Raw genomic sequence first — 137333 nt, 5'->3', positions numbered from 1 at the left:
GCCAGGCTGGAGTGCAGTGGCGCCATCTCGGTTCACTGAAACCTCCACCTCCTGGGTTCAAGTGATTCTCCTGCCTCAGCCTCCTAAGTAGCTGGGACTACAGGTGCATGCCACCACACCCAGCTAATTTTTGTATTTTTGGTAGAGACAGGGTTTCACCGTGTTGGCCAGGATAGTCTTGATCTCTTGACCTTGTGATCCATCCACCTCAGCCTCCCAAAGTGCTGGGATTACAGGCGTGAGCCACCAAGCCCGGCCTTGCTCATTTCTTACCATTTCCTTCAGGGGCTGGAGCCGAGGCTTTGGGGTACACCAGAGCTTCCAGCCCATCCCCTGCAAGAGACTCCAGTCATTCCCACCTAGCCCCTGGGCTGTTGGCTCCCCCACCCTACTGCACTTTGTCCCCTGGGTCTGACTCACCATTCCTAAAGCCATTGGCCCCAGGGAACCCTGGAGGAGGAAAGAGGGTGTCAGAGGCCGGGCTGTAGCCTCTGAGCCCAACGCTCCCACCTCCGCCCCCGCTCCCCAGGCACCTGGCTGTGGGCGGACTTCGGGGAAGACCCTGGCTCCCAGGGCACCATTCCCATAACCAAAACCTGCAGGACAAAGATGAGAGAAGAGCTAGGGACAGGCTAGTGGAACAGGGACAGCATCAGGAGGGCCAGGTGACCTGCTTAGACAGGGGGATGCGGACAGACAGATTGACTCAGGCATGTGGGAGATGCCAGCTTCCGCCTAACATAGGGGCCCAGGAGGACTCACCAATTTTCTGTGCCTCGAGGCCACCATTAAAACCTGGGGGAGGGAAAACTGTGACTCAGAGATGAGGTCAGAGAGAGCCATGGCCTTGGCCTTCCCTCTTCCTGGGATGGCAGAAGGAAGAGGAGGGGAAGGGAGGGGAGGAACTCCAGGAAGGGCCTCCTCACCCAGTTCTGCTCCTGGTCCGTAGCCATTTGGAGGCTGGTGCCCTGTGAGGAGAATGGAGGTCAGTGTGGAGGACCCAGACTTACCCTGATTCCTTGGGGGCCAAAGATGGACTGTAGGGACTCTGAAGGGGAAGCAGGGACTTTTCCTGTCCACAGGGAATGGAACCAGGAGAAACTTAGAGAGCAGCAAGAGGCCGGGCGCAGTGGCTCACACCTGCAACCCCAGCGCTTTGGGAGGCTGAGGTGGGCTGATCACTTGAAGTCAGGAGTTCGAGACTAGCCTGGCCAACATGCCAAAACCCCATCTCTACAAAAATTACAAAAATGAGCCAGGTATGGTGGTGCATGCCTGTAATGCCAACTACTTGGGAGGCTGATTTTGCAGTGAGCCAAAATTGCACCACTGCACTCCAGCCTGGGAGACAGAGCGAGACTGTCTCAAAAAAAAAAAAAAAAAAAAAGGCAGCAACTCTTGGAGGGACTTCCTGGCCTCAGGTTGCCTGAATAGCTGAGGCAGCCTAGGGAACGAGGTTGATGAAGGCGTGACCCTGATCTGGTGTGGGGACACAGGATAGACCTAGTTGAGAGTTTGTGCCTCTGGATGTCACTGTGTGACAAGTCACTGAGCCTCAGCGTCAGAGGACAGGACAGAGCCAGACGTGGCAGCCAGGCACCCCCACTCCACACTGACCTGGGGACTTGCCATTCTGCACTGCGGGAGGAGGCTGGGATTTCAGGCTCCAGACACCCTCTCTGTCCGAAGGGACCCCTGGAGTGGGAAGGCTGGGGAGGAGCAGTGGAGCGACCCTCGAATTGCAGGGACCTAAGATGGGGAGGAAGGGAGGGGTGGGTGTGTGCTCCAGGCCAGTCCTCACTGACTGCCTAGTAGGCCTTGGCCTGGCCAAGCCACCGGCCTGTGTGGCTTCTAGGGCAGACCCAGCACCTAAGGGGGACATTAGCCAGGCTGGAGAAAGCCCAGCTCCCTCGGGCCATACCCTGCTGGGGAGACCTGGGGACCCAGGCAGGGGATGGAGGGACATAGGGACCTGGCAGGGATGGGGCTCCTGCTGTTTGTCCTCGAGCCCCTCCATCTTCCAGCAGCCTCCCTCTCCCTCCTTCCTGGGCCCCCACCCCAGTCCCAGTGGCCTCACCTGGCTGGGCCCGCAGCCCATTTCCATGGCCGTATCCTGGAGAGGGAAAGCAAAGATGAGCGTGGTGGCACTGGGGGTGGGGACTGGAAGGGCTGGGAGGCAGAAGGAGGTGCGGGGCAGAGCAGGGGGGTGCTCCCCAACTTGCCTGGCTTCCAAGCCTTCAAGCTCTCTCGCAGGCCTGGGGAGAGGCAGAAAGAGGCCAGTTCAGACCCCGGTCTACCCCATGGGGGTAGTGAACCCCTCTCTCCTCTGCTCAGCTCCCTAGCCCCCACTTCTCACCTGACAGGAGTCCCAGCCGGGTCCCTGGTGTGTATCCTGGGGCAGAGAGCAGGGCATAAGGGCGGGCTTGGAGTTGGGGACCTCGGAGGAAGCAGGAAGAGGGGCAGAGAGAAACTCGGCTTTGGAGGTTTCAGATCCCTTCCCAGGCCAGAGACCCATGGAAAATGATGGACAGGCTGACCCCACCCCGCCGCTTCCCTCCCTGATACCCAACTCTGCCCCTTGGAGCCCATCCCCCTTCCCCTCTGCCCCAGATCCCACCCGCCTCCCTCACCTGGCTGGGCTCCTTCCCACAGGAAGGCTCCAGCTCCAGCCTGTTCTTGCACCCTAGGGAGACGGTGCGGCTTGGGGGGAAGAGAGTGAAGGGGGTAGGCTGTGTCTGCGCACAGGGAGAGTGAAGAGGAAATGGCTTACCTGGCTTCTGAGGTTTCATGCCCTCTCCAATGCCTGGAGAGATGGGAGCAGGTGAGGTACCAGGTCGCACCCCTCACAAGGGGCCTCTTCCAGATCCAGCGTCTGCCCCCTCACCTGGTCCCCATGCCAACCTCCTCTACCCGGTCCGTGGCCAGTGGGAACTGTGGGGCTTGTGGAGTGGCATGGGGAGAGGCTGGGGTGCAGAAGGGGACTGGCACCTGGCCCCCCATTCCTCCCGTTTTAGGAAGTGGAGCTCTGGGCACCTTCTTCCACCTTGTGCCATCTCTACTCCAGACTACACCCCCTCTAAGCCTGCAGGAGCCCCCAAGAGAACCCTCAGAGGCTCCCATCTCTCTCCTCCTCTCTATAACCCCAGCAACCCCAGCCCCCCAGTACCTGTTCTGTAGTCATTCTGGGCTGAGGGGCCTGTGGGGAGGGAGGGTTGAGCAGAGGTTTGGGATTCTAGCTGAGGTTGGGGCAAAGGGCCTGTGGCTCCCTCTTCAGAGCCAAGTCAGAAAGCAGGAGTCCTGGAGCCGCCCCTCCTCCCTCAATTTGGTGCCCACCTGTCCTGGAGGCCTGGAAGGGAGGCAGGGACCGCCGCCTCCACACCCCCTCACTGGCTGGGCTCCCAGCTCTCTCCTGAGTCCCGATGGAGCTGAGGTGGGGTGTGAATGAGGGAGGGAGCTCAGGGTCTGGGGGCAGAGGGACAGGCCGGGTGGGCTCACCTGGCTTTTGGGGCTTCATGGCCCCCACAGAGCCTGGTGGAGAGACAGGGAGCAGGTGAGGACCCAGGGTCTCTGCTCTGGGCCTCCTGGAACCCCAGCCCCGCCCCTACCTGGTCCATAGCCATTAGGAGCTGCCAGGCCTGTGGGGCAGAAAGGGGAGTGTGGTAAGGCTGAGCCCGAGGGGGACTGGGAGGCAGGGGCCAGGAAGGGTCCCTTGGTCTCTCCCCCACCTCCTCTCCCTGCAGTCCTTGGTGCTCCTACAGACCTCTCCTCACTCATGAAGCAGGGGTCACCCCTCCCCTGGGAGTCCCATGCAGACCCAGCTCGAACACCATGGGCTAGGGGAGGTGGGGCCACAGACGCCGGCAGTCCCCTCACCTGGCATCTGAGGCTTCATGCCCGCTCCTAGACCTGGGAGAGACAGAGAGGCTGACGTCAACTCCAGCCAATGCTGCCGACCTCCAGACCCCGGCCCTTTGCCCCATGGCCCTGGCTTCTCTCCTCCCGCCCCACCTCCTGACTACTTGGGAGCCAGGGCCAGCTGCCTTCACCTGGCTGGACCCCAAGTCCATTTTTGTGGCCATAACCTGAGGGGGAGGGACGGGGTCGGTGTGAGACGGCGGCATGCAGAGGGGGCATCTGGAGGAAGCAGCTCAGCTATGGGAAGCCCTAGAGACAGGGCAGGGGGGCCAGAGCCCTCCCCCACCTGTCTTCTGAGGCTTCACTCCCCCTCCCAGGCCTACAGAGAGAAACGGAGGCGGAGCCACACCGGGCTAGCCAGTGGCACCCATTTCCCCAGGATTCAGACCCACACTGTGTCCTCCTGGTCCCCTGGCCGCTCTCTGCATTCCCCATTCCCTCCAAGAAGCCTGGGTTAGGCTGGGTGCAGTGGCTCAAGCTTGTAATCCCAGCACTTTGGGAGGCTGAGATGGGTGGATCATCTGAGGTCAGGAGTTCAAGACCAGCCTGGCCAACATGGTGAAACCCCATCTCTACTAAAAATACAAAAATTAGCCAGGCGTGGTGGTGGGTGCCTGTAATCCCAGCTACTCGGGAGGCTGAGGCAGGAGAATCACTTGAACCCAGCAGGCGGAGGTTGCAGTGAGCTGAGATTGCGAGAGGCAGAGTTCACAGTGAGCCAAGATCACACCACTGCACTCCAGCCTCGGTGACAGAGCGAGACTCTGTCTCAAAAAAAAAAATAAAAAAGGCTGGGCTCCTGCCCCAGCTGTTGTCACCTGGCTGGGTTCTGGCCCCAGGGAAGGCCCCTGCTCCCAGCATCTTCCCATATCCTGGAGAAGGAGAGGGAGTATGAGCCGGGTGCTTATGGCTTCAGGGGTGCGTGCATAGAGAGGCAGACTAGGGCGGGGCTCACCCGGCTTCAGAGGCTTTACACCCCCTCCAAGGCCTGGAGGAGATATGGGGCCAGTGAGTGACTCAGGGGCCCCACCCACAGTTTCCCCGAGTCCTTCCTTACCCCTGCTCTTACCTGCTCCAAATCCAAATCTGTTCTGGGCTGTCAAGACTGTGGGGAGAGGAGGGTGGGGTGGGGACTTGGGGTTTGGTTGAGGTGGAGGTGAGGGAATCCTGGAGGCTTCCTCCCAGCTGCCCTGTTATTCAGCAGCTCAGCCCCCCGTGAGACTGGGGAGGGAGGCAGGAAGAGGATGCCCCAGGGGCAGACCCCCAGACCCCACCTCTCTCACCTGGCTGAGCACCCAGCCCATTCCCATTCCCATTCCCATTCATTCCCATTTGAGGATGACGGGGAAGAGGGCTCTGACAGTTGGGGAGACAGAAGCTCAGGGGAGATTCAGGCTCACCTGGCCCCTGTGCCTTCACAACCCTTCTAAACCCTTCGGGAAAATGGGGAGCAGATGAGGTACCCAGGAGCCCCCAACTCAGATCTACCCCAGAACCCCAGCATCGAGACCCTAGCTCCTCCCATCCTCTCAGGACCTGCTCTGTGGCTTGTCGGGGAGGGAGGGCTGAGCTAAGCTGGGGGCACAGCGCCTAGAGTTCCCCTCCAGGGCCAAGCCAGAAGCCAGTGATCCTGGAGATGCCCCGCCACCCCTCTCCATCATTCACCAATCCTACCCCTGGGAGGAAAAGGCCACCCAGATGTGGACCCTGGAACCCCAGACACTATTCCCTTCACCTGGCTCGGCTCCCAGCCCAATCCCATACTACAATCCTGGGGGAATAGATCAAGGCGGGTATGAATGAGGGGAGGGAGCTCAGGGTTTGAGGAGGCAGAGGGACAGGCCGGGGCAAGGCTCACCTGGTTTCTGTGGTTTCACACCCGCCACATAGCCTGGTGGAGAGACACGGAGCGGGTGAGGAACCTGGGGCCCCAGCTCTAGGCCTCCCCAAACCGCAGCCCCGCTCCTACCTGGTCCATAGCCGTTTTGAGTGGCGGGGCCTGTGGAAGGAGAGAAAGGGTTAAGGCCCTCAGGAGCCCTGGATGCCATCTCCAGCCACCTGGGGCACGGGTGTCACCACCTCTGACTTCAACCAGCCAGAAAGGTGGGTTCCTTTCCTCAGCAGCCTGCAACTGTCAGGCTCCAGCTCCTGCCACCCGGGGTCCTGAGCTCTGGCTGGAGTCTGTACCTTCTTTGTTCAAAACTCTTTTTTTAATTTTTAATTTTTTATGGCTCTTCCCCCATCTTTTTTTTTTTTTCTTTCTTTCTTTTGAGACGGGGTTTCACTCTTGTCGCTCAGGCTGGAGTGCAATGGCGTTATCTCAGCTCACGGCAACGTCTGCCTCCCAGATTCAAGCAGTTCTCCTGTCTCAGCCTCCCGATAGCTGGGATTACAGGCACACACCACCACGCCCAGCTAATTGTTTTGTATTTTTAGTAGAGACGGGGTTTCCCCATGTTGGTCAGGCTGATCTTGAACTCCTGATCTCGGGTGATCCGCCCAATTTGGCCTCCCAAAGTGCTAGGATTACAGGTGCGAACTACCACTCCTGGCCATTCAAAACTCTCTTTGGTCCAGTTTCTCAGAGGATTGGGCCATTCTCTCCTCCCTGGCTTCCACTGTCTCCCGCCCAGAATGCCCAGGGCCCAGCTCTGGGGCAGCCTCAGCCCACATTTTATGTCCCAGCGTGGCCCTGGTTTGGGGAGTGCCTGTCCCCAGCACCTGGTTGGCTCAGAACAGGCATGGTCCACGGATTAGTTTGTTTTTTGAACAGGGTCTCCCTCTGTCACCGGGGCTGAGTACAGTGGCAAGATCTCCACTCACTACTACCTCGACCTCCTGGGCTCAAGTGGTCCTCCCCTCTCAGCCTCCAGAGTAGCTGAGATGACAGGCATGTGCAACGACACCTGGCTGATTTTTGTGTTTTTTTATAAGTGGATCCCTTGAGCCCAAGAGTTCAAGGCCAGTTTGGGAATGTTGCCCATGGTGGTCTTGAACTCTTGGGCTCAAGTGATCCACCTGCCTCCGCCTCCCAAACTGTTGGGATTACAGGCGTGAGCCACTGCTCCAGGCCTGGATGTTTTGTTGAATGAGGTTTGTCGTGTGAGACCAAGCTAGGGGGCTAGAGGGTGGCGCTCACCTGCTGTCTGAGGCTATAGTCCTCCTCCCAGGCCTGGGAAGACAAGAGGGACTCCCTGCGAGTCCACCCGGCCCTTCCTCTCAGCTCAGAACCAGGGCCAGGCCCCCACCCCCATCAGTAACCCCCAACCCCTAAGACTTCCATGCTTCCAGAACTCCAGGGCCCCATCTGCCTGGGTTTCAGCTCCCAGGAAGGCCCCGGCTCTCCACCCATTCCCATTCCCACATCCCAGGGAGACATAGAGAATGTGGAGATCCAGGACTCTGGGGAAGCAGCAGTGGATGCACAGGAAATGGGCAGGGAGATGGGGACAGGGTGGGGCTCACCAGGCTTCTGGGGTTTTCCACCCCCTCCAAAGCCTGGGGGGACGATGGGAGCGTGAGGGATCCTTTCCTCTGGGCCTGCGCCCAGAATCTCAGCCCCAGGCTCCCTGCTTCTGTCCCCACCCTCTTTACCTGGTCCAAAGCCATTTTGAGCAGCAGGACCTGTTTGAGGGGCAGACACAGCAGTGTGGAGGCGCTGCAGTGGGAGTGAGCTGGGGCCTGGAGCCCTGCCCTCTCCCTTTCTGTCTCGTGTAAACTCCCTCCCAGGACTGACCGCAGTCGTGGTTGGATTTGGCTCTTGGCCTGGGAGTCCAGACCGTGGCCACACTTGACCAGCTGGAGCGGCCTCCCTGCCCAGCTGAGGCCTGGCTCAGGGTGGTTGGGTGCTCAGGGGAGATTGGGTGAATGAATGAACCCCCAAGAGCCCATCAGGGACCCAGAGTGTGGCCCCGGGCTCCTGACCTCTCCCTCCCAGCCACCCCAGCCCCTTTGGCCCCCACCTGGCTGGGTTCCTGGGCTGTTTCCATTGCTGTATCCTGGGAGGAAAAGCAGTGTGTGAGGGGTGGATCTGGGGAGGACTTGAGGGTGGGACAAGGCCAGAGATGCAGGGGCCACAATCAAGATGGGGGAGGGGAGAGCAGGGGCTCACAGACCCAACCCATTTCCTGTCCTCCCCGAGAAATCAACTTTCTGCCCTCTGGACTTCTAACATCCCCTATCTCTTCACTGTGTCTCCTTCTAGAATCCTAGCTTAGTCCAGGTGCCCTGACCTGGCTGGGCTCCAGCTCCCTTCCCATCCCCATCACCAGATCCTGGGAGACCTAGTGGAAGGAGGAAGCGGAGACCGGGCCGGATGTGTATGCACGGGGGAGTGGAGGACAGGGACACAGGACAAGGCAGGCACACCTGGCTTCAGAGCTTTCACCGCCCCCCATGCCAGGAAGAGAGACCAGGTAAGGAAGCCTGCAGCTCCCTCCAGCCCCTCAACCCAAGCCCAGGCCCTCAGCTCCACCCCACCCTCCCTGGCGTGGTTTTGGGCCTGTGGGGTGAGGGAGGCAGAGGCTGGAGCTAGGCCATGTGGGGTGCAGTTCTGTGGTCTAAACACCACCCCAGCATCACTGTGTCCCACACCCTGACAGTTCCCGAAGGGCATGTGCCCAGAGGGCAGCTCAAAGGCCTCCCCAGGAGTCCCCAGTCACAGGCATGGCATCGGCAGGCCACAAAGGGACCAGTGCCTGGGGAGGGTAACAGACTGAGAAGGGGACAGAGAGGGACGAGATACGGCGAGTGTGGCAGGGAGGCAGCACAGGGGGCGGGGTCCTCCCTTCACCCGCTTCTGAGGTTTCCTCTCCCCCAGGCCTGGGGAGAACTAGAAAGAGGCTGACATTGACCCTAAGAACTCCTCCTCTAAGAATGAGGGTTAGGACCCCAAGCCCTCCTGCCTGCCCCTCTCTGTGGCCCCTGCCCAGCCACCCTTGGGTGTGAGAGAAAGATGGGGAGACAGAACCTGGTGGGGTTCCTGCCCCTGGAAGAGTGCCAGCACCCAAACCACTTCTGCTGTCCAATCCTGGGGAGACAGAGGCGAGGGCCATGAGCTGTGGGGTGGACAGGCTTGGGGGACACAGAGGCGCCCGGATAGAACTGGGCAGGGTGGGGCAGGGCTCTACCTCACCTGGCTTCAGAGGTTTCACGCCCATTCCCGGGCCTGGGAAGGGACAGAGTGGCTGAGCCCTGCCCACCCTCCAGAACCCAGCTCTCCCAGCCTCTGGTTCCCTAACTCTGCTATACCCACTCCTCCTCCCTCCCAGAAGCCCAGATTCTGCCCCACCTGTCTGTGTCCTCACCTGGCTGGGCTCCAGCCCCTGGGAAGGCCCCTGCTCCCAGCCCGTTTCCATATCCTGGGGAGACAGAGCCAGAGGGACATGAGGAGGGGGGACAGAGGCGTCAAGCAGAGACGGAGACAGACAGCGGGAAGTGGACATTAGGACAGGTTTGGGGCGGGCTCGCCTCTGGCTTCTAGGGTTTCACAGCCCCTCCAAAGCCTGGGAAGAGAGATGGGCAGATGAAGGAGCCAGCGCACCCCTTCACCAACCAGACATCAGAACTCCTTGTGGTCCCCTTCCTGCCCACCTCCCGTGAGGCTCCCACCTGTTCTGATCTGGCTGCATCCCTTCCCCCACAGCATCAGGCAAGATTAGGCACCTCCATGCCCCTCCCATGTCCTTACCGCTTCCCCCACCTCACCTGGCTGGGCTGCAGCACCTGGGAAGGTCCTGAACCCTGGGGCAAGAAGGCAGGAGGGAGTCAGGAAGAGTGAGGGAGCGGGGACAGGGTGCAGGCAGGGCTGGGCGAGGCTCACCTAGGTTCTGGGGTTTCATGCCCGCTTCAATGCCTGGAAAAGAGATGAGGATCAGAAGAGGGGCTCAGGAATCCCCATGCCAGGGATACCCGTAGAATCCTGGCTTCCAGCTCCCCAACTCCCACCTCTACCTGCTCTGTAGCCATTCTGAGTGGAAGGGCCTGTGAGAGAGGGAGAGGTGAGCTGAGGAGGTTTGGGGTCCCAGCTGTGGTGGGGGTACAAGACCCTTGGACCCCCCCGTGGACTAAGCCAGACAGCAGAAAATCTGAGCGGCTCCCTGTGCCCCGCTCCCCATCACTCTCAATCCTGCCTTTTCCCTCTGTGGCTTGGGAGGGAGGCAAGGAGGGGACCCTATGGCTGTCACCTGGCTTGATTCCCAGGCCATGCCTGATCCCGAATCCTGGAGAGACAGATGAGGTGAGGTGAGGGGTGAGAGAGAAAGATGGGGAGGCAGAGCTGGGGCTGGGGCAGGGCTTACCTGGCTTCTGTGGTTTCACACCCCCTTCATAGCCTGGAGAGACAGGGAGCAGGTGAGGGACACCCCTCTCCCAGGATCTCCCCAGAACCCCCCACCTGCCCATAGCCTTTCCAAGCAGTTTGCGTGTGGGAACTCAGTCCCTTCCCATGAGCGTGGAGGGCTACAGAGCACGGGTGGGTGCTTTCAGCCTTCTGTCTTCCCTCCTTCCCTCTCTCTTTCCTTTCTCCTTCCTTCTCTCCTTCTTTCCTTCCCTCCCCACTCCCTTTCTTCCTGCCTGCCTTCCCCTTTCCCCAGCCAGGATACCTGGGGGACACTCCGGGGCTCAGCTCTGTCCCCACCTATTTCTTTTTCTTTTCTTTTTTTGAGACGGAGTCTTGCTCTGATGCCCAGGCTGGCGTGCAATGGCATGATCTCGGCTCATTGCAAACTCCGCCTCCTGGGTTCAAGCGGTTCTTCTGCCCCAGTCTCCCAAGTAGCTGGGACTACAGGCACGTGCCACCATGCCCGGCTAATTTTTGTACTTTTAGTAGACAGGGTTTCACCATGTTGGCCAGGCTGTTCTCGAACTCCTGACCTTGTGATCCACCCACCTCAACCTCCCAAATTGCTGGAATTACAAGCGTGAGCCACCTCACCTGGCCTGTACCCCTGTATTTCTGAGATGACTGCTTCCCCCTTTACCTCTCCACCTCCCAACCCAGCTTTCCCTGCTCCTGCCCTCCCTCCCCAAACCCCCCCTCCCGAGCCCTGCCCTCAGACTCCTCCCTTCCCTATGCCAGGCCTCACCTGCTCCCAGACCACTGTGGGGACCATAGGCTGTCAGAGAAGTGAGACGTTGAGCCCAGGGTACTCGAGCAGCCGGGAGCCAGTGTACCACCTCCCCGAGCCCCTACCGGCTTTACCTGATCGGTAGCCATTTGGGCTCTCTAAGCCTGTGGGGTCCAGGGAGAAGCGGGAGAACTTAGGAGGGGACAAAGGGGCCCAAATCTGGATGCCACCCACCTCTCTGGGCCTCAGTTTCCCTGCTGTCACAGGAGGGTAGAAGGCAGAGCCCGTGAGCAGTCTGGGGCCAGGGTAGTGGAGGCTGGAGGGCCCCTGGGCCTGGAGGAAGGTATCTGAGCCGGGGCCCTGGGGGGCTGTGGGGCAGAGTCCACTCCGACCTCTTCCTCACCTCTCCCATCCATTCTCTGTACTGGGCTCTCCTCCCTGGAAATGTCCTATTCTCACCCCCAAGTCCCCCTCATCTTTCTCTCCTAAAGCTCAGATGTATCAGGGCTCAGGGGTAGCCTCTCCTCCTACCCTTAGGACCCCCCATGTCTCTGGAGTAAAGACCCTTCCATGACGCTCGGCCTCCTGCCTGGGCTCTCCTTGTCCCCTCCCTCCTGTCTGCCCCTTTGGGCTGCTGGGAGGCCTTCGCCTCCTGTCACACCTGCGACCCTTCTGAGCCAGCGCAGGCCCCTACTCGGCTGCATGTTCTGCCTGGCGGACTCTTTCCAGAGTGCAAGGTGTCTGTGCCCCCCACCCTTGAGTGGACACTTGATAAGACTCCCTGCCTGGAAGACAGCAAGGGCCCTCACCTCTCCCGGGCCTGCCATCAGGAGTCCCAGAGAGCGCCCATACCCCCAGGGCAGGAGAGATGGGGCCTCTTCCCTGACGCCGGTGCCAGAGGGGCCACCTACCTTTCCGCAGGCCAGGAGGCAGCAGGGACAGCCCTGGGCAAGTAAGAAGGTGCTGACTCAAGGCTGGGGACCCCAGAGGCTGAGATGGGGTAGGGCCCAGGCAACTATCCTCCGGCTCTCCAAAAACCCTCGATGTCTGAATTGTCTGCCCAGACCAGGCCAGGCTTCCCACACCCCAGCCCTCCTTGTCTCCAGGACCCCAGCATCCAGCCAGGGCCTCACCAGGACCCCCAGCCCTGGTCACAGATGCCTGCCCTCCAACCCCCAGCCTTGAGCTGCCCTCACCGCCTTGCAGGCTCTCGGGAGTCAGGCAGAGAAGGAAAAGAGCCGTGGAGAAGACCCAGGCGCCCATGACTCTGGACAGAGTGGGAAGGCCCACGCTCTTTGGGCTTTTAAACACCCCTGGGTGGGTGGGGACCCTTGCCCAGGTGCCCCAGCTTTGAGAGGCAGAGGCTCTGCCTGCAGACCCTGGGGGGTCAGCCCCACACCTCCCCCTGTGGCAGAAGTCTAGCTCTAGCCCCTCATCCATCATGGGCACTGACAGCGGGACAGGCCCCCTGCCTGGCCCCTGAGACGTCTCCACCCCTGTCAGCGACTTAGGCCCTGGCGCCAGGCCCAGAGGGCTCAGATGTCCACCCAGTAAGGGGCAGGCAGGCACCCTGGGCCCAGCCCAAACACAGCTGGGGAGAGGGCGGGAGCCAGGGCCAGAAAAGCTGGGGCTGCAGAGTGTTGCAGACAGCAGGGGTGGAGGTGACAGCCTCTGAGACCCTGTCTGACAGGCGGGTGGTGTCCCCAACAAAAGCCAGGCGTCATCCTGTCTAATCCTGAGACCGCACAGACCTCTCCTGGGGGGGCCTTTGTCCTCATGGAGGCTCAGACTGCCAGAGTGGGCCAGAGCCCCCAACTCCAGAGCCCCCCCATTCCAGGAGGGATAGGGACACACAGGGACGGGCCAGCTGTCCCCAGCCTCTCTGAGAGTCCTTGGAGGCCCTCCAGCTCCTTCTCATCTCCTGCCTCAGCAGCGACTCTGACTTTGGGTCACAGACTAGCAGACTAGCAGAGCCACCGCTCAGGGTGGCAGGGCAGGACTGCAGGAGAGGCCAAGGAGGGACGTGGGGGGCTGGGAGCAGCTCTCCATGTCTGGGGCTGGGTGGATGGACTTGGAGCCGGGGCCCTGTGCTGGGGGCCTGGCAGGAAGGCGCCGGGTGTGGGGGTCTGGGCAACAGGCATCACGCCACTAGGAGCCTGCAAACCCCACCAGGCTGGCTGGGGATGGCAGTGAGTCAGCCCCAGCCCCTGCACCCTCGTCCAGAAGGCCCCACACCCTGTCTGTCTGCTGGCCTGTCCCCTGCTCTGCCAGCCCCTCCTCGAGCCTCTGGCTAAGGAGTCCAGCCTGCCAAGCCAGGCAGCCCAGCTAGGCTGGGGGTCTGGAGAGGGGCTACAATGAGGAAGGGGCAGCAGGGGCTTCTCCCAGAGAGAAGCCCACACGTCTGTGGCCAGGTCCAGCCGCTGGTAGACTGCAGGGTTACCACCAGCTACTCTCACTCACAGGCCAGCCCGGCATTGATGTCCCTGTGTTCCCTCCGACCTACATCACAGGCTGCACCCCACTGCTGCTCTTTCTCCCCACACATGAGCCCCCCGTGGCTCACACCCACGGGCACACTGAGATGTCCATGATGTCCACCTCCCCACCACAGACCCACGTTTGCATGAGGCCTGTCTGCTCACGGCAGGCCCCCTCAGCCCAGCGCCTCAGAACAGTGCCCTGAACGCCCCCCTCCTGCCCTGCCTGGCAGCCATGAGTCGGGGTCCCAGAGGCTGGACCTTCAGAGGCTGCTGATGGGCTTAGGGATGCTCCGACTCCATCCATCCCGTGAGAGCCCCGGGCAGCAGGGACGGTCCATTCAGACTCCCTGGGAGGGCTTTCCTGCCAGGCCACCTGCTCCACCCATGGCACATGTCCCCTGTGTATTCATGGTGGGCAGCCGAGTGCCCCGTGGCTAGCAGCTAGGTGCTGGATTCAGACGGGGTGCAAACACCCAATCCATCTGTCTCGGGGCCTTCCCGAGCGTGTTCACTCCCCCGAAAGGACAATGTGAGCACCTTGATGTCGGGGCTACTGGGGGGAGCTGCCACTTCTCTTCTTTTACAGATGGGGAAACAGAGGCAGAGGGGAGGGCACTTGGCTCAGATTGTGCAACTCCTGAGCAGTGGGGTTGAGATCCGAACCCCAGCAGTCTGGCAGTCCCCACGTCTGCTGCCCCTGCTCTCCAGCGCCTTACATGCTTACACGCGGGCAGTACGCCCAGTTATGCCAGACAGCATGAGGTGTCTGCTTCAGACCCGGGACAGCTGAGAGCTCCTACACAGACACATGGCTCGCCCCACAGGACGCTGGGAAAGAATGGCCCAGGAGGAGGCAGGCGGGAGACCGGGGGATCCCTGTGGGAGGAAAAGGATGGGCGCCTGCTTGGCCACTGCCAGAGGGAACACCAGCGCCTGCCACCACTGCCAGGCTGCCTGGTGCTGTCATGGCCTTGGAAAATGCCAGCCAGCCCAGGGCGTCGGGCCAGCCTGACAGCCACTCAGGACCAGGCCAGGCCCAGTCAGTGTCCCAGCCCCTGCAATGCCACCACCCCTACTGCCAGCATAGCCAGTCCCGTCTGCTCACCCCCAGACCCACCCAGGCAGGGCCTGCCTGACAGCGCGGACCATGTGCGGGCCGGGAGAGCCCTGCTGGAGCCCTGACCTGGGCTACCCTTTGCTTCCAGGCACCCTGGGCTGAGGGGTACGCAACACAGCCCCTGAACAGAGGAGCTGCTATGGAGGGCTAGGGCTGGGGCCTGAGGGCAGGGTGACAGCAGGCATGTTGGAAATGCGGGACCCAGGCCCAGGAAGTGCATTGCCTAAAATGGCGAGAGACTCCCTGCCAGCTGCTTGACACCAGCAGCACCTGTGAGGGCAGGAATTTGGGGAGGACAGTTGGAGCAGTGGTCAGGCGCCTGCTGGGCGGACACCTTCTGCACTCAGCTGTGAGCTGGGGGTCCTGCCGGCCACTCTGCTTGGGCAGCTCTCCAGTCCAAACCCAAATGTCAGAGCCTCTAGTACACCTTCCTAGGCATCCCTAGGCAACTCACACCAGCAAAGCTGACCTGTACGAACTCCTCCCTACCCATCTGCCCGTTTATTAAAATCTTATGCAATTCTTCTGGTGTAGTGTCAGAAAAAAAAAAAAAGCCTTAAGCAAATGTGGCCAGGCACAGTGGTTCATGCCTATAATTCCAGTACTTTGGGAGGCCTAGGCAGGAGGACTGTTTGAACCCAGGAGTTTGAGATCAGCCTGGGCAACATAATGAGACTTCCTCCATCTCTACAAAAGATAAAAAATTACCAGGGTTGGGTGGTGCACCCCGTGGTTCCAGCTACTTGGGAGGCTGAGGTGGAAGGATCACTTGAGCTTGGGAGGTTGAGGCTGCAGTGAACTGTGATCATACTATTGCCTGGGTGACAGAGCGAGACTCTGTCTCAAAAATAATCAAAAAACTGGCTGGGCACAGTGGTTCACACCTGTAATCCCAGCACTTTTGGAGACCAAGGCAGGTGGATTGCGAGATCAAGAAATTGAGACCATCCTGGCCAACATGGTGAAACCCTATCTCAACAAAAATACAAAAGTTAGCTGCGCATCATAGCACACGCCTGTAGTTCCAGCTACTCGGGAGGCTGAGGCAGGAGAATCACTTGAACCTGGGAGGCGGAGGTTTCGGTGAGCCAAGATCGCACCACAGCACTCCAGCCTGGCAACAGAGCGACAGTGTGTCTAAAAAAAAAAAAAAAATGCCGACACGGTGGCTCACACCTGTAATCCCAGTACTTTGGGAGACCGAGGCGGGCAGATCATGAGGTCAGGAGATCGAGACTATCCTGGCCAATATGGAGAAACCCCATCACTACTAAAAATACAAAAATTAAGGCCGGGCGCGGTGGCTCACGCCTGTAATCCCAGCACTTTGTGAGGTCGAGGCGGGTGGATCACGAGGTCAAGAGATCGAGACCATCCTGGTCAACATGGTGAAACCCCGTCTCTACTAATACAAAAAAAAATTAGCTGGGCATGGTGGCGCCTGCCTGTAATCCCAGCTACTCAGGAGGCTGAGGCAGGAGAATTGCCTGAACCCAGGAGGCGGAGGTTGCGGTGAGCCGAGATCGCGCCATTGCACACCAGCCTGGGTAACAAGAGCGAAACTCCGTCTAAAAAAAAAAAAAAAAAAATACAAAAATTAGCTGGGTGTGGTGGCACGTGCCTGTAATCTCAGCTACTCTGGAGGCTGAAGCAGGAGAATCGCTTAAACCCGGGAGGCGGAGGTTGCGGTGAGCCAAGAGTGCACCACTGCATTCCAGCCTGTCGACAGAGTGAGACTCCGTCTCAAAACAAAACAAAAAAACAACCCTTATTCAATTATGAAATATAGCATGCAAAAATAAGCGCACGTGAGCTGTGAACGTGCGGTGTAGCAATTCTACTTATGAAACAAACCCCTATGCAACCAGACCTGGGTCAAGAAATAGAACATAGCCAGTTCTGCAGACCCTCACAGTCCCCTCCCTCCCATTAGGATAGCCACGTTTGCACTTGTGGTGGTCATTCCCTCGCCTTTACTTTTTTTTTTTTTTTTTTTTTTTGAGAGACGGAATTTCGCTGTTGTCGCTCCTGTCTTGTCCTTTTGTGGCCGCAATGGGATGAGTGCGTCTTCCTGGGAGAGTCTGGGCGGGGTCGCAGGTGCTGTGGCGGCGATGAGACACACGGGGGCGCGCGCGGCCCGCGCCTGGACGCGTTTGCGGAGGGTGCAGGACGCGCGCGTGGGGCCGGCTCCGGAACTGCGTGTCTGGGCGGCGGCTGGGAGGATTCCTCCGGAAAGGAGGCCGGCCAAGCACTTTGGTCGGGAACCCTGTGGGCCCGTTCCTCTGTCCCTGTGACACAGAGTGGTTAGAGGGGTCCCGGCCTCTCTCCTCTTGGGGCCTATTTTTGGTCCGGACTGCAGCGTTGAAAACTGCAACAGAGCGTACAATGAGGGGGGGTCTGTTTTATTATTACTATTATTGAGACTGACTTTCACTCTGTCACCCAGGCTGGAGTGCAGTGGCACCATCTCAGCTCACTACAACCTCCACCTCCTGGGCTCAAGCGATCCTCCCACCTCAGCTTCCTGAGCAGGTGGAAGCACAGGTGCACACCACCATGCCCAGCTAAATTTTTTTTTTTTTTTTTTTTTTTTTTTTTTTTTTGGTAGAGATGGGGTTTTGCCATGTTGCCCAGGCTGGTCTCAAACTTCTGACCTCAAGTGACCTGCCTGCCTCAGCCTCCCAAAGTGCTGGGGATTACAGGTGTGAGCCACCTTGCCCAGTCTGTTATAATTAAACAATGAGTAAGCCCCTAACTGCATTTTCTCATTAGTGCTCATACTCCCTGAGGAAGGAGGAACTACTTATATATATATATATATATATATACCACTAATATATATATATATATTTTTTTTTTTTTTTTTATTTTTTTGAGACGGAGTCTTGCTCTGTCGCTCAGGCTGTAGTGCAGTGGCACGATCTCAGCTCACAGCATCCTCTGCCACCCAGGTTCAAGTGATTCCCCTGCCTCAGCCTCCCGAGTAGCTGGGACTACAGGCACGTGCCACCATGCCCAGCTAATTTTTTTTTTTTTTTTTTTTTTTTTGTATTTTAGTAGAGATAGGGTTTCACCATGTTGGCCAGGATGGTCTTTATTTCCTGACCTCGTGATCCACCCGCCTTGGCCTCCCAAGGTGTTGGGATTACAGGGGTGAGCCACCGCGCCTGGCCTATTTTATATTTTTTACAGGGTCTTACTCTGTTGCCCAGGCTGGAGTATAGTAGTTCGATCATGGCTCACTGCAGCCTTTAACTCTTGGGATCAAGTGACCCTCCTGCTCCAGCCTCCTGAGCAGCTGGGACTTAAGGTGTGTGCCACCGTGTCCCACTGATTTATTTATTTCTTATCTTTGTCTCTGTTTATTTTCTTTCTTTCCCTCTCTATCTCCCTTCCCTTCCCTTCTGTTCCCTTCTCTTCCTTCTTTTCCTTTCTTTTCTTCTTTCTTCAGACAGGGCCTTGCTATGTTGCCTAGGCTAGATAACTATTATTATTTATTTTATTTTATTTTATTTTATTTATTTATTATTATTTTTGAGACGGAGTATCGCTCTTGTTACCCAGGCTGGAGTGCAATGGCGCGATCTCGGCTCACCGCAACCTCCACCTCCTGGGTTCAGGCAATTCTCCTGCCTCAGCCTCCTGAGTAGCTGGGATTACAGGCAGGCGCCACCATGCCCAGCTAATTTTTTGTATTTTTAGTAGAGATGGGGTTTCACCATGTTGACCAGGATGGTCTCGATCTCTTGACCTCATGATCCACCCACCTCGGCCTCCCAAAGTGCTGCGATTACAGGCGTGAGCCACCGCGCCTGGCTATTTTTTATTTTTTAAATTTTAACTACGTAAAGTCAGGGGAAAGTGGGAACACAGCCCCCCACTACCACAAATTATGCAGTTGAGTTTCCCACATTTGGGAAAATCGCAGGGGTCAGCACATCCGGAGTGCAATGGATAAGCCTCGCCCTGGGAAAACCACCTTCGTGATCATGGTATCTCCCCTGCCAGGTAAGTATTATTTATTTATTTTAAATTTATTTATTTTTTTGAGATGGAGTCTTACTCTGTCACCCAAGGCTGGAGTGCAATGGCGCGATCTTGGCTCACTGCAATCCCTGCCTCCTGGGTTCAAGCAATTCTCCTGCCTCAGCCTCCCAAGTAGCTGGGAATACAGGTGGACTTCACCACGTACAGCTAATTTTAGTATTTTTAGTAGAGATGGGGTTTCACCATGTTGGCAACTCTTGAACTCGTGATCCGCCCACCTTAGCCTCCCAAAAGTGCTGGCATTACAGGCATGAGCCACTGCGCCTGGTTGATAACTATTATTTTTATCCCTATTTTACACATGCAGAAACTGGGGCACAGGCTCGCAGCCCTAGTTTCCCTCACACCACAGCCCACGCCTTACCTGCTCCCTGTACTTACTTCCATTTACACATATTTATATTACAGCCCTTCCTCACACACAGTGAAATTTACATCTGAAGCATGTGTTTCCATGGTTTTTAAAAAATTATCATTGTGAATCAGACTTTCAAAAATGCGTGCTTGGATGGGGACCTGTCCTGGGGATGGGGCTGGCAGAGGTGGCCCTAGGCAGCTGGGGACAGGCCAGTGTGTGCCCCAGGCCTCCTGGAGGCCAGTCTGGAGTCATCAACAAGGATCCTGAGTCACTGGGGCACAGCTGCCAGAGAAGTGAATGCCAAGGCAGGGTGCAGCCAGGTGGGCTGCGGCCCCTACTCGGGATCCCAGCCTCCCCGCCCCCACACTGCTGCTCTATGCACGGAACGTTGCAGACGGCGCAGGCACTGAATGCGTGGGGAGCTTTGCAGTCCATGACCTGTCAGACTTGTGGAGTGCACGGAGGGTTTGGGGGACTGGTTCTGAAGGTCAGGGCTAGGAGGAGCAGGTAGTCAACAAGTAAACTCACAAATATGAGATAAAGTATCAGACGAGATCAGTGCAATAGCAAAAATAAGGCGGGAGGAGAGGTGTGGGTGAGATGGCCGGCCTTTGGGGGAGGGTTGCCCGGAAGCGTGACTCCTCCCACCCTGTTAAAAGGATAAAGAGTCCTTAGGTGAGGGAAGGAACAATCCCTAGCCTGGCGTGCCCTGAGAGGGCCCCCTGCAAATGACTTTAGGGGATCATCCTAGTGTCCTCAGCTCCTTTTTTTAGAGGCTCACTGCATTCCCAAGGTTGTTCAGCCAGGAGGGCGCTAAAGGGATTTAAGCTGAGAGCCAAGTCTCAAACTCAGAGAAGGGAGAAGCTGCCTCGGAAGTGGCTGGGGCCCGAAGGTCGAGGCTGCAGTGAGCTTTGATCCCGCGGCCAGTCGCGGTGGCTCACGCCTGTAATCCCAGTCCTCTGGGAGGCCGCGGCAGTCGGATCGTGTGGGTAACCCCCCATATAGGCACCGAGGAATGAGAGCTAAGCGGAATTCTGGCACAGTTAGGGCTTGAGGAGTGTCTCACTTTGTAGTGTTACTACTCAGCTATTTCCTTTTATATGATCCTTCATACAATCATATATTAGTTTATAGAATTAGGGCTTGAAGAATCCCTTTATATAATCCTCTATATATAATCATATAATAGTCGATAGTATGAGTGCCTAAAGAATATTGCCCTACATATATACCTATAATTATATCTTAGTTCATAATTGGAGGAATGCCTAGAGTGGACACAGTACAGAGCATTAATTAAGGAATAAGCAGCTTATAATCGGAGGAATGCCTAGAGCAGACACAGTGCAGAGCATGATTTAAGGGAAAACAGTTATACCAGGACAAGAACCCATGGCCCAGGCGGCAGCGTTCAGTATCGTAAAGATACCCGCTGTATGGCAGGCTTGGGGCGAGAGCCACTCCTCCTGATAAAGGAGTTGTAGGACCTTGCTCCAGTTCTTGTGGAGGGCTGCCCTCAGACCGGCACTCCACCTTGGTGACTGTGAACTTTATCAGCTCTTGCTACTGTGCTGCTCGAAAAGCATCTTCCTATAGAACTCATTGGAAGCTGCCAGACGGTGGCGGTAACCTTGACAGCTCTGTCACTGCTGTGTGACTTAAAGCATCCTCCTATAAATCTTCTTAGAAGTAGTTTGCCCATAGATAGAAGCATTGCACACTGCACCCTCTTCACTGCACACGGCCCACCTTCAAGCCTCAGTGACCTAATGGGGGTGGACCCCTTACTGCACACGGCCCTTGCCTTCATGGGAACGGGCCCCTTGCTGTGCACTGTCCGCCTCCCGGCCTAGGTGACCTAATGGGGGTGGACCCCATGTTTTATTGCTCACGACCCTATCACTGTCCTTAAAGATGACTTCACTCACTGCCCTGCCCCCTAACCTATACACAATAAACACACATGCTTCTGGACATTCGGGGCCTTGCCTGACTCCGCTTATAGGTGGCGTGGCCCCCTGAGCCCAGCTGCGTTTTTCTTGTACTTCTGTGTCCTGTCTCTATTTCTCGGACCCTGCACCTCAGCACAGCATAAGGCATACTCCATGACCCTGTGGGGCCCTCAGCCCTACAGATCGCTTGAGGTCAGAAGTTCGAGACTAGCCTGGCCAACATGGTGAAACACTGTTTCTACAGAAAGATACAATAATTAGTCGGGCGTGGTGGTGCGCGCCTGAGGTCGCAGCTACTCAGGAGGCTGAGGTGGGAGGATCGCTTGAGTCTAGGAGGCGGAGGCTACAGTGAGCCGAGATCTTGCCACTGCACTCCAGCCTGGACGACAGAATGAGACCCTGTCTCAAAATAAGTAAAATACATGAGCCGAGCGGTGGTGCGCGCCTGCAATCCCACACACTTGGCAGGCTGAGGTGGGAGGACCGCTAGAGCCTGGGGGCTGCACCACTGCATCCCAGCCTTGGTGACTGTGAGACCCTGTCTCCAAAAAAAAAAAAAAAAAAAATGGCTGAGAGTTGTTGGCAGGGAAGTTGCAGGCAGGCGAGGTCAGGCCAAGTAGAGTCCTGCCTATCTGGAATGCTTCCTGGAAGAGGAGGCTTTTTCCCGAAGCCGCGGGCTAGGGTCTGGGGGGGCGTGCATCTAGCCTCCCATGAGACCCTGGTTCAGAACACGGCCGGCGTGAGGAGTGGGCCAGCGAGGCCAGGACACTCGACCCCGCCGGGACCCAGGAGGCCTCAGGGACTTCCTGGTTCTGCCCAGAGTGGCCGCCCTCTGGGGCTACGCCTGCTACGAGCACAGGGATCACCGTCCCTTTTATGTACGCAAACACTACGCCAGCTCAGCAAAGGTGGTCCGTGTCGGCGGTGGGGCCCGGAGGGCAGTGGGCGTCCCAGGGACTCGGCGGGAGGCACTCCAGGGCGGGTGAAGCCCTGCGTAGCTCCTCACTTCCAGGCCGCTGCCCACTCCCCGGACAGGCGCAGAGGACACTTTGCGCCTGCGCAGTGAGCGGCCGGAGGGGGACGCGTCCGCGGCGCGCACGCACCACGAGGGGCGGAGCCCCGGAGCCTGGACGCCCGTGACGGGCTGCGCTGGGAAGGGGGCGGAGACGAGGCGTTCCTGGGCGGGGCCTCGAGGCCGGTTTGGAATTTTTGGCGCGAGCAGCTCCGCGCGCGTTCACGGGCCGTTCCCTCTCAGGGGAGTTCTCCGCCCGGGCGTCCGGAACTGTCGACGGCAAACCCCGGCCCGCTGGGCCACCCGAGAGTTCCCGAGAGTTCCCGCGGCCTCCGCCGACCCGGAATCTGGGCCCTTGCGGACCCGCGCCCCGCCCATCCGCCCCAGGTGAGCCCAGAACCGGCCCTGACGGATCTCGGCGCCGCTCCCCTCCCTCTCCCGTCGGCCTCGTCCCGTCGGCGTCCCCCCTGCCCCTCAGGCCTCCCCGGCGGCCCGCCCCGACGAACCCCTGCCTCCCGTCCTCCCCGACTCCTGGTCCCTTGCCCCGAGCCCCTTCCCAGTGGCGGCCCCGCTCTACGCGTCCCTCCCGGAGACCCCGCCTGCTGTCCATCAACCTCGCGCCACCGGCCTCCCCGGGACAGCCCCTCCCCTCCGTGACAGCCCCTCTTCCCCTGTGTCACTCCCTCTTCCCCTGTGACAGCCCCTCTTCCCCTAGGACAGACCCTCTTCCCCTAGGACAGCCCCTCTTCCCCTAGGACAGCCCCTCTTCCCCTGTGACACCCTCTCTTCCCCTGTGACAGCCCCTCTTCCCCTAGGACAGACCCTCTTCCCCTAGGACAGCCCCTCTTCCCCTGTGTCACCCTCTCTTCCCCTGTGACAGCCCCTCTTCCCCTGTGACAGCCCCTCTTCCCCTGTGTCACCCTCTCTTCCCCTGAGACAGCCCCTCTTCCCCTGTGACAGCCCGTCTTCCCCTAGGACAGACCCTCTTCCCCTGTGACAGCCCCTCTTCCCCTGTGACAGCCCCTCTTCCCCTGTGACAGCCCCTCTTTCCCTGTGACAGCCTCTCTTCCCCTGTGACAGCCCCTCTTCCCCTGTGACAGCCCCTCTTCCCCTGTGACAGCCCCTCTTCCCCTAGGACAGACCCTCTTCCTCTAGGACAGCCCCTCTTCCCCTGTGACACGCTCTCTTCCCCTAGGACAGCCCCTCTTCCCCTGTGACAGCCCCTCTTCCCCTGTGACAGCTCCTCTTCCCCTAGGACAGCCCCTCTTCCCCTGTGACAGCCCCTCTTCTCCTAGAACAGCCCCTCTTCCCCTAGGACAGCCCTTCTTCCACTATGACAGCCCTCTTCCCCTGTGAGCCCCTCTTCCCCTGTGACAGCCCCTGTTCCACTGTGACAGCCCCTCTTCCACTGTGACAGCCCCTCTTCCCCTAGGACAGCTCCTCTTCCCCTAGGACAGCCCCTCTTCCCCTGTGACAGCCCCTCTTCCCCTGTGACAGCACCTCTTCCCCTAGGACAGCCCCTCATCCCCTGTGTCACCCTCACTTCCCCTAGGAGAGACCTTCCTCTAGGACAGCCCCTCTTCCCCTGTGACACTCCCTCTTCCCCTGTGACAGCCCCTCTTCCCCTAGGACAGCCCCTCTTCCCCTGTGACACCCTCACTTCACTTCCCCTAGGAGAGACCTTCTTCCTCTAGGACAGCCCCTCTTCCCCTGTGACAGCCCCTCTTCCCCTAGGACAGCCCCTCTTCCACTGTGACAGCCCCTCTTCCCCTGTGATAGCCCCTTTTCCCCTAGGACAGCCCCTCTTCCACTGTGACAGCCCCTCTTCCCCTGTGATAGCCCCTTTTCCCCTGTGACAGCTCCTCTTCCCCTAGGACAGCCCCTCTTCCCCTGTGACAGCACCTCTTCCCCTGTGACAGCACCTCTTCCCCTAGGACAGCCCCTCATCCCCTGTGTCACCCTCACTTCCCCTAGGAGAGACCTTCCTCTAGGACAGCCCCTCTTCCCCTATGACACTCCCTCTTCCCCTGTGACAGCCCCTCTTTCCCTGTGACAGCCCCTCTTCCCCTGTGACAGCCCCTCTTCCCCTGTGACAGCCCCTCTTCCCCTGTGACAGCCCCTCTTCCCCTAGGACAGACCCTCTTCCTCTAGGACAGCCCCTCTTCCCCTGTGACACGCTCTCTTCCCCTAGGACAGCCCCTCTTCCCTGTGACAGCCCCTCTTCCCCTGTGACAGCTCCTCTTCCCCTAGGACAGCCCCTCTTCCCCTGTGACAGCCCCTCTTCTCCTAGAACAGCCCCTCTTCCCCTAGGACAGCCCTTCTTCCACTATGACAGCCCTCTTCCCCTGTGAGCCCCTCTTCCCCTGTGACAGCCCCTGTTCCACTGTGACAGCCCCTCTTCCACTGTGACAGCCCCTCTTCCCCTAGGACAGCCCCTCTTCCCCTGTGACAGCTCCTCTTCCCCTAGGACAGCCCCTCTTCCCCTAGGACAGCCCCTCTTCCCCTAGGACAGCCCCTCTTCCCGTGACACCCCCTCTTCCCCTGTGCACACCCTCTTCCCCTAGGACAGCCCCTCTTCCCCTAGGACAGCCCCTCTTCCCCTGATATCCCCTCTTCCCCTAGGACAGCCCCTCTTCCCCTGTGACACCTCCTCTTCCCCTGTGACACTCCTTCTTTCCCTGACAGCCCCTCTTCCCCTGAGGCAGCCCCTCTTCCCCTGTGACACCCCCTCTTCCCCGTGACACTCCTTCTTTCCCTGACAGCCCCTCTTCTCCTGTGACACCCTCTCTTCCCCTGAGACAGCCCCTCTTCCCCTAGGACAGCCCCTCTTCCCCTGTGACACTCCTTCTTCCCCTAGGACAGCCCCTCTTCCCCTAGGACAGCCCCTCTTCCCCTGTGACACCCCCTCTTCCCCTAGGACAGGTCCTCTTCCCCTGCCACAGCCCCTTTTCCTGTGATAGCCCCTTCCCCTCTGACGGTCCCTCTTTGCCTATGACAGCCCCTTCCCCTGACAGCCCCTCTTCCCGTGACACCCCCTCTTCCCCTGTGACAGCCCCTCTTCCCATGACAGCCTCTCTTTGCCTATGACAGCCCCTTCCCCTTTGACAGCCCCTCTTCCCTGGTGACAGCCACTTCCAGTCACAGTCGGTTCCCTGCTCTGTTCGCCAGGGTTTCCCTCCACCCACGTAGGTGAACTCAGCTGCCGCCCTGCCTGGGAGGAACTCACAGTCTATTGGAGAGGTGGCCAGCAGATGTGTCGGGCCCAGTGAGAGGGTGAGACGAGAAGGTCCAATCGCCCAGGTCCTTGGAAGCTGCGGAGGTCACCCCTGCCTGGCCTTAGCTCAGGGACACCCTGGATTCACGTGGGAGCCCCTGCTCCTACCTCCCCCATCCCACCACCGAGGCTCTTGGGCCTGGCCAGTCATGCTAGAACGTAAGTTGTAGGGCCCGTGGGAGAATTGGGTTAAGATGCATAGGCTCGAGTCCCTGAATGTGCCAGGGCTGGGCCTGGAGGCTGTACCTGTGACCCGTGACCTCGAAGATCCCAACACTCTGGCTCCTCACTTTGAGAAACCCTGGGATGGGACTCTGAGGTAATTAGAGTCAAAGGAAGAGTCTCCACAGATGGAGGGCAGCCTACCAGCTGGGCCCAGGTAGCCTCCCTCCCCTCACCACTCCACTCCCTCAGGGACTGGAGGCTGCTCTTTTTAGATTTTTACTTATTCATTATATATTTATTATGTTGTGACAGTCTCGCTCTGTCCCCCAGCCTGGAGTGGAGTGGCGCCATCTCGGCTCACTGCAACCTCTGCCTCCCAGGTTCAAGCCATTCTCCTGCCTCAGCCTCCTGAGTAGCTGGGATTACAGGCGCACACCACCACACCTAGCTAAGTTTTGTATTTTTAGTAGAGATGGGGTTTCACCATGTTGGCCATCCTGGTCTCAAACTTTTTTTTTTTTTTTTTGAGACAGAGTCTTGCTCTGTCGTCCAGGCCGGAGTACAATGGTGCGGTCTCGGTTCACTACAACTTCCACCTCCCGGGTTCAAGTGATTCTCATGCCTCAGCCTGCCAAGTACCTGGGATTACAGACGCCCACCACCATGCCTGGCTAATTTTTGTATTTTTAGTAAAGATGGGGTTTCACCCTGTTGGCCAGGCTGTTCTCAAACTCCTGACCTTGTGATCCACCTGCCTTGGCCTCCCAAAGTGCTGGGATTACAGGTGTGAGCCACCAAGCCGGACCTGCTTTCGAGTCTTTGTTAAATCTGACATTTGGAGGCTGGATGTGGTGGCTCACACCTGTAATCCCAGCATTTTGGGAGGCTGAGGTGGGTAGATCACTCAAGTCTAGGAGTTTGAGACCAGCCTGGGCAACATGGTGAAACCCTGTCTCTATATATTAGGTATTATGGTGCAAGCCTGTAGTCCCGGCTACTCAGGAGGCAAAAGTCGGAGGATGCCTTGAGCTTGGGAGGCGGAGGTTGCAGTGAGCTGAAGTCATGCCACTGCACTGCAGTCTGAGTGATACAGTGTGACCCTGTCTCAAGAAAAAAAATCTGACGTTTGAGCAGTTCCTGTTGCCCGTTTTGTTTTTTCATGTGTATGGGTCATACTTTCTTGTGTCTTTGTGTATCTTCTAGTTTTTTGGTGAAAACTGGACATTTTTGGTATTAACTGCATGCTGGTTCTCCATCCTCATCCAGGGCCTATGATTGCTGTTTATTTGTTGGTGGCTGGCTGGACTACTGTATGGCAGTCTGTTTCCCCTGCACATGAAGCCTCTCATGTCACTCTCCTGAGGGTGCAAACTTGGGCATGTGCGTAGCCACTCTGGGGCAAGTGTGGTTTTAGGGGGGCTCGCTCTAGTTTTGCCCCCAATCACACCCAGCTATTAGGCTCCACCAGTGACCAGTTAATTGCTCTATTGTTTTTTATAATACGCTGGGGCATGAGCCTCGCCACTATGGTGAAACCCCATCTCTACTAAAAATATAAAAATTAGCCAGGTGCGTTGGCACACGCTTGTAATCCCAGCTACTTGGGAGGCTGAGAAAAGAGAATTGCTTGAACCCAGGAGGCAGAAGCTGCAGTGAACTGAGATCATACCAATGCACTCCAGCCTGGGAGACAGAGTGAGACCTTGCCTCAAAAACAAACAATGCCTTGGGCCATAAATTGTTCCATAGGCTGATCTAATTAATTTTTTTTTTTTTTTCGAGACAGAGTCTCACTCTGTTGCCCAGGCTGGAGTGTAGTGGCCCAATCTCAGCTCACTGCAACCTCTGCCTCTGAGGTTGGAGCAATTCTGCCTCAGCCTCCTGAGTAGCTAGGATTACAGGCACACACCACCATGCCTGGCTTATTTTTGTATTTTTAGCAGAGGTGGGATTTCACCATGTTGGCCAGGCTGGTCTTGAACTCCTAACCTCAGGTGATCCACTCACCTCAGCCTCCTAAAGTATGGGGTTGCAGGCATTAGCCACTGTGTCAGGCCAAATCCAATTAGTTTTGAGCTCCTTTGATGGAGTAGCTTTTGAGGTCAGTGTTAGAGGTTTGCTCTGACTGCAGGCAGGCTCTTCCTAGCTAGCTCTTTCCCGACTTCTCTGTAGTAGTCTAGCACATGAAGTCTCTCATGTCAGTCCCCTGAGGGTGCAGCCTTGGGCATGTCGCTGACCTGTGGTTTAGCTGGTTGCCCTAATGCAGGTAGGTACCAGTCTCTTAATGGCTCATGACCAAAACCTCCACTGATTTTGACAGCGCCTTTAAACTTGAACTCCCCAACACTGTTTCAAATTAAGCCAATTTTCAGGGGGATAGTGGGTGGGGAGAGCTTGGTTTATGACCTGTGTCTACTCCTAGGCTAAATCTCTGAGTCGTGTTGTAGAACTGGGGGCAGTATAGCGGTGCACCTGAGTGCTGCTGCTGCTGCTTTAAGAGCAGATTGTGGGGTCCGGTAGGAGCCTCTGGCCTTCGCTGTTTCCCTTCTCCAGTGTGGAACTTCCTTCCTACAAATGAGCTGGGGCTCCTTGTTCCCAGCAGGGCCTGAGGTACAGCCTGTACTCTGTGCATGGGAGCAGGTGGAAGAAGGGAGCCCCTGGCTTGTCTGTCACACTCAGCTGGAATTTAGCTTCTGCCACGTGGAGCTAGGAGGGTTGAAAAGTGCTGAGAACCTGGCTCTCTTGGCTCTTGACTGGAAGCTGGGGGAGAGGGAGCCCTTGTTGGCCACACCTGGCCCCAGTGCTAGGCTAGGGGAGCGGGGTGCTGGGGGTGGGAGGGCAGGAGTGTCAAGGCTCATGTGCCAACAGGCTTGCTGTTATTCCGAAGCTTTGGCAGGTTTTCTGGTGTGAACCTTTGTTTGCTATGTGCCCTGGGCACCACGCCCAGAGGCTTTCAGTGCTTGCGTTTGAATAATTATCACCACTTGTGCCTCTTTCACTGGGGGAGGGGCCCGCAGGCTTTGCCCACTGCCGTTCTGGAACTGGCCACCACTAAATGTGTTTTGGCACAACAGCTATGAAAAGAAAGAAACTTGAGGGATTCTGGTTTGTTTGTTTTTTACTTTGGAATTGGAGATAAGGGATAGTGGGCCCCTGTGGTCTTGGAAGAGGTCGTGTAGTTTAGGGTCAATGAGCTGGCCGTGATGAGGACAGGGATGCAGGCGGAGCCTCTCTGACTCCAGAACCAGCTTGGTCTTAACCTCTCTACCTGACTGCAAGACCCTCAAGAACACGGGCCCCGTGGGTTTCTTCTTATGTTTCTATCATCTCTAAAACATAACAGCCTGGTGGGCAGGTGAGTATGAATCTGTCCTCTGCCTTTTCCTGGTAGGTGCCTGTTGCTCCCATGGCTGTTTAAAGCAGAATACACGGGTGGTGTAGATGTAGCTCTTTTCTGTGGCCTCTTGGGGGCCACAGGGTCATGTGGTGTCAGAGTTGACCCACTGCCCTGTCCTCAGCCTCTGTCTCTGCCCCCAGGGCCTCCTGCGCTGGCCATGCCCGTGCCCACGGAGGGCACCCCGCCGCCCCTGAGTGGCACTCCTGTCCCAGTCCCAGCTTACTTCCGCCACGCAGAACCTGGCTTCTCCCTCAAGAGGCCCGGGGGGCTCAGCCGGAGCCTCCCACCTCCGCCCCCTGCCAAGGGCAGCATCCCCATCAGCCGCCTCTTCCCTCCTCGGACCCCACACTGGCACCAGCTTCGTCCCCGGCGGGTGTCATTCCGGGGCGAAGCCTCAGAGACCCTGCAGAGCCCTGGGTATGACCCAAGCCGGCCAGAGTCCTTCTTCCAGCAGAACTTCCAGAGGCTCAGCCGCCTGGGCCATGGCTCCTATGGAGAAGTCTTCAAGGTGAGCGAGGGGACGGCTTCCAGGCCCATCTGGGAGACCTCCTTTGTGTCCCTGCCACTCCCCTGATGGGACAGGGTCCTGGTCAGCCTGTTCCCCTTCTGTTCCCTACAGCCTCCCTCCCCCGCCCCGCCCCGGGCTCACAGGCCCCCTCTACATTTGACTTGGCTGCTCCCATCACCCCCAATGCAGGCCCCTCCAGGGGCTGCTCTGTGCACACTGGCCCCTTGTCCAGAGTCTCGCACACCCTTTGGCAGCCCCTGTGCCATCTCCTCTGGCCCTGGCAGCGGCTGTGCAGGGTCCTTGGCGAGTCTGCCCAGCCCCTGGAGCCAACCCGGAGTGCAGCCCATACCCCACCCTCCCCAGGCTGGCAGGCTCTAAGCTACCCTGTGCCTGCCACCTTGTTTTTCTTAAACACAGTTTCCAGTCATTTATGCATTTTTTTAAAGAGTAGTTTTCTCTTGTATGAGTCCTATGTGAAGACAATTTTGTGAAAAAGTACAAATAACATTGCCCCCAGGTCAGCTTTCTCACAGGGGAACCCACTTTTCATACAACAGCCTGTGCTGCCTGTGTTGCTCTGCAGCTGCTTCTTCCACCTCACAACACATCTGAGAGGTCCCCTGGGGTCGGCTCAGGTCGGCCTGGCTCCTCCATCGCTGGGTCTCCACGGACCCAGCCCCAGGGGTGGAGGTTTGTCCAGTTCTGCTGTTGCCCTGGGCAGGGGTCTGAGACTTGCCTGCTACACCACTGTCCTGTGTGTGAGCCCTTAATGGAGTCTGCCAGGTTGTCCCCCAACATGGTTGCGCTACTTGTGGCTCTCCCCCACCCTGCCTGTGGGTACCACCTCCTTTCCAGGTGCGCTCCAAGGAGGACGGCCAGCTCTATGCAGTAAAGCGTTCCATGTCACCATTCCGGGGTCCCAAGGACCGGGCCCGCAAGCTGGCCGAGGTGGGCGGCCACGAGAAGGTGGGGCGGCACCCACGCTGCGTGCGGCTGGAGCAGGCCTGGGAGGAGGGAGGCATCCTGTACCTGCAGACAGAGCTGTGTGGGCCCAGCCTGCAGCAGCACTGTGAGGCCTGGGGCGCCAGCCTGCCTGAGGCCCAGGTCTGGGGCTACCTGCGGGACACGCTGCTTGCCCTGGCCCACCTGCATGGCCAGGGCCTGGTGCACCTTGATGTGAAGCCTGCCAACATCTTCCTGGGGCCTCGGGGCCGCTGCAAGCTGGGTGACTTCGGACTGCTGGTGGAGCTGGGTACAGCAGGAGCTGGCGAGGTTCAGGAGGGAGATCCCCGCTACATGGCCCCCGAGCTGCTGCAGGGCTCCTATGGGACAGCAGCGGATGTGTTCAGGTGAGGACCAGGGGATGCCAGGTGTTTGGCAGGCTGTGGGAAACCCTTCCTGGGACAGAAGCTCTATTCCCCAGGAAGGAAGCTCCATCCTAGCCCAGAACACCCAGCCTCAGAGCTACGAGTCTGAGACATCGTCCCTACCCTGCAGTGGAAAGGCTTGTCTGGTCAGGCTGCCTGTGAGCCTCGAACCCTCCAGAGCCACTTTGCGTAACTTGCCTCCTCCTCACATCTCCACAGGAGAAACAATTGTCACTCCATTCACAGCCAGGTGAAGGGCCTTGCCGGAGCCCATTGCTAGCAGGTGGTACAGCTGGAACTGGCTCCAGGTGCTGGGTTCCAGGGTCGACACTGGTAACCACTGCCCTGATCATCAGGATAGTAATACCTGTCACCACTAACTGTGGCACCTGTCCAGCAGGGCACTGGGAGGACCCACCACTGTGGCATGTGGGCTCCCTGGGCACGGGGCCTATATTCCATGATGTCCCCATCCTACCCAGGGCTCATGATCAGCCCTGGTGAGGCCGCCCCTCCCTGACTGATCAAGGAAGACACCAGCCCTCTCCCACCCACCTCCAAGAGGCAGCCCGGGACTGAGTCTGTGTTCCAAGGCCAACCCTGCCCTCTTCTGTTCCCATCCTGTCCCTGCCAGTCTGGGCCTCACCATCTTGGAAGTAGCATGCAACATGGAGCTGCCCCACGGTGGGGAGGGCTGGCAGCAGCTGCGCCAGGGCTACTTGCCCCCCGAGTTCACTGCCGGTGAGTGGGTGAGGGTGGGAGGGGGTGCTGCCATGGGCTCCTGGGGAGACAGCAGCTGGGCGTGGAGACACTGCTGGGCTTGGTGCAGTTGCCATTCCGGGACCCTGATGTGGCTCTTCTTCATGGGCAGGTCTGTCTTCCGAGCTGCGTTCTGTCCTTGTCATGATGCTGGAGCCGGACCCCAAGCTGCGGGCCACGGCTGAGGCCCTGCTGGCACTGCCTGTGTTGAGGCAGCCGAGGGCTTGGGGTACGCTGTGGTATGTGGCAGCAGAGGTCCTGAGCCGAGGGTGGGCCCTGTGGCAGGTAAGCTCCTGACAGTGGCGGCTGCCTGCCTAGCTCCCCAGCCCTGGGGCCTGCGCACATTCTGAGCTCCTCTCCCCACAGGCCCTGCTTGCCCTGCTGTGTTGGCTCTGGCATGGGCTGGCTCACCCTGCTAGCTGGCTGCAGCCCCCGGGCCCGCCAGCCACCCCACCTGGCTCACCACCCTGTAGCCTGCTCCTGGACAGCAGCCTCTCCAGCAACTGGGACGACGACAGCCTAGGGTGGGTGCGAGTGCAGGGTATGGGGGGCTGGGGGAAGCTCGGGGGACATCACTGGGGCTCCATGGAAATTCATGGTGAATGGGGACCATTCCCACAAACCTGGCCCCCATCACACCGTGGGGAAGAGAACCAAGGCTGGTAGGGTGAATGCAGCTCGGTGTGTGCTGGGTGCTCAGGGCATGGCTTCACACTTAAGGCACCGCCACACCAGGGAGTGACCAGCTGTACAGCCCTGACCCCAGTGGAGACTGCCAGTGCCCAGGGACAAGAAATTATCCCTTTTCTGGGAAGAAAAAGCCTCTGGAGTCTGGAGAGCCCTGCCCTGGGAGGAAGTCCTTGGTCCCTGGGGGCTGCTGGCCAGCTGAGAGGCTGTAATTAGGAAACTGCTGCAAAGGAAAACCAGGTGCTCAGGGCAGACAGCTCTTGAGGACTCTGCTGTTAGGCCCTTCCTTACAAAAACGTCACCTCATCCCTTGGGGGCACTTTATAGTAGACGAGTTCCAGAAAGGCTTACGTTTACTAAATGTTTACTTCAAATCTGCCTCAGTCAAGTCCGTATCTTCTGAAAAGGACAGAGGGGCCTTTGAGTGCAGCCAGATGGAAGGTCTTTGAAGGCTCTCCAAGTGCTGCTTTCAGAGTGCACCAAGTTTTTATTGTATCTGACCATGGCTCCCTGCCTGTTGGTCAGGCGGGAGCCTAGAGCCTTCATAGGGATAGAGCTGGTCTCGTCCTGCCCTCCCCAGCCCTGGACACCTTGCTTGTCTCACCTGCCCTCCTGCAGGCCCTCACTCTCCCCTGAGGCTGTCCTGGCCCGGGCTTCGGGAAGCACCTCCACCCCCCGGAGCAGGCACACGCCCAGGTAAGCAGGCCTGGCGGCTGGGGTGGGCAGGGCAGGGCTGGCTTTCGGATCCCGAGTGTCACTCCTCTCCCCTCCTCCCAGGGATGCCCTGGACCTAAGTGACATCGACTCAGAGACTCCTCGGGGCTCCTTCCCCTCCTTTGAGCCTCGGAACCTCCTCAGCCTGTTTGAGGACACCCTAGACCCAACCTGAGCCCCAGGCTCCACCTCTGTACTTGTAATGTTTTACCCAGTGTCCCTCCCATCGCTCTTGAAAGTTGGGGCCCCTTGGGAACTCCCATGGTCTTTTCTGACTGGCCATGTCTAATAAAAGGTATTTGAACCTTGGGAGCACCCAAGCTTGCTCGTGTGGCAACATGGCCCTTCCTGTCCCTTTATTGATGTCATCCAGGATCTTAGGCCCCTGAGGCTGAACCCTGCTGCAGAACCCAGTTTTCCTGGCCTTGGGCCAGCAGCTGGAGCCCCATGCTGTGTGCCAAAGAGGTTTCCTGAGCAGGCACATCCCCGGTGGGCAGCTGGAGCTGTTGGAGCATGGTACTCAAAGTGGAGGGCAGGCACGGCCCAGGGGTCTCAGGATCCGAGGCCACTGAATTCCATGTGCCAGTTGCCTGGAAGAAGCAGCTGCACCCCTTGTGCCTGTGGCCAGCTGGTACAAGAAGGGTCCATGCCCCCTTGGTCCTTTTGCCCAGACCGCCTTCCTCTATGTCTCGGCAGAGGAATCCAGGGTGGGCAAGCTTGTGGCTGCTGGGAGAGCTTGTATGCAGGGCAGAAAGATGGAGGTCAAGAAGCCTGGGCCCAAGGGGCTGGCCAGAGGCCTGGTGGGAATAGCAGGACAGGGTGAGGGCTCTGGGTTGGCAGCCTTGAAAGCTGGCAGGACTTTAACTCTCAGAGCAAGACATGACCCCAGAGTCCCTCTGGTCCAAGCCCACAGGTCACAGAGGGTAAACAGGTCCCAAGAGGGAAAGGTTTCCTTCCAGCTGACGCAGTAAAACAGGAGCTTGGAGGGAGAAGGCAGGGAAGTAAGTTGGAGCGCCACGGCGTGGCTGGAAGAGGTCAGTCCACAGGGAAGAACTCCTGGCCAGATGTCTCCTGAGCTGGAAGCCTCCAGAGAGCCAGCCCCTTGCAGACCAGGAGGGAGGAACACCTGGTGTTGCTAACTCTAGGAGGCTGCTGTGGGCAGGCTGTCTTGGCAGCTCAGTCCTGGGGACAGGCGTGGCGGGCAGCCCACAGCAGGTCGGGCACGACGCCAGCGTGCAGCTGGAGGATGGAGCCCACGCTCAGCAGGTGCATGATCTGGTGAGAGTTGCCCCAGTAGTCAAAGCGGCCGGGTCCCCAACGCTCGGGCAGGCGGGCCACGTTCACCAGCCCCCCAAGCAGCGCCAGTGCGTCCATGCGTAGGTAGCAGGGCAGGGAGCCTGGAGCCCCTGAGCCCAGCCCCACTCCCCGGGCCCCAAACACCAACAGGCGGGCAGCAGCCTGCCACCCAAATGCCCGGAGCCGAGCACTGGTGGAGGGGGCGGTGAGGGCACGCCAGCCAGCCACACCCGACAGCAAGGTGTAGCCCACCAGGGCAGCTGGGCGCAGCCAGGGCCTGCAGGCCAGGGTGCAGTGGATGATGGGCAGGGCCCCTGCACAGCGGAGAGAGCAGAAGAGGGCACGTCAGTCTGAGGGTCCACCCGCCCTTCCCTACCCAGGGCTTGTATGACTGTCCCATGCCTCCCCGCACCAGTGGCCCCAGATCCCATCCCTTGGGGCCCTGACTCACCAAGCGTGTTGACAAGGCAGACCCCACACATGTCCAGAGCGAGGAGCCGGGCATACACAGCGCTGCCCCCTTGATGGCACATAAAGAGGTGATAGAGCACGGAGCCTGCAGGAGGTGCCAGGCAGGCTACACAGTGTGTGCCCCCCAGCCAGCCATCCTTGCCCAGCTGACCCCAGGGCATGGTCATCGGCATCAGCACCAGGAAACCCAGCAGGGCCAGCCCTAGGGAGGGAGACAGTCATCCACCAGACAGCTTCAGTCACGTCCTCAAGGGGACCCCAGTCCAGACACAACACAGGACAGAGCAAGGCAGGTCCAGGTAATGGTGTCATCCAGCTGGCAGCCTGGCTTTGGCCAGAGGCAGGCCCTGAGCAAAAGGCTTTTGGCACTGGTTACTTATGGCTCAGGATGGTCTGGGAAGTGGAGACCATGATCCCCACTTTGCAGGTGAGGAAACAGACTTGGAGGGACTGAATGACCGGCCCCAGGTGAGCCCAGTGGGTAAGCAAGGGCAGAGGACAGGCCTGGGCCATCGCACTCTCACACTGCTTTCCCCCAGCAAGCAGGAGGCCACAGGCCCCCGGCCTAGGTCAGCAGAAGCCTAAGGTGGCGAGACTTCAAGCTGAGTTGTGAACAGGACACATGGGCAGTGATGCCAGCTCATGGGCCACTGGGCTTGCTCTTTCCCACCCAAGTCCTCCCCTCTCCATAAGTGTCATGCAAATGGAGGCATTAGGCCTTTTTATCTTCCATAAAGGGGTGAGGCCTGGCAGGGGAAGGCAAGTTCAGAATGAAGGGAAGGGGACTCCGAGGGGTTGTGTCATCTCCCCAGGGCCCTCCCCGGGGAGTTGGCCTCCCAGGGGCCAAACTGGGCTCTGCAGACTGCCCACCCTCGTGGGATCTGGCCTGGCAGAAACTCGGAGAAGGCAACCGGGCTAGGCCCAGCCGGTCAGGGCCCCTCGCCCAGCTGGGGCAGCTCAAGGACGGGCACGGCTGTGTCAGCAGAGCTCCACGGGGTGCGGAGGAGGGGCCGGGCGCCTGTTGGGGGACGAAGGAGCCGCCACCAGGTGGAGCCCCAAGACCGAGCTGCCTGGAGCGGGGGCGTCAGGACGGCTGAGTTGGGAGGGGCGCGGCGGCTCCTCCCGGGCCCTCCTCCTGGCAGTCAACACCATCTCCCGCCTGGGTGCTGGCGGGAGAGGGTGCCCCGGGCGCTGGGATTACAGAGGCCAGACACCAAGCTCCCTATCCCTGGGATTCAGAGGGATTAAGCAGGCTCAGCCCCCCACTCTGCTTCCTTCTCCTGACCCGGCCCCCACCCGCCGGGAAAGCGGAAGCTGGCAGTGCGGCCCGCCCGGGACAATGGCAGCTTTGTCACCAAGGCTTCAGGCCGTGCCAGCCCGGTCCTGGGCGCTGGGATGCTCCTCGGCCTCGGCCCTCAGCCCAGCACGGGTAGGGCGGCCGGACGTGTGGGAAGTGCGTTACGGGCGCGGCTCACCGTGCGTGTAGATGTTGCCCAGTTCGTTGTGCAGGTAGAAGAGGCTGCGCAGGCAGCCCGAGCCGCTGCTGGCGGGCCGGTATCCGGTCAGCACGAACTTATTGAACTGCAGGTGCGGCGGCGAGCTGGCCCAGTCTAGCAGGCGCGGCCCGGCCAGGAATGCCATGGTCCGCACCGCGCGGGCGGCCAGCGCTCCTCCTGTCCTCGAGCCTCCTCCTCAGTGGGGTCGCAGCACAAGGAGGCCCATCACGGCCCGGCGCCCACTTGCCGCCCTGCGCTCGATTGGCGCACGCGCTGGCTCGGGGGTCCCAGCCCGCGCCCCTCCTGCGCTGCGCACGCGCGAGTCCAACGCCCTCGCGCTGGGGCGGAGGCTGGGGACGCGCCGGACGCCTGGGCGCACTGCGGTCGGCTCCGCCAAGACAAGCGCGCTGCAGGGACAGCTCGCGGCGGCGGCGGCGGCAGCAGCCGGTCGTCTTTCCGCAGCCAGGAGGACGGGTGCGGCCGGACACGGGATGGGACGCCAGGCTCCGCCCCAGCTCCTAGTCCCCGCCGGCTGGCCGGCGTTTCGCGCGCTGGGCTCCTGACGTCGGCGCAGCGAGAACCAATGGGTGCTGCCGGCGGGGAGGCTCCGCCCCGAGGCCGCCCAGGCCTCGCCTGCTAGCACCGTGTGCGCGATCGCAGCCTTATTTGCATGGGGTAGCTGGGGGCTTGCGACCCGACCTTCTGGGTCCTGCGGACTCCGCTAGAGTGACGCGGGCACCTCGCGTCCCTCAGCACTGTGCACCTGGGCTTTCCGCGTGACCCCCCAGGTCTCCGCACCTTTGGGCACCGCCCCTCGAGGGCACGGTCCAGCCACCCAGCCCTACCCTGCAGACCGGGCTCTGTCCAAGGTGCTGCCGGACGGGTCCGCCCTAGATCCCGTGAGCCCCCACTCCAGGGTGATCTTTCCGCCGGTTAGAGTCCTCCCGAGTGCAGCTGGGCACTCCGGGGTACCCAGACCTCTGAAGGCGTGCCTCACGCTCCCGCAGCCGCCGGGCGAGGCCCTGCCCTTCGCGCCAGGCTTCTTGGAGCGTGGGCTCAGCACAACTCGCTCCCTGTTATCACCCACAAGGCGCACTCTTGCCGTACCCTGACCAGGACAGACAGGAAACAGTGAAGATATAACGTTGGCGGCCAGGGGACCAAAGTCGGCCTCTGTCCCGTCCACCCTGAACAGGTACCGGAAAGGCACCCCTTCTTCACCATAATGTTGCCCACGATCCTCCTCCTTTTCAATCCCCGCCTTCTACAGGATCCCACCCACCCACCCATATGTCTGCGTTCTGGGTCCTTCTCTGCATTCCAGGCAGCTCCACCGAAGTCTGGGTGCAACGCCCTTCATTAGCATGGACACATGCAACCCTCGGCGCCTGTACGCTCATTAACATGCTCCTTTTCCCACCACGGAAGAACTTTGGAGATCCGCACCAAAATAGACCCTTTATTCAAAGTTTGTGGGGGTCTTTTTGACCGTTTTGTTGACCTGTGACCTCTCACTGAGGACGGCAGTCCAGGACCACCCCAAGAGGGGTTCAAAGATCTCTAAAACCAGAGACCACCCGCACATAAAGGTCCATGGAGAGGGGCTGGATTCCTCTTGCCCTTTGGCCTGGAGCAAGAGGAAGGTCAAGCCAAGTCCTGGATAATAGCAGGATGTTTCCTGTTCGAATTCTGGTCTCCCCAAGGCGACCAGAGGTCGAACTGCCCCTAAACAGTCACGAGGCCGAGGTAGAGCTCGCACAGCATCTCAGGTGTCTATCTCGCTGATGGCGGGTCCAGCGGACCCTGGGGGCTTCGAGTCAGAGAGCGGAGATGAGGGAGCGCAGGGAGCTCTGGCTGGAGGCACTCAGAGGCCGGTAGCCTGCGGCAGGACCCTCAGCCTGGGGGTCCCCGGGGGGGCAGGGCAGGGCCACCCCTCGGGGCCGTCGGTACCACACGGCCCAGCTTCTTCTGGGGCCTCGGGAAGGCCCCAGCGCCGGGGGCCCTTTTCCCGGAGCCGGCAGACAGCTCCTAGAGAGGGAGCAGACATCAGCCGAGCCAGTCCAATCCCTGCGATCCTGCGTGCTATTCTGTGTATGGACCCAAAGGCTCGCTCCCTTAAGAACCCAGGAGTTCCTTCCTGGCTCTCTTCCCCTCTCGGGCCCCAGCTCCCCACCACGGGTCCACCCTTAGGCCCTGCCCCAGCGCCCCGCACCGTCGGCGCAGCGGACGCAGCAGCCCTAGGAGCAGCAGCAGCAACACCGAGACAGCCGTCACCGTCGAGAAGACCCGGACTGCGGGCACACAGCTGCGGTGAGGATGGGCGCGAGGGGGCGGCTCCCTGACTCCCTCCCGTCCCGCGCGCCCGCCTCACCCCCCATCGCGGCCTGCGGAGCCCCAGGCCTGGGGCTGCAGCTCACGTTGGCCCCGTCGAGGGGCGCTGCGGGGGTCTGGGCCGAGCCCTCGGGGGGCCCGGGGTCCTCGGTGGCGTCCGGCAGCCCTGCGGAGAGGGGCGTGAGGCCGGGTGGGGAGATGGGGGTGGGAACAGCGGGCAGGGCACGCCGACCCGGGGCTCACCGCGGTAGGTGAGCGCGAAGCCCTGCGCGTGGCCGCGCGCATCGCTGCGGAAGGTGAGCAGCAGCGCGGCGGTGCCCAGGCGTAGTGGCCCGGGCGACGGCTGGCGGGCGCCGTCGAAGGCGTGGAGCAGGCTGCCCGAAGCCGCGTCGCGCAGCTCCAGCCGGTCGCGCGAGTCGGCCAGCTCGAAGAGACGGAAGGTGAGCTCCAGCGCGGCTCCCGGCGGGCCCAGGGCCCAGCTGCAGTTCCGGTCCGGCCCGTACTCGTCCGGGAAGTCCGGGGAGTAGATGACGCCCTGAGGCGCCGTCCAGTTCCCCTGGCAGGAGCCCACAGACACTGAGGGCGGGGCCGGCAGTTAAGACCCTGAGGCCCGCTGGGCTCTTCCTGCATCGCGCAGAGCCCACGAGACACCGCGGCTCCCCGGCCCGGCCAGGCCCCACCCCGAGGCCCGCCCAGGTCCCTGGTCCCCGCTCACTCCTCACCTTCATAGACGCCCAGCCGCCCATCGCCGCCGCACAGCTGTCCGGGGTGGCCGAAGCAGATCTGGTCACAGTCGGTGGCGGGGGCCAGGCGTCCCCGGGCCAGGTCGCTTTCAGAGCCACAGAAGCAGGCGTAACCGGCCTCCACGCCCGCCAGCTGGGAGCACAGACTGGGTGACCCCAGGGCAGAGGCTGGGGTAGGGGTGAAGCGGTGGGGGCCAGGGGTCGGGGTGGGAATCGGACTGGAGGTTCAGAAATAGGTGTCTGGGTTTGCCAATCGAGTGCTGGGAGTTGAGTGGGATCCTTAGGTCCAGGTCAGGGGTCACCGGTCTGGGCCCGTGAGCAGTACCTGGTAGCCCTTCATGCGGCAGAAGCGAAGGCACACCTGGACCGTGAGCTTCGTGGAGGTGCCGCTGGGGCCGCTGAGGGCTGGGGGCGCCCCGGAGTCCACGAAGCAGCCCAGGTAGCCAGGCACTGAGGGGGCAGAGAGTCAGACTTCCGTGCCTCCAAAATTGACCCTCCTCCCAGACACGGCAGCGTTCCCACCTCTGTGCAGGCGTGCCACTCACTGTGACATGTGGGGATGTCGCAATAGCGCCAGTAGATTCCCTCCTCTGTCTCTGCCACATAGCACCACGGCTGCACATCGCCGTCTGGGTTACTGGGGGTGGGAGGGAGGTGGTCGGGGTCCTGCCACCCCAAGAACAGCAAACCCAGTCTATGCTCAAAGTGGCCGTCAAGGCTCTGTACCTGTGAGCAGTGTGCTCCCCCCGTCCACCCACAAATTCAAGTTTTGTCTACACAGAGCTCTGCCTGATGAAGGAACTGGACGGGGACTTCTGAGTGGACAGCGGGAAGTCATTAAAAGGGCCATGAGAGCTGTTTTTAGGCTTCAGCTGTTACTAGACTTGACTCCATATATGAGGACTTTGAGGTTTGAGGCCATCTGTAGTCTTCGCCCTCACCCGGCATGACTCTCAGCCACTTCTGTCCCTCCAATCCCACTTGTGTATGGGTTTTTTTTTCGGCAGAGTTTCCCTCTTGTTGCTTAAGCTGGTGTGCAATGGTACGATCTTGGCTCACCAACCTCCACCTTCATGGTTCAAGCGATTCTCCTGCCTCAGCCTCCCGAGTAGCTGGGATTACAGGCATGTGCCACCATGCCTGGCTTTTTTTTTTATTGTCATTTATTTTATTTTTTTATTTTTTATATGCCATGCATATAAGTTGTGTGACAAGAGCTGGTCCCCTCACTCCAGGGCCCTCCTCTGACCAGGCCCACCCATACGGGTCCTTTGAGTAGCCAGGTCCGTTTCTCTCCTGGCCCTGAACCGAGGCTCTGCAGAAATTGTGCACCTGAGGAGGACCCCTTTTGCGCCAGGGTTCCGCGAGTCCCGCCCCGTTCCGCCCCTCTTTCTGGCCCCGCCCTCAGGTTCTCTGGGCGGCCGGGCTGCCAGTCCATCGCAGACCTCCACCCCGCGCGCACTGAGGCCCCGCCTCGCGTCGTCCCCACAACAGTGCACCCAGCCTCGCCCCCAGCGCAGGCCCGGCCCCTCACCGGCAGAAGTTGTGTGCGCCCAGCCCCCAGCGGCCCTGGGGGTCGCTGGCGCTGCTGTAGCTGTGCTGCTGCGTCTGATCCCAGAAGAGGCACGGGCGGCCCGCCCCGCGCGGGTCAGTGCGGTTCTGGTGGCCGCGGTAGTCAGCCCCATTCACCTGGAAGCACTCGGACAGGCCTGCAAGGCAAAGGCGGAGCCTGGGGAGGTCCGGACCCACGCTGGGCATCCTCGCGCCCCTGCGCCACCTCCCGCCTGGGTCCCCAGCCAGCGCCCCTCGCACCCGCTCCCGCTGGCGCCCTCCGGCTGCTCAGCTGCTCCAGCCACCTGCTCTGTCCCCCTCCCCAGCCTTGGGGGCCAGGCCCTGGGGACGGAGGCCGAGGAGGGGGTGGTGAACACGGCCCGGCAACCATGCCGGACTTACCTGGACTGTGCAGGCTCCCAGCCGAGGCCCCACGCGGCTGTAGCAGTGGGAGGAAGAGTAGAAGGAGGAAGCGCTGCGCGGCCTGTGTCCCCATCGCACCCAACCAAGATAGGTCACCCTGGCCCGGACACGGCCCGGGCTGCCCCCGGGGTCGCTCCGGGGTCTCCCAGGCGACCTGGGGGGCGTTGTCCTCTGACCCTCTGCCCTCGTCCGACTCTGAGCCGCGCTCTCCGTCTGGGGTGGGTTCAGGGAGGTCTTTGCCTCCAAGGGCCTGTGCCCCTGGAGGCGTCTCTCTGCCCCTGTCCCTACCCGTGTCTCTGAGGGGGGATCTGGCTGGGGGCGTTCTCAATCTCTGTCTCAGCGAGCTCTGGGCGGTGCCTCGGCCTCCACACCCGCCCCCTCCCACTGCGCCTCGCTCTCGGCGTCTCCCTCGCCCAGGTCTCCAACGCGCTGGTTCCTGCCCCCCTCGCACCCTCCGTGGGTCCCTCCCCCACTGGGTCTCTCCCTTGCCCCAAGCGAGGCCGGGAAGCCCCGCCCAGGACTGGAGCGGAGGCAGCAGGTCCAGACGCCTCCCACGCCCGCCCCCCGGACCGCAGGCGTCCCGCGCCTCCCCGCCTTCTCCCCCTCAGGTAGGTGCCGGTTCTAGCAAGACGGTGTGGAGGGGGACAGGACGGGCAAGCGGACGGAAGACCCTTAAAGTGGGAGATACAGAACCCCCTCCCGTGGCCGCACGCGCCCCGGGACACCCTGAATCTCCGAGTTAGAAGCACCCTCCTTCCAGTGCACGCACGCGCTCGCACTGTCACCCATTGATTGAGAGGCGCTCACTCGCACACTTTCTCCGGATCCACACGCCCCTCCCGCCCTGGTCCAGACACCACTGGCCTGTCCCTGCCCCCGCGCCCACGAGACAAGCGGGGGCTGTGGAAGCTCAGTCCGGGACAGGCAGGGCCAGCTGGTGTCTGGGGAGAAAGGCAGCTGCGCCTCAGGTCCCAGTCTGCCCCCTCCCCCCGCCCCTCTCCCGCCCCTCCCTGGGACCCCCAGCCCAGACTCTCCCGAGCCTTCGCACTGCGGTGGAATTCCCCCAGCAGTGCCCCCCCACCTGGCGGGGGAGGGGGAGGGGAGCAGGCCCAGGCAGGCGTGGGGGGAAATTCCCCGCCCCCTCCCCCTGGGCCCGACTCCTCCGAGTCCTCTGATCTCCCAGCGCCACCCGCCCGCTGCCCCCAGGGCTTGGGGGGAGGCCAGCACAGGTGCGTGGGAGGGCGGGGCGGGGCCGGGAGAAGGAGCTGGTGGGGACCGGGCGCCCAGAGCGGCCCCGCCCCGCCCAGACCCCTTTGCCCCTGCGTGCAGCCTGCCCAGCCGGCACCAGGCCCTCGCCAAGCTGTCGAGCCCAGGCCGACCTGTCCTCACCCTGCAGCCTCCACACCCTCTCTGCCCCGGGGCCGATGGAGAAGCAAGATGGGGTTCAGGGCGGTTTTGCCAGGCCCAGGTACCCACTGCGGTGCTGGCACCCGCGGGGATCTTCCAGCTAGTGCCTCACGCGAGTGTTCTGGAGGCGGGGCGTGGAGTCGAGGTGGGGGCATTGGAAGGAGATGGACTCGCTGAGACTCTAGACCAGGGTCCCGGTCGCCTCCTCCGGGAGCTCGCTCAGCGGCCAGGTTGGCCGGGCTCACTGAGCCCTGAGCTGGGGTCTCCAGCATCCGCTGGCTCCCTGGAACCCAACTGTGCTTCCTGAGGAGGGAACAGCCGGGGCCGCCTGTCCAGCCTGTCTCTCTTGGTGGAGCTCAGTGAAGGCGTCCCAGGCTCCAGCCCACAATGTCCTAGGGGCAGGCCTGGGAGATGGAGGTGCATGGGGAGCTTCACCCCCACGGCCACAGTCCTCTGACAGGGACAGTTAAGGACTCCATGTGCAGAAAGGAGGCCGGGTTGGCATGCTAGTGGAGAAATCGGCCCCTTCCCTGGAGGAAGCCGGGCCTGAAAGAGCCTTCCCTCTGTCCTTGGCACTGTGACACCCGGTTCGGTCCTCCCAGGCCTGTCTCCTGCAGCGGCCACAGTGGATGAGAGACGGGGGTGCTCAGCGCTGAGGCTGGGGCACTGAGATGGAGTAGGGTAGAGCATCCACGCTGCAAACTTTACTCTCACTCAGGTCACTCACGGAACCTTCCAGAACTAAGAAGCCTCCTCCCCACCACACTTCCCAAGCAACTGGCACTCAGTGCTCTGCAACCAGCGACGTGTGTGCCCTCCTGACACCCTGCGAGGGAGGACATCCTCATCTCCCCATTCTGCAGATGGGGTGCAGAGGCGGTAAGTGACTCTCAGGGGTCACCAGGTATTAAGTGTTGGAACTGGGCTTCAAACTCCAGTTGGTCTGACCCAAGTGCTGGGCGCTGACTCTCGCCTCCATCCCGCATCCAGGGTCTCTGATTCTTCTGGGACCTCTGGGTACACAGAGATACCCTCTCACCTGCCCTGGGGAGGCCCCTCACCCTTCGCATGTTTTTGCGAATCAGGATCTCCAGCAGCCCATTTCACAGATGGGGAGACTGAGGCCAGACCGGAGTCCCTAGAGCCTGACAGGCTGGGTTTGTCACCTCTGAGGGAAGCAGGTTCGCAGGTGCAGGTTGGCCACATGGGGGCGGCAGAGAGAAAGAAGCCAACGAGATACGTGCAGAAGCAACCCAGGGGCCAGGCTCGCCTTCCTTTCCTTTGGAACATGGGACGTGGCATTTGCTCTGTCCAGGTGGCAAGAAGGTGAGAAGTTGGGAGACCTGGACGAGAGGAGGGACCAGGCCACTTTGTCCCAGTCAGCCCCCCAGGAAGGGGAGGAGCAGGCTCATCCCTGCCCCTCTGACCACAGTGTGGGTGGGCTCTGGGTCAGGGCTGGACCCAGGGCAGTCAGGACGCCTGGGTTCCTCCTCCGCCTGCTCAGCTGTCCTTGGTCTTCTTCGTTTTTTTTTTTGTTTGTTTGTTTGTTTATGTCACCCAGTCTGGAGAGCAGTGGTGGGATCTTGGCTCACTGCAACCTCTGCCTCCTGGGTTCAAGTGATTCTCCTGCCTCAGCCTGCGGAGTAGCTGGGACTACAGGCAGGTGCCACCACACTGGGCTAATTTTATATTTTTAGTGAGACGGGGTTTTGTTTGTTTGAGACGGAGTCTCTCTCTTGTCACCCAGGCTAGAGTGCAATGGTGCTATCTCGGCTCACTGCAACTTCGAGATGGGGTTTTGCCATGTTGGCCAGGCTGGTCTCGAACTCCTGACCTCAGGTGATCCGCCCCCTCCCCCTTAGCCTCCTTAAGTGCTGAGATTACAGGCGTGAGCCACCTTGCCCGGCCGTCCTTCCTTTGGGGACAGTGTTCCATCTGGGGCCGACTAGTGCCTCATGGCAGGGCACATGAGGGCCACCAAGGCAAAAGGAGGCCCTGGAAATCTGTGGGCAGGGGTTCTCCCCAGAGGCTGCTGAGGAGGCCCTGGGAGAGGTGAACCAGGCCAGACCTCACCTCCACGCTCCGTATTCAGGAGGGTCAGTGGGCCACCTCTCCTGGGTGACAGCTAGGTGCATAATGGGTGGGGTAGGGGTTTGTGGGCCCCTCTGCGCCCCTGAGAGAAGCCCTATGGGCTCTTTTAGGCCTTCCCAGGAGTTCAGAAAGAGGCCCCTGCTGGGGGGCCCCAAGGCCCAGTGGTGACCTCACCCACCCTCAGCAGCAATGATACTTTGCCCTGTCCCCCTTCCTGGGACAGCCGTGTTCCTCCTGCCTGCTTCCTAGCGGCACCCCTGCCTGTGTTTACTGACCCCGATTCTTCCAGCTCCTGCACAAACGCTGGGCTTCATTTCCCCACCTCCCCTACATGAGGCGCGGCTAGCAGGGCAATGGTGGGCGTGGCACCTCTCAACACTCAAAGTTTGGTCCCTGGACCCGCACCATCATCACTAGGGAGCTCGTTAGAAATGTGGTGCTGGCCGGATGTGGTGGCTCATGCCTGTAATCCCAGTGCTTTGGGAGGCCAAGGCGGGCCGAGGCGGTGGATCACTTGAGGTCAGGAGTTTGAGACCAGCCTCCTCAACATAGTGAAAATCCCTCTCTACTGAAAAAAATATATGAAAAGTTAGCCGGGTGTGGTAGTGGGCGCCTGTAATCCCAGCTACTCGGGAGGCTGAGGCAGAAGAATCGCTTGCACCCGGAGGCGTCGTAGTGAGCCGAGATCTCGCCATTGCACTCCAGCCTGGGTGACAAGAGTGAAACTCCATCTCAAAAAATAAAACTAAACAAACAAATAAATAGAGACAGAGTCTACTTATGTTGTCCAGGCTGGTCTTGAACTCCTGGGCTCAAGTGATCCACCACCTGGGCCTCCCGAAGTGCTGGGATTACAGGCGTGAGCCACTGCACCGGCCCTAACGTGAATTTTAGAGGATGCAACTCAACGTGTAACATCTCTTGAGGATCTCTCGTCTCTTTTCCGCCCTGGCTGGCACCTCCAGCTCTTGCCTGGACAATGGCTCACCCAGCTGAGGTCTAACTGCTCACTCTCACCCTCTACCATCCTCGCCAGCAACCAGTCCTTTATCTGGTAATTAAACATTGAACTATCAGATACATGGCTAGAGAATCATTAAACATTAAGTCAGATTGAGTGGCTGGTCTGATAAGAATCCTTTGGAAGCTTGCCAGGCTCAGTGGCTCACACCTGTAACCCCAGCACGTCGGGACGCTGAGATGGGCAGATAACTTGAGGTAAGGAGTTTGAGACCAACCTGAACGACATGGAGAAACCCCGTCTCTACTAAAAATACAAAAATTAGCTGGGCGTGGTGATACGTGCCTGTAATCCCAGCTACTCCTACTCGGGAGGCTGAGGCAGGGGAATTGCTTGACCCCGGCAGGCAGAGGTTGCAGCGAGCCAAGATCACGACACTGCACTCCAGTCTGGGTGAGGGAGCAATTAAAAAAAAAAAAAAGAATCCTCTCGACGTTCTCAGAACACTTCAAGGCGCTGCCTGGGCTGACCCGTGCCTTCCTCCGTGACCTCAGCCCCACCGCATCCCCACACCCCAGTGTGATCTCCTCCTGGTCCCCAGGCCCCGTCCTTGCTTCCCTCTGGGCCATTGTACTGCGGTTCCCTCGGCCTGCTGTGCTTCTTCCTCACATCTTCACTCGGTAAATTCCTGCTGCAGAGCTCAGAGCCGCCTCCTCTGAGAAACGTTCCTTGATCCCCGCCCCTCCATCCTGTTGTCTGCCCTTCCCGACATCGCGTCCTAAGCTGCCTGGTTCCTCTGCGCCTCCCCCTCCACCTGGGGAACAGGTGAGGATGGGACACAGCAGGGGGCGAGATGCCCAAATCCAGGCTTGTTTCGGTGGGATGGGGTCACCTGCTGCCGCTTGTCCTAGATGCTCTGGTCACCAGTCTGAGCAGAGCCAGGGAGTCACCCCGATTTGGAAACTCAGACTTAAACTCAGCTCTTGAACTCCTGGGTGGATGAGGAGGGGTTTTCCCATGGGGATGCTGGATGACTGGTCGTTACCCGCGAGGCTTGGTCTGTAGGACCTGCCCTCTCAGATGAGGACACTGAGGCTGGCAGGGCCGGGAGTGCCCAGGGCTGGCTGGCTTCATCTGGGCCCCAGGCCAGCCGGCTCACAATGGCTCCTGGGGCACCTGTGGCCTCGACCTCCAAAAAGTCTGCATGATTTGCTGAGAGCTGCCTCGCCCTAGCTGGGCTGCGTTCTGTGTGTCTGGCTGTCCGAACAGCCCACAGTGTTCTTGTGCAGGGCAGGGAGGGGCTCACCCAGGCAGCTCCAGGGGCCAAGGGCGGGTGAGCCAAGCCCTTTCTTCTTGTTCCTCCCTCCCAGATTGAGGCTTCACTTTCCATCGAAAGAGTCCCCCTCCTGCACCCTGGGGATGGAGGCTGTCCACAGGTAGGCCAGGCCCGGTCAGTGGTGCGTGGCCTGAGTAGGGCGTGGGGGATGGGGAACCCTGGGAGGAGGGGACCAAGAGCCTTAGCTAGTCTGGGGGCTGGTGTGGGGATGAGCAGGCCAGTTCAGCCCTTCCCAACAAGTGAGGACAACCGTGACCTGGTCCCTGGAAGGGGGGACAGGGAGGGGGACCTGCCTCCACCCCACATGCCCTTTCCTCCACAGGCTCCTCCCCCATGTCCTGGGGACCCCCGTTGCCCTCGGAGTCCTGGCCATCCTCACCCTGCAGACTGTGACATGCCTCGGTGCACACCACCCGTCCCCCGACTTTCAGTGGCTCCTGCTCCCAGTTCCACACCCCTGGCCCCCCTTGCTCCAGGCCTGCAGGTCCGGTGAGGGCTGGCTGGCAGGGCTGGGGGCGCCTTGGCCCCAGGAATGCCGAAGCTGGTCTCCACCCAGCCCAAATGCCGGCTCCTTGGTGGGCCCCCATCCCTCCCAGCTGCCTATCCTGCCATCCCCACCCTGAGGGCTTGGGGGGCACTGGAAGGGCCCTCAGCTTTGGATATAAGGAGGGCCCCCACCCCACATTTTTTCATAGAAGGGAGGAGTATTTGCCTCGAAGATAACAAGTTCTCAGAACAAGGACCCCTGTCCCCCGAGTGACAGCGAATCCAGGAGGGGAGGGTGGCGTAGACCCACGTGGGCTCCTGCCCCGCCTGTCTCTGTCTCACAGGTGTCAGGCGTGGAGGAGGTAGGGACTGGGCAGAAGCCACCCCTCCCCAGCCTGGACTTGGGATTTTTGGGGAGGTAGCAGAGGCCGCTCCTCCCGCCAGGCGGCATCCTTCCCTGCAGGCAAAGCCCAGAAGGCAAGCCCAGGGGCTGGTGGGGGCCAGAGCAGGTGAGAAGGCTGGGTGGCATGGAGCAGGTGGGGGTCCCAGGTCCTGGCACGCCATGCTGTCCTCATGTCTCCCAGCGGGCACGGCTTGGTCCCTGGCCTACCCCCCAGGGAGCCTTCCCACGACCCCTGCCTCCCCAGCAGACTTCTGAGGCCCAGGCAGTCCTCTTCCAGGACCCCAGGAGGGGTCCTTCTCTGTCACCCAGGCTGGAGTGCAATGGTGGCATCTTGGCTCACTGCAACCTCTGCCTGCCAGGTTCAAGCAATTCTTCCTGCCTCAGCCTCCTGATTAGCTGGGATTACAGGCGCCTACCACCACACATAGCTGGCTAATTTTTGTGTTTTTAGTAGAGACGGGGTTTTGTCATTTTGGCCAGGCTAGTCTTGAACTTCTGACCTCCGGCGATCTGCCCGCCTCGGCCTCCCAAAGTGCTGGGATTATAAGTGTGACCCACAGGAGGGGCCGCTTGTGCACCCCACACAGCCCCCAAGGCTTCCTGCCTTAGACTGGGCAGTACAGAGAAGGGGAACCCACAGGGTCTTTTCTGGAACCACATGGCCGGCAGGGGCACAGCCCAGCGGGGTCCTTCCGAGCCAGGGCACTTCCGAAGGCAGGCCCTCACACCCCCCTTCCCTGTGTGGCGCCCCTGCCGGGTCAGGGAAGGAGATGGTGCTGAGTAAGGGGTGGGCTGGGAGCTGTGGCGGGCGGGATTCCGCGGTGCCCCCGGGATTCTGCTGTCAGTGTCTCTGCTCCCTGGAGTATGGGCCACCCCTCCTTTCATGGGGTTGTTCTGGGACTTTTTTTTTTTTTTTTTTTTTTAACCTCTCCCGTGGTGCTGCGGGAAGGGGTTTTGCAGGTGTGACTGGGATTTCTCATCAGGTGACTTGGAGTTAATCAGAAGGGAGATTGGCCTGGGCCGGCCTGGCTGCTCAGGTGTGGCTTTGAGAGGCTGGTAGCCCCAGAACCGCCCCCTCCTACTGCCAAAGAAGCAAACGCCGTGGGCTCCGCAGCTGCGAGAGATGGATTCCGCCCACAACCACGTGCGCTCGGCAGGGGACTGCGGGCCTCGGGTGAGATTTCAGCCCCCAGCTGACGCCTTGAGTGCAGCCTGTGAGGCCCTGAGCGGAGGACCTCCTTCGGCAGTCCGTCCCCGGCCTCCTGCGACAGCCGAAGCCCTGAGATGGTAAGTGCGCTTTCAACACATTGTGTTTCTAGTGGTGTGTTCTGCCGAATTGTGCTCTGGAGTGTAGACGGGCTGGCAGGGTTTGGGGTGCTGACGGGCAAGGCTCATTAGGCAGGGTGTGGACCCCCAAAGGCAGCAAGGACAGCCCTATCAGGTCAAATACCCTCCCCGTCAGCCGGGGCCTGGTCAGCCCTGGGCACAAAGGGATGCCGGCTATGGTTAAGTGGCCCAGCTGGGCCTGTTCCTCTGGGGCTTCAAAATGGGGACGGGGTGACTGGTCTCCTTCCTGGGGAGCTGGTTGTGTCCTGTTGGCCATGCAGGAGGGGAGCAGAGCCGGGGGCTGGAGGCAGGAGGAGGGCCGGTGGAGCGGGTAGCTGGAGGCGGCTGTGGCTGGCGCTGGCAGCCTGAGGCGGGGACCGTCGTGCCCTCAGTCTCCGGAGAACCCCCGTGGGTATGTCTGGCTTCTGGTCCTTGAAACAGGTAGTTGTACCTGATGTGAAATCCCGGGTGAACCTGGGGCAGGTGTTGTGGGCTTCGATTTGTATTTTTAGGACTGGGCGAGGTGGCTCACACCTGTAATCCCACCACTTTGGAAGGCTGAGGCAGGTGGATCTCTTGAGCGCAGGAGTTTGGAACCAGCCTGGGCAACATAGACGTCTCCACGAACCTGCCCCCACCCTCCCCGCCGCAACCCCAGAACCCTGCGGATCCTGCCTCTCCCCGCCCAAAAAATAAAAACTGTCTCCACAAAAAAATTAGGCAGTGGCTCATGCCTGTAATCTCATATACTTGGGAGACTGAGGCAGAACTGCTTGAACCTGGGAGGCGGAGTTTACAGTGAGCTGAGATTCTGCCACTGCACTCCAGGTTGGGTTACAGAGGGAAACTCTATCTCAAAAAAAAAAATTAAGGGCCGGGCGCGATGGCTCACGCCTGTAATCGCAGCACTTTGGGAGGCCGAGGCGGGTGGATCACAAGGTCAAGAGATCGAGACCATCCTGGTCAACATGGTGAAACCCCGTCTCTACTAAAAATACAAAATTAGCTGGGCATGGTGGTGCGTGCCTGTAATCCCAGCTACTCAGGAGGCTGAGGCAGGAGAATTGCCTGAACCCAGGAGGCGGAGGTTGCGGTGAGCCGAGATGGCGCCACTGCACTCCAGCCTGGGTAACAAGAGCGAAACTCCGTCTCAAAAAAAAAAAAAAAAAAAAAAATTAAAAAATTAAGACTGGTGTGGTGGTGCACACCTGTGGACCCAGCTCCTTGGGAGGCCGAGGTGGGAGGATCGCTTGAGCCGAGGTATTTGAGGCTGCAGTGAGCCAAGGTCGCATCACTGTACTACGGCCTGTGTGACAGATGAGAATGTTTCAGAAAGGAGGCCAAGGGCGGGTGAGCCACACGTGGGCAGGTGCGTGTGCTGGGATATGCGCTGAGGAAGCATCCTGTTCTCACTGAGCTATGCTGGGGCTGGGTTTCGCAGAGGGACAAAGCAGCAGAGACGGGATTGGAGACCGCGGCGGTCACACCCACCAGTGGCTGGCCCGGCATGGGTCAGGCGCTGTGGGATGGGAATATTTGAGTACAGGGACCCATGAAGGGGTTTCCTTTGCTGTCCCAGTTCCTTCCCTGGATCCTGCAGATCCTCCCAGCATTACACTCTAGAGGAAGGGGCCCCATCAGCCCCTTAGCACTCGGGGTAAGGAAGTAGGCTGAGGGGCGGGGCGCAGCGGCTCACACCAGTCATCCCAGCACTTTGGGAAGTCGAGGCAGGTGAATTGCTTGAGCCCAGGAGTTTGAGACCAGCCTAGCCAACATTTTGAAACCCCACCTCTACTAAAAGTACAAAAATTAGCTGGGTGTGGCAGTGCACACCTGTAATTTCAGCTATTCAGGAGGCTGAGGCAAGAGAATTGCTTGAATCCGGGAGGCAGAGGTTACAGTGAGCTGAGATTGCATCACTAGACTCTACCCTGGGCAGCAGAGTGAGTCTGTCTCTTAAAAAAATAAAAAAAACAGCCGGGCGCGGTGGCTCACGCCTGTAATCCCAGCACTTTGGGAGGCCGAGGCGGGTGGATCACGAGGTCAAGAGATCGAGACCGTCCTGGTCAACATGGTGAAACCCCGTCTCTACTAAAAATACAAAAAATTAGCTGGGCATGGTGGCGCGTGCCTGTAGTCCCAGCTACTCGGGAGGCTGAGGCAGGAGAATTGCCTGAACCCAGGAGGCGGAGGTTGCGGTGAGCCGAGATCGCGCTATTGCACTCCAGCCTGGGTAACAAGAGCGAAACTCCGTCTCAAAAAAAAAAAACAACAACAACAAACAAAACAGGCAGAGGGAGGGATAGCTTTTCAGGGTGATAAAAACGTTTTGAAATGAGATAGTTGTGATGGATGCACCACCCTGTGACTACACATACCCAAAGCCGTTGATATGAACACTTTGAGCAGATCAATTGTATGCTATGTGAATTATATTGCAACAAAGCTGTTGTTTTTTTTTCTTTTTTTTTTTTGAGATAGAGTCTTACTCTGTCACCAGGGTGGAGTGCAGTGGCACAATCTCTGCTCACTGCAACCTCTGCCTCCCGGGTTCAAGCGATTCTCCTGCCTCAGTCTCCTGAGTAGCTGGAATTACAGGCATGTGCCACCACGCCTGGTTAATTTTTGTATTTTTAGTGGAGACAGGAGTTCACCATGTTGGTCAGGCTGGTCTTGAACTCCTGCCCTCCTCGGGTGATCTGCCTGCCTCAGCGTCCCAAAGTGCCAGGATTACAGGCGTGAGCCACCACGCCTGGCCACAAAGCTATTCTTAAAAGGCAAACCAGGCCAGGTGCGGTGGCTCACGCCTGTAATCCTGGCACTTTGCAAGACGGAGGCAGGTGGATCATATGAGGGCAGGAGTTCAAGACGAGCCTGGCCAACATGATGAAACTCTGTTTCTAGTGATAACACAAAAATTAGCCAGGTGTGATGGCACATGCCTATAATTCCAGCTACTCAGGAAGCTGAGGCAGGAGAATCGTTTGAACCCTGGAGGAGGAGGTTGCAGTGAGCCGAGATCACACCATTGCACTCCCAGCCTGGGCAACAGAGTGAGACTCCCTCTTAAAAAAAAAAAAAAAAAAGAGACCAGGCAGGTGGCAGGCCCTGATGACTGACGGGATGCAGGACAGGCGTCGCAGGGACATGGGGCATCGAGGATGACTGGCCGTCTCCTCCCTCAGATGAGAGGACGGGGGACAATCCCCTCTGCCACCTGCACTGCTGGTGCTCGTGGGAGACGCAGGGCGGGGCCCAGGAGGCAGCTGGACACAGATGAGAGGACGGGGGACAAGCCCCTCTGCCACCTGCACTCTTGGTGCTCGTGGGAGATGCAGGGCGGGGCCCAGGAGGCAGCTGGACACAGATGAGAGGACGGGGGACAAGCCCCTCTGCCACCTGCACTGTTGGTGCTCGTGGGAGATGCAGGGCGGGGCCCAGGAGGCAGCTGGACACAGATGAGAGGATGGGGGACAAGCCCCTCTGCCACCTGCACTGCTGGTGCTCGTGGGAGACGCAGGGCGGGGCCCAGGAGGCAGCTGGACACAGATGAGAGGACGGGGGACAAGCCCCTCTGCCACCTGCACTGCTGGTGCTCGTGGGAGATGCAGGGCGGGGCCCAGGAGGCAGCTGGACACAGATGAGAGGACGGGGGACAAGCCCCTCTGCCACCTGCACTGCTGGTGCTCATGGGAGATGCAGGGCGGGGCCCAGGAGGCAGCTGGACACAGATGAGAGGACGGGGGACAAGCCCCTCTGCCACCTGCACTGCTGGTGCTCGTGGGAGATGCAGGGCGGGGCCCAGGAGGCAGCTGGACACAGATGAGAGGACGGGGGACAAGCCCCTCTGCCACCTGCACTGCTGGTGCTCATGGGAGATGCAGGGCGGGGCCCAGGAGGCAGCTGGACACAGATGAGAGGACGGGGTACAAGCCCCTCTGCCTGGTGCTCATGGGAGATGCAGGGCAGGGCCCAGGAGGCAGCTGGACACAGTGCTCATGTCTCAATTGCAGAAGTGGGGGTGGACTGACAAACTGTGAACCCCAAAGTGGCCGAGTAGAAGAGTGCTGAGGTCCAGCCCCCCAAATCACCAACCCCGACTCTGAGGCTGGGCTGGGCCGGGCCAAGGTGCGCACCATGGAGGCTGGGAGGGGAAGCCAGAGGAGCCGGCACTGGGAGGGTCCTGGGGAGAGTGGTCAGTGCCCTTGGCCAGCTCAGAGACACACCTGCTGGCCTTAGCGACAGGGGTCCTGTGCCACCCTGTCTTGGCAGAGGTGGGACAGGAGGCTAGGCTGGGACCACTGGGGGATGGGGCCTACCTTACAGCTGTGGGTCAGGGCCTGGGGGGCCAGGGACTCCCAGAGCCGGCCACTGTCCTCAGCCCTGTTTTCAAAAGTAGAATTCCTTAATTCCTTGTTGATACCTTTCTGATGGCTTGCAAATTTATTTTAAATTTCATGAGACATCTGGTCGGCTGTGGTGGCTCACGCCTGTAATCCCAGCATTTTGGGAGGGGGAGGTGGGTGCATCACGAGGTCAGGAAATCGAGACCATCCTGGCCAACATAGTGAAACCCCGTCTCTATTAAAAATCCAAAAATTAGCCGAGTGTGGTGGCACATGCCTATAGTCCCAGCTACTCAGGAGGCTGAGGCAGGAGAATCACTTGAACTTGGGAGGTGGAGGTTGCAGTGAGCTGAGATCGCACCACTGCACTCCAGCCTGGTAACAGAGTGAAACTCCATCTAAAAAAAAAAGATTTCATGAGACATCATTCACACTGTTGTGTCAAAGGGCACAGACACACCACGTGGTGCAGATGTCATAAAACAGGGTTTGTGCGGGTAGCAGCAGCAGAGCCAGGGCCCCGCTGAGCCGATGCTGGGCCGCACACTCCACAGCTGGCATTCACCCACACGCTTCAGCTCTGACAGTGACTGGGCAGTGCACATCTGGTGGCTCTGGAACTTTCCAAGGGGAAGGCTCTGAAGCTCACTCAGTGGCTGATGTCAGGCCCTTGTTGTGGCTGAGTGGCCACCAGGGTGGGGATGGGTGGCCGTGAAGCCCCCCAAGGCAACAGCAGCAGCCAAATTCAAGTCCATTGTGGAGTCTCAGCCCAGCGACATGGGCTGCCATTTGTCCTCTAAGGTCAAAGCCGGCGAGAGCCAGAGGGAGAGTGGGCCAGCCTCAGTCAATGGCGCAGTGTCCAAAAAGGGAAGAGAAGCCGACGTCCTTTCCCTCGCCTCACGCCTGCTTAGAGGTGCCCAGAGCCCAGCCGAGGTGACAGGGCATGATCTCATGTGACTCGCGGCAGGAAGGTGCTGGCCATGGAGGCCCCAGGTGCAGAGGGCACAGGCTTGGCAGGTAGCAGAGGCTGCTGTGACCCGGGCATGTGTGGAGCTTCCCCCTCTGCGGGGAGCCTGACTGGAGGTCCAGCTGGTGGTGGCACAAACTGGACCATCTTTCAGCAGGTGCTTTCTCGGGCGTGGCTGCCTCCCGTGGGTGTGCACATTTGTGACGTGCAGTGGGAGTCGGGATTGGAGTGCTGGGTCTGCAGCCTTGGCCGTGAGTCCAGCTGGGGGCAGTTCAGTCAGCCTCGGGGAAGGGTGCTCCAGGGCCGAGAGCACCGCCCAAAATGGAGCCACGGTGCCGTGTTCCAGCAAAGGGTGGACAGGCGGGCAAGTCTGCCTGGGCTTATGCAAATGAGTCCGGGGGAACTCAGGCTAACGGCCAGAGCAGAGCATCTATGTCTTTCAGCAACGTGACCCGCCACATCAGGGCCTGGGAGAGGCCACGGGCTGCAGCAGCCTCTCAGAGGCCCCCCATCCACTCTCGGTACAGGGTACATGTGGGCCAGGTGACCGCAACTGCCCAGGCGGGGGCGGGGGGGTCTCCCAGGTGTTGGCATGGAGACATGATGGGGTGTGCCTTCACAGTGGCCGACTGTGCCTGCAAGGGGGACATGAACACGCAGCAGCTACACGCAGCGAGATGCAAAACAGGATTTATTGGGGGAAGCACACAAGCGGAGAAGCATGGGCGCCTGGGCTGTCCCAGCCTTGAAGTGGACGGCGGGGATGCGCCCGCTCCCAGCACTCCCCCACAATTACAGGGTGGGACGGAGGGACCTCTCGGGGCTGAGGACAGGTCCCTGTTGGTAAGCAGGCAGCTCTGCAGTCCCGATGGGGTCATCTTGCCCCTCTGGACTGTTCCCTCTGACTGGCGAAGCCGCACTGTGAAGCTGCCCCACAGAAGGGGACGTGCCTCTGCTGCCACCTGTCTAAGCTTCAGGCTTCAGTTGGACGTGGGCCACCCAGGACCCTGCTGGCCTTAGCCAGGGCATGCGTACCTGGCACTGGCCCCTGCCGACCTCTGGGCTGGTTCCAATCTCGGGGGACGACACCTGCCATGGGAGGTTTAAGTTGGGAGAAGCACAGAGAGCAAAGTCTGGAGCGCAGAGCAAGGCATCTGCTTTGATCGGCTCTGGTTGCTGGGGACGGCCACACCCTGGCAGTGGGCAGCCAGAGACCAGGAAAACCTACCCAGCACCTGTCCAGAAAGGACCGGTGTGGCCTGACCCAGCCTACGCGGCACAGCTCCGTTTGAAGCAGGAACTTCCCCAAGTGTGCCCAGGCTCCAAGACAGCAGCATTCACTTTGCACCGTGCTGAGCAGAGCAGGGCCTCGCCAGGCGGAAAGCCCGGGGAAGGTGGCGTGCTCTGCAAAGCCAGGGGCGCTGGTAGCCAGACAGCAGGAGTGTCCACATCCAGGCAGCTTCCTCATGTCTTCCAAAGCTCAGGAAGGCGCCACTGCGCTGCCCCGCGGCACCCCACTCTGCAGGCACCAGCTCTGAGCACCGTTTGCTGCCGACACAAGGACATCACCCAAGAATTCCTCCTGGGAGACCTCCTGAGGATATGTGAAGGCCATCGATGCTTTGGAGGAATGAAGTTTCTGCCAAGCAAAACCTAAGTAGATGGGAGCCTGCGGATGTGAAGCCGCCTCACGGGGGCGGCACAGAGCTCCCCGCTGTGTCTTGCCTCACTGGGACTCGCCGGTCAGTCTGACGTCTTTGATGTCCCTGATTACAAAGAGACACATGTTCATCACACACATGAAAACACGGTGGAGATAGATAACACAGAAAGTTCAGGATTCCTGAAATACTTTTACCTGGAGATACCACAGGCTAGATAATTTATTTTTGAGACGGAGTCTTGCTCTGTTGCCCAAGCTGGAGTGCAGTGGCGCGATCTAAGCTCACGGCAACCTGGGCCTCCCTAGTTAAAGGCATTCTCCCACCTCAGCCTCCCTAGTAGCTGGGATTACAGGCATCCACCACCATACCCAGCTAATTTTTTGTCCTGCCAGCTAGAACTTTTTTGAGACACAGTCTCGCTCTGCTGCCCAGGCTGGAGTGCAGTGGCATGATCTCAGCTTACTGCAACCTCTGCCTCCTGGGTTCAAGGGATTCTCTTGCCTCAGCCTTCTAAGTAGCTGGAATTAAAGACACGTGTCACCACGCCCAGCTAATTTTTGTATTTTTAGTAGAGATGTGGTTTCACCATGTTGGCCAGGCTAGTCTCGAACTCCTGACCTCAGGTGATCCACCCACCTCGGCCTCCCAAAGTGCTGGGATTACAGGTGCGAGCCACCTCGCCTGGCCGGCTAGATTTTTACACACACATCCATCCGTATCGATTCCGTTATAAGATGAGGGTGCTTCCTGACAAACACTTGGGGAATGCCCTGCTTCCTACACCAGCATGATCGGGGAGAAACACCTAACACTTGCACAGAGCTTCAGTTCCTGCCCTGGAAGTCACGGGGGCGTCACAGCTGAGCCTTTTCAAGGTGGTTCTTCAAGAAACACAAAGCTGTCCTTTAATTATTTTCTTTGGTGAGATACGGTCTCACTGTCACCCACGCTCAAGTGCAGTGGTGCCATCACGGCTCACTGCAGCCTCGACCTTCTGGGCTCAAGTGATCCTTCCACCCCAGCCTCCCAAGTAGCTGGGAGCACAGGTGCACGCCACCACGCCTGGCTAATTTTTTTTCCTCAGTCACCGCCGCTAGCCTGTGCGTGTTCTTGTGCCGCTCCGCTGCCCCACTCCTCCTCTGGTCAGAATGGAAGAAGAAATCGCTGCGCTCGTCATTGACAATGGCTCCGGCACGTGCAAAGCTGGCTTTGCTGGGGATGACGCCCCCCCCGACCCGAGCCGTGTTTCCCTCTGTCATCAGGTGCCCCAGCACCAGGGCAGGGTGGTCTGCATGGGCCAGAAGGACTCCTACTTGGGAGACGAGGCCCGGAGCAAGTGTGGCATCCTGGCCCTGAAGTACCCCATTGAGCACAACATCGTCACCAACTGGGACAACACAGAGAAGATCTGGCACCACACCTTCTACAACGAGCTGCGTGTGGCCCCAGAGGAGCACCCCATGCTGCTGACCGCGGGCCCCTGAACCGCAAGGCCAACAGAGAAGATGACCCAGATCGTTTCTGAGACCTTCAACACCCCGGCCATGTACATGGCTATCCAGGTCATGCTGTCCCTGTACGCCTCTGGGTGCACCACTGGCATTCTCATAGACTCTGGAGACGGGGTCACCCACATGGTGCCCATCTACGAGGGCTACACCATCCTGCATCTGGACCTGGCTGGCGGGGACCTGACCGACTGCCTCACAAAGATCCTCACGGAGTGGGGCTGCAGCTTCACCACCATGGCCCAGTGGGAGATCGTGGGCAACATCAAGGAGAAGCCGGACTGCTTCACCCTGGACTCAGCAGGAGATGGCCGCGGCTGTGTCCTCCTCCTCCCTGGAGACAAGCTGCAAGCTGCCCAATGGCCAGGTCATCACCATCGGCAACAAGGGGTCCTGGTGTCAGGAGGCGCTGTTCCAGTCTTCCCTCCTGGGCGTGGAATCTTGTGGCATCCATGAGACCACCTTCAACTCCACCGGGAAGTGTGATGTGGACATCCACTAAGACCCGTAGGCCAACACGGTGCTGTCTGGTGGCACCACCACGCACCCGGGCATCACCGACAGGACGCAGGAGATCACTGCCCTGGCGCCCAGCACCAGGAAGATCAAGATCATTGCGCGTCCCCCCAGAGCGCAATTGCTCGGTGTGGATCGGCGGCTCCATCCTGGCTTCACTGTCCACCTTGCAGCAGACGTGGGTTGCCAAGCAGGAGTACGACCAGTCGGGCCCCTCCATCGCCCACTGCAAACGTTTCTAAATGGGCTGTGAGCAGATGTGTAGCATTTGCTGCATGGGTTAACTCCGAAGTATAAATTTGCCCCTGGCAAATGCATATACATCATGCTGGCCTCACAAAACTGGAAGCTTTCGAAAAGAAATTGTCCTCGAAGCCTGTATCTGATATCAGCTCTGGATTGTAGAACTTGTTGCTAATTTTGACCTTGTGTTCAAGTTAACTGTTCCCCTTGGAATTAGTTTAATACTCTTTAATACAATATGTTTAACACAAATCTTTGATTTCAACCCTCAGTCCACGTGGCTTGGTCACTTCACGGCTGAGGTAAGAGCGTGCTTGTGGCAGACAGGCCTGCGGCTTGGTGACTCTGCGTGGCCAGCAGTCTTCGATCTGTGCGGGGAATCCGTGTGTCAGGGCTGAGTGTTCTGGGATTGCTCTAGAGGCTGGCAAGGGCTCCCAGTTGGTCAGGTTGGAAAATCCAAGCCGTAAGATCCGGTTTCCTTTCTTAGCTGAATGTTTTCCTGCCTGAACACCATGGGCTGTTACTTGCCTTGAGTTGAAAGCGGTTTGCGTTTACAGCTGTAAATGTATTCATCCTTTTAAGGTTTTTCTGTATGCAACTCAATTCTTTAAAGAGATGAGAACAAATTTTGGTTTTCTACTGTGAAGTGAGAACGTTAGGCCCCAGCAACACGTCATTGTGTAAAAACAAAAATGCTGCTGTAACTGGAAAAAGAAAAAAAATTTTTTTCTTTTTTGGTAGAGATGGGGGCCGTCTCCCTATGCTGTCAAAGGCGGTCTCGAACTCCTGACCTCAGGTGATCAGGTTTTCCTTTAGTACCGTCAGGGATTTCTTTTTTTTTGTTTTTTGAGATGGAGTTTCACTCTTGTTGCCCAAGCTGGAGTGCAATGGTGCACCGCAACCTCCGCCTCCCAGGTTCAAGCTATTCTCCTGCCTCAGCCTCCCGAGTAGCTGGGATTATAGGTGCGTGCCACCAAGCCCAGCTAATTTTTTGTATTTTTAGTAGGGACGTGGTTTCACCATGTTAGCCAGGCTGGTCTCGAACTCCTGACCTTCGGTGATCTACCCGCCTCGGCCTCCCAAAGTGCTGGGATTACAGGCGTGAGCCACCGCGCCCGGCCAGGACTTTTGTTTTAAGAGTTCACAGACCATACAGTCCGTTGTAAAATGGACAGCTGAGTGATCTGCAGTATAGTCAGAGCTGTGCAGCCATCACATTTAGGACATTTCACTCCTCCCAAAAGAAACCTCAAATCCTTAGTATCACTCCCCGACCAATGTGCTTTTTGCCTCTAAATGTCCCTATCCTGGGCATTTCATATGAACAGAATTATATGTGCGCTCTGTGACTGGCTTGTTTCGCTTAAGATGGTGTGTTCAAGGTTCATCCTCACTGTAGCAGGCATCAGTACTTCGTTCCGTTTTATGGACAAATATCTCATTGTATGAATAGACTACGTATCCTTCATTGATGGACATCATGGGTTTTCAATTTTTGCCTATAGGAATAATGATAAGCTCATTTGTGTGTATTTTTGTGTGGACCTGTGTTTCCAGTTCTCCTGGGCAGACGCCTAGAAGAGGAATTGCTGGGGCACAGGGTAACTCTATGTTGAACATTAAGAACTCCCAGAGCATTTTCCAAAGTGGCTGCACCATTTTGCATTGCCACCAAGAGTGTGAGGGTTCCAGTTTCTCCACGTTCTCACCGACACTTATGTCTTGTTAAATGCCGTCCTAGTGGGTGTGAACTGGTATCTCACAGTGGTCTTGATTTGTGTTTCCCTGTAACTAATGATGCTGAGTCTTCAGTTATCCCTGTTGGCCATTTTTATCTCCTTCAATTAATTGCAGAAATTAAATCTTCTTTGGAAAATTGTTTATTCAGGTCCTCTGCCAATTTGTTAATTGGGTTGTCTTTTCATTGTTGTAAGAAATCTGGGCGAAGCATGGTAGCTCACTCCTATAATCCCAGCACTTTGGGAGGCCAGGGCAGGTGGATCACCTGAGGTCAGGAGTTGAAGACGAGCCTGGCCAACATGGTGAAACCCCGTCTCTACTAAAAACACAAAATTAGTTTGTTTGGTGGCACATGCCTGTAATCCCAGCTACTCAGGAGGCCGAGGCAGGAGAATTGTTTGAATCTGGGAGGCGGAGGTTGCAGTGAGCTTGCACCACTGTAGTCCAGCCTGAGAGTCAGCGAAACTCCATCTAAAAAAAAAAAAAAAACAAAAGAAAACACAAACTATGTTCTGAATACAAGTTCCTTATCAGGTATACGACTTGCAAAGAGTTTCTCTATTGTGGGTTGTCTTTTCATTTTTTTTTAATCCCTCTTTTTATTTCATTTAGTTATTTTCATCTGGTTTTTTTGTTTTGTTTTGTTTTGTTTGAGATGGAGTCTTACTCAGCTGCCCAGGCTGGAATGTGATGGTTCGATCTTAGCTCACTGAAAGCTCTGCCTCCCGGGCTCAAATGATTGTCCCTGTGTCAGCCTCCCGAGTAGCTGGGATTACAGGTGCCCCCCGCCCCACACCCAGCTAATTTTTATATTTTAGAGATGAGGTTTTGCCTTTTGGCCAGGCTGGTCTTGAACTTCTGACCTCAGGCGATTGATCCACCTCAACCACCCAAAGTACTGGGATTACAGGCGAGAGCCACCATGCCTGGCCTCCTTTGTAACTGTTACGTTTAGGTCTATGACCCAGTTAGAGTTTAGTTTTTGTGTGTGGTGTGATGAAGGGATTCAATTTATCTTTTCCTATGAGGAAATGCAGTTATCCCAGCACCATTTCGTGAAATTCCCCATTACACTGTCTGGGTATCTTTGTTGAGAACAAACTGACCCTGTGGGTTTATTTCTGGAGTCTCAGTTCTGAATCAGTATTTCCCCTTCTGCCAGTACTACACTGTTTTGATGACTATAGCTTTGTAATGAGTTTTGAAATTTAAAAGTGTGAGTCCTCCAATTTTCCTTTTTTCGAGACAGGGTCTCCCTTTGTCGCCAGGCTGGAGTGCAATGGCGTGATCTCAGCTCACTGCAACTTCCACCTTCCAGGTTCAAGTGATCCTCCTGCCTGAGCCTCCCCAGTAGCTGGGACTTCTGGTGAACGCCACCACACTTGGTTAATTTTTTGTCTTTTTTGGTAGAGATGGGGTTTTACCATGTTGGCCAGGATGGTCTCGGTCTCTTGACCTCATGATCCTCCTGCCTTGGCCTCCCAAAGTGCTGGGATTACAGGCGTGAGCCACTGCGCCCGGCCAAGTCCGCCAGTTTTGTTCTTTTTCAGGATTGTTTTGGCTATTCTCGGTTACTTGAGTTTTCATATACATTTCAGGTGTTCCAATCAATCCATGAACATGGACTATATTTCCATTTACAGTCACATGTCACTTAATGACAGGAAAACACTCTGAGAAATGTCCTTAGACAGTTTTGTTGTGTGAGCACCGTAGTGTACTCACACACACATAGATAACATGCTGTGTGGTTTACAGCCTGTTGCTCCTGGGCTACAGGCTTGTACAGCATGTTACTGTACTGAATACGGTAGGCAACTGGAACACAGTGGTCTTTGTGTATGTAAACATCTAATCATACTAAGGCACAGTATGTTTGGTATAAACCATAAAACATGGTACACCCATATAGGGCACGTAATACGAATCGAGCTTGCAGGGTGGGAAGTTGCTGTGGGTGAGTGGATGGGGAGGCATAGAACATGACTGTCCAGTACTGTAGACTCGGCACACACCACTGAATACTCAGCTACACCACACTTATTTATTTTTTGAGATGGAGTTTCGCTCTTGTCGCCCAGGCTGCAGTGCAATGGCGCGATCTTGGCTCATTACAACCTCTTCCTTCTGAGTTCGAGCATTTCTCCTGCCTCAGCCTCCCAAGTTGCAGAATTATAGGTGCCCACCACCACACCCAGCTAATTTTTGTTATTTTTAGTAGAAATGGGGTTTCACCATGTTGGTCAGGCTGGTCTCAAACTCCTAACCTCAGGTGATCCACCTGCCTCAGCCTCCCAAAGTGCTGGACTGAATGTGGCCTAAATGTATTTAATTTTTTTTTTTTTTTAAACACTCTTGCTCTGTTGCCAGGCTGGAATACAGTGGCATGATTTCAGCTCACTGCGACCTCCAATTCCCAGGTTCAAGCCATTCTCCTGCCTCAGCCTCCCAAGTAGCTGGGGCTGCAGGCATGCACCACTATGCCCAACTAATTTTTGTATTTTTAGTAGAGATGGGGTTTCACCATGTTGGCCAAGATGGTCTCCCTCTCTTGACCTCGTGATCTTCCTGGTGGCTTGAGCCACTGCGCCTGGCAAAGTTTTCTTTAATAATAAATTAATCTCAGCTTACTGTAACTTAATTTTTAAACTTTTTGCTGCTTTTGTAGTAACATGGTTTAAAATACAAATACACTGTAGAGCTGTACACAAGTATTTTTAGAGCCTTATTCTATAATCTTCTATTTTTAAGGATTTTAAAAAATTTAGTTGGACTATTTTTTTTTTTAATAGTCTTTTTTGTTTTTTTTGACATGGAGTCTCTCAGGCTGGAGTGCAATTACATGATCTCAGTGTACTGCAGCCTCAGCCTCCTGAGTAGCTAGGATTACAGGCACATTCCATCATGCCTGGCTAATTTTTGTGTTTTTAGTGGTAGAGATGGGGTTTCACCATGTGGGCCAGGCTGGTCTCGAACTTGTGACCTTAAGTGATACACCCACCTCAGCCTTCCAAAGTGCTGGGATTACAGGTGTGAGCCACTGTGCCTGGCCAAGGATTTTATTTTTAATTTTTTTGTTTAAAAACTAAGACACAGACTCCTCTCTCTCTCTCGCTCGCCTAGGCCTGCAAAGGGTCAGGGTCATCCATGCCGCCGCTGTCTTGCGCCTCCACGTCCTGTCCTGCTGGAAGGTCACCAGAGGCAGTGATGCACTTGGCACTGTCATCTCCTATGATGACGATGCTTTCTTTTGGACACCTCCAAAAGGTCCCGAAGGACCTGTCTGAGGCCATTTTACAATTAACTTTTTTTTTTTTTTTTTTGAGACAGAGTCTTTCTGTTGCCCAGGCCGGAGTGCAATGCTGTCATCTGCGCTCACTGCAACCTCCACCTCCTGGGTTCAAGTGATTCTCGTGCCATAGCCTCCCAAGTAGCTGGAATTACAGGCACCTACTACCATGCCCGGCTAAATTGTGTATCTTTAGTAGAGATGGGGTTTCACCATATTTCCCAAGCTGATCTGGAACTCCTGACCTCTGGTGATCAGACTGCCTCAGCCTCCCGAAGGGCTGGGATTACAGGTATGAGCCACTGCGCCTGGTCTATAGTTGACTTTTTAAATATGTAGGATATATTCTAAAGTAATGATAAAAAGTATAGTAAATACATAAACCAGGAACATAGTTGTTTAATCTCATTACCAATATTATGTACTATATATAATTATATGTGCTGTTTTTGAGACAGGTTCTCTCTCTGTCCCCAGACTGGCATGCAGCTGCATGATCACAGCTCACTGCAGCCTCAGCTTCCCAGGCTCAGGTGACCCTTCCATACATATCAGCCTCCCAAGTAGCTGGGACTATAGGCATGCACCACCACACACAGCTAAATTTTAAATTATGCGGTTTATTTGTTGTTTATATTTTTTAATTTTTAAATTATTTGTAGAGATGGAATCTCACTATGTTGCCAAGGCTAGTCTGTTTTTTTTTTTTTTTTTTTTTTTTTTGAGGGGGAGTCTCTCTTGCCCAGGCTGGAGTGCAGTGGTGTGATCTCAGCTCACTGCAACCTCCACCTCCTGGGTTCAAGCGATTCTCTTTTCTCAGCCTCCCAAGTAGCTGGGATTACAGGTGTGTGCCACCATGCCCATCTAATTTTGCATTAGTAGAGACAGGGTTTCACTCCACCCACCTCTGCATTCCAAAAGTGCTGGGATTACAGGCCTGAGCCACTGTGCCTAGCGCCCAGGCTAGTCTTGAACTCCTGTCTTTGAACTCCAGTCTTGCCCTCCCAATGTGCTGGGATTACACGCATGAGCTACCATGCCTGGCCTGTGCTTTTTTTTTTTTTTGCTTGAGATGAGAGTCTTGCTCTGTCACCAGGCTGGAGTACCATGGCGTGATGTTGGCTCAGTACAACTTCTGACTCGCTGGTTCAAGTGATTCTCCCGCCTCAGCCTCCTGAGTAGCTGAGATTATAGGTACATGCCACCACGCTCAGCTAATTTTGATATTTTTAGTAGAGATGGGGTTTCACTATGTTGGCCAGGATAGTCTCGATCTCATGACTACGTGATCTGCCCTCCTTGGCCTCCCAAAGTACTGGGATTACAGGTGTGAACCACTGCGACTGGCCTTATTTTTTATTTTCTGAGATGGAGTCTCACTCTGTTGCCCAGGCTGGAGTGCAGTGGCGGGATCTTACTCACTGCAGGCTCTGCCTCCTGGGTTCAAGCGGTTCTCCTGCCTCAGCTTCCCAAGTAGCTGAGATTACAGGCATGCACCACCACGCCCAACTAATTCTGATATTTTTAGTAGAGACGGGGTTTCACCATGTTGGCCAGGATGGCCTCGATCTCCTGACCTCGTGATCTGCCCGCCCTCGGCCTCCCAAAGTGCTGGGATTACAGGCGTGAGCCACCGCGCCCAGCCCTGTGCTCTTTTATATGATTGGCAGCACGGTATGTTTGCTGACATCAGCATCACCACAGCCTCATAATGCACTGTGCTAGGATGGCGATAACCAGCTATGGTCACTTGGCGACAAGAGTTTTTCAGCCCCGTTCCAGTCTTACCAAGGGTCACCACGCATGCGTTATGTTGCTGACTGAAATGACACTATGCAGCCTGTGACTGTGTTGAGGTGTTCTTCAATTTTTCAAAGACTATTTTCTAGTATGTAGAGTATATGTTTTATATCTTTGTTAAATTTATTCCTTTTTATTTTGATGGTATTGGAAATACATTTTAAAAGGAAAAATTCTTTTTTTTTTTTTTTTTTGAGGTGGAGTCTTGCTCTTTTCACCCAGGCTGGAGTGCAGGGACGAGATCTCGGCTCACCGCAACCTCTGCCTCCCAGGTTCAAGTGATTCTCCTGCCTCATCCTCCTGAGTAGTTGGGATTACAGGCATGTGCCACCACGCCCTGATATTTTTTTTTTTTTAGTAGAGACAGGGTTTCACCATGTTGGTCAGGCTGGTCTTGAACTCCTGACCTCAGGTGATCCACCCACCTCGGCCTGCCAAAGTGCTGGGATTACAGGCCCGAGCCACCATGCCTGGCCTGGATGTCTTTAATTCCTTTTTTTTTTTTCTTTCCTAATTGCCCGACTGGAAGCTCCATGCAACGTTGCATAGGAGTAGAGACTGGAGGTTCTTGTCCCATTCCTGATCTCGGAGGGCAAAATCCAGTCTTTCACTATTATGTTACCTGTGGGGTTTTCTTTTTTTTTGTCATTTTTGTTTTACTAGAGATGGAGTTTTGCCATGTTGGCCAGGCTGGTCTTGAACTCCTGACCTCAGTCAATCTGTCCTACTTGGCCTCCCAAACTGCTTGGGATTACAGGCATAAGCCACCGTGTCTGGCCACTTGTGGGGTTTTCACAATTTTTTTTTTTTTTTAGACAGTTTTCCTGCTCTTGCCCAAGCTGGAGTGCTCCCTGCAACCTACGCCTCCTGGGTTTGAGCAATTCTCCTGCCTCAGCCTCCAAATAGCAAAGATTACAGGTGCCCACTGCCCACCACCATGCCCGGCTAATTCTTTTATTTTTAGTAGAAAGGGGGTTTCACCATGTGAGCCAGGCTGGTTTGTGGTTTTTATCAGGAAAGGGTGTGATCACATGGCTTCTGTCCTTTTCTCTACTGATGAGGTGTGCAGGCATCCCCAGATCAGTCCTAGGTTTGGTGATTTCACCAGCAGCCACAGGACTTAGCCTGTCATTATACTCCTAAGATTTACTATGGCGAAAAGATGCGATGCAGAATTCACAACAGGAAAAAGCAGGAGGGGTGAAGTCTGGAGGAAACTAGGTAGAAGCTCCCAAAGTCCTCCCCGCCTGAAGTCACGCAGAATGTGCTTAATCCTCCAGGCACGAGCTGGGACATGTGCAGGGGTTTTATTGGGGGTTGGTCATGTAGGTACATTGCACCTGGGTGACTGAATATGGTCACCGAAATTCCAGACTCAGAAGGAAAGCAAATGTTCAGCGAATCTCACATGATTTGTACAGAGAAGACCGAGCAATTGTTACTTAGGGATATCGCTGTATCCACGTAGGCGCGCTCTACCAGTCAAGTTACAGATGCCCGCTGTGTGCGGTGGCTCTTATCTCTAATCCCAGCACTTTAGGAGTCCAAGGTGGGTGGATCACTTGAGGTCAGGAGTTTGAAAGCAGCCTGGCTAATATGGTGAAACCACGTCTCTACTAAAAATACAAAAAGTCAGCTGCGTGTGGTGGTGGGCACCTGTAATCCCAGCTACTCGGGAGACTGAGGTTGCAGTGAGCCCAGATCATGCCACTGCACTCCAGCCTGGCTGACAGAGTGAGACTCCATCTCAAAAAAAGTTCCTGGATGCCAAGTAAGGGTGAACCTTGCACACAGGCTGTTCTTAGGGCAGCAGTCTCGGGCCTGCTGTGTTAAGTCTGGTCTGTACATATGGTGTATCACATGAATTGGTTTTGCATGTGAATGAATTCCTAGGAGAAATCTTGGCCGTGGTATATAATGCTTTTTTAGGTTGCTGGATTCTGTTTGCTGGTATTTTCTTGAAGGTTTTGTATTCTATATTCCTAAGAAATACTGGTCTGTAGTTTTCTGTGATTCCTTTGCTTGGTTTTGGTATCAGGGTGATACTGGTCTTACAGAATGAGCTGGGGCCAGGCATCGTGGCTCATACCTATAATTGCAGCACTTTGGGAGGCCAAGACAGGTGGATTGCTTGGAACCTGGGCAACATGGCAAAAGCCTGTCTCTACTAAAAATTGAAAAATTAGCCAGGCATGGTGGTACGTGCCTGTAGTCCCAGCTTCTCAGGAGGCCGAGGTTGCAGTGAGCCGAGATGACGCCACCACACTCCAGCCTGAGTGTGAGAGGGAGACCCTGTCAGAATGAGGTCCATAGCAATGTCCCATCTTCCATTCCTGATTTTAGTATTTTTTTATCTTTAGCTAGAGCTAAATATGTCAGTTTTCTTGATCCTTTTACATTTCTTTCCTTCTGCTTTAGTTCTTTTCTCTTTTTTTTTTTTTTTTTTTTTGTGGAGGTGGGGTCTTACCCTGTTGCCCAGGCTAGTGTGGAACTCCTGGACTCAAGTGATCCTCCCATCTTGCCACCCAAAGTGCTAGGATTACAGGTGCAAGCCCCTGTGCCGAGCCCTATTCATTCAGAGACAGGATCTTGCTGTCACCCTGGCTGGCAGGCAGTGGTGTGATCACGCCTCACTGCAGCCTCCACCTCCAGGTTCAAGTGTTACCACCAGCACATGCTACCGTGTCTGGCTAAAAGTTTTTGATTTTTTTGGTAGGGACGAGGTCTCACTATGATGTTGCCCAGGCTTCTTTTTAGTGTTTTTAGACACAGATTTTTCTCTAAGCGTGGCTTTCAGTGAAGCCCGTAAGTTGTGTCTCCATTTTCATTTATTTCAAAGTATTTTATAATTATCTTCTTTGGCTCATTGTTTTAAATTACAGACAGGGTCATGCTCTGTTGCCACAACTGGTTTCAAACTCCTGAGCTCGAGTGATCCTCCTGCCTCTGCCTCCCAGAGTGCTGAGATTATAGGCCTGAGCTGTTGTGCCCAGCCTGACTCACTGGTTTCTTATAAATATGTACAGATTAACACACTCTTGAGTTTCTCACATTTTTTTGATTTTTTTTTTTTTTTTTTGGTCATTCAGGCTGGAGTGCAGTGACATGATCTTAGCCACAGCAACCTCTTAGTAGCTGGGATTACAGGCATGGCCATCACACCCGGCTAATTTTTATATTTTTAGTAGAGACGGGATTTCACTATGTTGGCCAGGCTGGTCTGGAACTGCCAATCTCAAATGATTTGCCAGCCTTGGCCTCCCCAAGTCCTGGGATTATAGGTATGAGCTACTGCACCCAGCCCTAAAAGGACTGAAATCATACAAAGCATGTTCTTTGACCACAGTGGAATATTACAAATCAACCACAAGGCCGGGCAAGGTGGCTCATGCCTGGAATCCCAGCACTTTGGGAGGCCGAGGTGGGCAGATCATTTGAAGTCAGGAGTTTGAGACCAGCCTGGCCAACATGATGAAACCCTGTCTCCACTAAGAATATAAAACTTAGCTGGGTGTGGTGGCACATGCCTGTAATTCCAGCTACTTGGGAGGCTGTGGCAGGAGAATCACTTGAACCCGGGAGGTGGAGGTTGCAGTGAGCTTAGATCGAGCCAGTGTACTTCAGCCTGAGCGGCAGAGAGTCCATGACAAAAAAAAAAAAGGCATCTTGCTTTATGGCCTGGCTGTGGTTTACCCTGGAGAGCATTCCATGTATCTTGAGAAGAACTTGAATTCTGCTGCTGCCAGCTGCCGCCAGCTGCCCTCTCGTTCTCTCTCTGGGTTGCTCACTTTGGGGGATGATGGCTGCCATGTGAAGGACACTCAAGCTGCCCCCAGGAGGGTCCCTGTGGTGAGAAGCAGCTCTTCCAGCCCCCAGCCACAAGGCAGTGGATACTCCAGGTGGCTGCCGCCCTGGCTCACACATTCTATCCATCCCAGCGTAACCGCTCCTAGCATGTTGACCCACAAAAGCTGACAGCACATACTTGTTGATGTAACCAGTGACGCACCATTGGGTAACCAGTACAATTACCCGGAAAGTGGCTGGCCTTCAGGAGAACACGTCTTGAAGCACAGTTGAACGTGGATCTTTTCTGAGAAGAAAAAAAAAAAATGAAAACATGAATTAAGGCCATGAAGATAAAGACAACTGGGTGGAGGGTGCTGGGAATTCAACATGTCAAGCTGCCTGTCCCTGGAAACATAAGCTACTTGAGATCTTAAGAGTCAGTCTTCAGCTGCTGTCATAGAAAGTACTGGGAGTCAACTAGACACCAAAGACAGGAGGCCAGGCCCCCAGCCCAGCCTCTTGCTTAAACCCAGTAGTGGCTTTCTCAGCCGGGCGCGGTGGCTCACGCCTGTAATCCCAGCACTTTGGGAGGCTGAGGCGGGCCGATCACCTGAGGTCAGGAGTTCAAGACCAGCCTGACCAACATGGAGAAACCCCATCTTTACTAAGAATACAAAATTAGCTGGGTGTGGTGGTGCATGCCTGTAATCCCAGCTATTGGGGAGGCTGAGGCAGGAGAATCGCTTGAGCCTGGGAGGCGGAGGGTGCAGTGAGCCGAGATCACGCCATTTTCCTCCAGCCTGGGCAACAAGAGGGAAACTCCGTCTCAAAAAAAATAAAAATAGAAAATAGTGGCTTTCTCAAATCCTTTTTTCAAAAATATTTTTGTACAGATAGGGTCTTGATCTGTCACCCAGGCCGGATGGCAGTGGTACAATCATGGCTCACTGCAGCCTCTACCTCCTGGGCTCAAGTGATCCTCCCGCCTCAGCCTCCTGAGGAGCTGCAGCCGCAAGCATGTGCCGCCACACCCAGCTGATTTTAAACATTTAAAATTGTGTTTTAGAGACAAGGTTTCACCATGTTGGCCAGGCCGGCCTCAAACTCCTGGGCTCAAGCGATCCTTGTGCCTTGGCCTCCCAGAGTGCTGGGATTACAGGGATGAGCCACTGCGCCTGGCCCACTGAATTTGTAGTTTTGAGACAGTCTTGCTCTGTCGTCAGGCTGCGGTGCAGTGGCGCCATGTCATTCTTCAGCCTGAGCGGCAACCTCCACCTCTGCCTCCCGAGCAGCTGGGATTACAGGTGTGAGCCACCACACCTGGCCGACACACAGTGCCTTCTAAAGACTGGTTTTATATTCTGTTCGTGTGAACGGAACCCATTTTCGATAAAATTCTTGTAAATGTGTAATTTGTATGTGCACACAGCACAGTCTCCTCCATGGGTGCCGGACCTGGGGCATCAGTTCTGAGGGGTTGGAAATGAAAATGCCCCGTCAGTACCTGGGTCCTCCTGCTGCGCCGTGCTGGGGAGCCGTTCCCGCTGCCTCAAGGCCTCCAAGCCCACCATGTCGGGCTGGTGGCAGTGGCTGCGCATGACCATGACCCGGTGGCCCTGGGTGATGGCGCGGCTGCGGCAGCCAAGCCGAGCCTGGTCCCGGCACATCCAGTACACCTTCTCCCCGGCCGCCTTCTCCTTCCTATAGAGGAAGGACTCGTGCACCAGGAACCTGCCACCCAGAGAAGTCCTCAGGAACTCCAGGGGCTGGAGGGGTTCTGAAAGGCAAAGCGACACTGTGAGTGGGGCCTGGGTGGCAGGGTTGTGGGTCTACTTCATCCCCCCAGCCGGCCCCGTGGTGGTCCCTGCCCTCCTCCCCTCTGCCTGCTCCTCTAGCCCTGACTCCCACACTGGCTATCTCTGTCCAAGGGCTCGGGGGATGTCTGGGCAGGTGGCCTGGCAGCCGCTGGACCGTGAATGCTCCTGGAGGCCTATCCTGACCCCTCAGACCCATCCCCCAGGGCAGGGACTGGGCACCAAGGCCTCCTGGCTCCCTGTCCACCTACCCCTCAGCCACTGGGCAGCCATTTGGACTCCTCTGACTTTTAACAAGCTGAACTGAAAGGTCACATGATGTTGTGGTGGCCAGAGAGAACCCCGTGAGACTGGAAGCAGTAGGGGTGGCGCGGGGGTAGACAAAGGGTGTCCAGGGTCCACCCTGTGGCCCCGCAGCAGATGCGAAGCACTATCTGCGGCTGCTGCTGCCATCCCCGGCCGCCGCCTCCAGCTGCCACCCCCTTCCTCTAGAGAGCTGAGTGGGTTTCTGCCCCAACAGCGAGTCACAGCAGAGGACCAGCGGCAGGAGCGGGGAGCCTGCAGATGGAGTTGACGGCCCAGGCTGCTGGACCACCATGTACAACACACATGCCACCTCCCACAGGCAGCCTCCAGCCAGCATGGGAGGCACAGGTTCCTGGAGACCGGGGTCACCGAGCCTGCCCGCACCTGGGCCGTCCCAGTGTGCCAGATTGGGGAAGTGCTCCCGCTGCCGCAGGGCCTCGAGGCCGCCCAGGTCCGGCGGGTGGCAGTGCCTGCGCATGACCATGACCCGCCGGCCCTGGGTGATGGCGCGGCTGCGGCAGCCCATGCGGGCCTGGTCCCGGCAGGTCCAGTACACCTTCTCCCCGGCCGCCTTCTCCCGCCGGTAGAGGAAGGACTCGTACACCAGGAAGCTGCCCCCAAGTGGCGTCTTTAGGAACTCAGGGCCTCCTGTTGAGAAATGGGAGAGGCAGTGAGGGCGGAGCAGAGGACGCCAGCTCTTAGAGATCAGCAGGGCAAGCGGTGACCTCCCTCAACGACCACACCCCCTCCTCACAGTGAGGGCCCCGCAGCCCAAGCCACAGATGCCACCATCCCCTCAACTCTGCTGGGCCTCCAGCTGCGGGGGTGCCCCTCTGGAGGCTGGGGATGGGTCAGGTGAGGCCCCACCTCACGATGCCTGCAGGGAGACAGTGTGTGCTGCACCACTCGCCCTTCCCGGCACCCGCCCTGGTTAGCACGCAGGGTGCGCTGTGCCTGGTTGCTCAGAGGAATGACCCAGGGCCTTCGGGGACAAAGCAGCTCAGGAGCTGGATACAGCTGAGAGGGGTCGCCCCTGAGAGCCGGGCAGGCGGAGATGTGACCCAAGGGCTGTGGGCAGGAAGCAAGGGAGCAGCGCCCACTGTCCTGGATGTGGTGAGGGCAGGACCCTGGGGGGTGGCTGTGCCTTGCCCAGAGGATGCCCTTCCCTCCGTGCAGGCACAGGGGCCACAGAGGCGGGGAGGCAGGCTGGGGTGTCTGGGGAACATCACGTACTAGTGAAAGCAGGGATGGGGGTGGTAGCAAGCCCTAGAGGAGGAGGGGACAGAGGGTGGGAGGCGTCTGGCTGCGGAACCACCTTCAAGAGGGACAGAGAGGGCTGGGCAGGGGTGACCCAGAGCAGGGAGACTTGGAGGGGGGAGGATCCTGCAGGGCACAGCAGCACAGCAGTCTGGAGACAGAGCCGGCCAGAAGGAAGGTGGGGACCCCAGACCACATGCACACTTCACCCCCTTCCACGTGTGAGGAAAACATCCAGCAGGGGGCTCAGCCTGTACTCCCAGCACTTTGGGAGGCCAAGGCGGGTGGATCACCTGAGGTCAGGAGTTTGAGACCAGCCTGACCAATATGGTGAAACCCCATCTCTACTAAAAATACAAAATTAGCCAGGTGTGGTAGCACATGCCTGTAATCCCAGCTACTTGGGAAGCTGAGATAGGAGAATCACTCGAATCTGGGAGGCTGGGATTGAAGTGAGATTGTGTCATTGCACTCCAGCCTAGGCAACAGAGTGGGACCTGTCTCAAAAAATTAAATTAATTTGAAAAAAAATTGAAGTTTCAGACGGTACTGTAAAAATGACTCCTCAGGCCAGGCATGGTGGCTCACACCTGTAATCCCAGCACCTTGGGAGGTGGGTGGATCACCTGAGGTTGGCAGTTTGAGACCAGCCTGGCTAACATGATGAAACCCTGTTTCTATCTATATCTATCTATCTATTTAGAGACGCGGTTTCACCATGGTCAGGATGGTCTTGATCTCTTGACTTTGTGATCCGCCCACCTCGGCCTCCCAAAGTGCTGGGATTACAGGTGTGAGCCACTGCGCTCGGTCTCGAAACCCTGTTTCTAGTAAAAATACTAAAAATTAGCCGGGTGTGGTAGTGGGTGCCTGCAATCCAAGCTACTCGAGAGGCTGAGGCAGGAGAATTGCTTAAACTCGGGAGGTGGAGGTTGCGGTGGGCCAAGGTCTCGTTCTCGCACTCCAGCCTGAGCGAACAGTGAAACTCCATCATCTCAGGAAAAAAAAAAACCACACACGAGACACTGCGGGGGTCGAGGCCAGCCTTTCTGGACATCGTGTGTGTCTATGGCACTGCCGGCCCAGAGGAGCAGCTGCGTGCATGTAAGTATCACCTCCTCAATCCTTATCTCCTCACCTTAGGACAGGCTAACACCGTAGCAACACGAGACTGACCGTGTGCAGTCACTGGCCTCTATTAACACCATGAACTCTTAAACAGGAGGAGGGTAGGGAGGTCTAGCCCTGCTGCGGCTACTGTGGGGCAAGTTGGCCAGAAGGTGGGACCCCACCATTGAAAGCCAAGGAGGAGGCCAGGGCCACAGGTCCTTCTAGGATGTTCAAAGAAGGGAACATGACGTTTGCCAGCAGGACACGCAGGGTTGAGGGGGAAGGCAGCATGGGCTCCTGCCTGCTTACCGGGGCCCAGCTCCCTGCCCATCCCCAGGTACCTGGGCTCCCCCGCTGCGCCGGGTTGGGGCGTTTCTCCCGCTGCCTCAGGGCCTCCAGGCCTCCCAGGTCGGGCGGGTGGCAGTGGCCGCGCATCACAGTCACCCGCTGTCCCTGGGTGATGGCACGGCTGCGGCAGCCCATGCGGGCCTGGTCCCGGCAGGTCCAGTACACCTTCTCCCCGGCCGCCTTCTCCCGCCGGTAGAGGAAAGACTCGTATACCAGGAAGCTGCCCCCTAGGGGCGTCTTCAGGAACTCAGGGCCTCCTGGGGAGATTGGGGAGGCTGTCAGGGCAGGAGGCAGGGGCTGGGCAGGCCTGATTCCACCCCCTTCCCTCCCTGGACCTCTGGAAGCAAAAGTCAAGGCAGGGCCGGCGAGCCCCAAAGGAAGGAGGCTCACCAGCGTCTGCGTCCATGCCCTGGTCCTCGTCTGGGGATACTTCAGGGGCTTGGGGCTGGGTTGGCAGCTCCTGGTCCTCGAGTTTTGCTCGCTTTCTGGGCTGGGGCCTGGTGAGAGTCAGGGAGCCAGAGCCCCTGCGGTAGAGCAGACTGTCCACTCCTCGAAGCAGCGTGTCCACTTGGCTCCCAGGGCCGTCCTGCCCAGCCTGAAGCGTGTCCATGGCCTTCTCCTGCTGCCGCCGGGCCTCCAGGCCCTCCACGTCGGGCGGGTGGCAGTGGCCACGCATCACCATCACCCGCTGTCCCTGGGTGATGGCACGGCTCCGGCAGCTGTACAGCGCGTGGTCCCGGCAGGTCCAGTACACCTTGTCCCCGACGGCCTTCTCCCGCTTGTAGAGGAATGACTCGTGCACCAGGAAGCTGCCCCCGTAGCACGTCCTCAGGAACTCGAGGGGCCGGGCCTGTCCTGGAGGAGGGACCCAGGCGGTCACGGCCCCTGGGGGTGGGGAGGAGCCCAGGACGGGGCAGCCACTGCAGACTCTGGGGGCTCACACGAGCCATTCTCCTTTATGGCTGAAATTTACTCTGGCCTCCTAAGCCAGATGTGCTGGAGCCCCCAAGCCCACTCCCACTGAAACCCCACCACCCAGCAACCCAGAAGGGGTCTCGTTCCTTTCCTAGTGGTCAGCGAGGTCGTCCCAGCTCACGGCTGTTACGTGCTGCATCAAGGTCACACCTGGAGGGCCAACCTGGACTCAGACTCGGGGGCCTCTGCTCTGTCACTCCTGCTTATCTATTTTTTTAGGATTTAAAAAATTTATTCATTTTTGCTCTGGCGGGGTGTGGTGGCTCACAGCTGTAATCCCAGCACTTTGGGAGGCCAAGGCAGGTGGATCACGAGGTCAGGAGTTTGAGACCAGTTTGGCCAATATAGTGAAACCCCATCCCTACTAAAAATACAAAAATTAGCTGGGCATGGTGGCAGGCACCTGTAGTTCCAGCTACTTGGGAGGCTGAGGCGGGAGAATTGCTTAAACCCAGGAGGTGGAGGCTGATGGTGAGCTGAGATCGTGCCACTGCACTCCAGCCCGGGCAACAGAGCAAGACTCTCATCTTAAAAATTAAAAAAAAAAAGTATCCATGTTTGAATAACACACACGTTATAATACACTCAAATGGCTCCAAAAGATCACAGTGAAAAATTTCTCCCTTTTCCTCGCCTCTCCCTTCCCGCCCCAGACGCACCAGGGCAGTGGCCTCAGCAAATCCTTAAAGCCGTGTCAGGAAGTGAATGGCCTCCTTGAACTCAAGCCCACCTCCTAGTTACTGGTAATAAAATACCCAGAACTCCCATCTGCCACTTGCCAAGCCCCAAACGTGCAATTTAAACAATCCAGGTTATCATAGCAGGCTTAAGATAAAGCACCTAAAACTCAAAAAATGAAGCCAATTTTCTAAGGCTACAGAGCTACCATCAGGCAAGGCTGGGATTTGAATCTAGGACCCAAAACCCAAGACTGTCCCCCTAGGTGTCTTTCCTGAACTTAATGGACACCAGAATTGCCCGGGGAACCAGACCCAATTCTGATTTGAGACACAGTCTCTCTCTCTTGTCTAGGCTGGAGTGCAGTGGCACAATCCCCGCTCACTGCAGCCTCAATCCCATGGCTTAAGTGATCCGCCCACCGCAGTCTCCTAAGTGGCTGGGACCACAGGCGCACACCACAACAGCTGACTGAATTTTTGTAAATGTCAAGTCTCACTATGTTGGCCAGGCTGGTCTTGAACTCCTGGGCTCAACCGATCCTCCTGCCCCGACCTCCCAAAGTGCTAGGATTATAGGCATGAGCCACTGTGCCCAGTCCACATTTACATATACGTACTTTTTTCTATGAGACCAAATCTTGCTCTGCTGCCCAGGCGGGAGTGCAGTGGCGTGATCTCAGCACACTGCAACCTCTACCTCCCGAGTTCAAGCAAGTCTCCAGCCTCAGCCACCTAAGTAGCTGGGATTATAGGAACGAGCCACCACACCTGGCTAATGTTTCTATCTTTAGTAGAGATAGGGTTTCACCATGTTGGCCAGGCTGGTGTTTTTTTGTTTTTTTTTTTTTTTGTGACAGAGTTATCACCCAGGCTGGAGTGCAGTGGCACAATCTTGGCACACTGCAACCTCCACCTCCCGGGTCCAAGGGATCCTCCTGCCTCAGCCTCCAAAGTAACTGGGATTACAGGCATCTGCCACCACACCTGGCTAATGTTTCTATCTTTAGTAGAGACAAGGTTTTGCCATGTTGCTCAGGCAGGTCTTGAGCTCCTGACCTCAGGTGATCCACCCACTTCAGCCTCCCAAAGTGCTGGGAGAACAGACGGGAGCCACCACACCCAGCCACACTTATAGTTTTAAAAGTTCTTTTAGCTGTGAGTACCTTTTTTTTTTTTTTTTGAGACGAAGCCTCGTTCTGTTGCCCAGACCTGAGTGCAGTGGTGCAATCTCGGCTCACTGCAACCTCCGCCTCCCTGGTTGAAGCAGTTCTCCTGCCTCAGCCTCCTGAGTAGCTAGGACTACAGGTGTGTGCCACCCTGCCCGGCTAATTTTTGTATTTTTAGTAGAGGGGGGTTTGACCATGTTGGCCAGATGGTCTCAATCTCTTGACCTCATGATCCACCCATCTCGGCCTCCCAAAGTACTGGAATTACAGGCGTCAGCCGCCGCATCTGACATTACCCCACATTTCTATGTGGGCCCAGGACGGACCCCTGGGTCCCCTGCCCTAGTGGAGGAGGCAGCGGGGTGGAATGCACTCACCCAGCCCCAGGATGGAGCGCTTCTTGGGCGGCAGGCTCAGCAGCGACAGGGTGCGCGGTCCCTCATCCTCCTCTCGGGCTGGCTTGCTCAGCACCAGCCCAGGAGTGGGCTCCGGCTCTAGCTCCTCGGGGCACTGCCACGGGCCTACCCCCTCCAGTGGCTCCTCCACTCTGCCTCCAGGGCCTTCAGGACCCTGGGGATCTCCCAAGCCCTCTGGCAGGGCCAGGCTGGGCAGCTTCTCCCTCTGACGCCGGGCCTCCAGGCCTTGCTCATCGGGCACGTGGCAGTGGCCCCGCATCACTGTGGCCCGCAGGCCCCGGGTGATAGCCCGGCCCCGGCAACCCAGCTCAGCGTGCTGGCGGCACTTCCAGTACACTTTGTCCCCCACGGCCTTCTCCTGCTTGTACAGGAAGGACTCCAGCACCAGGAGGCGGCCCCCGAATGGTGTCTTCAGGAACTCCAGGGACTGGGGGGCTGCCAGGGGAAGGGGAGGGCTGGGTTAGCTGACCTAGAGCAAAGCTCAAGGCCATAGGCGCAGACGAGAACCAGGGAGGGCGTGGGGGTCCAGAGTGTGGCAGGTGCCACCTCCTCCTCCTGCTCCCGAGCAAAAGCCTGACTCTGACTCTCAGCGCTGGTTATTTTGGAGGTGGTGGTGGATGTTTTTAGGGAGCTGAAGGAATTCTGCACATCACTGCAACTCCCATTTGGCCAGGCAGGGCCTGGTACCTGAGTGTGATCGTCGCACCAGCCTGGGACAGGCTCAGGATCGGAGAGCAGGAGGCTCAGCTGGGAGCAGGGCAGGATGCTATGATAGAAGGGGTGTGTGCAGGGCCTGCTGTGAGCACCGGGACCCACAGGGTGGCTGGGCAGGGGCAGCAGGTCTCGCCTCACCTGTGTCCAGCTTGCTGCACTTCTGTTCAGGCATCTGCGGGGCTGGCTGGACCACCCCTCCCTGCTCCTCAGCTGGCAGGATCTGCAAGGTCCTGGCAAGGGTGGTGGGGTCAGCCATCTCCAGGGAGAGGACACAGTGCACTTCCTGGGGGTTGCAGCCCACCCCATCCTCATCTTGGGTGGAGGCCGTGAGCAGGACCAGTTTGGAGAACTTCCTGGGGGCTGCCGGGACGACGTCTGTGCCTGGTTCTGGGGACGGCTCCTGGCCAGCCTTCAGGCTCTCGCCCTCCTGCTCGCTGGACTCAGGCAGGGGCATCCCGGGACCCAGGGCCTGTCCTTCAAGCTGTGCTCAGCCCCCAGCAGGTGGATTTCTCCTACTCCCAGGCAAGGAACCTGGAGTCCAGTGGTTCTGTCCTGAGGAAGGAAGCAAAATCCCGTCAGTGGAGGAAGCCCTTGGGCCGGGACTCTAGATACAGAGCTGGGAAGGAGATGGGGCAAATGGGACTGCCTCACTGCTCACTGGGACCAAGGCTGGCGTGGGGCCTAATGGAAACAGGGACCCTGGCTGGTCCTTCTGCTTCACCAGTTCCTCTCCTGGCAGCCTTGGGTATGTCGCCCCCATCCAACCCCACTTTCTTCATCTGGAAAATGTACACAATAAACAGCCCTCACAAGGGGCCATCAGAGTGACTAAGAGCTGATGGGCCTTCCCACGTGCTGAGCACAGACAAAGGGTTTCCACCTGCGTTTCCAGTCCCTGGTCCAGCCCCTGTTTTGACAGCAGGTCGTTCTTATGGACCCAGTTATAGATGAGGACATTAAGGCACAGACACCCATGATATAACTGAAGCTAAAAAGGGGTGACACTGAGCCCCATTTCTGCTCAGATGCCTGGGGACTTGGCAGGACCTTTTCAGAAACTGTGATTCACCAGGATGCTGGGCACCTATCTCAGGAGTGTGGGCCTGGCACACAGAGCCCTTTCCAGAGGACAGCACCACATCCTGGCCTAGGGGACAGAAACCCCTTTTTGGGCTCAGGCAGACCCGGCCTCCATCTTAGCCTGCAAGCCACAGGCCACCCCCACCTCGGGAGATGCCAGGGCCCCACCGTGGCAGCCACCTTGTGCCCGAGTTGTTGCTGTCGCTGCCTCGGCTGGTCAGGGACGGGGCTGAGGCAGCGTCTGGAGAATCACGAGGTCACTGCGGATTCCTGGGTTCTAGCGTAGAGAAGCAGAGAGGGCAGACAATGGGAAACCTGCGCAGGGCTGTGCGGGGGCCTGGGGGCAGTCAGCGGCAGTCACGGTGTTGGGGGACACTGAGTGTGAGCAGATGGTGGGGTCTTTGCCACCTCTCGGCCTGTAATCGAGACTGCACTCCCTGACGTTTTTAGCATCTTCACCCCCACCCCACGTGTTACAGCTCCAGTGCCCACTGGTCCCCCACTTTGCTCCAAAGTTCCCTGGCCTGGGAGCCCGGGCAGCTGCGAAGGCCCTGTCCCCAGGAAATCACAGGTACCGAGACGGCTGGCCCCACCACATCTCTCCCAGCCCCAGCCCAGCCCATTCTCCATGCTGTCCTTCCGAGCCTGCTCATCCCACCCCACAGGGTGACACGAAGTGCAGGGGACAGAGGGCCAACCGGGGATCAGCTGCAGCAAAGACTTTGCCAGTGCCTCCAGAGCAAAGCCACTCCAGGAAGGAAAGAGTTACGGCGGGAATCCCCGCCCCCAGTGCTGACTGGCCCTGGCGCAAGTCCCTCTGCCACAGCCCGCGCGGCTCCCACTCCGGGGATGAATGGGACTGGATGCGGCTGAACGGGGAAGGAAGAGGATAAGGGCAGGATAGAGCAGGACCAGATAAACGGGGATGAATGGGAATAAACGCTGATGGATGGACCATGGACGTGGCAGGTTCCTTGACCCTGTACCCTCCCGGCTCCCGCGAGGCCCCCGCCCTCTGGAGAAACTACCTGCTGTTCCGGGGCTGGCCAGGCCCCTAAGAGCTGCTGTGCTTACCGGCCGCCGTCCCTGCGGCCTCCCTCCTAGACAGGTCGCTTCTGACAGCGGCCTTCCAGACGACGCAGGCCGGCACAGCGACTTGCACACTGTCCATCCCGCCAGCCGGTCCTGCAGGACGCGGAAGTGCAGGCGGGCAGGGGCCTCGTCCCAGCGGTCAGAGTGGAAGTGGGGACTGAAGTGAGCTTAGCCTGACACTCCCAGGGAGCTGTACCCAAGTAAGGGAGGTGACAGGAGAGAGCCTGGTCCTCCTGGTGAACACTTCCCACTACTGTTTCAAGGGATTCCAAGACGCATGCGCTTCAACAGATCTGGAAAAAGTTCCAATACAAGAAAAGGCCCTGGCCACCGGCTTGTGGAAGGTTGATGACCTGTTCTCTTGCCCATTAAGGCTCGTGGGTGGCAGATGTTGACCCACCACCATTCTACCATTAAAGTCCATGGGCCCTTAGGCAACCAGGCTTGTCTCCACCTGCCTCAATCTGGATTGGTGGCGGGGGAGCTTGCGTGACCAACAGTGTGGAGGGAGGGGAGGGTACACGTCCGCACGCCTCACCGGCCAGAGCCCCAGACCTGCAGGGAAGGCAGCTGTAGGAGAGGCTACCTGCAGGGCACTGCCAGATTCAAGGGAGACCACCTTATACCCTCCAGCCCAGCAGCCTCTTAGCTGTGTGCAGACGTGAAGGAGCCCGGGGACCCCACAGAACCCTGATCACCAGCGAATTCCTATTATTTTAAGCGAGTAAGAGCCTGAGTTGTATGCTACACAACAGTAGCTGATACATTTGGCCAGTAAGTGACTCTACTGGGTTCCGGCTTTTTACTTTTGAGATAGGGTCTTGCTCTGTCACCCAGGCTAAATGCAGTGACACGATCTCGGCTCACTGCAACCTCCACCTCCTGGGTTTCAAGTGATTCTCCCGCCTCAGACTCCTGAGTACTGTAATTACAGGTACCCGCCAACATGCCCGGCTCATTTTTGTATTTTATGGTAGAGACAGGGTTTCACCATGTTGGCCAGCCTGATCTCAAACTCGTGACCTCAGGTGATCCACCTGCTTTGGCCTCCCAAAGTGCTGGGATTACAGGTGTGGGCCACTTCGCCCAGCCAGTTCTGGCTTTTTGATAAATGCAATACTATAAACAGTTATGAAATATCTGACATAAAAGCATTTGTGAGCTCCAGAGGACCATGCTACACAAACACCACATCCCCCGGACGGGTGCACACAAAGGGCCTGTATCAATGAGGCAAACAAAAATATGAAGTAGAAGGGACAGCAAAGGAGAATTATGCATTTTAAAACATCTGCACTGGGCAGCTGCAGTGTCTCACACCTGTAATCCCAGCACTTTGGGAGCCGAGGCGGGTGGATCACCTGAGGTCAGGAGTTTGAGACCAGCCTGACCAACATGATGAGACCCTGTCTCTACTAAAAATACAAAAATTGGGCCAGGAGCAGTGGCTCACACTTGTAATCCCAGCACTTTGGGAGGCCGAGGCGGGTGGATCATGAGGTGAAAAGATCGAGACCATCCTGGTCAACATGGTGAAACCCCGTCTCTACTAAAAATACAAAAAAATTAGCCGGACATGGTGGCGCATGCCTGTAGTCCCAGCTACCCAGGAGGCTGAGGAAGGAGAATTGCTTGAACCCGGGAGGCGGAGGTTGCGGTGAGCAGAGATCACGCCATTGCACTCCAGCCTGGGTAACAAGAGCGAGACTCCATCTCAAAAAAAAAAAAAAATACAAAAATTAGCTGGGCGTGGTGGTAGGCACCTGTAATCCCAGCTACTGGAGTGGCTGAGGCAGGAGAATCACTTGAACCCCGGAGGCGGAGGTTGCAATGAGCAGAGATTGCACCACTGCACTCCAGCCTGGGAGACAGAGCGAGACTCCATCTCAAAAATAAAAATAGGGCCGGGCGCGGTGGCTCAAGCCTGTAATCCCAGCACTTTGGGAGGCCGAGGCGGGTGGATCACGAGGTCAAGAGATCGAGACCATCCTGGTCAACATAGTGAAACCCCGTCTCTACTAATACAAAAAATTAGCTGGGCATGGTGGCGCATGCCTGTAATCCCAGCTACTCAGGAGGCTGAGGCAGGAGAATTGCCTGAACCCAGGAGGCGGAGGTTGCGGTGAGCCGAGATCGCGCCATTGCACTCCAGCCTGGGTATCAAGAGCGAAACTCCGTCTCAAAAAAAATAAAATAAAATAAAAAAAAATAAAAATAAAAATAAATAAAACAAACATGTGCAACATATGATGTGCCAGGCACAAGGGGACAAACACTGCCTGATTCCACTTGTACAAGGCCCCCAGGGCAGTCAAATCAAGGGGACAGAAGGGATAGAACATGAGGAGTGTTTCCTGGGGACAGAGTTGCAGTTGGGGGAGATGAAAAGGTTCTGGAGATGAACGGTGGTGACTGTAAACCAATGACCAGGAGACTTCAACATTGAGCTCAGTGAGAGCACCAGGTCACAGAGACCAAGGGTTGTATGGTGCAATTTACATGAAATGACCAATATGGTAAATTTTAGGTCATGTATATTTAACCACACACACACACACGCCATCTGTAACAAACTATACACAAAACACTCCATTTCCCTAACACCAGTGAATGAGGTTCTCTATGCAAGGTACATTTCCTAATAATGTTACCCATCCATGATTCAGAGGCATATGATTTTTATCTGATTCAAAATGTACCCATTTAGGATGGAGGTTTTTTTTTTTTTTTTTTTCGGGACAGTCTCACTCAGTCGCCAGACTGGAGTACAGTGGTGCGATCTCGGCTCACTGCAACCTCTGCCTTCGGGTTCAAGCAATTCTCCTGCCTCAGTCTCCTGAGTAGCTGGGACTACAGGTGCACACCACCACACCTGGCTAATTTTTGTATTTTTTAGTAGAGACAGGGTTTCGCCACATTGGCCAGGCTGGTCTCGAACTCCTGACCCCCTTATCTGCCCGCCTTGGCCTCCCAAAGTGCTGGGATTACAGGCGTGAGCCACTGTGCCCAGCCAGGATGGGATCTTTTAATTTTATTTTAGTGGCAGGATCTCACTATGGCCCAAACTGGAGTGTGGTGGTGCGATCTTGGCTCACTGCAGCCTCTTCCTCCCAGGCTCAAGCCATCCTCCCACCTCAGCCTTCAGAGTAGCTGGAACCACAGGCGCACACTACCACAACTGGCTAACTTTTGCATTCTTTGTAGAGACGGGGTTTCACCGTGTCCCTCAGCATTGTTCTTTAATTAAATTTTTTAAAAATCTTTGGTAGAGACAGGGTCTTGCTATGTTTCCAGGCTGGTCTTGAGCTCCTGGGCTCAAGCAATCTTCCCACTTCAGCCTCCCAAGCACAGGCTGGATGTCTCTGTAAGCTCCTCTCACCGTCTTCCCCATCCACGGAAAGTGAGCACCTGTCCCTCCTCTGGCTTTAGAAGAGTCTCCAGGCCAGGTGTGGTGGCTCAGACTTGTAATCCTAGCACTTTGGGAGGCTGAGGTAAGTGGATTACCTGAGGTCAGGAGTTCAAATTCAAGATCAGCCTGGCCAACATCATGAAACCCCTTCTCAAGCCTTCATCTGGGCGGCGGGGGGAGGGCAGCATCTCCAGCAGCCCCCATAGCAACACTCCTTCAGAGCTCTGGCACCTCTGCTGTTTTACTTCCACTGGGCTCATCAGGGTACTTAGGTTATTTTTTAAAGGACACAGGAGATCTGACACAAACTCCTCCCTCCCTCAACCACAACTTTGCCTGAGCAGCGCCCCACTTCCTTGTCACCTTGGCCACCTGCAGGCTGCCCCCCAGCTCTATGGACATCACCCTCCTCTGAGGACACTGTGCAGGTGGATCCAGCTTGGTTATCCCACCGTCAGGGTCTTCCTTGCACACACCTGCCCCGACCTGGGCCTGGCCTTCAGGGAAGGGAGTTCTCCACGTGAAGCGACACACCACAAAATGTGGTCTATTCAAACAGTGGGAGGTTACTCGGCAAAGTCAAAGAAATGAACTTCTGATACACATTACATGCAGACAGTCACAAAGACCAAGAGTCACGTGATTCAATTTACATGAAGTGTCCAGAATGGGCCAATCTATGGAGACAGAAAGCTGACTGATGGTTGTCTAGGGCTGGGAGGGACTGAGGCGTTGGAAGTGATGGCGGACGGGGGTGGGGTTCCTTTCTGGGATAATGAAAATGTTCTCAAACTGATGGTGGTGACGTTTGTACAGCTTTCTGAATATATTAAAAGCACTGAATTGTAGACTTCAGATGGGGAAGTTGTGTGGTATGTAAATTATATCTCAGCAAAGTTGTTGAAAAACAATCCCTGGCCGGACGTGGTGGCTCACGCCTGTAATCCCAGCACTTTGGGAGGCTGAGGTGGGCGGATCACAAGGTCAGGAGTTTGAGACCAGCCTGGCCAATACGGTGAAATTCCGTATCTACTAAAAAGACCAAAATTAGATGGGCGTGGTGGCACACACCTGTAGTCCCAGGTACTTCAGAGGCTGAGGCAGAAGAACTGCTTGGACCTGGGAGGTGGAGGTTGCAAGAAAAACAATCCTTGTCCGAATGACTCACATCCCAAGGGTTTTTGTGAAAAGCAGTTTTTTTGTTTTTGTTTAGAGAAAGAGTCTCACTGTCACCCAGGCTGGAGTGCAGTGGTGTGATCTCGGCTCACTGCAACCTCTGCCTCCCAGATTCAAGAGATTCTCAGGCCTCAGCCTCCTGAGTACCTGGGATTACAGGCACCCACAACCACACCCAGCTAATTTTTTTGTATTTTTAGTAGAGATGGGGTTTCACCATGTGGCCAGGCTGGTCTCAAACTCCTGTCCTCTAGTTACCTACTCACCTCCGGAACTGCCGGGATTACAGGCACTCTACTGAACAGCAGAAGCTTCTCATTCCTGGGTTTGGTTTACTCATGACAGGAGAGGGGTGGCGTGCATTATATGTTGTGACATTTTCCAAGTTCTCATATCATATTCTAAAAATATATAGAAACTATTTCAGAACCTTAAGATTGTAATACTAGTAAATCACCCCAATCTTGTCACTTAAATGCACAACTACTTCCACTGTTGCATCAATGCCTTTAAGACACTTTCTTTTCTACAGCACACACTACGTTCAATCATGTCTGCTACCATATCCCTCTTGAGTAGGAAGCCCCCACCCGAGGCCACCTGGAGTCTTTCTGGACCATTACATAATGCAGGACCACCGGTATGGGAAAGCGCAAATTTAAATCCTCAACAGCAATACTAGGGATGGCCACAAGATGGTGGTGTTGCTCCTGAAATGGTTCTATCTCCTTGGTAAAATTACATGGGTGGTAATGTTTTCAAACAGGAATTTAGGATGTTTCCATGTTGGAAAAAGCAATTCAAGAAGATTTCCAAACTTTTACATTTACAAAAAGTATTAATTAGAGTTGGGCACGGTGGTACGTGTCTGTAGTCTTAGCTGCTTGGGAGGCTGAAGCAGGAAGATGGCCTGAGCCTGGAGTTTGAAGCCGTCTTAGGCAACATCAAGAGACCCCATCTCAAGAAACAAAAAGCAAAACCAAATGAACAAATGTATACACGTACATAAGGTCAGAAAGCAAAACCCAGTCCACAAATTCAGTAAAGACCATCTCTTCTAAACAAGTTTTTTTCCCAAAAAAAAAAAAAAAAACCAAAATATTGCTTGGACAAGACATGGCCCTCAACCCACTGGTCTTTCCTCCTGTTTCCTCTCTATTCTGGTCATATTTGTTATTCATTGGTGAATTATATCTTACATATTTATAACTTAAAACACTTAACTAGAAAGTGATAGAGCAAAATGTTAAAAGTAGTAAGAATATTGATTTTTTCTCCTTGAATTTCTTGTTCTCAAAATGGTTTATCACGCATGAACCCTTTTACACTGGGAAAATACTAAACACGCTCAAGATAGGCTGCAAGTCCTCGTGCGGTAATTTAATGTTACGCAGGAGAAGGAAGAGTAATATCAAGTGGAACAAAGGAATCTGTTGGACAGTACAATCCCTATTGTGGGGGCTGGGTGTGATGGCTCACGCCTGTAATCCTAGGACTTTGGCAGGATGAGGCAGGAGGATCTCTTGAGGCCAGGAGTTTGAGACCAACCTGGGCAACATTGTAAGACCCCGTCTCTACAAAGTCTGTCGTGGTGGCAGGTGCCTGTGGTCCAGCTACTCAGGAGGCCAAGGTGGGAGGATTACTTGAGCCAGGGAGGCTAAGGCTGCAGTGACCTGTGATGGTGCCACTACAATACAGCCTGGGTGACGGCAAGACCCTGTCTCAAAAAACAAAAATTTATATATAAAGAAATCAAATAGAAAAGCATGTATCTGTATCAGGTTATAGTTTTCATGAAACTTCTTTATTTTTTTTTTTTTTAAATGGAGTCTCACTCTGTTGCCCGGTTTGGAGTGCCGTGGCGTGATCTCAGTTCACTGCAACTTCTGCCTCCCAGGTTCAAGCAATTCTCCTGCCTCAGCCTCTTGAGTAGCTAGGACTACAGGCACGAGCCACCACACCCAGCTAATTTTTGTATTTTTAGTAGAGATGGAGTGTGACCATGTTGGCCAGGCTGGTCTCGAAACTCCTGACCTCTGGTGATCTGCCCACCTTGGCCTCCCAAAGTGCTGGGATTACAGGTGTAAGCCACCGCACCTGACCCATGAAGCTTTTATTTCAGTTATTTCTATGTATCATTCTAGTCTATATAAGAATTACCTGGGGCTTTTGATAAAAATGTAGATTCTTGGATTTTACATCTAAAATTCTAGCTGAGGTTCTAGAGAGGGATTCAAGAAGAATCCAAGGCCAGGTGTGGTGGCTCACGCCTGTAATCCCAGCATTTTGGGGAGGCCAAAGTGGGTGGATCACCTGAGGTCAGGAGTTCAAGACCAGCCTGTCCAACGTGGTGAAATCCCATCTCTACTAAAAAAATACACAAATTAGCTGGGCATGGTGGCAGGGACCTGGAATCCCAACTACTCTGGAGTCTGAGGCAAGGACAATGATTGAAGAACCCGGGAGGCGGAGGGTGCAGTGAGCCAAGATCAAGCCATTGCACTCCAACCTGGGCAACAGAGCGAGACTCCATCTCAGGGAAAGAAAAAAAAAAAAAAGATGATTCCAGATTTTGGTGGGGGGAGGGTAGAGGATCAGGGGAAGGAGGAGGCCAAAGAAGAGGGAGGGACAAAAATCTAGAATTTTAACAAATGCTCCTGATACTGACAGACTATGAAGTGGGCTTTGAGAAACGCTAGAATAGATGCCCTTGAGAAACAGAAGACTGCAGCTGGGTGACAACCCAAGAACCACCTGAGATGTGCTTTGTGCTGGGCACTACAACGCCGCAAGGATTTTATCTAAATCATTTCCTTTCATCTTTGCTATCACACAGGTTTCCTCATTAATGTGTTACATAAAATCATTAAAGCCCGGGCTTGGAGGCTCACACCTGTAATCCCAGCACTTTGGGAGACTGAGGTGGGTGCATCACCTGAGGTCAGGCGTTTGAGACCAGCCTGGCCAACATGCAGAAACCCATCTCTACTAAAAACACAAAAATAGCTGGGCACGGTGGCGGGTGCCTATAATCCCAGCTACTCAAGAATTTGAGGCAAGAGAATAACTTGAACCTGGGAGGCGGAGGTTGCAGTGAGCTGAGATTGCACCACTGCACAACAGCCTGGGCAACAAGAATTCACTCCAGAAAAAAAAAAAAAAAAAAAAAAAAAAAAGCCAGCTGCAGTGTCTCACACCTGTAATCCCAGCACTTTGGGAGCCGAGGCGGGTGGATCACCTGAGGTCAGGAGTTTGAGACCAGCCTGACCAACATGATGAGACCCTGTCTCTACTAAAAATACAAAAATTGGGCCAGGAGCAGTGGCTCACACTTGTAATCCCAGCACTTTGGGAGGCCGAGGCAGGTGGATCATGAGGTGAAAAGATCGAGACCATCCTGGTCAACATGGTGAAACCCCGTCTCTACTAAAAATACAAAAAAATTAGCCGGACATGGTGGCGCATGCCTGTAGTCCCAGCTACCCAGGAGGCTGAGGAAGGAGAATTGCTTGAACCCGGGAGGCGGAGGTTGCGGTGAGCAGAGATCACGCCATTGCACTCCAGCCTGGGTAACAAGAGCGAAACTCCATCTCAAAAAAAAAAAAAATAATACAAAAATTAGCTGGGCGTGGTGGTAGGCACCTGTAATCCCAGCTACTGGAGTGGCTGAGGCAGGAGAATCACTTGAACCCCGGAGGCGGAGGTTGCAATGAGCAGAGATTGCACCACTGCACTCCAGCCTGGGAGACAGAGCGAGACTCCATCTCAAAAATAAAAATAAATAAAACAAACATGTGCAACATATGATGTGCCAGGCACAAGGGGACAAACACTGCCTGATTCCACTTGTACAAGGCCCCCAGGGCAGTCAAATCAAGGGGACAGAAGGGATAGAACATGAGGAGTGTTTCCTGGGGACAGAGTTGCAGTTGGGGGAGATGAAAAGGTTCTGGAGATGAACGGTGGTGACTAAACCAATGACCAGGAGACTTCAACACTGAGCTCAGTGAGAGCACCAGGTCACAGAGACCAAGGGTTGTATGGTGCAATTTACATGAAATGACCAATATGGTAAATTTTAGGTCATGTATATTTAACCACACACACACACACACACACACACCATCTGTAACAAACTATACACAAAACACTCCATTTCCCTAACACCAGTGAATGAGGTTCTCTATGCAAGGTACATTTCCTAATAACGTTACCCCTCCATGATTCAGAGGCATATGATTTTTATCTGATTCAAAATGTACCCATTTAGGATGAAGGTTTTTTTTTTTTTTTTTTCGGGACAGTCTCACTCAGTCGCCAGACTGGAGTACAGTGGTGCGATCTCGGCTCACTGCAACCTCTGCCTTCGGGTTCAAGCAATTCTCCTGCCTCAGTCTCCTGAGTAGCTGGGACTACAGGTGCACACCACCACACCTGGCTAATTTTTGTATTTTTTAGTAGAGACAGGGTTTCGCCACATTGGCCAGGCTGGTCTCGAACTCCTGACCCCCTTATCTGCCCGCCTTGGCCTCCCAAAGTGCTGGGATTACAGGCGTGAGCCACTGTGCCCAGCCAGGATGGGATCTTTTAATTTTATTTTAGTGGCAGGATCTCACTATGGCCCAAACTGGAGTGTGGTGGTGCGATCTTGGCTCACTGCAGCCTCTTCCTCCCAGGCTCAAGCCATCCTCCCACCTCAGCCTTCAGAGTAGCTGGAACCACAGGCGCACACTACCACAACTGGCTAACTTTTGCATTCTTTGTAGAGACGGGGTTTCACCGTGTCCCTCAGCATTGTTCTTTAATTAAATTTTTTAAAAATCTTTGGTAGAGACAGGGTCTTGCTATGTTTCCAGGCTGGTCTTGAGCTCCTGGGCTCAAGCAATCTTCCCACTTCAGCCTCCCAAGCACAGGCTGGATGTCTCTGTAAGCTCCTCTCACCGTCTTCCCCATCCACGGAAAGTGAGCACCTGTCCCTCCTCTGGCTTTAGAAGAGTCTCCAGGCCAGGTGTGGTGGCTCAGACTTGTAATCCTAGCACTTTGGGAGGCTGAGGTAAGTGGATTACCTGAGGTCAGGAGTTCAAATTCAAGATCAGCCTGGCCAACATCATGAAACCCCTTCCCAAGCCTTCATCTGGGCGGCGGGGGGAGGGCAGCATCTCCAGCAGCCCCCATAGCAACACTCCTTCAGAGCTCTGGCACCTCTGCTGTTTTACTTCCACTGGGCTCATCAGGGTACTTAGGTTATTTTTTAAAGGACACAGGAGATCTGACACAAACTCCTCCCTCCCTCAACCACAACTTTGCCTGAGCAGCACCCCACTTCCTTGTCACCTTGGCCACCTGCAGGCTGCCCCCCAGCTCTATGGACATCACCCTCCTCTGAGGACACTGTGCAGGTGGATCCAGCTTGGTTATCCCACCGTCAGGGTCTTCCTTGCACACACCTGCCCCGACCTGGGCCTGGCCTTCAGGGAAGGGAGTTCTCCACGTGAAGCGACACACCACAAAATGTGGTCTATTCAAACAGTGGGAGGTTACTCGGCAAAGTCAAAGAAATGAACTTCTGATACACATTACATGCAGACAGTCACAAAGACCAAGAGTCACGTGATTCAATTTACATGAAGTGTCCAGAATGGGCCAATCTATGGAGACAGAAAGCTGACTGATGGTTGTCTAGGGCTGGGAGGGACTGAGGCGTTGGAAGTGATGGCGGACGGGGGTGGGGTTCCTTTCTGGGATAATGAAAATGTTCTCAAACTGATGGTGGTGACGTTTGTACAGCTTTCTGAATATATTAAAAGCACTGAATTGTAGACTTCAGATGGGGAAGTTGTGTGGTATGTAAATTATATCTCAGCAAAGTTGTTGAAAAACAATCCCTGGCCGGACGTGGTGGCTCACGCCTGTAATCCCAGCACTTTGGGAGGCTGAGGTGGGCGGATCACAAGGTCAGGAGTTTGAGACCAGCCTGGCCAATACGGTGAAATTCCGTATCTACTAAAAAGACCAAAATTAGATGGGCGTGGTGGCACACACCTGTAGTCCCAGGTACTTCAGAGGCTGAGGCAGAAGAACTGCTTGGACCTGGGAGGTGGAGGTTGCAAGAAAAACAATCCTTGTCCGAATGACTCACATCCCAAGGGTTTTTGTGAAAAGCAGTTTTTTTGTTTTTGTTTAGAGAAAGAGTCTCACTGTCACCCAGGCTGGAGTGCAGTGGTGTGATCTTGGCTCACTGCAACCTCTGCCTCCCAGATTCAAGAGATTCTCAGGCCTCAGCCTCCTGAGTACCTGGGATTACAGGCACCCACAACCACACCCAGCTAATTTTTTTGTATTTTTAGTAGAGATGGGGTTTCACCATGTGGCCAGGCTGGTCTCAAACTCCTGTCCTCTAGTTACCTACCCACCTCTGGAACTGCCGGGATTACAGGCACTCTACTGAACAGCAGAAGCTTCTCATTCCTGGGTTTGGTTTACTCATGACAGGAGAGGGGTGGCGTGCATTATATGTTGTGACATTTCCCAAGTTCTCATATCATATTCTAAAAATATATAGAAACTATTTCAGAACCTTAAGATTGTAATACTAGTAAATCACCCCAATCTTGTCACTTAAATGCACAACTACTTCCACTGTTGCATCAATGCCTTTAAGACACTTTCTTTTCTACAGCACACACTACGTTCAATCATGTCTGCTACCATATCCCTCTTGAGTAGGAAGCCCCCACCCGAGGCCACCTGGAGTCTTTCTGGACCATTACATAATGCAGGACCACCGGTATGGGAAAGCGCAAATTTAAATCCTCAACAGCAATACTAGGGATGGCCACAAGATGGTGGTGTTGCTCCTGAAATGGTTCTATCTCCTTGGTAAAATTACACGGGTGGTAATGTTTTCAAACAGGAATTTGGGATGTTTCCATGTTGGAAAAAACAATTCAAGAAGATTTCCAAACTTTTACATTTACAAAAAGTATTAATTAGAGTTGGGCACGGTGGTGCATGTCTGTAGTCTTAGCTGCTTGGGAGGCTGAAGCAGGAAGATGGCCTGAGCCTGGAGTTTGAAGCCGTCTTAGGCAACATCAAGAGACCCCATCTCAAGAAACAAAAAGCAAAACCAAATGAACAAATGTATACACGTACATAAGGTCAGAAAGCAAAACCCAGTCCACAAATTCAGTAAAGATCATCTCTTCTAAACAAGTTTTTTTCCCCAAAAAAAAAAAACACCAAAATATTGCTTGGACAAGACATGGCCCTCAATCCACTGGTCTTTCCTCCTGTTTCCTCTCTATTCTGGTCATATTTGTTATTCATTGGTGAATTATATCTTACATGTTTATAACTTAAAACACTTAACTAGAAAGTGATAGAGCAAAATGTTAAAAGTAGTAAGAATATTGATTTTTTTCTCCTTGAATTTCTTGTTCTCAAAATGGTTTATCACGCATGAACCCTTTTACACTGGGAAAATACTAAACACGCTCAAGATAGGCTGCAAGTCCTCGTGCGGTAATTTAATGTTACGCAGGAGAAGGAAGAGTAATATCAAGTGGAACAAAGGAATCTGTTGGACAGTACAATCCCTATTGTGGGGGCTGGGTGTGATGGCTCACGCCTGTAGTCCTAGGACTTTGGCAGGATGAGGCAGGAGGATCTCTTGAGGCCAGGAGTTTGAGACCAACCTGGGCAACATTGTAAGACCCCATCTCTACAATAGTCTGTCGTGGTGGCAGGTGCCTGTGGTCCAGCTACTCAGGAGGCCAAGGTGGGAGGATTACTTGAGCCAGGGAGGCTAAGGCTGCAGTGACCTGTGATGGTGCCACTACAATACAGCCTGGGTGACGGCAAGACCCTGTCTCAAAAAACAAAAATTTATATATAAAGAAATCAAATAGAAAAGCATGTATCTGTATCAGGTTATAGTTTTCATGAAACTTCTTTATTTATTTATTTTTTTAAATGGAGTCTCACTCTGTTGCCCGGTTTGGAGTGCCGTGGCGTGATCTCAGTTCACTGCAACTTCTGCCTCCCAGGTTCAAGCAATTCTCCTGCCTCAGCCTCTTGAGTAGCTAGGACTACAGGCACGAGCCACCACGCCCAGCTAATTTTTGTATTTTTAGTAGAGATGGAGTGTGACCATGTTGGCCAGGCTGGTCTCGAAACTCCTGACCTCTGGTGATCTGCCCACCTTGGCCTCCCAAAGTGCTGGGATTACAGGTGTAAGCCACCGCACCTGACCCATGAAGCTTTTATTTCAGTTATTTCTATGTATAATTCTAGTCTATATAAGAATTACCTGGGGCTTTTGATAAAAATGTAGATTCTTGGATTTTACATCTAAAATTCTAGCTGAGGTTCTAGAGAGGGATTCAAGAAGAATCCAAGGCCAGGTGTGGTGGCTCACGCCTGTAATCCCAGCATTTTGGGGAGGCCAGAGTGGGTGGATCACCTGAGGTCAGGAGTTCAAGACCAGCCTGTCCAACGTGGTGAAATCCCATCTCTACTAAAAAAATACACAAATTAGCTGGGCATGGTGGCAGGGACCTGGAATCCCAACTACTCTGGAGTCTGAGGCAAGGACAATGATTGAAGAACCCGGGAGGCGGAGGGTGCAGTGAGCCAAGATCAAGCCATTGCACTCCAACCTGGGCAACAGAGCGAGACTCCATCTCAGGGAAAGGAAAAAAAAAAAAAAAAAAAGATGATTCCAGATTTTGGTGGGGGGAGGGTAGAGGATCAGGGGGAGGAGGAGGCCAAAGAAGAGGGAGGGACAAAAATCTAGAATTTTAACAAATGCTCCTGATACTGACAGACTATGAAGTGGGCTTTGAGAAACGCTAGAATAGATGCCCTTGAGAAACAGAAGACTGCAGCTGGGTGACAACCCAAGAACCACCTGAGATGTGCTTTGTGCTGGGCACTAAAACGCCGCAAGGATTTTATCTAAATCATTTCCTTTCATCTTTGCTATCACACAGGTTTCCTCATTAATGTGTTACATAAAATCATTAAAGCCCGGGCTTGGAGGCTCACACCTGTAATCCCAGCACTTTGGGAGACTGAGGTGGGTGCATCACCTGAGGTCAGGCGTTTGAGACCAGCCTGGCCAACATGCAGAAACCCATCTCTACTAAAAACACAAAAATAGCTGGGCACGGTGGCGGGTGCCTATAATCCCAGCTACTCAAGAATTTGAGGCAAGAGAATAACTTGAACCTGGGAGGCGGAGGTTGCAGTGAGCTGAGATTGCACCACTGCACAACAGCCTGGGCAACAAGAATTCACTCCAGAAAAAAAAAAAAAAAAAAAAAAAAAAAAGCCAGCTGCAGTGTCTCACACCTGTAATCCCAGCACTTTGGGAGCCGAGGCGGGTGGATCACCTGAGGTCAGGAGTTTGAGACCAGCCTGACCAACATGATGAGACCCTGTCTCTACTAAAAATACAAAAATTGGGCCAGGAGCAGTGGCTCACACTTGTAATCCCAGCACTTTGGGAGGCCGAGGCGGGTGGATCATGAGGTGAAAAGATCGAGACCATCCTGGTCAACATGGTGAAACCCCGTCTCTACTAAAAATACAAAAAAATTAGCCGGACATGGTGGCGCATGCCTGTAGTCCCAGCTACCCAGGAGGCTGAGGAAGGAGAATTGCTTGAACCCGGGAGGCGGAGGTTGCGGTGAGCAGAGATCACGCCATTGCACTCCAGCCTGGGTAACAAGAGCGAGACTCCATCTCAAAAAAAAAAAAAAAATACAAAAATTAGCTGGGCGTGGTGGTAGGCACCTGTAATCCCAGCTACTGGAGTGGCTGAGGCAGGAGAATCACTTGAACCCCGGAGGCGGAGGTTGCAATGAGCAGAGATTGCACCACTGCACTCCAGCCTGGGAGACAGAGCGAGACTCCATCTCAAAAATAAAAATAAATAAAACAAACATGTGCAACATATGATGTGCCAGGCACAAGGGGACAAACACTGCCTGATTCCACTTGTACAAGGCCCCCAGGGCAGTCAAATCAGGGGGACAGAAGGGATAGAACATGAGGAGTGTTTCCTGGGGACAGAGTTGCAGTTGGGGGAGATGAAAAGGTTCTGGAGATGAACGGTGGTGACTAAACCAATGACCAGGAGACTTCAACACTGAGCTCAGTGAGAGCACCAGGTCACAGAGACCAAGGGTTGTATGGTGCAATTTACATGAAATGACCAATATGGTAAATTTTAGGTCATGTATATTTAACCACACACACACACACACACACACACACCATCTGTAACAAACTATACACAAAACACTCCATTTCCCTAACACCAGTGAATGAGGTTCTCTATGCAAGGTACATTTCCTAATAACGTTACCCCTCCATGATTCAGAGGCATATGATTTTTATCTGATTCAAAATGTACCCATTTAGGATGGAGGTTTTTTTTTTTTTTTTTTCCGGGACAGTCTCACTCAGTCGCCAGACTGGAGTACAGTGGTGCGATCTCGGCTCACTGCAACCTCTGCCTTCGGGTTCAAGCAATTCTCCTGCCTCAGTCTCCTGAGTAGCTGGGACTACAGGTGCACACCACCACACCTGGCTAATTTTTGTATTTTTTAGTAGAGACAGGGTTTCGCCATATTGGCCAGGCTGGTCTCGAACTCCTGACCCCCTTATCTGCCCGCCTTGGCCTCCCAAAGTGCTGGGATTACAGGCGTGAGCCACTGCGCCCAGCCAGGATGGGATCTTTTAATTTTATTTTAGTGGCAGGATCTCACTATGGCCCAAACTGGAGTGTGGTGGTGCGATCTTGGCTCACTGCAGCCTCTTCCTCCCAGGCTCAAGCCATCCTCCCACCTCAGCCTTCAGAGTAGCTGGAACCACAGGCGCACACTACCACAACTGGCTAACTTTTGCATTCTTTGTAGAGACGGGGTTTCACCGTGTCCCTCAGCATTGTTCTTTAATTAAATTTTTTAAAAATCTTTGGTAGAGACAGGGTCTTGCTATGTTTCCAGGCTGGTCTTGAGCTCCTGGGCTCAAGCAATCTTCCCACTTCAGCCTCCCAAGCACAGGCTGGATGTCTCTGTAAGCTCCTCTCACCGTCTTCCCCATCCACGGAAAGTGAGCACCTGTCCCTCCTCTGGCTTTAGAAGAGTCTCCAGGCCAGGTGTGGTGGCTCAGACTTGTAATCCTAGCACTTTGGGAGGCTGAGGTAAGTGGATTACCTGAGGTCAGGAGTTCAAATTCAAGGTCAGCCTGGCCAACATCATGAAACCCCTTCCCAAGCCTTCATCTGGGCGGCGGGGGGAGGGCAGCATCTCCAGCAGCCCCCATAGCAACACTCCTTCAGAGCTCTGGCACCTCTGCTGTTTTACTTCCACTGGGCTCATCAGGGTACTTAGGTTATTTTTTAAAGGACACAGGAGATCTGACACAAACTCCTCCCTCCCTCAACCACAACTTTGCCTGAGCAGCACCCCACTTCCTTGTCACCTTGGCCACCTGCAGGCTGCCCCCCAGCTCTATGGACATCACCCTCCTCTGAGGACACTGTGCAGGTGGATCCAGCTTGGTTATCCCACCGTCAGGGTCTTCCTTGCACACACCTGCCCCGACCTGGGCCTGGCCTTCAGGGAAGGGAGTTCTCCACGTGAAGCGACACACCACAAAATGTGGTCTATTCAAACAGTGGGAGGTTACTCGGCAAAGTCAAAGAAATGAACTTCTGATACACATTACATGCAGACAGTCACAAAGACCAAGAGTCACGTGATTCAATTTACATGAAGTGTCCAGAATGGGCCAATCTATGGAGACAGAAAGCTGACTGATGGTTGTCTAGGGCTGGGAGGGACTGAGGCGTTGGAAGTGATGGCGGACGGGGGTGGGGTTCCTTTCTGGGATAATGAAAATGTTCTCAAACTGATGGTGGTGACGTTTGTACAGCTTTCTGAATATATTAAAAGCACTGAATTGTAGACTTCAGATGGGGAAGTTGTGTGGTATGTAAATTATATCTCAGCAAAGTTGTTGAAAAACAATCCCTGGCCGGACGTGGTGGCTCACGCCTGTAATCCCAGCACTTTGGGAGGCTGAGGTGGGCGGATCACAAGGTCAGGAGTTTGAGACCAGCCTGGCCAATACGGTGAAATTCCGTATCTACTAAAAAGACCAAAATTAGATGGGCGTGGTGGCACACACCTGTAGTCCCAGGTACTTCAGAGGCTGAGGCAGAAGAACTGCTTGGACCTGGGAGGTGGAGGTTGCAAGAAAAACAATCCTTGTCCGAATGACTCACATCCCAAGGGTTTTTGTGAAAAGCAGTTTTTTTGTTTTTGTTTAGAGAAAGAGTCTCACTGTCACCCAGGCTGGAGTGCAGTGGTGTGATCTTGGCTCACTGCAACCTCTGCCTCCCAGATTCAAGAGATTCTCAGGCCTCAGCCTCCTGAGTACCTGGGATTACAGGCACCCACAACCACACCCAGCTAATTTTTTTGTATTTTTAGTAGAGATGGGGTTTCACCATGTGGCCAGGCTGGTCTCAAACTCCTGTCCTCTAGTTACCTACTCACCTCCGGAACTGCCGGGATTACAGGCACTCTACTGAACAGCAGAAGCTTCTCATTCCTGGGTTTGGTTTACTCATGACAGGAGAGGGGTGGCGTGCATTATATGTTGTGACATTTTCCAAGTTCTCATATCATATTCTAAAAATATATAGAAACTATTTCAGAACCTTAAGATTGTAATACTAGTAAATCACCCCAATCTTGTCACTTAAATGCACAACTACTTCCACTGTTGCATCAATGCCTTTAAGACACTTTCTTTTCTACAGCACACACTACGTTCAATCATGTCTGCTACCATATCCCTCTTGAGTAGGAAGCCCCCACCCGAGGCCACCTGGAGTCTTTCTGGACCATTACATAATGCAGGACCACCGGTATGGGAAAGCGCAAATTTAAATCCTCAACAGCAATACTAGGGATGGCCACAAGATGGTGGTGTTGCTCCTGAAATGGTTCTATCTCCTTGGTAAAATTACATGGGTGGTAATGTTTTCAAACAGGAATTTAGGATGTTTCCATGTTGGAAAAAGCAATTCAAGAAGATTTCCAAACTTTTACATTTACAAAAAGTATTAATTAGAGTTGGGCACGGTGGTACGTGTCTGTAGTCTTAGCTGCTTGGGAGGCTGAAGCAGGAAGATGGCCTGAGCCTGGAGTTTGAAGCCGTCTTAGGCAACATCAAGAGACCCCATCTCAAGAAACAAAAAGCAAAACCAAATGAACAAATGTATACACGTACATAAGGTCAGAAAGCAAAACCCAGTCCACAAATTCAGTAAAGACCATCTCTTCTAAACAAGTTTTTTTCCCAAAAAAAAAAAAAAAACCAAAATATTGCTTGGACAAGACATGGCCCTCAACCCACTGGTCTTTCCTCCTGTTTCCTCTCTATTCTGGTCATATTTGTTATTCATTGGTGAATTATATCTTACATATTTATAACTTAAAACACTTAACTAGAAAGTGATAGAGCAAAATGTTAAAAGTAGTAAGAATATTGATTTTTTCTCCTTGAATTTCTTGTTCTCAAAATGGTTTATCACGCATGAACCCTTTTACACTGGGAAAATACTAAACACGCTCAAGATAGGCTGCAAGTCCTCGTGCGGTAATTTAATGTTACGCAGGAGAAGGAAGAGTAATATCAAGTGGAACAAAGGAATCTGTTGGACAGTACAATCCCTATTGTGGGGGCTGGGTGTGATGGCTCACGCCTGTAATCCTAGGACTTTGGCAGGATGAGGCAGGAGGATCTCTTGAGGCCAGGAGTTTGAGACCAACCTGGGCAACATTGTAAGACCCCGTCTCTACAAAGTCTGTCGTGGTGGCAGGTGCCTGTGGTCCAGCTACTCAGGAGGCCAAGGTGGGAGGATTACTTGAGCCAGGGAGGCTAAGGCTGCAGTGACCTGTGATGGTGCCACTACAATACAGCCTGGGTGACGGCAAGACCCTGTCTCAAAAAACAAAAATTTATATATAAAGAAATCAAATAGAAAAGCATGTATCTGTATCAGGTTATAGTTTTCATGAAACTTCTTTATTTATTTATTTTTTTAAATGGAGTCTCACTCTGTTGCCCGGTTTGGAGTGCCGTGGCGTGATCTCAGTTCACTGCAACTTCTGCCTCCCAGGTTCAAGCAATTCTCCTGCCTCAGCCTCTCAAGTAGCTAGGACTACAGGCACGAGCCACCACGCCCAGCTAATTTTTGTATTTTTAGTAGAGATGGAGTGTGACCATGTTGGCCAGGCTGGTCTCGAAACTCCTGACCTCTGGTGATCTGCCCACCTTGGCCTCCCAAAGTGCTGGGATTACAGGTGTAAGCCACCGCACCTGACCCATGAAGCTTTTATTTCAGTTATTTCTATGTATAATTCTAGTCTATATAAGAATTACCTGGGGCTTTTGATAAAAATGTAGATTCTTGGATTTTACATCTAAAATTCTAGCTGAGGTTCTAGAGAGGGATTCAAGAAGAATCCAAGGCCAGGTGTGGTGGCTCACGCCTGTAATCCCAGCATTTTGGGGAGGCCAAAGTGGGTGGATCACCTGAGGTCAGGAGTTCAAGACCAGCCTGTCCAACGTGGTGAAATCCCATCTCTACTAAAAAAAATACACAAATTAGCTGGGCATGGTGGCAGGGACCTGGAATCCCAACTACTCTGGAGTCTGAGGCAAGGACAATGATTGAAGAACCCGGGAGGCAGAGGGTGCAGTGAGCCAAGATCAAGCCATTGCACTCCAGCCTGGGCAACAGAGCGAGACTCCATCTCAGGGAAAGAAAAAAAAAAAAAAAAAAAGATGATTCCAGATTTAGGTGGGGGGAGGGTAGAGGATCAGGGGGAGGAGGAGGCCAAAGAAGAGGGAGGGACAAAAATCTAGAATTTTAACAAATGCTCCTGATACTGACAGACTATGAAGTGGGCTTTGAGAAACGCTAGAATAGATGCCCTTGAGAAACAGAAGACTGCAGCTGGGTGACAACCCAAGAACCACCTGAGATGTGCTTTGTGCTGGGCACTAAAACGCCGCAAGGATTTTATCTAAATCATTTCCTTCCATCTTTGCTATCACACAGGTTTCCTCATTAATGTGTTACATAAAATCATTAAAGCCCGGGCTTGGAGGCTCACACCTGTAATCCCAGCACTTTGGGAGACTGAGGTGGGTGCATCACCTGAGGTCAGGCGTTTGAGACCAGCCTGGCCAACATGCAGAAACCCATCTCTACTAAAAACACAAAAATAGCTGGGCACGGTGGCGGGTGCCTATAATCCCAGCTACTCAAGAATTTGAGGCAAGAGAATAACTTGAACCTGGGAGGTGGAGGTTGCAGTGAGCTGAGATTGCACCACTGCACAACAGCCTGGGCAACAAGAATTCACTCCAAAAAAAAAAAAAAAAGCCAGGTGCAGTGTCTCATGCCTGTAATCCCAGCACTTTGTGAGGCTGAGACAGGTGGATCACTGGAGGCCAGGAGTTCAACACCAGTTTGGCAAACATGGCAAAACCCTGTCTCTACTAAAAATACAAAAGTTAGTCGGGCGTGGTGGCGCATGCCGGTAGTCCCAGCTACTGGGGAGGCTTAGGCAGGAGAATCACTTGAACCTGGGAGGCTGAGGTTGCCATGAGCCGAGATCAAGCCACTGCACTGCAGCCTGGGCGACACAGCAAGATCACAAAGTTTCCTTGATTATGAGATCAAAAGAAAAATGTGTGCTGCAGTGGAAAATGACACATTGTTTAGAACACATCCTTCCAAATTATCTTATTCTCTTCCATTGCCTTTGAGCTATCTGTACAACGCTTTACATTGTGCACAGCTGAGAAACATGCAAAGCAATCTAGCATATAGGAGGCGGGTCAGGCTCTGCTGCCCAGGCTGGAGTGAAGTGGTGCAATCATGTCTCACTACAGCCTGAAACTCCCAGGATCAAGGGATCCTCCTGCCTCAGCCTCCCAAAGTGCTGACACTACCGGTGTGAGACCCAGGCCTGGCTTCCCTTTTACCATTTAAATAAATACGGACATGTAAATAAACTCCCCCACTGTGGAAGAGGCCAGTTTTGCCTCCATTTGCACATTCATTTCAATATTCCTGATCTATAATCTTCCAGAATATTCTTTGGATTCTCTTTTTCCCCCCCTGAAGACAGAGTCTCCATCTGTCTCCCAGGCGGGAGTGCAATGGCATGATCTCCACTCACTGCAACCTCCACCTCCCGGGCTCAAGCCATTCTCTTGCCTCTGACTCCCAAGTAGCTGGGATTACAGGCGTGTGCCACCACGCCCAGCTAATTTTTGTATGTTTAGTAGAAATAAGGTTTCACCATGTTGGCCAGGCTGGTCTCAAACTCCTGAGCTCAAGTGATCCACCTGCCTCAGACTCCCAAAGTGCTGGGATTACAGGTGTGAGCCACTGCGCCTGGCCTTCTTTGGATTAGCTTGCAAACTAGTTGTAACATCTTACTGGCCCTCTAAGGATAAGTAAAATCTTTAACAAGCGTTTGTTTTATGGGAGTATAAGAGTTTTATTTCCTTTGTTTTGGTCTAAGGCACTATTTTTCAAACTGCTTAGTCATTGGTCCTAAAATCATTAGGTTCTGGTCAGCAATTCTTAAAATTACACAGAAAACATCAATTTGCAGCTGGGCATGGTGGCTCATACCTGTAATCCCAGCACTTTGGGAGGCCAATGTGGGCGGATCACAAGGTCAGGAGTTCGAGACCAGCCTGTCTAACATGGTGAAACCCCATCTCCACTAAAAATACAAAAGTTAGCTGGGTGTGGTGGCGCGCACCTGTAATCCTAGCTACTCAGGAGGCTGAGGCAGGAGAATCACTTGAAACCAGGAGGAGGGGGGTTGCATTGATCATACCACTGCACCCCAGCCTGGGTGACAGAGGGAGACTCCATCTCAAAAATGAATAAATAAATTAGCCAGGCATGGTGGCACATGCCTGTAATCCCAGCTACTCAGGAGGCTGAGACAGAATTGACTGAACCTACCTGGGAGGTGGAGGCTGCAGTGAGCCAAGATTGCACCACTGCACTCCAATCTATGCAACGGAATGACTCTGTCTCAAAAAATAAAAATAAAAAAATTTACAGTGCACGTTATAAAAGTGAGCATATTTTATCTTATGAAACTTTTGTTACTCGAGTTTAAGAGTTTTTTTTTTTTTTTTTTTTTTTTTTTTACAGTGGATACCCATTGCTTTGTGGTAGATACAAGGGCCCTAACGTGTTTCTTTTGTAATGTTCAATCTTCACTCAATATGGATTTTTTAAGTGAACGGAGCCAAGGCCAGCAGATGTACAGGGAAACCTCAAGCGTCTCAGTTTACGGTGCATCACTCTCTCATCCTCTCCCCCCTTCTCCCAGAATTGAGGGTGTGGAGCAATTCAAGTGCAATACTGGATGGCCAGCTGGAACATGCGGTCCTGCTGGTGGCCACAAGGGCTCAGTGCAGACCTAAGGGTCACACCTTAGGAACTGTCAGGTTTCTCTGAGACACCAAGGGGTCCAAACTCTAATCAGTAAGGCTCGAAAGCCAGGAGGCTCTGATAGTGGAAGAGCAGTTACCTTCACACGTGAGTGAGAGCCGCCACTATCATCGCCCACACCTGGGTCATGGCGCTGGTTTGCTGGGCAGGAGACCCAGGGGGAAAATCTGGTAATCTCTCTGTGCTGGTTTCACCTGTAAAGAAAGAAAAATGGCAAATGAAATACTGCAAGTGAAATTATTCCATGAACTGTCGATCGTTACACAAAACAAGCTGTTCGTTGTGCAGGTGCAGTAGGGGTCCTGAGTGACCGGAGGAGGAGGAGGAGGAGGGAAGGCCCTGCTGTTTTAAAAGCTTCTGAATGGGCCAGGCACGGTGGCTCACACCTGTCATCTCAGCACTTTGGGAGGCCGAGGTGGGTGGATCATGGAGGTCAAGAGATTGAGACCCTATCTGTCTCTACTAAAAATACAAAAATTAGCTGGGCGTGGTGATGCATGCCTGTAGTCCCAGCTACTCGGGAGGCTGAGGCAGGAGAATCGCTTGAACCCAGGACGTGGAGGTAGCAGTGAGTCAAGATCATGCCACCGCACTCCAGCCTGGTGACAGAGCAAGACTTCTGAAAAGCTTCTAAATAGGCCGGTGGCATGGTGGCTCTCTCTCAGTAGCCCTCAGCTCTTTGGGAGGCTCAGGTGAGAGGACTGTTTGAGCCCAGGAGCTCAAGACCAACCTGTGCAACAGAGTGAGACCCCCATTTCTACACAAGCCACCCGCAACTGAGCCATGAGGGGTAGAGGTGCACTTGCCTCCAGCATGAACCCCTACGGTGACATCACATGCTCAGCGCGTGCACACAGACATTCCTCCTTGAGAGGCTGAAGGTGGCAAACACCCAGATGATTAGAATTTACTCCAGAACAGAGCTTCACAATCTCAGCGCCATTTTGGACCAGATGATTCTGCTGAGGGTGCTGTCCTGTTCGGCTTGCTCAGCAGCCTCCCTGGTCTCTACCTGGCAGATGCCAGTGTCATGCCCCTGCCTCACACTGTGACCACCAACATTGCAGAATGTCCCCTGGGGTGCAAAATTGCCAGAGAACCACAGCTCCAAAGCAACTTAGAAATCAGAGGGCAAAGAAAGGGAGAGCTCAGCCGGTGAGACCCCCAGCCCCATATTCCCCAATCACCCTCCACCAGAATCTAAGCTAAGTTTACTCCTTCCCAAATCTCACTCGTTATGCCTGATCACAGCTGCCTTCCCTCTTCCTCCCATTCCCACCGCCTCAGGCCATTCCCACCGCCTCCTCTTTAGCCCAAGCCAAAACCTCTGAATGATCTTGCCGGCTCTGGCAAGCAGCCACTCCAATCTCCGTGTCGGGTACTGACAGGTCACTCTTCCTAAAGCTTAACTATCAGCACATCTCTCCCCAATTAAATCATTTCCAACTCCAGCCTTACTGCATCATCAGCTGGGCGTCATAAACGCTCAGCAATCTGGCCCCAGCCTCAGGGTCCTTCCTTCCACGCGTCCCACCAGTAGCATTTGGGAGAGGAACGAGATAAACATGGTCAAATTACACCAGAAAATCTAAAGCCCTGGAAATCATATTGGCCCTGGAAAGCAAAAATATGAAAATAAAAATATACCGCTCCTTTGGAATTGGAAGTTTGCACACGATTATCTGACTATGGGAGTTTAGCTTCCTCCCAATACAAGCAATAAAGGAAACAACAGCAAGGTTTAGAGAGAGCGTTTCAACTACGTCAGACCCGTTATGTGCAGGCTCAATGGGTTAGCAGCGGCCTTTTGGAACGCGGTGGAAGAGAATGGAACGGAATTGAAACCGAACGGATGCAGCTGCGTCATGTGAGCTTGGACAAGCGTCTCCCTTTAAACTCATGCTTCAGTCGTCCAGACCCACAGGCGCAGAGTGTGTACTCTGTGAAAGACATTTGTGTCGGCTGGGTCAACAAAGTTCAAAGCCGTTACCGGAGATCTGTAGGGTCAGAAGCGGGAGGGGGCGCGTCCCGACCCGCAAAAGTGCAAGGTCACTGGGACCGCCCGAGCTGCAACAGTGGGACTGGGCTGGGGCTGCGGGTCCAGGAAGGCAGCGCTGAGCGGAGAGACACAGCCAGGGGCCGGCGGGCGAGTGCGGGGCTCCCCGATATGGGGGTGTCGGACTCAGTCCAGGGGCAAGTGGGTGGGGAAGGAGGGGACAGGAGCAAGGAGGGAATCGAGGGAGACCCCCCTGGAGGCGGCCTGAGCGCAGGGACGCGGACCGCCCCCCTCCCAGCACCCGCAGCCCTGGGGACCCCCGGAAAGCCGGGCCGGGGGCGCGTCCACGCCGGGGACACGGGACCCTCCCCGCCCGCTGGGGCCCGTCCTCACCGACGGCAGCGGGGCCTTCACTCTCAGGCGACAGCGCCACGGCGGGTCCCTCAGCCTCTGCCGCTGCAGCAGCGGGCGTCGACCTCGCCGCCCAGGCCGCCGCCGCCACTCCGACGCGAGCGCCCGCTCCCAGCCAGGACCTGCCCTTCGGCGGCGAGCCTCGTGCCCGCGCACGCAACCCCGCCGGGGAGCCGGCCTCGCGGAACGCCCAGGCGGACTCCTTTTGAGCATGCGCAGCAGGACCGCTAGGCCCATTCCTTAGGAAAATCCGCTCCTCCGGGTCTTCCCTGAGCGGCGCCGAGCTGGAGGTCTGGCCTATCAGCGCGTGGGGGCGGGGGCAGTAACTCACGGAGGAGGGGGGACATCCCGGGATTGGACGACGGCGTCCAGGGGGCGGAGCTAGGACGGGGGTGCTGGGCGGGGCGCTCTTGGGGTAAAGGGACTGGAGTAGGGGGCGCTTGAGTCCACCGGACAGTCCCCAGAATCTGAGTTCGCCTGCAGGAAGCGGGAGCGTTTGCTGACTTGCACCCTTGGGCCTATCAGTTTCCTGAGCCCGTGGAAGAGCGATTCTCATGCATCTCATTGACTCCTCCAGCTACCCTACCCCAGAGCGGGTCCAGTGTGAGGTTCAAACGAACGATAGCCACGGGTTATCATCTTGACTAAAATACGAGCCCATGAGTCGAAACTGAAGGAAATACGTAAATGGAGGAGAAAAGGCAGCTCTTTATTACAGTGGAAAGTCAACAACAACAAAAAAATACCTGGGCTGGGCGCGGTGGCTCACGCCTGTAATTCCAGCACTTTGGGAGGCTGAGACGGGCGGATCATTTGAGGTCAGGATTTCGAGACCAGCCTGACCAACATGGAGAAACCCCGTCTCTACTAAAAATACAAAAATTAGTCGGGCGTGGTGGCGGGCACTTGTAATCCCAGCTTACTCGAGGGAAGAATCATTTGAACCTGGGAGGTGGAGGTTCCAGTGAGCTGAGATGGGGCCACTGCACTCCAGCCTGGGCGACAGAGACAGCTCGAGACTGTCACACACACACACACACACACACACACACACACACACACACAAAATGCAGAAATGTTACATAGTATTACAAAGGCTGCATGACTTGTGATGTAACACATTGAATGGAGAAGCAGTTGTGACAGCCAGTAGTCGTCTGTTAAGCCAGCAATAAAGATATTTGCAAAAATGTAAAACTATGTCACGGCCGGGCGCGGTGGCTCAAGCCTGTAATGCCAGCACTTTGGGAGGCCGAGACGGGTGGATCACGAGGTCAAGAGATCGAGACCATCCTGGTCAACATGGTGAAACCCCGTCTCTACTAAAAATACAAAATATTAGCTGGGCATAGTGGCGCGTGCCTGTAATCCCAGCTACTCAGGAGGCTGAGGCAGGAGAATTGCCTGAACCCAGGAGGCGGAGGTTGTGGTGAGCCGAGATCGCCCCATTGCACTCCAGCCTGGTAACAAGAGTGAAACTCCGTCTCAAAAAAAAAAAAAAAAAAAAAAAACTATGTCACTCTCCTCACTAAATTTCTTTGGGAAAATATTGTAAATTTTCTCTTTCTTTTTCCTTTTTTTTTTTTGAGATGGAGGTTTCACTTTTGTTGCCCAGGCTGGAGTGCAGTGGTGCGATCCTGGCTCACTGCAACCTTCACCTCCCGGGTTCAAGCGATTCTCCAGGTCTCAGCCTCCTGAGTAGCTGGGTGTGGTTTCGGGCATTTGTAATCCCAGCTAGTCTGGAGGCTGAGGCAGGAGAATTACTTGAACCCAGGAAGCAGAGGTTGCAGTGAGCTGAGATCACACCATAGGTGCACTCCAGCCTGGGCAGCAAGAGCGAAACTCCATCTCAAAAAAAAAAAAAAAAAAAAAAAAAAAAAAAAAAAATTACCTGGGTGTAGTGATGTGCTGTAGTCCCAGATACTCAGGAGGCTAAGGTGGAAGAATCAGCTGAGCTTGCAAGTTTGAGGCTGCAGTGAGTTGCGCTCATGCCACTGCATGCCAGCCTGGGTGACAGAGCAAGACCACGTCTCAAAAAAAAAAAGAAAGAAAGTTCATCCATGTTGTAGCATGTAGCAAAACTTACTTTTGAGACAGAGTCTTGTTCTGTCACACAGGCTGGAGTGCAGTGGCATGACTTCAGCTCACTGCAACCTCCACCTCCCAGGTTCAAGAGATTCTTCTGCCTCAGCCTCCCAAGTAGCTGGGATTACAGGTGCCTACCACCACGTCTGGCTAATTTTTGTATTTTTAGTAGAGACTGGGTTTCTCCATGCCGACCAGGTTGGTCTCAAACTTCTGAGCTCAGCTGATTAGCCTACCTCGGCCTCCCAAAGTGCTGGGATTACAGGTGTGAGCCACCACGCCCAGCTTAATTGCTCTTTATGGCCAAATAATGTCCTCATGTATGGTTATAAAACAATTTGTGTATCCCTTTGTTGACAGACATGGGTTATTTTCACTTTTTGGCTACTGTGAATAATAGTGAATAATAGTGCTATGAACATTTACATATAACTCTCTGTGTTGACATGCTAGGATTAAAGGCATGAGCCACCGTGCCCCACCGAAATCCTATTTTTGTTTGTTTTGCTTTTGAGACAGAGTATCCCTCTGTCACCCAGGTTGGAGTGCAGTGGTGAGATGACAGTTCACTGCACCCTCAGTCAAACTCCTGGGTCCACAGTTCACTGCACCCTCAATCAAACTCTCTGTGTGGACATGCTGGGATTACAGGCATGAGTCACCGTGCCCCACCAAGATGCTGTTTTTGTTTGTTTTGTTTTTTGAGAGTCTCCCTCTGTCACCCAGGTTGGAATGCAATGGTGAGATCACAGTTCACTGAACCCTCAATCAAACTCCTGGGATCCTCTTGCCTCAGCCTCCCAAGTAGCTGGCACTACAGGTGCACACCACCGCACCCGGCTAATTTTTGTATTTTTAGTAGAGGCGGGGTTTCATCATCTTGGCCAGGCTAGTCTTGAACTCCTGACCTCGTGATCCACCTACCTTGGCCTCCCAAAGTGCTGGGATTACAGGCGTGAGCCACCGCGCCCAAACTGTTTTTTATTATCACTATTATTATTGAGACAGAGTCTCGCTGTCACCCGGGCGGGAGTGCAGTGAAGATCTCGGCACTGCAAACTCTGCCTACGGGTTCAAGCTATTCTTCCGCCCCAGGCTCCCGAGTAGCTGGGATTACAGGTGCGCTACAACACGCACCTGTAATTTTTATTTTTAATAGAGACATGGCCTATTTTGCCCAGACTGGTCTCAAACTCCTGTGATCAAGCCATCCTCTCACCTTGGTCTTCCAAAGCACTGGGATTACAGACGTGAGCCACCCAGTCAGCCTCTTTTGGGGATTCTTGCAGCTTTTCTGTAGGTACAAAGTCATGTCAAAGCAGAAGTTGGACAAAGGAAATATTCCCTTGATCCCCTGAGCATTCCATAAGCTAAAAGCCTTTTTCCATTGGTTCAGCCTCGCCCATTGATTCCGCCCTCTTTCACTGGCTCCGTCCATTGATCAGCCTCGCCTATTGGCCCGGCCCCCTTCCATTGGCACCGCCCCGCCCACTGATCAGTCCCACCCATTGGCCCAGCCCCGGCCCATCCCTCGCTCGTTGGTTCCGACCCCTTCCAGTAGCTCAGTACCTGCCCTTTGGCCCCGCCCCGCCCATTGGTTCAGCCCTCGTTCGTTGGGGTTCAGCACTCGCCTATTGGTTCAGGCCTTGCCCGTTGATTTAGCCCTCAACCATTGGCTTACTCTTCGCTGATTGATTCGTTCTCCACCCATTGGTCACTCCCCTGCCCACAGGCCCCGCCCTCCCCGCTGTCCCTCCGGACCCACCGCGGGCAGGAGACACGCCATTCTCCAGCTGCGCGGTGCGGTAGGGATGGACTGGCTTCTAGCGCGAAGAGCTGCGGGGCCCTGGGAGCTGTTTCCCTGTGAAACACGACGGCGGCGGCCAGAGCGGCCTCAGCACTGCATCCTGGGCTCACTGGCGGCTCTCCCATCCCTATGGGGTTGCCTCGGTCAGCCCGCCCCTTTCTTCCCGTCTGAGCCCCGCTCTGGCTGCGCGTTCTCGGCTGGCTCGGGGAGGGTTCCGCTCCTTCCTGGGCAACCCCCCGTGCCCCCCACCTCCTCTCGCTCTAAAGCGGCCGCTGGAGGAGCCCCCGGCTCCGGCGGATCCAGGTGGAGGTCCCCTGGGCTCCCGTATGTCCCACACCTTTTTCATCCCGCACCCGCGTCCCACACCCACCCGCGTCCTCTCTGGGCGCCCTTCCTTCCCTGAGTCCATCCACATCCCCTACGGTTCGTCTCAAATCTGCATCGCCCAACCCCGGAAACCCGCGCACTTCTAGTCCTCGCATCCCCGGCCTCAAGGTGTTCTCCGCGTCCTGTACCCCGCTGCGCCCCACCGCTCCTTCTCTCCCTGCCCTCCGCACTGGGACTCTCGGGGACCAAAGTCGTCCAATGACCCTTCCCTGGCGTCGAGTTTATGTTAAGGAGTAGGGTGGGGAGACGAAGCAGTGAATGCAGTAACAACAGGGACGCCGTGTGTCTGAGGCGGGCACCTGTCTAGGGAGGCGAGGTGGGAGAAAGGGCTGCGGCTTGCGCCGTGGGCAACAGTGCAAACCCCATTGCAATTCCCCACGGCTGCCACCTGTAGGGTCAACACACTGGCCCTCTCCACCCGGCCCAGTCGCCCACCTCCCACCCCTGCAGAAAGCAACTTAGGGCCGGTGTCTGGGCCTTAAGGAGCCGAGGTGGGCGTCAGGCGGGTGGGCGGAGCGGGACAGAGGCTGCGGGACGGAACCGCAATCCAGGTTGCGCGCCCTGCCTGCGTCCTGGGGAGACTGCTGGGTGGCCGCTGAGTCTGCGCGCGCCCTCTCCCGGCCGCCAGGAACATCGTCTCGTTTCCGACCCTGAACCCGGATGAGGCCCTGCCGAGCGCTTGGTGCTGTCCAAGGAAAATGAGACCTCGAGGTTAAAAGTGAAGAGTCTGTGCACGCAAGGGCCAAGCGGAGGATACGTTATTACTGTTTTCTTCTTAACGATAAAACTGGGTGTGGACAAATGCTGGAGAGTTGGCATTCGCAGGCTGTGGGTTGAACGTAACTTGCATCCTTCCAGTGCGGCAATCTCACTGCTAGAACTATGTCCCAGGAACACTATTTCAGGATTGCTTACAACCTGGAAGCAACGGGGATGTGTCTGGCCGTTGGAGCTTGTGTTTTCACTCATCCCTGCAGTAGCCATCAAGCAGCAGAAACGATGCTGTGAGGGAAGACATTTGTAATACATTATGTATTACACATTATGTGTGGCCCGGGCGCGGTGGCTCACGCCTGTAATCCCAGCACTTTGGGAGACCGAGGTGGGCAGATCACTTGAGGTCGGGAGTCCCATACCAGCCTGGTCAACATGGCGAAAACTCGTCTCCACTAAAAATACAAAAATTAGCCAGGCGTGGTGGCGGGCACCTATAATCCCAGCTACTCAGGAGGCTGAGGCAGGACAATCACTTGAACCCTGGAAGCGGAGGCTGCAGTGAGCCAAGATCATACCACTGCACTCCAGCCTGGGCAACAAGAGTGAAACTCTGTCTTAAAAAAGAAAAAAAAAAAAAAGAAACACCAAAAATACAAAAATTAGTGGGGTGTGGCGGCATGTGCCTGTAATCCCAGATATTTGGGAGGCTGAGGCAGGAGAATCACTTGAACCTAGGAGGTGGTGGTTGGGTGGGTGCAGAGTCCAGATTGCACCACTGCACTCCAGCCTGGGTCACAAGAGTAAAATTCCATCTCAAAACAAACAAAACCATAACTTTTCCTTGAGCTCAGAGGCAGTTTTCAAAGAATGAGGACTGAATGGGAAGCCTCTTGGAGGCTCGCTGACTTGTCAGCTCATGTAGGGTAGCTGTGCTTTCTTCATCTCCCCTCAAGCAGGGGTGGGACCCAGGGGTCTGGGGCAGGGACTCAGGTTCCCTCACCCCCACCTCCTCTGGAAAGAACATGACAGGCAGGTCACACGCACTTTTGTCAGGTTCCTCCCTGAACCCACCCATGAGTTTGCAGGCCCACCTCTCCCTCAGCAGAATCTTGGAACTACCATTCTTAGCAAGGCTAAGCTCCCTTAGTGCATGAGAACTATCAGTCTGAGAGGCTTCATGGAGGAAGCGAGACTTGGGTCAGTAACTAAGGGACACTTTGGGAAGGCCCAGTAAAGACTAGGGTGGGGAGATCCAGAGGTGGTGGCATCTGAGCTGAGCCTCAAAGGACCCAGAACCCTGGAATGTTTACAACATGCCCATGATGGGGTCTAGCAAACAGCTTCTTTTATTCTTGTTTGAAATTATTTTTCTGCTTACAAAAGTAATTTATACTTGATCTAAAAAAAAAAGAGAAATTACACAATGTTGAAAGCAAAAATTCACCAGCTGGGCCCCAGAAGCCCTGTGTACAGAGAAGAGCCTGTGGCCCAGTTGCTGACCTGGGAGGATGTGCCTGTGGTCAAGGTTACGAGGATGTGCCTGGCACCACGGGGCAGAGGACAGAGTTCTCTCCGGCAGCCTTGGGAGGCCCCGCTGCTAATCCACTGACTTCTTTTCCGTCTGCGCCTGCAAGAGAAGCAGGTGGATCAGACTGGTGTCAAAGGAGAAGGGAGAGCTGAGCTTCGCTGTTCTGTTAGGAGTCTACTGGACCTTGCTGTTACCCCAGCCAGCACATATTCCAGGGCCAGAAGCCCCTGCCTAACTGAGAAGTGACTGCCACTCAGGGACACTGCTTCCAAGGCCACCAGCCCAGGGCCACAAAAGAAAAAGAAATTACAAAATGCTGAAAGCAAAAAGTCACCAGCTGGGTCCCAGAAGCCCTGTGGACAGAGAAGAGCCTGTGGCCCGGCTGCTAAAATCATTTCCAGAAAAGTTGAGGCCAAGTTTGGGCTGAGCACTTGGAAGCCGCAGCCATCACCTCTGCCAGACCTGGGGTAGGGATGGCGGGATGGAGGGGTTGGCAGGGAGGAGGTGGTAGATGTCCGAGGGTGCCTGTCTGCAGAAGCCTTACTCTGACTTTCATCTGGAGAAAGTGGCTGTGCTCCAATTCTCACAAAAGCACCATAGCCTCCAGCCTGGATGGATTCCAGCAGTGAGCGGTGGTCTCAAAGGGGCAGGGAGGACTGTGAGATGGCCTTATTTCACAGAACTCAGGGGGAACAGACCCTGAGCCAGACTCCAACCCCCTCTGCCCTCTGCAGGGACCTCCTGGTGGCCTCAGGGTGGTGACTTCACTCCTCTGAGCCCTGCCTCCCACAGGCCAAGAGGACTGCACCCTGTGCGCCAGTTTGGCAGGAGAAGCCAGGGGGACATGCAGAGGCTCTAAGAGCAGGACTGGGTGGTAGGGGCTTCACAGTGAGAGCCAGGCACTCTCACCAGCTCTGGGAGGACAGGGTCCCTCTGAGTCCCTGAGCACTGCTTGCACCAGGCCTGAGACTCCAGTAGGGGGATGGAGGCTGAGGGGTCCATTAGGTTCCCTGAGAGCTCCAGGCTTGTGGCTGCAGACACTAATCTCTCAGGTGTTCTGGGGTCTCAGCCCCAGGGAAGCTTTGGGGCTGTGACCCTCTTTGACCTCAGGCCACTCACCCCTCAATTTCCATCAGTGAGGCAGGGTCCCTGCACTGCCAGCAAACTGAAGGAACCCTCAGAGCCCCTTTTCTTATAATGGGCTGCTAGGCTGAGTGCCCTCGCTGACCCCAGGGGCCACCTGTTCAAAGGTCACAATCCAAGGCAAATTGCTATGGCTGTTTTTCCTCACAGGGCATGGCAGAGCCCACTCCCAGTCAGGAAGAAAACCCAACTCATCTTCCCACGCAATGCGCAGCCCCTTGCCCCATCTCTCTGGAACTTCCAACTCAAAAGGTGTACCCAGCCCATTTCCTCTGCTACCCAGGGTCCTGACCCCACTGCTCCCTGCTCTAGTAGAGCCCAGAGGCAGACCTCTGGTCCTGAGAACCTGCTGTGGGGCCAGTAGGAGGCCTGTCCTCCTACAGGGGACAGCAGGACAGGACCTGGGTGCCCCAGGGAGAGCTGGGTGCAGGGAAAGGGGCAGCCCTGTTCTCACCCTGTCTCTACTACCATGCCCCACCTGGCTGTATCCCCCAAGTCTAGCTGAGAGAAAGGTCTAGTACATAGCAGGGGCAGAGCCAAGGGCCCCAGGGAGTGGGAGTGGGGGGTAAAAACACTCAGTCCATCCATCCCATCACTCCCACAGTAAAGCAGAGGGAATGATCCTGCCCCATCACCTCCAGCCAGCCTGCAGCAGCTAAGGCTACACCCCAGCCCTACTCCCCCACAGGACCAAGCTATATCTCGGTGAGCCCCGAGCTATATCTCTCTGGAGATATAGCTTGCAGGGGGTGACTGCTTGGGCAGAAGAGGCAGGTAAGGTAGCGGCAGTCCCGGGGAGTCAGGCTGAGGTTACAGCCTTGGTCTGCTGGGGGTCTCATCCTGCGTGCCTCAGGTCTCCAGAGCCCAGCCTACACAGAGCTGCTGTTCAGTGGATGTTACTAAATGACTGAACGAACAGTGAGCAAGACAAAAGGAGCTTTCTAGAACATATGGAAAGGTGACCCATCAAACCCCTGGCCTTGGAGATGCTCATCGAGCAGTTGTGAGCCAAGACCTTGAAGCTGACAGCAGCCGCCTGTGGGCCCCACAGCAGCCTCAGATGCTCCCTCGTGAAGAAGCCAGTGGGCGGCGCATTCTAGAGTGGGGAACAGACACAGAGAGACAAGGCTGCTCAGAGGCAGGGTTGGAGGTCGGAGGATGCCCAAGCCTGTGTCCTAAGCCTTGTGCTACTGCTCGCCACACATGGTCAAAGCCAGGGAACAAGGAACCCACAGGACAGGGAGAAGGGCCCGACGGAGCCAGCGCAGCTATGCAGGACACCCTGGGAGGTGCTGAGCTGTCCTGGCAGGGGCGTTGTGGAGCCTCACCTGGGTCCTGCCTGCTGCGTTTCTGCTCAGGCTCCTGTGGGGGGGCCTCGATGGCCCTCTGGGCCTCAGGGTGGGTCTGGAGGAGGGCCTTGGCAAGAGTGGCGGGGCCAGGCACCCCCAGGGACATGACACAGTGCACACCCTTGCGCTTGGCCCCCTCCACCTTGGCACTGTCTTTGGAGGCTGTGAGCAGGACCAGTTTGGAGAACTTTCTGGGCTTCCTCGGGGCTGCTGCTGCAGGGACGACTTCTGTGCCTGGCTTGGGAGATGGCTCCTGGCCAGCCTTCACGCTCTCGCCCTCCTGCTCGTTGGACTCAGGCAGGGGCATCCCGGGACCCAGGGATTGTCCTTCAAGCTGTGCTCAGCCCCCAGCAGGTGGATTTCTCCTACTCCCAGGCAAGGAACCTGGAGTCCAGTGGTTCTGTCCTGAGGAAGGAAGCAAAATCCCGTCAGAGGAAGCCCTTGGGCCGGGACTCTAGATACAGAGCTGGGAAGGAGATGGGGCAAATGGGACTGCCTCACTGCTCACTGGGACCAAGGCTGGCGTGGGGCCTAATGGAAACAGGGACCCTGGCTGGTCCTTCTGCTTCACCAGTTCCTCTCCTGGCAGCCTTGGGTATGTCGCCCCCATCCAACCCCATTTCCCCATCTGGAAAATGTGCATAATAAACACCCCTCAAAAGGGGCCATCAGAGTGACTAATGACTAAGAGCTGAGCCACTACCAATGGGCCTTCCCACGTGCTGAGCATGGACAAAATGTTTCCACCCTGTGGACTGTTTCCAGTCCCCCGTCCCACCCCTGTAATAACAGCAGGCCGTTCTTATGGACCTAGTCACAGTTGAGGACACTGAGGTATGTCAGGGTGATCCACACATCCGTGGAGCAGCAGAGCTGGGGTGGACCAAGAGCCCATGACCACACAGCATCTGGTGTACTTCATTCATGTTTTTTTTTTTTTTTTTTTTTGAGACGGAGTTTCGCTCTTGTTACCCAGGCTGGAGTGCAATGGCGCGATCTCGGCTCACCGCAACCTCTGCCTCCTGGGTTCAGGCAATTCTCCTGCCTCAGCCTCCTGAGTAGCTGGGATTACAGGCACGCGCCACCATGCCCAGCTAATTTTTTGTATTAGTAGAGACGGGGTTTCACCATGTTGACCAGGATGGTCTCGATCTCTTGACCTCGTGATCCACCCGCCTCGGCCTCCCAAAGTGCTGGGATTACAGGCATGAGCCACCGCACCCAGCTTCGTTCATGTTAATAGACACTAGTGTCCCTGGGCACCAAGCATCAGAGCTAAGCACTTTGGGGACATGAGTTCAGTTTGTGTCATCACAGGTAGCATGGGCCAAGCACCTGCCAGCACTTTGCAGGCCACAGCATTGCAGCTGGTCCTGGCAGGTGGGACAACCAGATCCAGCTGCATCCCCATCTGCAGGCCCACAGGCTCACCAACCCGCTGGTTTTCACACCAACCTTGTGTCTGAGTTGGTGCTGATGCTGCCCTGGCTGTGTAGGGACAGTGAAGTGGAGGTGTGATGGATCCCACGGTCACTGAGGGCTCCTTGGCTTTTGGCCTGGAGAAGGAGAAAGGATGGGTTATAACCCTGTAGGGTCAAGTACCAGGCTCTGGCTGGCCTGGAGACTCAGTCCTGGGGTGTTGCAGCACCAATGTGGGTTGGCCTTTCTGTCTTGTGGGGGATGACTGGGTGGTGGGTGGATGACGGGGTCTTTCCCAGCCTACAGCGTTAGCCTAGACACAAGACTGCAGCCTGGGCAGCTACCTGGACCCCTGTCCAGGATCCAGGCAGGACAAGGCCCAGAGATGCCCACTTTTCCCACAGGGTCCATCCCCCAACCTGGGCTTGAGGTTCTTATGGCTTCCTTGGACCCCTCCCAATTTGTCTGGCCTCAGAGGGGTCCATGCCCAGCACCTTGGCGTTTTTTTTTTTTTTTTTTAAGACAGAGTTTTGCTCTTGTTGCCCAGGCTAGAGTGCAAGAGTGCAATGGCATGATCTCAGCTCACCGCAACCTCCGCCTCCTAGATTCAAGCCATTCTCCTGCCTCAGCCTCCCAAGTAGCTGGGATTATAGGTGCCTGCCACCATGCCCGGCTAATTTTGTATTTTTAGTAGAGACAGGGTTTCACCATGTTGGTCAGGCTGGTCTTGAACTCCTGACCTCATGATCTGTCCACCTCGGCCTCCCAAAGTGCTGGGAGTACAGGCGAGAGCCACCGTGCCCGGCCCTCTCTGGCATTTTCTAAGACCCTATTGTCCATGAGAAGGGCTTGAAGATGCAGGGCTAGGATAGGGGGTTCGGGGTCTTGTCCTGCGTGCTCCCCTCTGCAGTCCCCTGATCATGAAATAAAAGTAGTTTGAAGCCCCACCCCAGGGCTACCTTCTCGAGGGGGTGGGTACTCGAAGAAATGTGCCAGGCAGCGAGTCACACGCCTGCAGAGTACCGCAGGGATCCGGGTCACGTTATCCGCCCACCTCCGGACTAGCCAACCCCCGTTCTTCCTGTGCGGCCTTTCCAGCTCTGCTCATCTGCCTCACGGGGCGATGTGGGTATGCCGGGGACCTGGGGAGACCTGAGAAATTGCGGTGGCAAAGACCCCGCCAGCCACTCTGAGATGGAAAAGAGATACCGGAGGCCCAACCAAATAGCGCCCCGCTTCACGCGATGATTGGCTCTGGTGCACGTCCCTCGGGCTGCCGCTCTCCCCTGGGCTCCCATACAGCGCAGCATGTATGGGCGGTCCGGCATGAATAAATGTCAGGTTCCCTGACCCCGCGTCCGGATCCACCCCGGGTCCCCTAGCACCTCTCATTGTGTCGATCCTGCCACTGCAGTGCCCCCAGACTCCAAAAATGATGCGGCCTCTTGCACACCCAGCGTGCAAATTCCTGCAAGATACTCGGTCCCCACGAGGCTGGCAGGGACCCAGACTCACAAGCTTCTTCCAGGCCGGCAGCACTTCCCCGAGAAATCCACACTGACGCTGACCCCCAGACTGCGTGCCTCCTTATATTATGTTAGTGCAAAAGTAATTGTGGTTTTGCCACTGCAATGACAAAACCGCAATTAATTTTGCACCAACCTAATATTTGGCACCTGAGGCACCTCCTTGCCAGTCTATAGTCTCGGCTCTGTGGCCTGGCTAACTCTGAGCTGTAGGAAAGGGCCACAAAGTGACATCAGCTCCATCTCAAATTTAAACCCCAGAGTAAAGGAACAAGATGGCCTTAACTACTGTCCAAAGAGAAAAGTCAGGAAAATAAAAAAATCTTAAGCTGTAACAAGAAGGGAATCCTGAAATATGTAAATTAGGCTCTTTCATATTGTGAAATACATATTTGGTCTTTGGCCCTCCCAGTATATAATTCCTAAAATTCCTGGAATCTCCAAAGTGATGTCTTTTTGTATGCTCAGACACTGACTGATAGCGAGCAGCCCCCGAGGTGCTTCAGTGGGGCTGGTCACTAGAAAGACCAAGGTAGGGTTAAAGTGTTGGGACTTTCAGCCCCACCTCCAACCTCCAGGAAGGAGAGAGGGGCTGAAGGTTAAGTTGATCACCAGTGGTCTGTGGTTTAATCAATCATGCCTATGTAACGAAGACTCCATAAAAACCCAAAAGGAGAGAGTTTCAAGAGCTTCCAGGAACACATGGAGTCCCTGGAGGGGTGGGTGGGGGTTGGGAGTCGGGTGGAAATGGAAACTGAGTCCCTCCCGCACGTGCTGCTGCATCTATATTTTTATCTGCATCCTTTATAATCAAATGGTACATGTAAATAAGCTTTTGTTTTTGTTTCTTTTTTTTGAGACAGAGTCTCACCCTGTCTCCCAGGTTTAAGTGTAGTGGTGTAATCTCGGCTCACTGCAACCTCCACCTCCTGGGTACAAGCAATTTCCCTGCCTCAGCCTCCCAAGTAGCTGGGATTACAGGTACACACCACCATGTCCAGCTAATTTTTGTATTTTTAGTAGAGATGGGGATTCACCAAGTTGGTCAGGTTGGTCTTGAACTCCTAACCTCAAGTGATCCACCTGCTTCAGCCTCCCAAAGTGCTGGGATTACAGGCGTGAGCCACCGCGCCTGGCATTGTTTGAGTTCTTTGAGCCGATCTAGCAAATAATTTAATCCAAGGAACTGGTCATAAGAATCTGAGATCGTAGCTGGTGGGTCGGAAGAGTGAGCAAGACAACCTGGGGCTTGCAATTAGCATGTGAACGGAGGGAGGTCTCCATGGTTTGGGGCCTCACCTGCAAGATCTGACGCTATCTCTAGGTGGATGGCATCGGCATTGGATTTGTATGCTGCATAACTGACTACTTGCTCATTAGTGGGGAAGAAATCCCCACATGTTTGGTTGCAGAAGCCTTCTGTGCTGGGTGACAAAATTGAAAAAGTATTTTGAGTTTCTCTGTGTCTTACTGGCTGGCTCCAAAAAACTGTAAATGACTACCCAAAACTCAGAACAAAAAGAGCAACTGTAAATGACATGATACCTACACAGGTCCACAGAGGTGTAACTGACACACAGTACAGCAGGGCTACTTCTGAGCAGCTTGGTAAAGGGGCAGGGGCAGGTCTGGAAGCTTCCTGATCCTGCTTCCACCTGCCTCTGCTCTGCCCTCTGTCCTCTGAGCTCCAGTAACAAGTGGCTTCCTTCAATAAAGGCCCTTAGAGGCTGGGCATGGTCACTCACCCCTGTGGTTACACCATTTGGGGTCAGGAATTTAGGACCAACCTGGCCAACGTGATGAAATCCCATCTCTACCAAAAACACAAAAATTAGCCAGGTGTGGTGGCACATGCTTGTAGTCCCAGCTACTCAGGAGCCTGAGGAATGAGAATTGCTTGAACCCAGGAGGTGGAGGTTACAGTGAGCCGAGAGCACACTACTGCACTCCAGCCTGGGTGACAGAGTAAGACTGTCTCACAAAAATTAAAAACAAAAAAAAACCCCACCAATCATATTGGATTAGGGCTTACCCATATAACTTCATTTTACCTTAACACTCTTTTATTTTTTTTCTTTCTTTATTTTTATAGAGATGAGGTCTCGCTATGTTGCTTAGGCTTGTCCCAAACTCCTGGGTTCAAGCAATCCTCCTGCCTGGGACTCCCAAAGTGCTGGTTATTTATCTGAGGCAGGGTATTGCTCTGTTGTCCAGTCTGGAGTGCAGTGCCATGATCATAGCTCACTGCTGCCTTGATCTCCCAGGTTCAAGTGATCCTCCTGCCTCAACCTCTTGAGAAGCTGGGACTACAGGTGCACATCACCATGCCCAGCTAATTTAAAATAAAGATTTTTTTTTTTTTTTAGAGACAGGTCTCACTATCTTGCCCAGGCTGGTCTCAAACTCCTGGCTTCAAGCAATCCTCCTACTTTGGCCTCCTAAAGTGCTGAAATTAGAGGCATGAACCACCACATCCAGCCCCTTAGCACCCTTTTAAAGATCCAATATTCAAATGCCATCATATTCTGAGACCCTGGGGGCTAGGACTATAATATATAAATTTTGGGGGACGCAACTCAGCCCTTAACTGCTTAGAACACAGAAAGAGTGGTAAATTACAGCTTTATAGCCTGTAGGTCTCTAAATCTTGATTCAGGCACTCATGTACATCTATACCTCGAGCATGCTCCAGGAGGGCAGGAACACCCAGGGCTGCACACAGGTGCAGTGCAGGGAGCATCTGCTTTGGGAGAAGCCAGTAGGATCTTAGCACAAATGTAAACACAGGTATGAAAGCCCCAGAGGATCCAGAATATGATTATCTTGATGTATCCTTTAGGATCACCATCCAAATAATAATTTTTAAAACCCCCAATTTTGTAATTCTTGCAGCCTGAGTGTGGTGTCTCACACCTGTAATCTCAGCATTTTGGGAGGCTTAGGTAGGGGATCGCTTGAGCCCAGGAGTTTGAAACCAGCTTGGGCAACCTACGGAGACCCCGTCTCTACAAATTTTTTTTTTTTTTTTTTTTAATTAGCCGGCCACAGTGGTCCATGCCTGTAGTCTCAGTCACTCAGGAGCCTGAGAGGCAGGAGGACAGCTTGAGCCCAGGAGTTCAAGGCTACAGTGAGCTATGATCGCACCACTGCACTCCAGGCTGGGTGATGGAGCAAGACCTGTCTCAAAAATAAAACAAAAGAAGACCAAAAAAACCCCAAATTCCTGTAAAAGTTACTTTCACCCAAAGGTTATGAGTTTGAAAACATCGTCTTGAACAATACATAGCTCCTGTATATTGCTAGGGCAAAGTTATGAAATGGAGCATTAAGGTTATTTTAAAATTTTGAATTATGTAATTGAAAGAAAATAATATAGAATAAACAATAATAGCAAATCTCCAGGATCCCAACCATCCCTTGACAAACTGCTTTTATTTCTGTATAACTGTTTCTTATGTACACATTTCTCATAACTATGAGTAAAGCTTTCAAATAATTGTATTTCCTGTTTTCTTTCCACTTTTAGGATAGATACTGCCAGCTTAGAAACCTTAGAAACCTTAAAGACCCTTAGAAACTTCCAAAGCACGATTAATCCACACCAGTAGGTGCAGGAAACACAATTTAAATCTTAAACTACAGGCTCAGCATGGTGGCTCACGCCTGTAATCCAAGCACTTTGGGAGGCCAAGTTGAGTGGATCACCTGAGGTCAGGAGTTCCAGACCAGCCTGGCCAAGATGGCAAAACCCCATCTCTACTGAAAAAACAAAAATTAGCCAGGCATGGTGGTGCACGCCTGTAGTCCCAGCTACTCGGGAGGCTGAGGCAGGAGAATTGCTTGAACCCAGGAGGCGGAGGTTGTAGTGAGCCAAGATCGTGCCACTGCACACCAGCCTGGCGACAGAGCGAGACTCTGTCTCAAAAAAAAAAGAAAAGAAAGAAAGAAAAATTCTTAAGCTACAATAATCGTAGCTGGGCCTAAGATGGAGGTGTTGTTACTTTAAATGAACCACTTTTCAAGAAAATAAAATGCTTACCATCTTTTTTCCAAAGCAAGAAAAAAATATAAGTAAAAAAAAGATGTAAGACCTTGAAATGTTTATAACTGGTTTACAAAAAAGAATTAAGTTAGAAAGTCATTTGAACAAATTTAGCAAAAACAATCTTTTCTAGGCTAAACAACTATGGATTTTTCCAAAAATGACTAAAACAGAACGTTGGTCCTGGCTGTCCCCCTCACTCAGCCCGTCTGTCTCCTTCTGCGTGTTCTCCACTGAGGTCATATTGGCTGTGTATTTACTGACTTTATTTGACCTATTCTTAATGTAAAAGCAGCTGTTTTCAAAGATTCATATTAAAACGCCCTAAGGTCAACCAGGAAATACATTATCAAATGTTAACAGTAATGTGACTGAGGGATTTCATTTTTCACAAATTTTCTATTATTTTCTCAAAATTGTAATATGCATGAACTCAATTTTTTTGCATAAGCTAATTTTACAGTGGGAACACATTTAACATTAAAAAAAAGATGTTTACAAGGTTTCCTTTCTTTCTCCCTCCCTCCCCCTCTCCCTCCCTCAGGCACTCAATTCAGCCTCAACTTCCAGGGCTCAAGCAATTTTTCCACCTCAGCCTCTCAAGTAGCTAGGACCACTGGTATGTACCACTACACCTGGCTAAAGTTTTTTTTGTTCTGTTTCGTTTTTTGTAGAGACGAAGTCTTGCTATGTTGCCCAGGCTGGTTTCAAACTCTTGGCCTCAAGCAATCCTCCTCCCTCAGCCTCCCAAAGTGCTGGGATTATAGACATGAGCCACCGCCACACTTGGCACAAGGTAATTTTTTTTTTTTAGATGGAGTTTCGCTCTTATTGCCCAGGCTGGAGTGCAGTGGCACAATCTCGACTCATCGCAACCTCCACCTCCTGGGTTCAAGTAATTCTCCTGCCTCAGCCTCCCGAGTAGCTGGGATTACAGGCATGCGCCACCACACCCAGCTAATTTTTGTATTTTTAGTACAGATGGGGTTTCTCCATGTTGGTCAGGCTGGTCTTGAACTCCTGACCTCAGGTGATCTGCCCGCCTCAGCCTTCCAAAGTGCTGGGATTACAGCCATAAGCCACTGCACTCGGCCAGTAATTTTTTATATTAGTCCATTATTCAGAGTAAAAGTGTCCATATTCCTATGTGACATAATGTCGTACAAGAAAATAAGATTAATATAAACAACTGGGATAAACAAATAAATTAAGTACATTAAAATCCTGGTTTTAGATTTATAGACACAACAGAAATGGGTAGAGTGAAGACACCACCCCGAGTCCTCATGGGTGGAAAGGGGTGTGTGTGTAAGTGTGTGTGTGAGAGAGAGAGAGAGGGAGAGAGGCTGGGCGTGGTAGCTCATGTGACGACACCACCCCAAGTCCTCACGGGTGGAAAGGGGTGTGTGTGTAAGTGTGTGTGTGAGAGAGAGAGAGGGAGAGAGGCTGGGCGTGGTAGCTCATGTGACGACACCACCCCAAGTCCTCACGGGTGGAAAGGGGTGTGTGTGTGTGTGTGTGTGTGTGTGTGTGTGTGTGTGTGTGAGAGAGAGAGAGAGACGGGGGGGGACTGGGCATGACAGAGAGACAGAGACAGACAGAGAGAGAGAGAGGCTGGGCATGTTGGCTCATGCCTGTAATCCTGTAATCCCAGCACTTTGGGAGGCAGATGGCCTGAGCCCAGAAGTTTGAGACCAGCCTGGGCAACACAGGGAGACCCTGTCTCTATAAAAAATAAATAAATACAAAATAAAAGAAAGGAAAAAAACCCTGCCACTCTGGTCCTCCTGCCTGTACCTGGCCCAGAAGTAACCTGCCCAGAGCCACGTCCTTGGTCCTTGAAATGGGACCTGAGTCAGGAAAAGAGTCCTATTATGTCAACCTTAACCTCCACTACTGCCACCCAACAACCTCCCTTCCCAGTGTCCCCATCACCCCGCTCTGTCCCTGGGGAGATGGAGGCCTGGTCCAGAGCCAATAGCCTTGGGCAGCAGATGCTTGAAGTCAGAAATGCTGGTTACAAAGACAACTGCTCCTCAGAGCTGAGGTCCTGCCTTTGAAGCAAGTAGTAGGGATTATAACCCAGATAATAAAATAAATATCCATGAGTCCAAGTTGATATAAATAACTGAATATTATTATATTGAAGGGACAAATATTCCTGAAGAGGAATTCTAAACAGTATGGCAGACACTTCCCCCTCCAGGAAGTAGAGCTTAAGTCCCCTCCCTTGATTGTTGGCTGGGCTTAGTGCCTCATTTACTTTTTTTTTTTTTTGAGACGAAGTCTCGTTCTGTTGACCAGGCTGGAGTGCACTGGCTCGATATTGGCTCACTGCAACCTCCACCTCCCGGGTTCAAGCAATTCTCCTGCCTCAGCCTCCCAAGTAGCTGGGATTACAGGCGCCTGCCACCACAGCCGGCTAATTTTTGAACTTTTAGTAGAGACAGGGTCTCGCCATGTTGGCCAGGCTGGTCTCAAACTCCTGACCTTGTGATCTACCCGCCTTGGCCTCCCAAAGTGCTGGGATTACAGGCATGAGCCACTGCGCCCAGCCAGTGCCTCATTTCCAAAGATGAGAATCTGGGCTGGGCACGGTGGCTCACGTCTGTAATTCCAGCACTTTCGGAGGTTGAGGCGGGTGGATCACTTAAGGTCAAGAGTTTAAGATCGGCCTGGCTAACATGGCAAAACTCCGTTGTCTACTAAAAACATAAAAATTTGGCCCAGCACAGTGGCTCATACCTGTAATCCCACCACTTTGGGAGGCTGAGGTGGGCAGATCATGAGGTCAGGAGATTAAGACCATCCTGGCTAACACGGTGAAATCCCATCTCTACTAAAAGTACAAAAAAATTAGCTGGGCGTGGTGGCAGGTGCCTGTAGTCCCAGCTAGTTGGGAGTCTAAGGCAGGAGAATCGCTTGAACCTGGGAGGCAGAGGCTGCAGTGAGCCAAGATCATGCCACTACACTCCAGCCTGGGTGACAAAGCAAGACTCCGTCTCAAAAAAAAAAAAAAAAAAAAAAAAAATCAGCTGGGCATGGTGGTACACACCTGTAATCCCAGCTACTAAGGAGGCTGACACAGGAGAAGTGCTTGAACCTGGGAGGCAGAGGTTGCAGTGAGCCAAGATCTCACTGCACTCCAATCTCACTGCACTCCAGCCTGGGCAAGAGCAAGACTCCATCTCAAAACAAAACAAAAACACACACACACAAAAAATGAATGCGGGATTAGATCCCAGATTAGATCCTGGAACAGAAAAAGGGCATTAGTGAAAACACTGATGAAATCCAAATAAAGTCTATATAAGGTTAGTTTTCTTTTTTCTTTGAGAGATAGGGTCTTGGTGTGTTGCTTGGAGTACAATGACACAATCATGGCTCACTGTAACCTCAAACTCATGGGCTCAAGTGATCCTCCCACCTCAGCTTCCCAAATTGCTGGGACTACAGGCACGGACCACCATGCCTGGCTAATTTTCATATCTGTAGTAGAGACAGGGTTTCATCATATTGGCCAGGCTGGTCTCGAACTCCTGAACTCAAGTGATTTGCCCTCCTCGGCCTCCCAAAGTGCTGGATTACAAGTGTGAGCCACCACACCTGCTCTGTAGTTTTGTACCAACAATAATTTTATTATATGAGATGTTAACATGAGGAGAAGCTGGGGATGGAGAGGATCTATGGGGACTCTGTATTGCCTCTGGGACTTTCCTGTAAAGTTAGTCATTTCAAAATAAAAAACTTTTTTTTAGAGGTCATGCATTAATATGACCCAACACATTAACTATTTTATCACAGAAAACCCAGCATTAGCACCTTTCCTCTTTTTCAGTTTTTTTTTTTGAGATGGAGTTTCGCTCTTGTTACCCAGGCTGGAGCGCAATGGCGCGATCTCGGCTCACCGCCACCTCTGCCTCCTGGGTTCAGGCAATTCTCCTGCCTCAGCCTCCTGAGTACCTGGGATTACAGGCACGCACCACCATGCCCAGATAATTTTTTGTATTTTTAGTAGAGACGGGGTTTCACCATGTTGACCAGCATGGTCTCAATCTCTTGACCTCGTGATCCACCCGCCTCGGCCTCCCAAAGTGCTGGGATTACAGGCGTGAGCCACCATGCCCAGCTTTTTTCAGTTTTTTTTTTAACCTAGTCTTTTGAAGTGCTTTTTGCTTAAAAGGTTAGGACAGATTGAAAAATGACTTATGTACACACATACACACATACAGAAACACCAAAGTTTGAGCAAAATGGCCCTTAAAAATGTTGCCTGGGCCGGGCGCGGTGGCTCACGCCTGTAATCCCAGCACTTTGGGAGGCCGAGGCGGGTGGATCACAAGGTCAAGAGATCGAGACCATCCTGGTCAACATGGTGAAACCCCGTCTCTACTAAAAATAAAAAAAAAAAATTAGCGGGGCATGGTGGCGCGTGCCTGTAGTCCCAGCTACTCAGGAGGCTGAGGCAGGAGAATTGCCTGAACCCAGGAGGCGGAGGTTGCAGTGAGCCGAGATCGCGCCATTGCACTCCAGCCTGGGTAACGAGCGAAACTCCGTTTCAAAAAAAAAAAAAAAAATGTTGCCTGGTAGGAATTGCATTTTATGAATAATTTTCATGTGTTCTGGAAAAAAACAAGTGATACTTTTCTAAATATCAAATTTCAGGTAATCATAGTGTTTAATACCTCATTTTCCAAACAATAAATATTTCTTTTCTACAATTAGTCCTGTGCACACCTCCTAAGTAGTATAATAGTACATTTGCTTCAATGACTTTTTAAACTTAAAGTTACTACTGATATTAAAAACCATGATATTTGCTCTATCTCCTGAAGCAGTAGAGAAATACAGCTCCATACAATCTCAGAGAAGAGCAAGTTATGAAGATCTCCTCCTACTCTCCATTTCGAAGACAAGGCAGCCAAGAAGGAGCAACCCTGGACTTCTTCCAGGATAAAAGGCTTAGCTGGTAGAGCTGGTCAGTCCACAGGACTGGAACACCCACTGGGCTTCAGGTTCCCCAACAAGATCATGACATTGTTGGAAGAAATTAAAGAAGACCTAAACAAATGGAAAGACATCCCATGTTCATGGATTGGAAGACTTGATATTGTTAAGATGACAATACTTCTGGCATTGATCTATAGATTCTTAGTTCCAGCTGGCATTTTTTTTTTTTTTTTTTTGGAGAAACTGACAAGCTGGTCCTAAAATTCATATGAAAATTCAAGGAAACCAGAATAGCAAAAACAATCTAGAAAAAGAAAAAAGCTGAAGGACTGACACTTCTCTATTTCAAAATTTATTATCACAAAGCTATAGTAATCAATAAGCCGTGGTACTGGCATAAAGACAGAGAGACCAGCAGAATAGAACTGAGAGTCCAGAAATACACTCCTACATATATGGTGAACTGATGTTCAACAAAGGTGACAAAACAATTTTGTGGAGGGAAAACAGTCTTACCAACAAATGTTGGGCCAGGTGTGGTGGCTCATGCTTGTAATCCCAGTACTTTGAGAGGCTGATGTAGGGGGAATCACTTGAGCCCAGGAGTTCCAGACCAGCCTAGGCAACATAGTGAGATCCTCTCTCTACAAAAAATAATAAAAATCAGGCCGGGCGCGGTGGTTTATGCCTGTAATCCTAGCACTTTGGGAGGCCAAGGTGGGTGGATCACCTGAGGTCAGGAGTTCAAGACCAGCCTGGCCATCATGGTGAAACCCCATCTTATATTTAAAAAAAAAAAAAAATTAGCCAGGTATGGTCAGACATGTATGCAGTTCCAGCAACTTGGGAAGCTGAGGTGGGAGGATTGCTTGAGGCTGGGAGGTCAAGGCTGCAGTGAGCTGTGACTGTGCCACTGGACTCCAGCCTAGGTAACACAGCAAGACCCTGTCTCAAAATAAAAATAAAAACAAACATTAAATGCTAGGAACACTGAATATCCAATACAAAAAATGAAGTTGGCTGGGCGCAGTGGCTCACGCCTATAATCCCAGCACTTTGGGAGGCCGAGGCGGGTGGATCACGAGGTCAAGAGATCGAGACCATCCTGGTCAACATGGTGAAACCCCGTCTCTACTAAAAATACAAAAAAAAATTAGCTGGGCATGGTGGCGCACGCCTGTAGTCCCAGCTACTCGGGAGGCTGAGGCAGGAGAATTGCTTGAACCCAGGAGATGGAGGTTGCGGTGAGCTGAGATCGCGCCATTGCACTCCAGCCTGGGTAACAAGAGCGAAACTCCATCTCAAAAAATAAAAACAAAAAAACAAAAAAATTAAGTTGTATGACTTCCTCATAGCATATACAAAAATTAACTCTAAATAAATTATATGGCTGGGCATGATGGCTTATGCCTATAATCCTAGCACTTTGAGAGGCTGAGGTGGGCAGATCACTTGAGCTCAGGAGTTCAAGTCTAGCCTGGGCAACATGGTGAGACCTCATCTCTACTAAAAAAAACAAAACAAAACAAAAAAAAATAGCTGGGCATGGTGGTGTGCACCTGTGGTCCCAGCTACTCAGGAAGCTGAGGTGGAAGGATTGCTTGAGCCTGTGGGGTAGTGGGTGCAGTGATAGGAGACTATGGCACTGCACTCAAGCTTAGGTGACAGAGGAAGACCCTGTCTCAAAACAACAACAACAAAATTATAGTTTATTATAAGAGCTACAGCACTGAAACTTTTTTAAAAAAGAAAAACTAAATCCTCATAACCTTGGATTAGGCAAAGCTTTCTTCAATATAACAAAAGGCACAAACAACAAATGAAGAAATAAACTGGACTTCAACAAAGTTCAAAAGTTTTGCATTTTAGCCATAAAAATTTTGAAAGTTAAGCCAGGCGCGGTGGCTCACGCCTATAATCCCAGCACTTTGGGAGGCCGAGGCGGGTGGATCATGAGGTCAAGAGATCAAGACCATCCTGGTCAACAAGGTGAAACCCCGTCTCTACTAAAAAATACAAAAATTAGCTGGGCATGGTGGCGCACACCTGTAGTCCCAGCTACTCAGGAGGCTGAGGCAGGAGAATTGCTTGAACCCAGGAGGCGGAGGTTGCGGTGAGCCGAGATCTTGCCATTGTACTCCAGGCTGGGTAACAAGAGTGAAACTCCGTCTCAAAAAAAAAAGAAAGTTAAAAGATAATCCAAAGAATGGGAGAAAATGTTTGCAAATCATATATCTGATAAGGAATTTATATCCAGAACTTACGAAGAGCTCTTACAACTCAGTAATAAGCAAACAAACAAACAATTTAAAAATCGGTGGCCAGGTGTGGTGGCTCACGCCTGTAATCCCAGCACTTTGGGAGGCTTAGGCAGGCAGATTGCCTGAGGCTGGTAGTTTGAGACCAGCCTGACCAACGTGGAGAAACCCTGTCTCTACCAAAAATACAAAATTAAAAAAAAAAAAATACAAAATTAGCCAGTGCATGCCTGTAATCCCAGCTACTCAGGAGGCTGAGGCAGAAGAACTGCTTGAACTCGGGAGGCAGAGGTTGCAGTGAGCTGAGATCGAGTCACTGCAGTCCAGCCTGGGCAAGAAGAGTGAAACTCCCCGGGCCAGACTTGGTGGCTCATGCCTGTAATCCCAGCACTTTGAAAGGCTAAGGTGGGTGTATCACCTGAGGTTGAGAGTTTGAGACCAGCCTGACCAACATGGAGAAACCCTGTCTCTATTGAAAATTCAAAATTAAAAAAAAAACAACATACAAAATTAGCCAGGCATGGTGGTGCATGCCTGTAATCCCAGCTACTCAAGAGGCTGAGACAGGAGAATTGCTTGAACCCGGGAGGCGAAGGTTGTAGTGAGCTGAGATGGAGCCATTGCACTCCAGCCTGGGCAAGAAGAGTGAAACTCCCTGGGCCGGGTATGGTGGTTCATGCCTGTAATACCAGCTACTAGGGAGGCTGAGGCATGAGAATCGCTTGAACCCGGAAGGCGGAGGTTTCAATGAGCCAAGATCGTGCCACTGTACTACAATGCACTGCACTGCACTGTAGCCTGGGCAACAATGCAAGACTCCATCTAAAAAATAATAATAATAAAAAAAATGGGCAAAGGCTCCAAATAGGCCTTTCTCTAAAGAAAATATACAAATGACTAATACATGAGAAGATGCTCAACAACATCAGTAATCAGGGAAATGCAAATCAAAACCACAATGAGATAACACTTCGCACTACTAGGATGAACATGATAAACAAAAAAACAGACAACAGCAAGTGTCGGTAAGGATGAGGAGAAACTGGAACCCTCATACACTGCTGAGGGGAATGTAAAATGCTACAGCCATTTTTGGAAACCAGCCTGGCAGTTCTCAAAAGGTAAAATGCAGAGTTACCCTATGACCCAGCAATTCTACTACTAGGTATATACCCAAAAGAAATGAAAACTACCATATCCACACAAAAATGTACATGAATGTTCATAGCTGCATTATTCATGAAAGCCAAAAGTGGAAACAGCCAAAATGTCCATCAATGGATGAATGGATAAATACAATGTGGTGCATGTATAAAATGGATTATTTGGCAGTAAAAAAAAAATATATGCTACAACATAAATGAACCTTGAAGAAATAATGCTCAGCTAAGACACCAGACCCAAAAGACCAAGTATTATATGATTCCATTTACATGAAATTACTTAGAGTCTATAGAATCTACAGAGTAGGAAAATCTATGGAGACAGAACGTAGATTTTTGTGGTTGTCTTGGAGTTGGTGTGGGGAAGAGGAGAACAAGGAGTGACTGCTAGTGGCTATGAGCTTTCTGGGGTGATGAAAATGTTCTAAAACAATTTTTTGTGAGGACTGCACAACTTTATGGTCACTCTAAAGCCAATGAATTGTAGACCTTAAATGGATAAATTGCATGGTATGTGAATTATCTCAATAAAGTTGTCAAATATGCAGAAAAAGGTAAATTGAGTCTATGAACAGTGGTTCTCCAACTTCACTGTCCCTAAGAATCACCTAGAGTTCTTTTAAAGATGCACAGTCCTGGGCCATTCCACCCCAGACTTCTGACTCAGAGGATCTGGAGAGAGACTCAAGAGTCTACACTTCTAACCAGTAGCCCCAATTGATTTTGATGCTCTGGTAACACCGATGGATGCTATGTGCTCTATCCAGGGAGTCTGTGATTTCTAGTTTACAGGGTGAATTCTTCATCAGCCACTGCAGGAACAGGGATGGACGTGTCTTAGGTAGTTCCAGACTGGATCAGTCTCTCTTCTGGATTCTTCCCTAAACTTTTAGCAATTTATGTTCCAAGAGTAAAGGTTTTAGAGGCTTTTTTTGTTGTTGTTTTTGAGACAGAGTCCCTCTTATTGCCCAGTCTAGAGTGCAATGGTGTGATCTCAGCTCACCGCAACCTCCACCTCCTGGGTTCAAGTGATTCTCTTGCCTCTGCCTCCAGAGAGCTGGGGTTACAGGCATGCACCACCACACCTGGCTAATTTTGGATTTTTCATACAGACAGGGTTTCTCCATGTTGGTGAGACTGGTCTGAAACTCCTGACCTCAGATGATCCACCCACCTCAGCCTCCCAAAGTGCTGGGATTACAGGCGTGAGCCACCTCACCCAGCCTAGAGGCAGTTATTTTTCCACTCAATCAATGTTCACTGGATAAACTGACTTTTAAAAAGTGAAGTAGAGGCTGGGCACAAAGTGGCTCACACCTGTAATCCCAGCACTTTGGGAGGTTGAGGCAGGCAGATCGCCTGAGGTCAGGAGTTCCAGACCAGCCTGGCCAATATGGTGAAACCCCATCTCTACTAAAAATACAAAAATTAGCCAGTGTAGTGGCGCGGGCCTGTAGTCGCGGCTACTCGAGAGGCTGAGGTAGGATAATTTCTTGAACCCAGGAGATGGACGTTGCAGTGAGCCGAGATCACACCACTGCACTGCAGTCTGGGCAACAGAGCCAGACTCCATCCAAAAAATAAAAAATGGAAGTAGAAATGAATGTAAAAGATCAAAAGTCTTAACAGTTACCTTACTATACTCATATTATATGCTCACCCCAACTCTGTAATCTGGTGGTTGGATATATTTTTTTAATTAAAAAATTAAAAAAAATTTTTTTTGAAACATGGTCTCACTTTGTCACCCAGGCCGGAGTGCACGATCTCGACTCACTGCAGCCTCAACCTCCTGGGTTCAAGAGATCTTCCTGCCTCAGGTCCCGCAAGTAGCCTGGACTACAGGTGATGGCCAGCATGCCTGGCTAATTTTTGTATTTTTAGTAGAGATGGGGTTTCACCATGTTGGCCAGGCTAGTCTTGAAACCCTCAGCTCAGGTGACCTGCCTGCCTTGGCCTCCCAAGGTGCTGCGATTACAGGCATGAGCCACTGCACCTGGCTTGGTGATTGGATATTACTTTGGGTCACCAGTCAACATTCATCCTAACCAGCTGTCATGATGTTGGTAACAAAGGAGACCCAGCAGCATAAAGATGGCTCAGCGTAAACCCAAGACCAACGATCACGCATGTCAGGAACTGGCCGGAGTGTCCCGTACCAGCAGGTCTGTGGGAAGCAGGCTAACAGCCTCCCAAAGATGTCCAGGTCCTGATCCCTGGAACCTGTGAGTATGTTAACTTATTCAGCAAATGGGAACTAAGGTTGCAGAACAATTAAAGTTGTTCACCAGATTATCCTGGTGGGTCCAATGTAATCACTGGGGTCCTTAAAAGTGATATTTTTAAGATCACTTTTAAAAATGAAGAGGGAACAGATATGAGTGAGGGAGAAATGTAAGAATGGAGGCAGGTCCAAGAGGTAAGATGCTGTCGGTTTTGTAGATGGAGGAAGGGGTCACAGGCCAAAGAATGCACGTGGCCTCTAGAAGCTGAGAAAGGCAAGAAAATTGATTCTCTCCCAGAACCCTGAGCAAGGAATGCAACTCTGACTACACTTTAATTCAGTGAGACCCATGTCAGACTTCCGATTTCTAGATCTAGAAGATAAATTTGTGTCGTTTTAAGCCACCATATTTGTTAGGACAGCAACAGGAAACTAATACAAGAACCTAGTGATGAAGCTCTGGAAGCCAGGAACCCTGCCTGGTGCCTCACAGTGGACCCACAGAATCATCTTCATATGCACGGGAGGGAAGCACCATCAGTGTCCACCAGCACCGGCGTCCTTAGCCACGAGGACAATTCCCTTGCCCTCCCCGGCAGGTTTCATCTGCGTAATGGAAACAGTGGTGAATTTAGCAGGGGTTGTTAATAGCTGATAGAAAAGGGTGAAGTCATTGCCAAAGTTCCCAGGCCATATGGACAGCTGCTCCCCAATAATAACTGTTCCACGCAGTCCATGGGGGGCTGCGATTGACCCTCCGACAGGATGAGGGGACACTGAAGTGTGCAGTACACATCCTTACAGGTCGATTTAAAAAACCGGCAGTGACCCTGCCCCAAGAAGGCCATGAACTGCTGCACTACCGTGTGAAGCGCTCAGCCTCCCCACAATGGGAACTGCAGTCATGGCAGCTCCTTCCCCTCATCACCAAGGCTCAGAATCTTTCTTTTACTCCTCCCTTACCCAATGCAATTGCCATCAAACGCGGCCTGTGCTGCACCCAAACGGCTCCAGCTCCCTGGCTCTCTCCTCTCCCATGAATACTCCCACAACCTGGCTCCGAGTGTCTCCCTCGCCCCAATATCTCACAGCTCCAACTCGCTGCCGTCCCTGCAGGGGCCCCCCGAGCTGCAACCGTGGGACAGGGCCGGTGGGGGTAGGGAGCATCGGGAAGGCAGCACTGGGTGGGGCGGACGCCGCCAAGAGCCGGCGGGCGAGTGCCGGGCTCCTTGGTGGGGTGGTGTTGGGGCTTTGGCCAGGGGAAGCAGGGAGGGGCGAGGATCAGGGAGGAAATCGCGGCAGACACCACAGGAAGCGGCCTGAGCGCCAGGACGCGGACACCTCTTCAGCACCCGCAGCCCTCGGGACCCCCGGAAGAGCCGGGCCAGGGACGTGTCCACGCCGGGGCCGTGGGACCCTCCCCGCCCGCTGGGGCCCGTCCTCACCGACGGCAGCGGGCCCTCCCTCTCCAGCGACAGCGCCACGACGGGTCCCTCAGCCTCTGTGCCGAGGGCCCCCGCCTCAGCTCGCGCCGTCACCTTAAGCCGGGGTCACGGCGTGAGCATGCGCAGCAAGGCTGCGGGGGCCGCTCTTTGGGCTGGGGCAGCTCCGCCGGGTTTTGCCCGCGCGGCGTAGAGCAGGGCGTCCGGCCAATCGGAGGGCGGGGGCGGGGCCAGGATTCCATAAGTGGGCGGGAACACGAGGGATTGGGTGTCGCCATCCGGGGACGGAGCCGCGGAGGATCTGCGGCCTGGGTCGGTCCTGGTCGAGGTTCTCCCAGCACTAGTGGGGTAGGCTTCAGTGCGACCCCGGTCTTCCTCACGGATTTGACTCCAGCTCCCTACGGGGGAAACTGGAGCATTTGTTTAAAGGTTTTGTTCGCCCCCGTCGAGATACTGAGCGTGCGAAGGGAAGATCTTTAGGCTCATGGAAGCGGCTGCCTTATGTTCAGCTGTGCATCCTTGAAGACGAGTCCGCGCCAGTGGTGCAGCCCTCGCCCATTAGTCCCGCCCTCGCTCATTAGTTCCGCTCCTACTCAATCATTTCTCTCTCGTTATTGGTCCAGGCTTGCCCTACAGGCCCCGCCCTCTTTGCGCCCCATCCACCTTCAAGCGGCCCATGGTGTTCCGGAAACACTCATCCTCCAACGACCCAGTGCTGCGGGACCGCGCTGGCTCCGGACACAGGGAGCTTCGGGGCGCTGCTTTATTGAGACACTTGATGCAGCTGCCAGAACGGCCCCAGCACGGCACCCTGGGCTCACCGCGGCTCTCCCAGCCCCGCGGCGTCACCCCTCTCTGCCCGCCTCTTGGCCCCCCAAGCGCTGCTCCGTGCCTGCCCCCCCCAAAACAGGCACTGGAGGTGCCCCCGCCCCAGGGCTCCAGGATCCAGGTGGAGGTACTCTGGGGCCTCTGCACCCTCCGCCTGCTCTCGTCCGACTGCCAGCTGCGCTGCACACGCTCCCTCTACCCTGCCCCCCAACAAAGTATGTAGCTGGTCTCGAGCGCAGATTTAAAAGTTTGCTTGCCTTCGGGAGGCCAAGTCTGGCCCCCACAGGTAAATACTTAGAAAAGGGAGGAATATTTTAATAGCCTTTTCAGATAATTGTGGCCATTCTTCGATACTACATCAAAACTCAAGTGGTGGGGGGTTTTCTGATTGCTTGTTTTTTTGGGTTTTTTTTTTTGAGACAGGGTTTTTTTCTCGAATTTCTGCCCTCGTGATCCGCCCGCCTCGGCCTCCCAAAGTGCTGGGATGTAAGCCACCGCGCCTGTCCAAGTGGTGGTTCTTTTTTTTTTTTTTTTTTTGAAACAGAGTCTCGCTCTGTCTCCCAGGCTGGAGTGCAGTGGCCTGATCTCAGCTCACTGCTGCAACCTCTGACTCCCTGGTTGAAGCAATTCTCCTGCCTCAGCCTCCTAAATAGCTGGGATTACAGGCATGTGCCACCACGCCCAGCTAATTTTTGTATTTTTAGTAGAGATGGCGTTTCATCATGTTGGCCAGGATAATCTTGATCTCCTGACCTCGTGATCTGCCCGCCTCGGCCTCCCAAAGTATTAGGATTACAGGTGTGAGCCACCACCCCTGGCCCCAAGTAGTAGTTCTTAAAGGTTAGTTGCAGTGTGGAATCTGAAATTGCATCAGTACAATTTTGCATTCGATTACGTTAAAATCTATTGGTCAGCAGAGCTAGGTGACTCATGCCTGTAATCCCAGTACTTTGGGAGGCTGAGGAGGGTGGATTGCTTGAGTCCAGCAGTTCAAGACCAGCCTGGACAACATGGCAAAAACCCATCTCTACAAAAAATTTAAAAATTAGCTGGGTGCACGGGTGCATGCCTGTAGTCCCAGCTACTCAGGAGACTGAGGTGGGAGGATCCCTTAGGCCCAAGAATTCAAGGCTGCAATGAGCCAACAAAGAGAGACCCTGTCTCAAAATAATAGTAATAATAGGATCGGGCGCGGTGGCTCACGCCTGTAATCCCAGCACTTTGGGAGGCTGAGGCGGGTGGATCACGAGGTCAAGAGATCAAGACCATCCTGGTCAACATAGTGAAACCCCGTCTCTACTAAAAAAATACAAAAAATTAGCTGGGCATGGTGGCGCGTGCCTGTAATCCCAGCTACTCAGGAGGCTGAGGCAGGAGAATTGCCTGAACCCAGGAGGCGCGGTGAGCCGAGATCGCGCCATTGCACTCCAGCCTGGGTAACAAGAGCGAAACTCCGTCTCAAAAAAAAAAAAAAAGTAATAATAATAATACATTGGTCTTTTAGCACTTTGGAAGGATCTTGTTGTACCCACGTGTGGTTTCATAACACCATGCATTTGTATTTTAGAAAATATTGGTTCATTGAGTAATGCACATCTTATGAATGTTGACATATTTTATTATATAAAAATATGACATTCATTCTCATTGCCACCAACCTCACTGGAAAAGTCTTGAAGTATTGGGAAGTTGTAAAATGAATGGTGTCAAATACAAATTTTCAAAAAGAAGTTTTTTTTTTTTTAAGACAGAGTCTCATTCTGTCACCCAGCCTGGAGTGCAGTGGTGTGATCTCTGCTCACTGCAACCTCTGCCTCCTGGATTCAAGCAATTCTCCTGCCTCAGCCTCCTGAGTAGTGGAGATTACAGGTGCCCACTACCATGCCTGGCTAATTTGTTGTATTTTTAGTAGAGATGGGGTTTCACCATGTTGGCCAGGCTGGCCTCAAAACTCCTTACCTCGGGTGATCCACCCAGCTCTGTCTCCCAAAGTGTTGGGATTAAGGTGTGAGCCACTGTGCCCAGCCTCAAAATTTTAATTTTTGCTTGAAAGTTAGAATTTTTTTTTTTTTGGATGAAGTCTTGCTCTGTTGCCCAGGTTGGAGTACAGTGGTGCCATCTTAGCTCACTGCAACCTCTGCTTCCTGGGTTCAAGCAATTCTCCTGTCTCAGCCTCTCAAGTAGCTGGGACTACAGGTGTACACCACCACGCCCGGCTAATTTTTGCATTTTTAGTAGAGATGGGGTTTCACCATATTGGTCAGGCTGGTCTTGAACTCTTGACCTCAGGTGATCCATCCACCTCAGCCTCCCAAAGTATTTGGATTGCAGGTGTGTGCCACCGCTCCCAGCTGAAAGTTAGAATCTTATCCTTGGCAACAAATACTATCACTTGTTTTCCTTCAAGTGACAGACTCCTCACTTTTTCTTTTTTTTGAGACAGGGTTTCACTCCATCACCCAGGCTGGAGTGCAGTGGTGTGATCTCAGCTCACTGCAATCTCCGCCTCCTGGATTTAAGTGAATCTTGTGCCTTAGCCTCCTGTGTAGCTGGAATTATAAGCACATGCCACCACACCTGGATAATTTTTTTAAAATTTTAGTAGAAATGAGGTTTCAACATTTTGGCCAGGCTGGTCTCAAACTCCTGCCCTCAAGTGATCTACCCACCTCAGCCTCTCAAAGTGTTGAGAATACAGGCATGAGCCACTGCACCTGGCCCTCACTTTTCTCATTTTTGAGAAAATGACTGCCAAATACCCACATCTGAATAACCACAGCTTGTCAGTGAATCTATCAAATAGAAACAGTGTTGTTCCACAAAAAAAGTAGCTAGTTCATAGCACAATTCAAATAGTTGCACACATCATTTTTCTAGAGACAATCGCATGCCCAGAGGTCCTGTGTATTTCCTCTTTCCCATTTCAACAAAATACTAAAAAGATGTGGACTCAAGGGCTAAAAATTGATAAAATGAACAATTCTATGTGGCTTCATCAAGGACTTTCTTTTTTTTTTTCTTTTTCTTTTTTTTGAGTTTTGCTCTTGTCGCCCAAGCTGGAGTGCAACGGCGAAATCTTGGCTTGCTGCAACCTCCACCTCCCATCAGGTTCAAGCGATTCTCTTACCTCAGCCTCTCAAGTAGCTGGGACTACAGGCACCCACCACCATGCCTGGCTAATTTTTTTTTTTTTTTGAGACAGAGTCTTGCTCTGTCACCCAGGCTAGAATGAAATTATGGGATCTTGGCTCACTGCAACCTCTGCCTCCTGGGTTCAAGCAATTTTCCTTCCTCAGCCTCCCAAGTATCTGAGATTCCAGGCACCTGCCACCATGCCCGGCTAATTTTTGTTTTTTTACTAGAGACGGGGTTTCACCATGTTGGCCAGACTGGTCTCTACTGAGACCAGCTCGGCCGCAGAAACCCCCGCCCAGGCAGTGCGGAAGGCATTGAGAAGCAAACACCCGAATAGAACAGCAAAGTGGGTCTCTCTGAGGGGGGCGCTAACAGCCTTCCAAGCTGAGAGCCTCAGGCGCTGACAGCATTCTGGTCTGAGGGCCTCAAGCAGCCTCTGACCCACGTAGTTATTCTCTCTGAACAGGTGATGATTATTAACAAACAGCTGTTTGGTATTTTCTCATAACACAAAAATATACCAAGGAGGCAGCTGGTGCCCACTTACCACTGATCACAGACAAACTAAAAAGTATTCTCCACGAGGGTAGGGTCAGATGTTCCGAGCTTGGAGAATTGTTTTAACCGGTGTATGATATTTATATATTGTGCTGCCACTATAGAATGGCCCAGGTAGTTTCCTACTTGGAGGAGACCGGCTAGGTTTTCCTTGCCATCATTATTCGTAGCAAACAATATATTCTGTCATACACTCAGCATTTCTCAACAGGTCTCAAACTGACATCAAGTGATCCACCCGCCTC

The 137333-nt window shown here is 54.2% G+C and overlaps 7 protein-coding genes and 1 non-coding gene across 13 annotated transcripts in view; 2 read left to right on the top strand and 6 right to left on the bottom strand.

Annotated features, from left to right (window-relative positions):
- Positions 1-12245, bottom strand: part of GREP1 (glycine rich extracellular protein 1) — a 13568-nt gene extending 1323 nt beyond the window's left edge. Inside the window, 31 exon segments of the mRNA XM_064362742.1 lie at positions 274-333; positions 421-450; positions 534-596; positions 763-795; positions 927-968; positions 1618-1749; positions 2078-2113; positions 2223-2255; positions 2771-2803; positions 3496-3558; positions 3561-3635; positions 3874-3906; positions 4047-4082; positions 4734-4787; positions 4871-4903; positions 4985-5020; positions 5316-5348; positions 5651-5678; positions 5799-5806; positions 5885-5914; positions 7381-7413; positions 7510-7539; positions 7878-7913; positions 8885-8944; positions 9222-9275; positions 9622-9657; positions 10101-10136; positions 10215-10247; positions 11001-11030; positions 11894-11926; positions 12182-12245. Of these exon segments, the coding sequence (XP_064218812.1) occupies positions 274-333; positions 421-450; positions 534-596; positions 763-795; positions 927-968; positions 1618-1749; positions 2078-2113; positions 2223-2255; positions 2771-2803; positions 3496-3558; positions 3561-3635; positions 3874-3906; positions 4047-4082; positions 4734-4787; positions 4871-4903; positions 4985-5020; positions 5316-5348; positions 5651-5678; positions 5799-5806; positions 5885-5914; positions 7381-7413; positions 7510-7539; positions 7878-7913; positions 8885-8944; positions 9222-9275; positions 9622-9657; positions 10101-10136; positions 10215-10247; positions 11001-11030; positions 11894-11926; positions 12182-12245 (1336 nt within the window).
- Positions 12246-18431: 6186 nt separating this feature from the next.
- Positions 18432-18595, bottom strand: LOC135269144 (U1 spliceosomal RNA). The gene has a single exon (XR_010337449.1). It is a non-coding gene; the product is annotated as a U1 spliceosomal RNA (small nuclear RNA).
- Positions 18596-22164: 3569 nt separating this feature from the next.
- PKMYT1 (protein kinase, membrane associated tyrosine/threonine 1) lies at positions 22165-33146 on the top strand. Its single transcript, XM_012441948.2, has 9 exons — positions 22165-22335; positions 25117-25381; positions 28925-29292; positions 30148-30641; positions 31294-31400; positions 31531-31703; positions 31785-31942; positions 32724-32801; positions 32883-33146. The coding sequence occupies exons 2-9, from the start codon at positions 25372-25374 to the stop codon at positions 32992-32994; spliced, it is 1500 nt and encodes a 499-aa protein (XP_012297371.1). The 5' UTR covers positions 22165-22335; positions 25117-25371; the 3' UTR covers positions 32995-33146.
- Positions 31233-36539, bottom strand: PAQR4 (progestin and adipoQ receptor family member 4). Its single transcript, XM_012441954.2, has 3 exons — positions 36062-36539; positions 34567-34788; positions 31233-34429 (listed from the first exon to the last, which is right to left on the bottom strand). The coding sequence occupies exons 1-3, from the start codon at positions 36225-36227 to the stop codon at positions 33996-33998; spliced, it is 822 nt and encodes a 273-aa protein (XP_012297377.1). The 5' UTR covers positions 36228-36539; the 3' UTR covers positions 31233-33995.
- A 987-nt stretch (positions 36540-37526) lies between these two features.
- On the bottom strand, positions 37527-41437 carry KREMEN2 (kringle containing transmembrane protein 2). Of its 4 annotated transcripts, none has more exons than XM_012441950.2 (9): positions 41110-41437; positions 40691-40865; positions 39702-39793; positions 39482-39606; positions 39136-39289; positions 38657-38989; positions 38454-38579; positions 38295-38373; positions 37527-38110 (listed from the first exon to the last, which is right to left on the bottom strand). In XM_012441950.2, exons 1-9 carry the CDS (start codon positions 41201-41203, stop codon positions 37900-37902), a joined length of 1389 nt encoding a protein of 462 aa, XP_012297373.2. In that variant the 5' UTR covers positions 41204-41437; the 3' UTR covers positions 37527-37899. The 4 variants fall into 4 exon arrangements, with proteins under 4 accessions (XP_012297373.2, XP_064218431.1, XP_012297375.2 ...); XM_064362361.1 differs by having other exon boundaries at positions 39136-39172; XM_012441952.2 differs by lacking the exon at positions 38295-38373.
- Positions 41438-43384: 1947 nt separating this feature from the next.
- Positions 43385-49439, top strand: LOC135269006 (MAGE-like protein 2). Its single transcript, XM_064362360.1, has 6 exons — positions 43385-43416; positions 46287-46414; positions 46960-47025; positions 47248-47500; positions 48798-49101; positions 49422-49439. The coding sequence occupies exons 1-4, from the start codon at positions 43401-43403 to the stop codon at positions 47416-47418; spliced, it is 381 nt and encodes a 126-aa protein (XP_064218430.1). The 5' UTR covers positions 43385-43400; the 3' UTR covers positions 47419-47500; positions 48798-49101; positions 49422-49439.
- Positions 49440-55127: 5688 nt separating this feature from the next.
- FLYWCH1 (FLYWCH-type zinc finger 1) lies at positions 55128-109442 on the bottom strand. The gene is made up of 11 exons (XM_064362359.1): positions 107832-109442; positions 102200-102314; positions 79049-79145; positions 77927-78340; positions 77036-77509; positions 74228-74692; positions 73831-74094; positions 71507-71770; positions 70507-70779; positions 69246-69306; positions 55128-56219 (listed from the first exon to the last, which is right to left on the bottom strand). The coding sequence occupies exons 4-11, from the start codon at positions 78240-78242 to the stop codon at positions 56180-56182; spliced, it is 2157 nt and encodes a 718-aa protein (XP_064218429.1). The 5' UTR covers positions 78243-78340; positions 79049-79145; positions 102200-102314; positions 107832-109442; the 3' UTR covers positions 55128-56179.
- Positions 109443-109549: 107 nt separating this feature from the next.
- FLYWCH2 (FLYWCH family member 2) lies at positions 109550-132712 on the bottom strand. 3 transcript variants are annotated; one of them, XM_021667220.2, is made up of 5 exons: positions 132571-132712; positions 114999-115099; positions 113523-113948; positions 111024-111150; positions 109550-109808 (listed from the first exon to the last, which is right to left on the bottom strand). In XM_021667220.2, the coding sequence occupies exons 3-4, from the start codon at positions 113848-113850 to the stop codon at positions 111050-111052; spliced, it is 429 nt and encodes a 142-aa protein (XP_021522895.1). In that variant the 5' UTR covers positions 113851-113948; positions 114999-115099; positions 132571-132712; the 3' UTR covers positions 109550-109808; positions 111024-111049. The 3 variants fall into 3 exon arrangements, with proteins under 3 accessions (XP_021522895.1, XP_021522897.1, XP_021522896.1); XM_021667222.2 differs by lacking the exon at positions 132571-132712 and adding an exon at positions 115922-117548; XM_021667221.2 differs by lacking the exon at positions 109550-109808 and adding an exon at positions 110827-110921.
- Positions 132713-137333: the final 4621 nt, after the last annotated feature.

The sequence above is a fragment of the Aotus nancymaae genome, unplaced genomic scaffold (genome assembly GCF_030222135.1).
Source record: "Aotus nancymaae isolate 86718 unplaced genomic scaffold, 86718_ANA_hifiasm-v0.15.2.pri h1tg000049l, whole genome shotgun sequence".
Lineage (NCBI taxonomy): Eukaryota > Metazoa > Chordata > Mammalia > Primates > Aotidae > Aotus > Aotus nancymaae.
This window is presented reverse-complemented; position numbering and strand designations above follow the sequence as displayed.

Excerpts from the sequence above, each read along its gene's own strand:
- PKMYT1 (XM_012441948.2), top strand. Across the intron at positions 31,401-31,530 it reads GCCCCCCGAGTTCACTGCCG|GTCTGTCTTCCGAGCTGCGT; the intron begins GTGAGTGGGTGA and ends CTTCATGGGCAG. Across the intron at positions 31,704-31,784 it reads GAGGGTGGGCCCTGTGGCAG|GCCCTGCTTGCCCTGCTGTG; the intron begins GTAAGCTCCTGA and ends CTCTCCCCACAG.
- PAQR4 (XM_012441954.2), bottom strand. The coding sequence starts at position 36,227 with ATGGCATTCCTGGCCGGGCCGCGCCTGCTAGACTGGGCCAGCTCGCCG. Across the intron at positions 34,789-36,061 it reads GGGCAACATCTACACGCACG|GGCTGGCCCTGCTGGGTTTC; the intron begins GTGAGCCGCGCC and ends CTCCCTCCCTAG. Across the intron at positions 34,430-34,566 it reads CTGCCTTGTCAACACGCTTG|GGGCCCTGCCCATCATCCAC; the intron begins GTGAGTCAGGGC and ends TCCGCTGTGCAG.
- FLYWCH1 (XM_064362359.1), bottom strand. The coding sequence starts at position 78,242 with ATGCCCCTGCCTGAGTCCAGCGAGCAGGAGGGCGAGAGCCTGAAGGCT. Across the intron at positions 77,510-77,926 it reads GTGCAGCAAGCTGGACACAG|CCCCCCAGTCCCTGGAGTTC; the intron begins GTGAGGCGAGAC and ends TTCCCCTGGCAG. Across the intron at positions 71,771-73,830 it reads GGCGCAGCGGGGGAGCCCAG|GAGGCCCTGAGTTCCTAAAG; the intron begins GTACCTGGGGAT and ends ATTTCTCAACAG.
- KREMEN2 (XM_012441950.2), bottom strand. The coding sequence starts at position 41,203 with ATGGGGACACAGGCCGCGCAGCGCTTCCTCCTTCTACTCTTCCTCCCA. Across the intron at positions 38,580-38,656 it reads CTTCGCGCTCACCTACCGCG|GGCTGCCGGACGCCACCGAG; the intron begins GTGAGCCCCGGG and ends CCCTCTCCGCAG. Across the intron at positions 38,111-38,294 it reads CTGCGTCCGCTGCGCCGACG|GAGCTGTCTGCCGGCTCCGG; the intron begins GTGCGGGGCGCT and ends CTCCCTCTCTAG.
- FLYWCH2 (XM_021667220.2), bottom strand. The coding sequence starts at position 113,850 with ATGCCCCTGCCTGAGTCCAACGAGCAGGAGGGCGAGAGCGTGAAGGCT. Across the intron at positions 111,151-113,522 it reads ACGCAGCAGGCAGGACCCAG|GCGCAGACGGAAAAGAAGTC; the intron begins GTGAGGCTCCAC and ends CTTCTCTTGCAG.
- LOC135269006 (XM_064362360.1), top strand. Across the intron at positions 46,415-46,959 it reads CCCCTCCACCTGGGGAACAG|ATTGAGGCTTCACTTTCCAT; the intron begins GTGAGGATGGGA and ends CCTCCCTCCCAG. Across the intron at positions 47,026-47,247 it reads GGGATGGAGGCTGTCCACAG|GCTCCTCCCCCATGTCCTGG; the intron begins GTAGGCCAGGCC and ends TTTCCTCCACAG.